Source organism: Nilaparvata lugens, chromosome 3, assembly GCF_014356525.2.
Source record: "Nilaparvata lugens isolate BPH chromosome 3, ASM1435652v1, whole genome shotgun sequence".
In the NCBI taxonomy this organism is placed as follows: domain Eukaryota; kingdom Metazoa; phylum Arthropoda; class Insecta; order Hemiptera; family Delphacidae; genus Nilaparvata; species Nilaparvata lugens.
The window spans coordinates 4,358,698-4,502,876 of record NC_052506.1 but is presented as its reverse complement, the minus strand read 5'-3'; the positions used below and the strand labels follow the sequence as shown (position 1 = coordinate 4,502,876).

The 144,179-nt window shown below is 34.8% G+C and overlaps 2 protein-coding genes across 2 annotated transcripts; both read left to right on the top strand.

The window, feature by feature from the left end:
• The first annotated feature begins 26,200 nt into the window (after window positions 1–26,200).
• Window positions 26,201–101,755, top strand: LOC111060177. The gene is made up of 14 exons (XM_039422642.1): window positions 26,201–27,932; window positions 28,113–28,894; window positions 57,348–57,504; window positions 60,604–60,714; window positions 70,518–70,702; window positions 73,504–73,710; window positions 76,684–76,834; window positions 78,951–79,094; window positions 82,411–82,598; window positions 84,416–84,516; window positions 86,145–86,342; window positions 95,578–95,731; window positions 97,779–97,935; window positions 99,267–101,755. The coding sequence occupies exons 1-14, from the start codon at window positions 27,041–27,043 to the stop codon at window positions 100,517–100,519; spliced, it is 4,680 nt and encodes a 1,559-aa protein (XP_039278576.1). The 5' UTR covers window positions 26,201–27,040; the 3' UTR covers window positions 100,520–101,755.
• Window positions 101,756–123,289: 21,534 nt separating this feature from the next.
• On the top strand, window positions 123,290–129,085 carry LOC111057634. Its single transcript, XM_022345079.2, is given in 2 exon segments — window positions 123,290–125,233; window positions 125,235–129,085. Coding segments are annotated over 2 exon segments (2,859 nt in total). The 5' UTR covers window positions 123,290–123,416; the 3' UTR covers window positions 126,277–129,085.
• Window positions 129,086–144,179: the final 15,094 nt, after the last annotated feature.

The following is a 144,179-nucleotide window of genomic DNA, read 5'->3' as shown; positions in this document are numbered from 1 at the left end:
AATATTTATATAGCAAGTGAGACTTTGTAACCCTTCCTTTGCAACTCTTTGTAGTAGCTTTGCAAGTTGTAAAAGTTTGAACTTACAAATCGCAATTTCTAATTGAAAAGTAACAAGCATTCTTGAGAATAATTCTTCCCAAATGAAGAAAATTTGTCAAATCTAATATTTTAAATAAAAGCACTAAAATTGAACTTTTACATTCGTATGAATTCAATTCCAACTTTTACATTCAATTTCACTTCTAAATGTGCATTTTCGTTTGTGCGTAAACTTCCGTAGTCGACGTCCAAGAATAGTGTATAGTACACTATCCTTCCTATACACTATCCTTGGTCGACGTCAACGAGCATTGTTGTCATTCATATTGTGCAAATTCAAAGTGTGCTAAAACAGCTGATCAAATAACTTTTCATTATTTGAGTTTATTATTCAAGAATCAAAACATTTCTAATAATATCAACATATTGCCATTCAAAAGTATAAACTTAACCTCCCTTATTAAAACATAAGGCTGGTCACACACTGATTAGTCAAGACAAGACTAGTCACGGTCAGTCACATTACTTCATATAGTTGCTTATGAAATCATGTCTAATTACAATGACTAAACAGTGTGAGTTGAGTCATAAGCAGCAATGTGAAGTATTGTGACTAAACGTGACTAGTCTTGTCTTGACTAATCGGTGTGTGACCAGCCTAATTGAACATAATCTTTTACGTTATTTATACATATTAGAATCTACCCAATTTGAGATCCTTACCCTGGCGTGGTCGTCGACTGCATTTACGCATAACGAAAATCCAGCTTAAACTGTAGTAGTTCCTTTTCCAAAGTACCTCACTGCTTTCCAAGAAGATTTCTTATATTCAATCCTCAAATAATGAAAATTCTTGATCCAAAGTTTGCACCTATTTTCACCTTTACTAAACTTTTTCTCACAGTTCTCTCCTGCCTTCATCCTGTATAAAGAACTTCAATGTGATCCACTTGTAACCGTCAGTATTCCTCATAACTAACTACACTATGCTTTCTATTCTACTCATACTGACTGATATTCCGATGTCCTTTACATTCCCTCTCCTGATCTTCCTCTTTTTTCATTTCTCACCATTATCAGTTGATACTTCCTTGATTTTTGTATCTTTCCACGTTTTTTTTTTCCAAGCTGACACAGAGTTTTCCCTTTCCTCTTTCCTGTTTCCACATTCGCCGTGCGATGTTCCTTTCTCACTTCTTATAATGATAATTATGTTAGACAATTCTCAATAATCTCAATCCACGAAGCTTCATAGAGAGTAAACAGCATTGTCCATTTGTTCGTCCTCTCACAATTTCAATCTGAAATCTGAAAGTAAGGCTGGCTACAAACGGTCGGACATGCATGATAAGTATGTGTGTACATGCATGTCTATCATGCCTGTTTTTTCATCAGTGAGAGGCTTTTAACATGGAATAAACAACCAATAAAAATAAATAGTAATGAAAAATTACAAACTACAGTATAATGATACAAGAATAATTTAACCTCAGATAGAGTAGAGAAGAAAAAATAAACAACAAAAAATAGAATGATACAAAAACCTATTCTCAGAAATGTCTTGTTTGAATCCTTAAGCGGTGAAGACACAACAATGTATGACCACATGTGTGTACACACATGTTTATCATGCATGTTCAGTCTTTAGTGACCAGCCTGAAGTATAATTTCAGGAAACGGTTGGCTTCATAGCTGTCTACCTTTTCCAACTTTATTTGAGAAAGTATCAATTGTAATTGAGAATAGTCATTTGTATTTGATAAAACGTCAGATGTGAATGGGAATAGTCAATTGTATTTGAGAAGTCATCACTTGTAATTGAGAATAGTGAATTTAATTTGAGAAAGTATCATTTGAATTTGAGAACATACGATTTGAAATCGAGAAGTTGTCAGTTGTAATTGGGAAATGATTTTAAAAAATCTGGTTTGGCGCACTCACACAACTTTCCTTGCCGTTATGAAAATTGATCACCTGACGCTAGTGTTCCCGCGCATCTCAAGTCTACTATTCAAAGATTTGAGCCAGCTGGTGACAGGGCAATAACGCTGGAGACACACATGAGGTCTGCTATCTCTTCATAGTGAATGATTTAATAGAATCAACAATAATTTGCAATTGAATAATCACATTTTTTCGAATTTAAAGCTTATTTTCAATTTTAGGTGAAAATGTTACTGGACATTAATTGTAGAGATTTTCATGCTCAATCTACTCCACTTGATTATTTTTGTTTCAATTGTATCTGAAGCCTGATAATTGGGAATCTATTTGCATTGATGAGGCGGAGCTCCTGAAATTTTTACAGATATGGGACTTGTGGCAGTTAATAGAGCTTATCGATGACTATTCAAGGTATGAATTTGATCAAAATCGTTGGAGCCGTTTCCGAGAAAATCACGAAAAACCATGTTTTTGACAACATTTTCGGCATTTTAGCCGCCATCTTGAATTGCATTTGATCGAAATTGTTCGTGTCGAATCCTTATAGTGAAAGGATCTTAAGTTCCAAATTTCAAGTCATTCCGTTAATTGGGAGATGAGATATAGTGTACACAGACGCACATACACACACACACACCACACACACACACACACACACACACACACACACACACACACACACACATACAGACCAATACCCAAAAAACATTTTTTTGGACTCAGGGGACCTTGAAACGTATAGAAATTTAGAAATTTGGGTACCTTAATTTTTTTCGGAAAGCAATACTTTCCTTACCTATGGTAATGGGGCAAGGAAAGTAAAAAACCAGTACTCCCAGTATTTATATTTTTCATAACTGTACTCATATGAAATAATAGATAATATATATTTAATATTCCAATAAACGTTTAGTTTTTGAATAAAACATTATTTTCAAGCCCCTAAATCCATTGAAGAATTGCTGAATTGTTTAATCAAGAGATTCAATTGATTAATGATAAAGTTCAATTGCGCCGTGAACATAGAGAATTTGATCTTCATCAAGTGCAATGTTTCACAAAATGTTTGGAGACAAAAGTCACGTGGCCAATACATACATAGAAAATTAATAATTATCATTAATCATTCGTAAACAGTACAGGGGAAATACTTTCACCATTAAAAATATTAATTTTCCTCCATGCAAAGCCTTTGATAGTAATTGAAATATTGTGTGTACGTAGTACAGTATCCTTTCCTGCTCAAATAAAACCTGTACTGTAGGCTACAGAAGAGTCACGACATATCAATTGGAAAATTTTCTCATTTTCAATTGATGTATCTTCTCATTTACATTTGTCAATTTCTCAAATACAATTGACTATTCTCATCTACATCTGACATTCTCTCAATATCAAGTGACTATTCTCAAATTGACTTGATACTTTCTCAAATAAAATTGGAAAAGGTGGAAATAAGGGATCGTCCGCAAAAATCATGTTGCTTGCGCCTGCATGGACTCTCAATGGAAGGGTGACCAGTTGCAGAGCCGTATTCGCTAAACATAACTTATGAGTTAAGGTTCACCTGAGCCTTGGGTCTCTCATAATCTATCTCAATCTTTTGTACTCTAACTTCCATCCAATTCCAATGTGAATCAAATTTTCCACTCAATCTAATCTAATATGAGCCTCATCCTCATCACTACCAAAGCACAAGTATGGAGCTCGTTTGGGTATCACCCACAACCTCAGATAGAGAACAAAAAAGTATTCGAGACACTCCTTGTGAATCAAATATCTCGAATACATCTCACAAAACAAATACTTATACTCAATTTTTCTAATAGTTTCTCATTTCATCCCATCCAATATCCGAAATTCAGCTTTAATTCAGAGCACACACTACTACTGCATTTTCTTATTGTTTTATCATCTTTACAAAATTTATAAGGTTTCAGACTTGCAACTACTACCAAATACAATTGCGTGACAACGCGCATGCCCTCGCAAGATGAAGGGCAGCCTTACATTTTTCGCCGGAATAAGGTATTTTCGCGAGGTGTGCGGCCAAAATCACCCTCACTCTCATACTCTATCCTCTTTCTCTCACAGGTTGGAAGAGGGTCTTTCTCTCTCTCTCTCGGTAGGGTGAGGGTCTAGGGGGGTCTGTACCTGGCAAAGCGTCTTCGGTCTAGATGGACGCCGGAGTAAGATGAAGAGAGAGTAAGGGTGGGTGGGAGAGAGAGTAAAAATGTGTGAGAAATAGTATGGGAGAGAGTGAGGGAGAGAGAGAGAGAGAGGTAGCGAATAGTTGGCAACGATCCGTTGAGACGCCCAGTGCTATTGTGACACCAACTCCGGGTAGTCACGTCTCGCGTCCCGGTCGCGAAAGACTTTTGCGCGCGCGCGTGATAATTAAACCTAACCTAACATCAACCGGGTTCAAAAACTTCAATACAGCGGTAGTTAGTTGTAAAGTACGAAAAATCAACCCCACCTGACAGTTTTATGTGGTGATTACTTCGGTTTGTTTGTTGAAAGTTGGGTGAAAAGAAGTTTAAAAATCGAATATACCTAACCTGACTGTGCGTGAAACCTAACCTAACATTGACCGGGCATGGAGACTGTTATCATTCACTTCAAGATCATAAACCACATTGAATTTTCATTATATGAAGTGAATATTTTCTGCAGTTTCTCATAAACTACCTACATAAAACGAGGTGAAACTCCTCTCAACGTTGATAAGGTGTGAAAGTGTTCATCTCTAGATAGAAACTCCCCCAACATCGTTGATAGTTCAGCCCAAATTCTAAAACTGAGTTGGGTTGAAACTTTTCAACTCCGAATTCTAAAAAGCGAATTAAGATTAAATTTCCAATGTTTTTCAGTGTGAAAGCTTCCCAAGTCATATGAAATCTACCGGAGATTAGTTAGAACACAGTTTTCATTTTGTGTAGTTGACTAATTTTGTTTGCAACTTGAAATTCCCAAGTATTTGGAGAGTCTAAGCTCACTAGTGGTTCCTTCCTGTGCTACGTTTTTTCGAGTGCTGCTTGAAAATTACTCTGTGAAAGCATTTTTGTGTATTGGACACTGAATATAGGTTACCTTCGAAGCTTTTTTCGTGGTTTTTAATAAGGTTTTACTCAACTTTCTAAGGTTTATCGTGGGGTTTATCATGGTACTAAGAGTTCATCAAACTATAGAATTGAATGAAAAAGACTAAGAAATTGTCAAAAAACCACTGATTTATTGATAATTAGAAAGACCTAGTTTATAAACTAGTTTATCAGAGATTGACAATGGTGTAATAACCGAAACCGGCCTTTCTAATTATCAATAAATCAGTGGTTTATTGACAATTTCTTAGTCTTTTTCATTCAATATGAATAATTACCACAATATCAACTTCTCAACTACACAAAAAGTGAAACTATAGAATCATCAATGCTCTCTGGATCCAGTATGTAGGATATACCTGTATGTGGTGAAAATAATTTGTCATCAATAACAAATCGTAGCATATCGGAAATTTGTTTTGACACATTTGAATTTCATAGGAGTTCAATGTTCAATAAGAGTATTGTAATCTCATAGAATAATAGAATGAGTTAGATATGTAGCATTCGTTGTATTGGTCCTGAGTTGATTTCGAGCTTCTACTCCTGATCATACCGTGTCCTCTCCTTACACCTATGAATATGATTATTCAATACCTATCAGATAAAAGTTGGCTTTTGGACGGTGAAAGGAAAGTAATCGATTCGTTTGACGGTTATCTTATGACTGATTTCGTTTGGCAATCGTACAAGAGATAAGGTGAAGATCACGTATGATAGGTGGTAGCTGATAGGTGATAAGAAACTAAAACCTAGAGTTGACATCTCTTCAGTTTGTATAAGGAGCACTTTGGTCCATTGAGAACAAATTCGGTAATCTTCGGCCTAATAGGTATAACATTAGTTATATCTCTAGGCCTTACAAAGACCTTATAGTTATAGGCCTTCAGATATAACAATATAAGCTCAAAATCAAACATGTACTGCCTAGAACAGATTTGTGTGTGAACAAGAGTTACAGCTCTTTGTTCGATAGCTCTTTGAATTATCTAAAACTCCCCATGGATTTCATTCGATTGAGAATTATTACTCTGATATAATTTCAATTCCATCGAGCTCTACAACAAGTAACCGGTATATAGAACATATACCATATTACGTGGACATTTTGATATTCCATGATTCTCTCTTAGTCGACTACCATTTACTGTTGCCATTCAGATCAAATCTCTTCTCTCTCATTGGTTAGCTGGTGATAGGCCTAGGTTCAATCCCCTCATACTATACTCCCATTGGATGCTGCCATGACAACCAATTCCCTGCTCTCCAATTGGTTGATTTGAAAATGTTTGAGGTTCCTGCTGCTCAACTTTCATTGGATAACGTTATGACGAGAAGCCAGTTTCAATCTCATTGTTAAGTCCATGATTGGTTGGTTTTCTCTTACTTAACTCTCATTGGTTGTTGTTGTTATGACAATGGAATCGATTCTCTTATCTTGTTCAATTAATGGTGGGATGTTTTCTTTTCTTTCTCTCCCTATTTTCAACTACTACTGTCTGACATTATGACGAAGAATTCTTTGCTCTCTGATTGGTTAGCAATGATTGTTCGAACTCTCTACTCCTGAAAAACCCTTGAAGTCACAATGACAACGAAAATAAATATTGCTCCTCTAAGGAATCGTTTCTCTTCCATGAAAATGTGAATGTATTTCATCAAAATGTAAATTTATTTAATAAATTCCTCAACACACATCGTTCATTGTCATGAAGATAAACATGTTATTAAAATCTTCTCTACTCAACCTCTATTTTCATTGTTGTCATGAAAAAATAATTAATCTCACAGTTATTGGTCTCTGCTATTTCCCTCAGAGTTATGTGGTAATGGAGACTTCTCTCTCATTGGTTGAATTATTTCGCACTTCTGCGTTGGTCTCTGCTATTTCCCTCAGAGTTATGTGGTATTGATGACTTCTCTCTCATTGGTTGAATTATGTCGCACTTCAACATGACATTTTATCATGACAACCATTTGCTGCTCTCTCATTGGTTACCTTGTGTTATCTAGAATCTTACTCAACTCTCATTTGCTGTAGTCATGAAGACAAAAGTGATTGTACTTAGTTGAATTCTCTCTTATTGCAATAACGCCATCATGACAAAATTGGCTTCATAAAACAATACAATAAAACTCATAATGTATGGAAAAATAATATTCTTTACCTTGAAAGTAGTTCAAGATTATACAGAGTGTTTCAGAATTGGTGTCGAACATTTTAGGGTATTGTTCGTGGATGATAGAAGTCTACAAATGTCGTATTTTAAGTGTCCAAATTTCAGGTCAATACTTTATTTCGTTCTTGAGATGAAAATTCTCAAGTGGAAAAAGCAAAATGGCAGCTATGAGGATAACCGCTGAGTTTTGGACACTTAAAATACGACATTTGTAGTCTCCTATCATCCAGTAACAATACCCTAAAATGTTCGACACTACTTCTGCAAAACTCTGTATAATTCAAAAACGACAAAAATATACATTATGCCGATGCACAAGAGAAGAGTAGGTCACACAGTTTTGTGGATATGTTCACGATAAGCTGGGTAGTTGATAGCGTATTGGAATAGCGTCGATCTTTGCTTACAAATATTGGTTATATATGACACTTTTTTCATCAGTAATGAAGTATAGAAGCTTTAGGATTATCCTCCATAGTTCTATCGCGAAAGAATTCTGTTTTACTGCTTAAACTCTACAATAATACATTTCGTTAAATGTTGAAAAAAATTTAATAATCTATCTAACTTTCTGTTGTGAGTTGAATGGAAGGGGGGCTCTTATTGCCTGAACTTTGCCTACATTACTCGAAAAGTCTTGAAGAGTAAAAATCTGGTGTGGTGCACTCACACGACTTTCCTTGCCGTTATGAAAATTGATCACGTGACGCTAGTGTTAACGCGCATAAGAGTCTACTATTCAAAGATTTGAGCCAGCTGGTGACAGGATAATAACGCTGGAGACACACGATGTGTGCTATCACTCCGTAGTGAATGATTCAATAGAATCAACAGTTGCCAACAGTTTGCAATTGAATAATCACATTTTCTCAAATTTCGAGCTTATTTTCATTTTTAAGTGAAAATGTTACTGAACATTAATTGTGGAGATTTTCATGCTCAATCTTTTCAACTTGAGTTTTTTTGTTTAAATTGTATCTGAAGCCTGATAATTGGGGAATCAAAAATCAAACTTTGCATAGATGAGGCAGAGCTCCTGAAATTTTTACAGATATGGGACATGTGGCAGTTCATAGAGCATATCAATGACAATTTTTGGTATAAATTTGATCAAAATCGTTGGAGCCGTTTTCGAGAAAATCGTGAAAAACCCTGTTTTTGACAACATTTTCGTCATTTTAGCCGCCATCTTGAATTGCATTTGATCGAAATCGTTCGTGTCGGATCCTTATACTGTAAGGACCTTAAGTCATTCCGTTAATTGGGAGATGAGATATCGTGTACACAGACGCACATACACTCATACACACACATACAGACCAACACCCAAAAACCACTTTTTTGGACTCAGGGGACCTTGAAACGTATAGAAATTAAGAAATTTGGGGTACCTTAATTTTTTTCGGAAAGCAATAATTTCCTTACCTATGGTAATAGGGCAAGGAAAGTAAAAATAGAGACATCTATCTATATATCATCGCAGATCGAAGTGGATTATATTTTATTCATTTACGATACAAATTAAACTGAAGTGATATAACATTGGTAGATAAATTAATGAGGTAGCCCTTTGCTATTTTCTTCCAAATTTATAGGTGATGACACACCAGTCTTCTTTTTTCTTACAAACAAGGATTAGGCTTTAACCTGTTCCGACTCACATCTAGCCAATTATTCAAGTAAACATAAAAAATCCTATTATTGCCACCACTTGCGTGGTCTGCCAACATCTCTTTTGCCTACTGGCTGATAATTATAGACTTTAATTGGTATTCTTTCAGCTGACATTCTTTGAACATGATCCCTCCATTGATCCGATTCTCCGTAACTCTTTCATTCATGCTGTAGATATCCAATTCTTTCATTATATCTTCATTACTGGAATGATCTCTTCTGTCACATCCTTGGTTCTTCGGAGAAATCTCATCTCGGCTGCCTGCACTCTACTTTCAAGTGGCTTCGTAGTAACCCACGATTCACTACCATAGAGGAGGACTGGAGCGGGCATTACCTTATGAAATTTCATAATTGTATCTGTTCTAGCTTTTTTACCCAAAGTCCTGGGTAATATTATATATTTCCACATATCATTTGGAACTTTCCTATTTTCTTCTCAATGTCTAATTCATCTTTGTAAACTAATGCCACTTCCTAGATATGTATATTGACACAGTCTAAAATAGTGTAATGTTGTATCGGCGCATTCTTCGTATTTCATGGACAGAAAGGATGAGGAATTCTAAAGTATTAGGACGAATTGGGACTACAGTGGAGGTTCATTACTGTATTAAGAGTCAGAAGCTTCAGTATTTTGGACATGTGATGCGCAATGAGAAGTACAGATTACTGCAGTTGATAATGGAGGGCAAGATTGAAGGAAGACGCCGGCCTGGAAGAAGGAAAACATCCTGGTTGAAGAACCTGAGAGAGTGGTTCAACATTGACTCAACATCTCTGTTCCGAGCTGCTGTCAATAGAATCCAAATTGCATTGATGATCGCCAATCTCCGTCGCGGAGCCGGCATATAGAAGAAGAAGAAAATAGTGTAAGAATTTCACGTGTACAAGTTCTATACAATTTTAGTCCAAAATAAATATAGAACTATAAATTTTTAAATTAAGATGGCTCAATTTACAAATGTTATTTACAATAATCACATTTTTTTAAAAAGATTTCATCAAATATTAACAAAGATCAATATTTCCAAGTTATCTCCACAGTGTATCGAACCTAGGGATCTCCGTTTCTAGATTATCAGTGAGGTAGTGAGGATCCGAGAAACCCAGTCTTGTCTAATTTGTCTGAGCTAAAATAGATCGACACCTTTGCTTGCGCGAGTCTAGTTGTAGTGCTGATGATGATTATTTTAATGATGACTCATCTCTCCGCTTCCATCAGACTGCTTCCAATTTTGCTGTTGATTTGTCCCTAGAGATAAGGAGAGTGGAGAAAGAGAGAGAGTGAGAGAGAAAGAAGTAGTGTGAAGTGAATAACTCATGGTTGAGTTGGTTTGGAAGCGGTGTCCCTCTCTGGCCTTCGGCCAATAGAATTGCTCACCTGATAAATTCTGGGCCAACAGTAATTTTTTTGATAAATCCTGACCAATTACAGACGATCAATAAAGTGATAAGAGTTTATATTCAATTTCAATGACATTCTAGATATCGTGATTTTGAGATTGAAACTCTATCGAATTTTTACTTTCCTTGCCCTATTACCAGTAGTCGGCTATCAGCTGCCGAAGTGAACGGTTGGATTGTTGTCGATCATGATGTCCAAGAAAGCTGGACGTTTCTTTTCACCTATTGAAGAAACGTTTTTCAGATAAGTGGTGGGAAAGAGGGACAAGGATAGCAACAGGCAATTTTATAAAACAGCTGAATGAATTTTATATTCATCTGAAAGCGCCTGAAAAAATGGTTATGGTTTGGTCCTTGAACTTTGTCCTAGCCTTTTTACTTTCCTTGCCCTATTACCATAGGTAAGGAAAGTATTGCAATTTCTAAATTTCTATACGTTTCAAGGTCCCCTGAGTCGAAATAGTGGTTTTTGGGTATTGGTCTGTATGTGTGTGTGTGTGAGTGTGTGTGTATGTGTTTGTGAGTAACATATAGTGTGTGTGTGTGTGTTGTGTGTGTGTGTGTGTGTGTGGTGTGTGTGTGTGTGTGTGTGTATGTGAGTGTGTGTGTGTATGAGTGTATGTGCGTCTGTGTACACGATATCCATCTCCCAATTAACGGAATGACTTCAAATTTGGAACTTGAGGTCCTTACAATATAAGGATCTGACTCGAACAATTTCGATCAAATCTAATTCGAGATGGCGGCTAAAATGACGAAAATGTTCTCAAAAACAGGGTTTTTGGCGATTTTCTCGAAAACGGCTTCAACGATTTTGATTAAAGTTATACCTGAAATAGTCATCGATAAGCTCTATCAACTGCCACAAGTCCCATATCTGTAAAAATTTCAGGAGTTCCGCCCCATCTATGCAAAGTTTGATTTCAGATTCTTTATCAAGCTTCAGATTCAGTTTAAACAAAAATTCGAGTGGAATAGATTGAGCATGAGAATCTCTACAATTAATGTTCAGTAACATTTTCACCTAAAATTAAAAATAAACTTGAAAATCGAGAAAATGTGGTTATTCAATTGCAAACTGTTGATTCTAGTAAATCATTCACTATGAAGAGATAGCAGAGTTCGTGTGTCTCCAGCGTTATTGTCCTGTCACCAGCTGGTTCGATCTTTGAACAGTAGACTTGAGATGCATGTGAACCCTAGTGTCAGGTGATCAATTTTCATAACGACAAGGAAAGTTGTGTGAGTGCGCCACACCAGATTTTTTTTGTTTTTGTTGATCCCAGCTATTGATAGCATATGGTGGCACACCATTCAGCCGCTATCCTTGACTTTGAAGCTCCTGAGAGGCCAAAATACGCTCTTCCTTGTACGTTTGACAATTGGAAAAATAATTTCTGAGAAACTTCTCTTCTTCTTCTTTCAAGGATTAGGCGTACACACCTGTTCCGGTTTCAAAGGATATAACTATTTACTCTACCATCTTTTCAGAGGACTGAGAAACTTTCTCACTTTAACTACCTACTTATCTTTTGAAACAAAAAAGTGTCTAGCTTGTCGAAAATTTCATGTTTTCTGCTCGAAATGTGTCGATATTGATATTGTTAAATTAAAAAAAAACTATAGGACGGATAAAAATGATCCAGACACCAATAGAAAGGAGACATTTTCCCCGTTAATTTGATATAAAATTATTACGCGTTACGACGCCACATGATTCTGAGAAAAGTGATATTCAACAGAAAAACAAATCCTCGCAATGTTTCCAATTTTACCATAAAAGTTGAATTTCCTTTTAATCCTTCAACCCTGAAGCTTTTTTAATACGACTAGGATATCGGGGATGATATTCTACATCCAATTTTGAAGTTGAATTGGAAATTTGAGAAAGTTGCAATTTTACACGATTTGGCAACTCTGTAATTTCTTCGGATGGAGGGTCAAGTCTCAACTTATTTTACACAAACTATATAAATGGTAATTAATATCAATATTAATAGAGATCTTTCAAGTTTGAACTAAACTTCAACACTGAACCGTTTAGTACAATAATGACAATTGAAGCAATTGAGCTCCACTGACACTTCTGATAAGAATTTTTCATTTTTGTTGACAATGAGGCCCAAATACAAATAAGCTTCCACCCTAAGCTTGTGGGTGGAAAATGGCAAAAAAGATTATGAAAGATGAAATAAGAATTCATACAATTATTTCAGATGAGTCTCAAACCATAATGAGCTGACATTAAGTGAAGATGGCCATAAGTAGTCACCCACTCTCTATATCCAGTGAGATTTACTTCAACTGTAAGGGCGAGACCATATTGGGAGTTTTCCAGGTGTTTTCAGAGGCGTTTTTAGAGTAGGCCGGGTAAGAAGTTGATTAGCTGATTGGCGTCTGAGAAAATGCATGAAAAACAAACCCTAATATATGTTCTCGCCATGAGCATTGATTTGAGCATTGATGCTCCACTAACAAACGAATCAAGAATATTAACCTTCCGGCAGTCGCGCTGTTGTAAAAAGTACAACACTGTCAGTTTTTTTGCTGCACAAAACTATTGAATGGGGTGGTGTCAGTGGATGAGTCACCTATGCATTCCAAAACTTTCCCCCCATCACTCCACTGAGTTGCAGTATCAACCGAGCAATGGTTCAGTCTTTAGGTGCCATTTAGTCGCCACAGTGCATAAGTCGCACTGTGCATAAGATAGGGGAAGACTATACGGGGACTGTAAACGAACAAATAACACAGAATTTATGACTTTGATTGGTTTACCTTATTGGGCTACGAAATGGTAATCATCCAAATGTTCATAGGCTTAAAATAATTCAAGAAGATGGAAGAAGTAATTATACAATTAATTAATATGTTTTGACAGTGAACAGAGTACATAACACTTGGAAAATTGGATGTTCCCTTACATAAGGAACAGACTGATCAATCTCATCCCACATAACTTAGCAAAAACTAGTATTAAAAAGATAGCAGACTGGATAAAGTCAGTGAATATCTCGCAATATTCATTCACACATAATTCACTAGTAAATTCCACCTTCACTTAATTATCCTATATTTCTTTTATCGCAGTTACCTTTTTATTTTTCTTCCAAACCTCAAATATATTTTCTCAGATTCATTCTCTGTCTCCTACTCTGAGATTTTTAATTTAATTTTCTGACCACAAATATAATAATATTGTGATATCTTCTAAGCCACATAATGGAATTCATCATTCAGTAATTAGGCTACTTATATATTTTAGTGCTTCAAATTACACTTTTGAATTTACTTTTCCTTTTCATTTATACTATGTTTATTTTTATTCCCTTTCATATGTATATTCATTCTTGTTTCATCTATTCATTTCTTCATTGAAATTTTTTATATTGAAGATTAATATCGATACTCGCTGCCAGCACTCAAACTTCGGTTTTGCAGGCAGCGCCAAACATGTTATTTTGTTTTGACAAAGTTGTTTTTCGTGTATATTTAAATATTGATCAATATGTTTTTTCAACTTTGTATTGAGGATTATTATTTTTGTTGTGGCGAAATAAAATTTGTTTTGATTTAATTTGTTAAATATTTAAATATTGATCAATATGGTTTTTCAACTTTGTATTGAGGATTATTAATTTTGTTTTAGCGAAATAAAATTTGATTTGATTTGATTTGAATTTGATGTTGTAAAATGTACAACACGCGACTGCTCGTGTGATTGAGTAGGGCGCGACTACCGAAAGGTTAAACATTCTCCATGGATCAGTTGAAATAACTTTCAACAATTTTAACAGAAACAATTTTAAATAACATGCAATCAATGCTGACTTTATTTACTTTAATGCTAACAATTTGAAGTAAATTTCACTACACGGTTACATGTAGAAGTCCAAATTCATAGAAGCAACTTCTATAGCTACATATGGGATTGGATAGATCACAGAGTTTCAGTGTCCTTGCATTTCATATAAACGTTATCTGCTTGCACGTATATTGTCGCATCCAATCTAAAGAGAGTTTTTGCCTAGTAAACTTGATCAAAAGCAACAAGTTTCCGACTCAAATTCTAAATTTGTATCTTGCCCAAAATAGTGAACTGTAATAATAACCAAAATAATTTCGTAACTTGTGCCTTATTTTTGGCTGCCACCAATTAATAGGAAGTCAGTTACGAGTTAGCAACTTGTTGGTAGAACAAACCATGGACTAAATAAGCATGCTTAAATCAATAAATAGGTTTGAATCTGTGAACAAACTCATCGGTTATCTTCGAAAACATTTCTTGAGAGACCAATAATCATACAGTCGAATATATACCATACTAGCCGTCAGGCTCGCTTCGCTCGCCATATCCGTCTAGCCCCCTGGACCCCCGACTGGATCGTCCAAGAATGAGATCAGCAGGCTCGCTTCGCTCGCCTGCATTTTTCATTTGAGCATTTTTATCATATGTTAGGACAATCCAGTCGGGGGTCCACACTAAACGTCTGGCTAAACGGATATGGCGAGCTAAGCGAGCCTGACGGCTAGTAATATAATATTCCCAGGATTGAAGTAGCAGTGCCCAATCAATTTTTCCGCGATAAATGCATTTAAATCTTCAACTTGGTTCCAACCTAACAAAGTCAACTCAACTTAATGTCAACCTGACAAAATTATTAATTTAGTTGCCAGTTAACAACAGTTTCGAAGTGGTACTCTATCTAGATTATAGTAACATATGATATGGAAATTTCAATTATAATTAAGAGATTGGGAGAAGAAGAATATACATGCTAAAAGACGAACTTTAAACCCTTAAAAACAACCCTTAGAGTTGAAATATTGTCAAAAGATTTCTTAGTGCGCCTCTAAAGGGCCAATTGAACATACCTACCAAATTTGAACGTTTTTGGTTCGGTAGATTTTTAGTTATGCGAGTGAGTGAGTGAGTGAGTGAGTGAGTGAGTGAGTGAGTCAGTCAGTCAGTGAGTGAGTGCCATTCCGCTTTTATATATATAGATATTGTATGTTATGAGTAAACTATCGAATTTAGGAATTGCCAATGTAACTGCAGTATAAAAGTCATCTATTTATTTAATCATTCAGAATAACACAACTTACAGAGAAGTGCCACAGGCTTACGCCCAAGACTAATCCAATTATTATAATGTATGAAACAGTCCGAATGTAGCTAGGAATACTTATATTGGTGAATCTAACTGTATACTGGTGAATCATTTATCATTGTGATTTAGTACTATAATATGGTCATATATTTGATGGACTGTGTATACTGTATGGTACGCAGGTTATAGTGACCATCTCTCTCTAAGCCTTTGCTGTAATTTTTGTTGATATTTTGTATGAATTTCGAGTGAATAAATTTGAATTTGAATTTGAATTTGAATTTGAATTTATGGGAAATACTAACAGTTTAAAGTAGTGTAAGTTGTATTGTGATTATTGAGAGTATAGCAGTGGCCCGAGTACAGGCTGCAGTTGGTTGGTACCAACAGTAACAAATTTGGAAAGGCAAATCATTTTTGGATCGCACGCTTTTAGAAAACTCGCGGTTTATTCTGAGCGCCACAGGAGAGAGAAAGGGACAGCGAGCGAGAGAGTTAGAACGACAGACAGAGTGAGAGAGAGTGAGAGAGAGTGTGTGAGAAAGTGAGAGGGAGTGACAGAGAGTAGGCGAAAGAATAAGATTGATTTTTCGGTTTACTCGTAGACGATAATAATCCACTTGTATTAAAATATTATTAAAATTCTGATTACTGTACAGTAAATTATAGAGACAAGTGGAATATCTTCCTATAGAATCTGAAGCGATGCTGATACGAGGAATGTGATGGGAAAGTTTAAAATTTGAGGAATTGAAATATCAATTAAAAAGTGAAAGTCAAGTGAAATATTATAATTGAAAGATTCACTGCAAAATGTTGAAGGTTGAAGTATAATAATACCAACAGCGGTTGTAAGAGAAAATAAGATCAACTTTTCAGTTTAGGCTACTCCAAGATAATAATTATTGATAATACACTTGTCGTGATTGGAGAATAATTATTAATTAATTATTAATTATTGTTATATTGGAGAATAATTCTGATTACTGTACAGTAAATTATAGAGGCAAGTGGAACATCTTCCTATATAAAATCTAAAGCAATGCTGCTGATAAGAGAAATATGATGGAGAAGTTAAAAATTAAAGGAATTAAATTTAATTTAATGTTACTTTACATTTTTACATCTATTGAGAATTGAAAGTAAAGTTCGATATAAGAATTGTAAAGAATCTTAATCAATTCTTAATCGTTCGATATAAGAATCGTATAATTAATCGTGTTAATCGAATTTAACACTGCAAAAGAGAAATATGATGGAGAAGTTGGAAAATGGAATTGAAATATCTATTGAGAATTTAAAGTGAAGCTTGATATAAGAATCATAAAGAATCTTAATCGATTCTTAATCGTTTGATATAAGAATCGTATAATTAATCGTGTTGATCGAATTTAATACTGCAAAAGAGAAATATGATGGAGAAGTTGGAAAATTGAATTGGAATATCTATTGAGAATTTAAAGTGAAGTTCGATATAAGAATCGTAAAGAATCTTAATCGATTCTTAAAGGTTCGATATAAAAATCGTGTAATTAATCGTGTTAATCGAATTTAATACTGCAAAAGAGAAATATGATGGCGAAGTTGGAAAATGGAATTGAAATATCTATTGAGAATTTAAAGTGAAGCTCAATATAAGAATCATAAAGAATCTTAATCGATTCTTAATCGTTCGATATAAGAATCGTATAATTAATCGTGTTAATCGAATTTAACACTGCAAAAGAGAAATATGATGGAGAAGTTGGAAAATGGAATTGAAATATCTATTGAGAATTTAAAGTGAAGTTCAATATAAGAATCGTAAAGAATCTTAATCTTTCGATATAAAAATCGTATAATTAATCGTGTTAATCGAATTCAACACTGCAAAATCTTAAAGTAAATAATACCATTTTTTGTAATTGATCTGATTTTTTGAGCTCCTCCATACTAACGCAAATTTCAGAAACCAGTTATTGATTTCTCACCTTTTACAATTGATAGTTTAGTGATGAGGAGTATATGTACTGTAGAATGGTTTGGTCAAGTTTGATACATTGAACCATAGATGAAGGATAAGCGTAAGTTTGTCTGATTGACAAATAGTTTCTCTATTTGTTTGTCTCTGATTGAAGTCACTTCCTCCCAGCTGCATTAGAGCTCTCTTCCATTATCATAAATCAAGGATCGATCATAGATCCATTCTATCGCATGTCATGAGACAGTTACAATAATTCTTTCATTATTTATCAGATGCTGTTTAGGATATGCAAAGGCTAAAAATAAACTTTCTACTGGTGATATTTCAAAAGTTTACCAATTTGTATATCATCAAGCTATCAAGATGAAAAAGTTTTCTCAGGAAAACATTTTTTTCCGATCATTACTTTTTGAGATATGAGCGCCTAAAGTTCAAATTTTTGGGACAGGACATTTAAAATTTGATAAATTCATGAGATTTAGTGGATGAATTCTTCATGGTATTGATGATTGAATAAAACGAGAAAAAGTGTGAAAATATCAATTTTTGAGAATGTTATTCAATTTACCAAAAATGGCTCAACTGAAAGTATTTTTTGGTCATTTTTAGTAAATTGAATATCTTTCTCAAAAATTGATATTCTTAGAAAATGTTTGTTCCATTCAATTAACAATTTGTAATTGTTAAACTGAGAGTTTAACAATTTATAATAATTAAGTTTAACAGTTTAATGATAAAGAGAACAATTTATCCTCTAATGGATTCATCTCTTACCGAATTTGGAATGTTATGTTCCAAAAATTTGAACTTCAGGCGCTCATATCTCAAAGAGTAATGATCGGAAAAAATTGTTTTCCTGAGAAAACTTTTCAATTTCTATAGCTTGATAAAATACAGATCGAAAAACTTTGAAAAATATTACCAGTAGAAAGTTTATTTTCAGTCTTTGCACAGCCTTAAGACTAGATATTTGCACTCAGATCACTGGATAACTTCAAACTTTATACTTCAACTCATAGAGTAGGATGAAATACTAACAAGATACTAGAATCAAACAGGGTTGGAAGAAAATTCGTTCATGCTTCTCTTTGCTAAAACTATCGTGTACTGTATTAGATAAAATTTGAAGCATCCCGAAATTGTAGATCATAAGAGAATAATCTCATTAACCACAATATTGAAACAGATAACCATCGTTTATCATAAGATTCAACAAGAATGTGAATTTGTTATACTTATAAATGTTTTCACATACAATTGAGACCTTGTGATTCCAACTGACACAGTCCTGGCATTGCTAGAGAGAAAGAACTGGGGAGTGGAAATACACTAAATGAATGAGAGAGAAGAATAGTGAGAGAGTTAGTGATGGGGAGAGAGGAGGAGAGAAAGTTAGAGAGATTAAGATTGGGTTCGAGTTCTATATCCATGTATGTTACAATGTAATTCACTGGCTTATACACCAATTCACATTAAATGACAGTATTGCTAATTATTTAAATAGTTTTACAAAGTATGATAAATTGATCAACGAGAATAAAGATTGAATGCAATTTGAATAATAATAATATGATATTGTGATTAAATATCAAAATTCAAAATTTTCAGTTTAGTCTTTAGTTTTGAAGAGGAAATTAGACTTTTTGAAGTGAAAGTGAAATCTTAACCTTATTCTTTTTGACACTTGTATTTGTAAAAATTTGGGAGAAGACAGTTTTGGGCTATGCCTGTTGTCTTCTCCCAATCATATTGTATTTATTATACTTATGATCTGTAATGACAATGGAATAAATAAATAAATAAATAAATTGAATGTAATGTAAAGAATGAAATTTCAAATAAATAATTTGAGCTTTATGAATCGGCGGTGTTTCAACAATTTATTATTGTCGATTCTCTGAAACGTATATAAAATAATATCCCTCCTATTAACACTCGACCGTGATCGGAGAGAGTGATTGATTGATTTTATTGATTGCTGTGCTAGGTCTCGACAGACCCATTGCACAAAAATAGCATTACAAAATATACATCCAGATAATTAAACAAAATAAACGATAGTATTATGGGAACAGATAGTATTCTGAGGAAATTTCATAACTTGTATTAAAAAAGAGTTATTAATGCAATAATATCGGGGCACCGAGCTTCGCTTGTTATTTTTACTTTCCTTGCCCTATTACCATAGGTAAGGAAAGTATTGCTTTCCGAAAAAAATTAAAGTATCCCAATTTCTAAATTTCTATACGTTTCAAGGTCCCCAGACTCCAAAAAAGTGGTTTTTGGGTATTGGTCTGTATGTGTGTGTGTGTGTGTGGTGTGTGTGTGTGTGTGTGTGTGTGTGTGTGTGTGTGTGTGTGTGTGGTGTGGTGTGTGTGTGTGTGTGTGTGTGTGTTGTGTGTGTGTGTGTGGTGTGTGTGTGTGTGTGTGTGTGTGTGGTGTGTGTGTGTGTGTGTGTTGTGTGTGTGTGTGTGTGTGTGTGTGTGTGTGTGTGTGTGTGTGTGTGTGTGGTGTGTGTGTGTGTGTGTGGTGTGTGTGGTGTGTGTGTGTGGTGTGTGTGTGGTGGGTGTGTGTGTGTGTGTATGAGTGTATGTGCGTCTGTGTACACGATATCTCATCTCCCAATAAACGGAATGACTTGAAATTAAGAACTTAAGGTCCTTTCACTATAAGGATCCGACGCGAACAATTTCGATCAAATGCAATTCAAGATGGCGGCTAAAATGGCGAAAATGTTGTCAAAAACAGGGTTCTTCGTGATTTTCTCGGAAACGGCTCCAACGATTTTGATCAAATTCATACCTAAAATAGTTATCGATAAGCTCTATCAACTGCCACAAGTCCCATATCTGTAAAAAATTCAGGAGTTCCGCCCCATCTATGCAAAGTTTGATTTTAGATTCTCAATTATCAGGCTTCAGATACAATTCAAACAAAAAATTTCGAGTGGAAAATATTGGGCATGAGAATCTCTACAATTAATGTCCAGTAACATGTTCACCTAGAATTAAAAATAAGCTCGAGATTCGAGAAAATGTGATTATCCAATTGCAAACTGTTGGCAACTGTTGATTCTATTAAATGATTCACTATGAAGAGATAGCAGTGTGTCTCCAGCGTTATTGCCCTGTCACCAGCTGGCTCAAATCTTTGAATAGTAGACTTGAGATGAGCGGGTACACTAGCGTCACGTGATCAATTTTCATAACGGCAAGGAAAGTTGTGTTAGTGCGCCACACCGGATTTTTATTCATTGATAAACAGAACACAATTCTCTAAAATGATCGTGTTTATATTTCACAGCTGGCTATATGTCATCTTATGAATTTCGGGGATGCGATAATTTGATTTTTCACATACTCACTTTTTCACTATCCACAGCTGTTTCAGCCAAGGATGAATTATCCTTCTAATGTCGTTCAGCGAGTTTTCCCAAGGATGAGACCTAGAGCAATCGAACCTTCATATCATAAACCTACTATGTTCCAAATTTCGTGAAAATCGTTGGAGCCGTTTTCGAGAACCGTTAAACATGAATAACCAGAATGATATAAAAATAGCCAGATATAGAAATAACTAGATATAAAAATAACCAGATATATAAATACAGAAATATTGCTCGCTTAATATAATAGGATTAAGAGAAGAAAAATTAGTAGATGATTGGAGAATGGAAGATCAATTATTAAATATTCATAATGCAATTAAGAGAAGAAAAATTTGTGGAAAATGACAGATTAATTATTGAATAAGATATCAGAAAGCTCTGATCAGGAGGAAGAGAGAATAGAGAAAAATAAGGGGACAGGGAAAAGATATGAAGAAGAAAAGAATAACAGAACATTAACTTCTTCATAATATGAAGAAGAAAAGATTGATTTTTTGATTGAGTACTTTATTTATGTAGATTACAATACTGGCTTATACACTCACAACACAGCAAAATTATAGATGAATTTACATAATATAGACTAACTAAATGATTTTTGAACTGCATATGATACGAAAAAAGCAATTTGGTAATAGCTATAGATAATATTGTTATGCATCTACATAAATTGGTGGAGCTTTGGACATATCAATGTCCATTCTTTGGAAATAATATTCAAAATATCCTTCCCACTAACTCTCTACCATAAGAGAGAGAGAGAGAGAGAGAGATAGATAGATAGATAGAATTTATTTTACAATCGTTACTAGGCTTGTCGCCTATGGTAACATGGTTACAAAATTATAGTTTTACAAATTATCTTAAATTATAACACAGCTACATAACATAAATTTATTATTCTATTACATTCTCATAATAATAAGAGATATGATAATATTTAGATGATAATTCTATATAACTCTAAAATAATTAACAAAAAATGTAAGATGCATAATAATACATACAATATGGTATTATAGTCTCATAGAGAGAGAGAGAGAGAGAGAGAGAAAGACAGTGTGAGTGAGAGAGGGTGATATGATGGGTGAATCTGTGCATGTACCGTATGACGTAGCTGAGACATTTGCAACAGATGAGACTTGCCAATTTCATCTGTTGTTTTTTTTTGTTGTGACATTAATTGGCATCAGTGATTACTGAATGAATGCTTGTATCGTATTGACAAGTTTTTTTGCAGTTAGAGCGGAGAAGGTAGGCTAATAATATTGTCTGCAATAGTTATTTGTGCAACTAGTGCGCAAAGTGTCAGTTTGCTGCACCGAAAGAAACGTTTACGCCCGAGCCGTAGGCGAGGGCGGAATGGTTTGTTGAGTGCAGCAGAGGAACTTTGCGCACGTATTTCACATTAAGTTTTTCCTACAGTTACCATTGAATATGAAAAGTGGGTAATTATGGGTAAAATTGCCTGAAATCCATCAAATGTTTTTCTGTGTAATTTTATTATTGATAAAAACCTTAATCCTAAAATCCTAAAGTCCTCGTTGTCCTTGGTTATAATATATAATGTAATAATTAGCGCGTTGTGCTTGGTTGCACCTCTGCTCACTATAGCAGCCCGGTCACTGTTACCAACTTCATTTTGATTTTGCTGCACTGTTGCTCCATATAACCTACTAAGTATTTTGCGTTGCCATGTTGCAAATCTGGAGTGCAGAAAAATTTTTCCCGCACTAGAGCGGAAAAGTGATTCTTTGCGTTCTGTAATCAGTGCAGCAATGGCCACTTTTCATTCAACGTAACTGTAGGAAAATATTATTTAACTCGGTAGCTCCGCAAAAACTCTTCTTTTTCTGTATGCTCCACAAGTGTTCATTCCGAGCACGTGAGATGTGTGACGTTTTCTCGGTGCTCACGTTGTGAGGGTGACTTCTTGATGCCACTGCTTAGCTTCAATAACTAACAGTTTTTTGTATTCGAAATCAATCTGAAATCATTCTCAAATCAATTTTGAAATCAAAAATGTTGGTTCTTTCATTGTCACTTCGTAACATTGCTTCTTTCTTCATCACCCATGTTAAGGTGCGTACTGATATATGCGCCTCCAACACGCTCTGCTCACGCTCCACACTCGCTCCACGCACGCTCCGCATTCGCTCCCTCACGCCCCGCTCTCGCACCGCAATCGCTCCGATCATGAACATTACGGGAGATGTTGGCTCTTCTCGCGTTCCACTCTTGCTCCCCGGTCGATCATCGATCGATCTGCTCGAGTGACGTTCGATCGCGGAGCAGAGCGAAAGTCTGTACACACCTTAAGCCTCATATGGTTGTTTTACTCATCAGGAATAGTGCAGTTTATGTATGTATTCAATCATTTACTGACACTCAATCCATTGAAATGATAGGGGAAGGGCCAAGGGGCACTGCCCAAAACTGTCATGCCCCAATTCTGATTCATATTTTTTTAATAGTACAAATAGTAGGTTATGTATCTACCACTCTTGCCCAATTGTCAGTGAAAATACTTCCAAACATCATTGACCGAGCGAAGTGAGGTCTAAGATTCAAGTCGACGGTTTGGCATTTCTCTTAATGTTTGTATGTTTATATGTTTATATGTTGCGCATTTACGGCGAAACGCGGTAATATATTTTCATGAAATTTGACAGATATGTTCCTTTTTTGATTGCACGTCGACGTATATACAAGGTTTTTGAAAATTTTGCATTTCAAGGATAATATAAAAGGAAAAAGGAGCCTCCTTCATATGCCAATATTAGAGTAAAAATCAGACTATAGAATTATTCATTATAGATCAGCTGACAAGTGATTACACAGATGAGTGGAGAAGCCAGTCTATTGCTGTATTTCCATAAGGTCTTTAGTTTCAATCAGGTACTTGTGGATGAGAATACTGCGTAAGGTCTACTGTTCACAGAACTACTAGTATTCTTAATTTAGAAAGATCAAAACTCAATTGATTGGTTATTGGTTATTGGCCTGTTAGATTTTAATAGTGAGTAAATTTCACAAGAACCATTCAGAGAAGTATTCTTTCCAGAACAGCTGTCTGATTGGTTCTCGTGGATTTAATCATGATTAAAATTTCACATGCATTTGTGCAGGGGTCAATGGGCTCCTTAGAAAAAATAATGATCAGCTGTTCCAGATTTCCAGGAATTATAGACTCTCCACTATACATGCATCAATGATGACTAGGTAAAGTCAATGAGTCACTTATTGCCCGGCCCGGGCAAGATATTTATCTCGGGCCACTCCCGTGTTTCGGATGGACACGTTAAGCCGTCAGTCCCGGCTGCCTAAAAAGCAGTCGTTAGGTCATGTCAGAGGCCCTGAAATTGATCAGTTGCGACCTGAAAACTCTGACACCAGACCTGAGCCAGCCAGGTCACTCGATATTATTATTATAATATACTGTGAGTAAAGCGCAAGAAGCTCGCTGGCTTGATCTATCCACATTGAAAGATTCTTTATCTAATACCTGACCTTAGATCACATGACAATAGTAATTCACAAATATAATTAAGCGATCACAGGGTTAACAATTAAGCATAATTTTATTACTATGGGAAATATTGGAAACAGGATTACTGTTAAATAGAAATAAGGAATGAATCACATAATATTGTACTCAAATTTTTCAATAAAGGTGATTTTCCTTTTTGAGTAGTTGTGAAGGTTGTAGGTTGAAGGTTGAAATTGTGGTTATAGATGATTCAGTTATTCATACTGTTATCCATACATCATCTAGTCCTCTCATTCTGAAAGATTATTTTATTGACTTTTTTAATAACAATGGAACAGATTATGATCCAGAATGTTTAATTAACTATGAAACAATACCGAATCGATGAGGGATCTATTTGATTGACAAAAATCAAAAGATCTTGAAAAAAACTGGAACAGCTGACAGGAAGGCAAAATTTGCCCTCACATGAAAAGCGTGCAAAAACTTTTATGCAATAAATCGATCTTGTTTATTATGTACCCCTATTACTATCAACTGTTTCCGTTCCACAATACTTTATTTGTTCCAAAATACTCCATTTTTGAGCTCCATGAAACAGTGAACACAATAATGTATGCATTCCAAACAGTATTGAAATGGAGAGTCATGTATTTCATTGGTACTCAAAGCAGCTGAAAATAATTGACATTGTTATGATTTTCACCGCAACAATGGAGTTCTCAGTCAGGAAGTTATGAAATGTCTGACGGAGATAGATGTTGCGATGACGTCACATAGGACTATATTCCAAAATCTAAAATAACCTCAACCGACGGGCATATATCTGCAACAGCCGACTATTTTTAGTAGACACTTTTACTCCTCGAAAAACGATACCTTTTGCAATGACTAACGCTGTCTTTCTCACGGTTTTTTATCTTCTCTCAACATCTCTCAAATTCTTGGGTTTTGTTAATATTCATCTCTGTCTTTTTTCGATCTTTTTCTTGCCAAAATCAATCACAAGAGGATATACCCACTCATCATACTTCTTGAGACTAGAGACTTTTGGGAGTTCATGGCTGTTCAATGATTTATTGACTAGACTTGTCATTCAATTTATTGTTACAATTGGTCCACGATAAATTCAAAATTATTGTAGTACATACATTTTTTGGGCTCGAAATAGTGTGTGAATTAAGTTATCATTTACATAACTTCTAGACTGTGTATTCTGAATTAAGGTTTAAAGCAGTTTTGGGCGAATGCCTGTTGTTTTTACCTGCATTGTATCTATTGTCTATGAATAAATGAAATAAATGATTGTCAAATAGTAGCCTAGTACAACATGATTTTATATGAATTAACATAATATTTCTTTCCTATCTAATCATCTCCTAGAGCAGTAGCACTAAAATTCCATTTCACGGTATATGAAATCCTTTTCTTCTACTATTTCCACATTTCTTGCGGATAAATATAAGCTAGGAAAAGATGCCCTGTGAAGTTCCACCTCCCTCGAATTCTGAAAAAAGTTTGTAACTAATCAGCTCAATCACATTGCTCAAAGTGAACATAGATTTTAGTTGCGTTAGGATCATAATTATTATCCAATACAGTTGGAGTTTGAGGTAAAGAAACAAGTATTTTTTCGTTTTTTTCTATGATAGGAGTTTGCATGATCTTAAAAGGGATGTTCTCCGTTCATTCGCTGTACTCTTATTAGGTTCAGTTCCATGGAATTAATCTATCTATAATTGAATTGAATCAGGCTGTACTTTGAAATTTGTCCCCATTATTTGTGATTATTCATTATCTTGGATCGTCACATCACACACAAACTGAAGAGATGTTGATAAAGGTTTCGTATCTCATAAATTTTTCGTATTTTCAGATAAGCCAACTATTGAACTCTGATTAAGTCAACAACAAAAAAGATTCAACTTGGAAATGACCTAAGTTAGGGTCAAAACTAGTCCTTGAACTATTTCAAAGTTTTTAAAAAATAAAGGGTACTACGAGATTTCTATATTGGTTTTATTAATTTATTAAAAAGTGGCCCATTTTCTGTGAAGTGTTTTTAAGAAAAGATTCATATGACTTAAATCTTCTATATCATATCAGAATAATGAAGACACTTTGAATATTCCAAATTATTGAACTTGGAATACTGCATCTATTCCTACATCAGTGGTTTGGAACTCTGTGCACATGATCAAGTGACTGACGTTTGATCGCCATATATACATTCAAACATCAAAATTATATGTGATTGTTTTAGTTTGTGATCAAACATTATATATAACTTCTTAATAGTGTTCTTGTTAGTTGACCAATAGCTGAGCTAGCTATACTTTGACTATCATACAAAATGATCAGCTTCAACAATACAAGAACTACTTCACAATCCAAGATCACCCATTCGACGAGATCAAATGTCCAAGTGCATCCCAATTATAATTTCACCTATATCAACCGATTGTTGAACGTTATTTTGAAAACTGACTTTTTAAAAATTTTCAAATTTCAAGAAATTGAGTGGTGGTTATTGAAGCGCAAAGTTTTTTAGATGATGAGATTGTGAATAACAATCGAACACAGCTATCTTGAAGTTTCTTAGATGATGAAATTGTAGATAACATTTGAACAGAGTGGTAGAGAGTCCGTGTTTGCAAGTGTCTCATAATTATTGATGATTTCTCTGAATGCCAATGATTTGCATTCAGAGGAGTCTATTTGAGAATACATAATACATAATGAGTGATAATAGCTTGCAGAAACGCAGTAGTTTTAGAACAAGGTCGAAGGCTAGATACAGACGAACTAGTCGCGATTTGAGTGTCGGAGACGGAGGAACAGAGATGGGGAAGCCGAAGACGGATGGCGTGACAAAGGAGAGGAAGGGCAAAAGGGAGAGATGGTTGCTGACAAGGAAAACATGGCGGTACATGGCGGATGCCGGGAGGAAGTTGATTCCCGACGGTGCACTGAACAGAGCCGACGATGTGCCCAAGATCGAGGCTTACTTCCAGGAGGTGTGTCACCGGGAGCCCAGGTTCCTGCTGTGGAGGAAGCAGTCGTACCCGGGTGCACTGGGGTTCCGGGCACGTGGGCGGAGTCGCGGGGGGCGCCGGAAGAAAGGAGGCAGTTGTCGCGACAAGACTAGCTCAGCTGACGAGGCGGATGATCTGAGACAACAACAAGAGAAAGAAGCAAAGACTTCCACTGAAGATCCCTCCTTCAAAAAACTTGTCACCCGGCCCTCACTCCTCCAACTGAAACAAGAATTCTTGTTTGGACGTAAAGAATCTCCCCCAGAAACCACCTCACCCAAAGATGCATTAATCGAAAATGTTCTCTGTCATTTCGATGATGGAACCTCATCTAAAGCACTGGACCACCAAGAGCTCCTTGATCGTCTCACTGCCCACCTAGCTAGTATTGAGTTGAAAGAGTCTCAACAATCTAGATCGGACTCGTATAGTGTTGATACTACCCAAAAACAACTCATAGAAACTATGAGAAGGTATTACAGTAAGTCCACCAACAGGGATAAAGTGATAAGTGATATATTGACTGATAGGAAGCTTCTTCACAAGATGTATTTTGAGCTGAGACGAGCTAGAGGGTTTTCTTTGGGTAGTAGTGGTGGTTCATCAGGGGGTGCCACATCAAGGGGATTCGATGGTGGAGATGCTAGAGGGATACTGAAATCAAGATCTAGAACAGGGATGAACTTGTCAGGGGCTGGACCCAGTGGCTGGAGTGGTTCAGGTGCATTTAGGAGGGCATTCAACCCCAGTTTGTCCAACTTTCCTGGTTCCTCAGGATGGAAATACTCAGAGTTTGACGAGGGTGATGAGGAGAACGACGAGGCATCCCCTTGGAGCAGTCCTCCCCAGAGCGACACTCCCCTCTCCGGGGACATGGATTACGGCACACAAACAGACCCCATCACAGAGCAGATGATGGCCAGTATAGATGAGGAGGTGAGACGCCAAGAGGAGGCACAGAGGGTTGCCCAACAAAAGGAGGCTGCACAGAAGTCGGGTGGGGGGAGTGGTAGTGGAGGGAGGAGGAGTAGTCTCAACCATGATGATGTCTCACAATCTGTGAGTGACACCATCAAGAGGTATTTAAGGATGGCTAGGAAGAAGAGTATGGACTCTGATAAAGCGGACAGGTTTAAAAGGATTAATTATGATCAAACCCTGAGGGACATCAAGGCGAAACCAGAGGACCCAATCAGTAAGGATGAAGATCAGGATAAGGGTGTACAGACAGATCTGTCCTGGGTGTCTGCGATTAAATCCTTGAAACTGGTCTATGTAGAGGAGGATGCACCTTCGGAGGTGTCTTCCCCACCACCAGCTACCAAATCCCTGTTGTCATCAGGTCAGATGTTTCTGTCGAATCTGCTTCACGGTCTGCAGCATTCATCATCCTCTTGTTCTGTTGTCGCAGCTGCTGCCGGGTCCATGCAGAAATCCAAGTCATCCTCATCTGTCGTGCAGCAGGGCACGCGACTTGTGGCCCGCAAGGTGTGGAAAGGCCGCTCCAAGAGCCAAACGCGTGCCACGCCTGCCGCCACGTCTACATGGACGCCGCAGGTGAGTCGGAGGACACCTAGAATGTGTCACAACTAATGTGTTGCAATGCTCACTAACTGTTGTAAATGCATGTGGATTCCATGTCATACAGATTGCTTTCCACTAGTTCTATCAATCATTCCACTAAAGGTACGTTTCCTTTATGTGTAAATTCCCGCAGTCGACAATGGCAAGCATTGTTGACATCCATATTGTCCAAATTTCAAGTGTACTAAAACAGCTGATCAAATAACTTTCCATCATTTCTTTATTATTAAAGAATTAAGCATTTCTAAAGATGCGTACAGACTTTCGCTCTGCTCCACAATCGAACGTCACTCTAGTGAATTCTATGTCATACAGATTGCTTTCCAGTAATAATATCAATCATTCCACTATAGGTACGTTCCTTTATGCGTAAATTCCCGCAGTCGACGATGGCAAGCATTGTTGACATGCATATTGTCCAAATTTCAAGTGTACTAAAACAGCTGATCAAATAACTTTCCATCATTTCTTTATTATTAAAAAAATTAAACATTTCTTAAGGTGCGTACAGACTTTCGCTCTGCTCCACAATCGAACGTCACTCTAGCAGATCGTTTGATGATCGACCGGGGAGCAAGAGTGGAACGCTAGAAGAGCTAACATCTCCCGTAACGTTCATGATAGGAGCGGTTGCGGAGCGGTTGCGGAGCGAGTGCGGGCGTGCGTGGAGCGTGTTGGAGGCGCGTGTATCTGTACGCACCTTAATAATATCAACATATTGCCATTTTAAATTATAAAAAAGTATAAGCTCAACTTGCCCCATTAAAACATAATTGAACATAATATTTCAGGTTATGTAGACAAATTGAAATCTACCCAATCTGAGACTCTCTCCCTGTCGTGGTCGACGACGGTATTTACGCACAAAGGAAAACCCAGCTTTGATTTAATATCTAATACATTTTCTAGTAATAACTAGAGTGTAATTTGTTTTCAAGAAGCCTTTTTTCACAAACATTTCTTAAGATTATGAGATAATCTTTCTTACTTTTACTTAGTGAAAATACTTGAGGACTGATCATTTTGTGAATTGGAGAACTACGAGACTCAATCTATTTCGGACTATGTATTATCATAGAGAAACAATAGCGCAAGTAGATATCTCATGGTATAGGGCATTTATGTCGCAACTTTTACTGTTATCCCAAGCCGATTACTATCGTTTATTGTCGATTTTCACTGTTTTGACCGGGTAAGAGAGTGTATGAACGGCACAATATGAGAGACTACTAGCGTCATAAAGCTTCACGGGAAAGAACTACGTGGACTATCGGCTTGAGATAACAAACAGTAAAAGTTGCGACATAAACGCCCTATACCATGGGATATCTACTTACGCTATTGTTTCTGTATGATAATAAATAGTCCGAAATAGGTTGATTCTCGTAGATCCACGTATAGGGCGATACCATGGGATATCTACTCATGCTATTGTTTCTCTATGGTATTATCTAGATTTGGGAGAGGAATAGCACAAGGTTACCTTATTTTTCCTCTCCCTATCATTTTGATAATGTACTTATTGTATAAATGAATAAAGATACTGTTCATGTCACTCCAAATTAATCGTCAAGAGCGAATGGTATTATTGTATAAATGAATAAAGAATGAATGAATAAAGATACTGTTCATAATTCATATGTTGCACCAAATTAATCGTCAAGAGCAAAAATGGTGTTAGGAGCGCTACAAACTTCTGCTAGCACTACCTGGTCGTTGAGTTTGGATCCCGCCGATGACAAGGACCTTATCCATATCACTATTTATTTATTTATTTATTCATTCATCTTCATTACATACAAAAGCTCACAGAAATCTTTAAAGAGCCTTATTTGAACAAGTAACTGAAAAAACAATCTAACTTATATACAATGCAATGATTGTTAAGATTTCAATTTTCAATTTCAATTTTATTAAAAACAATCGGGCTGTGAGGCTGCTGCAGCTGGGATAGAATTCTTTGGTGTGTCTGCTATGGCTTTCAAGAGAGCGGTTTTATTGCTGGGTCTATAGTTTTTCTATTTTGCAGATCTTGTTACGATTGTATTCTTTTGAAATTGGTGTATACCGTTGGAAATGTAATAAATAAATAAAAACACACAAAACAAGACAAAACAAAATTACAAAGAACTACGGAACAAATAAAACACAATAAAATGTTACAAATAAAAAACCATGGGCTTTGTGGTTGGGTGTGTTGGAGAAGAGAAAAAAAGAGAGGAAGATACCTAGCCAACTATGGTTTCCCATGTAATAGGCAGACAAAGAAGAGAAGAGAAGTAATGAGGAAAAAAGGGAAGGGAGAAATGGGGAGAAGGAAGAAAACAGAGGAATAGGTACTCAAAATTAAGGTAAGCGAGTCCACTGAAAAATGAAAAAACAATGCTGAGCAGAAATCTCGAGTCATATAATCTAAATGGAAGAAGAAATTACTGTATGTCCAGTTTAATTTTTCCCTTGATCTTATTGTCCATAAGAAAGTGATTTGGAATGAGGTTTATTATTTTAGTACCTATGTAAATTAACTGCCTCCTTATACATTCAATATTAGTGTTATAGGTTACATATTTGTTAGCAGTGGCCCTTAGATTATAATAATTAATTAGATAATGAGATAACTTTGTTGAATTGTTGGTACTCATGGCAACTGTTCTGTAGTTGCTAAAATAAAAATATTCATCAATCTAACGAATATTGTTTAAGACAAGCAATTGATCTTCCCAAGTCACTCCAAGACAAACTGAATTTGTGGACCAGTCCATAGTGATACTATAGTGGACCCGTCCAATAGTGATACTTTGAACTATCATTTTATTTCTATTTTATTTATTTATTTATTTATTTATTTATGTATTTACAATGCAAATGACACTTATGTAATAACATTGGAAAATAAAATAATAAGATAGTCCTTGTGCTATTTTTCTTCCAAATTTATAGGTGACAAAGTCCAAGATAAGGTTAGAATTTCACTTGTACAATTTTTATAAAATTTTAGACCAAAATAACTATCACCGTTCCTTATGAATATAGCATCCAAATCATGAATTCCATTCAAACCACGTCAAACATTGAAAACTTTGAACCAGTCTACAGCAAGATTCACAAGAAACTGTCACCATTTCTTATGAATAACATCAATGCCCCCCATTAAAAACAATGCTGTACAAGAGAAACCTACTCAAAACTGTGGACCAGTCTGTTATACAGAGTGAGTCATATGTATTTTTTTATTTTATTTATTTATAATTTTCACAAATTAACACTGTTTGGGAGAGAAAAACTAAAGATACTCCTTGTACTATTTCTCTCCTTAAATTTTCCGAAGAATGGACATTGATATGTCCAAAGCTCCGCCAATTTATGTAGATGCATAACAATATGATTATTATCTATAGTTATTATATTACAAACTGCTTTTTCATATCATATACAGTTCAATAATTATTTTCTTAGTCTATATTATGTAAATTCATCTATAATTTTGCTGTATTGTAAGCTATTGTATATAAGTGTATAAGCCAGTATATATTGTAATCTACATAAATAAAGTACTCAGTCAATCAATCAATCAATCAATAATTTAGATAACATTTTAAATGTCCGAAATAGGGTTATGGTTTCACTTTCCTGAAATTTAGTTCATTTTCACTAAAAAACAACGAAAACTAAGAATTTTTAATTTTGACGGTTAAAAACAGAATAAAAACAAAAAATATCACACTCAAATCACTATTAATTGGAACATTTTTGCCTAATTTGACAAAATTTAGAGCCAGAAAAAACACAACTCGTATGTATGGGAACCCTTCAATAAATTTTGGAACTGTTGTAGATATAATACTGTAACTATCACCATAAGTTATTGGTCAAATTAATATTCTACCGTTTGATATACAACTGAATTTCAACCCCTCTTAAGTGGGTGACTTGGGGTTGTAACTCGAATATTTTGAATGTAAACACCCATTGTGTGGTTATTCATTTTAAAAGTCTTTTCAAAACAAGACAGATGGCATCAATTGAAACGTTCTATGATACTTGTATCCAATATGGCGGCTGATTGAAGTTTTAGTTTTTCAGGAATAATAATAATATAATAATAATAATAATAATAATATAATAATAATAATATAATAATAATAATAATATAATAAAATAATAAAAATAATAATAATAATAATAATAATAATAATAATAATAATAATAATAGCCACCAGCAGCCACCACAAATATGCTGTAACGATTCTATGGCTCTCCTGCAGAGCCGACAGTTACTATCCACTGTGAGTCCCATCACATATCTTTTGTAAGCTCTAGTGCTGATTACCTGGTACTGAATGGCAAACATGAAACCTTCAGTCTCACCGAATATTCCACTAGTCTGCAACCATTCAATTGATTCTTTTCTGTCAACACAATCAGAATGAAGTGCTGCAGCAAATCTTCCATGCAGCTCTTTCTGCTTCCACGCTTCCAGCCTCTCTTCTACTGTGCTGGCTGTTAGCTGTTGGACTCCATGTGCCAGCTGCAATGGACTGTACTCCCTGTCTACCAGACAAACCGGACAAACAATTCCTTCAGCTCAAATGAAAGCTATTATTATTATTATTATTATTATTTTATTATTATTATTATTATTATTATTATTATTATTATTATTTTATTATTATTATTATTATTATTATTATTCCTTGAAACTAGAACTTCAATCAGCCGCCATTTTGGATACAAGTATCATAGAACATTTCAATTGATGCCATCTTTCTTGTTTTGGAAAGGCTTTTAAAATGAATAACCACACAATGGGTGTTTACATTTAAAATATTCGAGTTACAACCCCAAGTCACCCACTTAAGAGGGGTTGAAATTCAGTTGTATATCAAACGGTAGAATATTTGACCAATAACTTATCGTGATAGTTACAGTATTATATCTACAACAGTCTCCAACTTATTGAAGGCTTGTCTATACATATGACTCACTCTGTATAATAGACTGGTCTACAGTTTTGAGTAGGATTTCCGTGTACAGCATTGTTTGAAAGGGGACATTGATGTTATTCATAAGAAATGGTGACAGTTTCATGTGAATCTTGCTGTAGACTGGTTCAAACTTTTCAATGTTTGACATGGTTTGAATGGAATGCATTAATGTTATATTCATAAGGAACGGTGATAGTTCAAAGTAGACTATACCTATTGGACGGGTCCACTATAGTATCACTATGGACTGGTCCACAAATTCAGTTTGTCTTGGAGTGACTTGGGAAGATCAATTGCTTGTCTTAAACAATATTCGTTAGATTGATGAATATTTTTACTTTAGCAACTACAGAACAGTTGCCATAAGTACCAACAAAAAGTTATCTCATTATCTCAACAATCATTGCATTGTATATAAGTTAGATTGTTTTTTCAGTTACTTGTTCAAATAAGGCTCTTTTAAGATTCCTGTGAGCCTTTGTATGTAATGAAGATGAATGAATAAATAAATAAATAGTGATATGGATAAGGTCCTTGTCATCGGCGTTGAAATCCTTGAGGGGTTGAAATTCAGTTGTACGTCAAACGGTACAGTATTTGACCAATAACTTATCCTGAAAGTTACAGTATTATATCTACAACAGTCTCAAATTTATTGAAGGGTTCACATACATATGACTCACTCTGTATAGTGAGTCTCACTTTAAACTTTGAACATTTCATATAAATATACCATCAACACTCTCCATCCAACCAACTTATGCTGACTCTCTCAATATCACAGCACAAAGTATTGAACAACGTCTCTCGTTTATGTGAATCTATGGTCAATCTTCTCTGTGAATACAGCCACCTACTTGTCTCCTCACAATGACTTCAGTGAGATTCAGGCTCGGTTGCACAAAAGCCGGTTACATTTTAATCGTGGTTAATTCCACAAGAACCAATCAGAGAAGCCGTCTTATCAAAAGCGCCTTCTCTGATTAGTTCTCGATAAATTGATCACGGTTAAAATTTAACCGGCTTTTGTGCAACTGGGCATTTTATTAGACTCTAGTCTTTCAGCATTCCTTACGAATAGCATCTATGCTGATTGAATGAAAAAGACTGAGAAATTGTCAAAAAACCACTGATTTATTGATAATTAGAAAGACCGGTTTCGGTTATTACACCATTGTCAATCTCTGATAAACCAATATCAGATAAACGTTTATCAGAGATTGAACAATGGTGTAATAACCGAAACCGGTCTTTCTAATTATCAATATCAGATAATATCAGATTAATATATTTACTATAATTAATTATATTTATAAATTAATTATATTAATTATTATTAATTATATTATATTTATATCAGATTAATTAATAATTACTAATATCAGATAAACGTTTATCAGAGATTGACAATGGTGTAATAACCGAAACCGGTCTTTCTAATTATCAATAAATCAGTGGTTTTTTGACAATTTCTTAGTCTTTTTCATTCAATATGAATAATTAACACAATATCAACTTCTCAACTACACAAAACATCTATGCTGATCTCGTTCAACTCATACTGACAGATTGAAGAGATCTCACTGAGCTGTCCACAATGAAATCCCGTTCAAACTGTCATCATACCTTATTGATAACATCAATGTTGATCTCCTTCAAACAACACTGACAGTAGAGTTATTGGATCTAGTTGTCTGCCCACTTTCGAACAACTGTCAAAAGTGTTGAAATTCAATTTGGGGGCTCTCAAGATGACACATTTCTGATTAATCGACTGTTCAAGTCGTCGAAATGTCGACTGGTCAAAGCGGAGAGAGCTGCTCAGTATCCATTACTGAAATTGTCGCCTCCCCTCACGGAGGCGAAGCGAGTTCTAAAATTAGCCACCGCTTGGGCATAAATAACGCCGTCGCTGCCTAAACCGAGCGCGCATTGCATCACATGTCTTGCTCACCCTCTCTCAGTCACTCTCTCTCTAAAATACACACCGGTTCGCTCTCTTTCTTTGAATTCTTTCTGATATATTGTTGATTATTATAATCAACTGAAATCTATTGAAAAAATTGAAAATTAAACCGTTGCTGCCTAAACCAAGCGTGTTCCATCACATGTCTTGCTCATCCACTCTCTCTCGCTCTCGAAAATACACACCGGTTCGCTCTCTTTCTTTGAATAGTTTCTGATGTATTGTTGATTATTATAATCAACTGAAATCTATTAAAAAAATCTGGTGTGGTACACTCACACAACTTTCCTTGCTCATTGAACTGTAAGCCTCATTCTTAAACGAGAATGATTTAGGGGAATAACATAATGACGATTGGCGGCAACATATTTGAAACTGCGATCAGACTACTGTATAAGTGTATATATAATTGTTTTCAGAGTACTTTTTCCTTTGTGTAAATTGTGAAATTCGATGAATTTTTTCTAAAGTCGTCAAAACAGCTGTTCTACAGATTTGAAATATCTCGACTATATGTCCTTTTTATGAACTACTCTACCTCTCACGACCTCATGCACGAGAACGAGGTTACAAAGTCCATTTCTCAAGGATGGGGTGGACCCCCTGTTAATTTCTCAGGGAGGAGACTAATGCCAGTTGATAGAGCGATATAATTATACAGGGTATGAATTTGAAAAAAATCGGTCAAGTCATTTTTGAGAAAATCTTGATAGAAATTTAACAAAATTCATTCTTCTCAGGAATATTACGGAGCTCCTGCAATTTTCCCAGAAATGAGACTCATGTCAGTTGATAGGGCTTATGAATAGCTATCTAGGGTATAAATTTGAAGAAAATCGTTAAAGCTGTTTTCGAGAAAGCCGTGAAAAATATGGTTTTTTAGCCAATTTCCGCCATTTTGAAATGAATTTCATTGAATTTCTTATAGTCGGATCCTCATGGTATAAGGACCTCAAGTTTAAAATTTCAAGTCAATCGGTTAATTAGGAATGGAGCTATCTGTTCACAGACACACACACACCCACACACACAGACCAACACCCAAAAATCATTTTTTGGACTCAGGGGACCTTGAAAAACGTATAGAAAACATGAAATAGGGTACCTTAAAATTTTTTGGAAAGCAATACTTTCCTTACCTTGATAAAGGGCAAGAAAATAAAATTGAAATTAGACCGTTGCTGCCTAAACCAAGCGCGTTGCATCACATGTCTTGCTCACACTCTCCCTCTCTATCTCTCTCGCTCTCTTCCTCTCTCTCTCTCTCGCTGTCTTTCTCTCTCTCTCTCTCACTCTCTTCATCTTCCTCTCTCTCTCTCTCTCTCTCTCTCTCTCTCTCTCTCTCTCTATCTCTCTCACTCTCTCTCTCTGTGGACTTCTCTCTAGGTTATGTCGAGTGAGTAAACGTGTGTCAGTTCGGCTCCGTCTTCTAACAGATATTTCGTAGGGTTATACAGTTCAATTCACTTCAAATTATACATCTAGTTATTCAGTTTCTCGAGCTTAATTCAATAGTGAAATTATATTTTTGATTAACTCACACTCTTTTTATTTATCTTGAAAAAACATTCCTAAATCTTCAGTTCACCTTCTCGCCTATAAAAGTGTAAATCCACCTAACGGTACACGATGGTTCGACCGAATAGAGGCACACCGAAGAATGAGGTCAATGCTCCGAAGCCAGCTATTTCTGGAGCATTGTCCGAAGAGACCCTCCTCATTATTCGACAGCAAATCGAAGAGTCTGTCCACAGTGCTGTATCAATGGCTGTGAAATCTATTTTCGAGGAACTTCAGGCATTGAAGGAGGAGAACAAACAGCTGCACGATAGAATTCGTGAGCTGGAGGTGTCTTGTCACCTGAAGGTCGACGACCTCGAGCAATATGGGCGCCGACATTCTATACGTATTTTTGGGATCCCGGAGAGTGACAAAGAAGACACGGACCTGCTGGCGCTCGATGTCTTTAACAAGAAGCTGAACGTGCCCGTGACTTTGGCGGATGTCAACCGCTCGCATCGCGTTGGAAGGCGTCAACCACCTCAACAAGGGCAAGCTAAACCCAAGGACCGACCCATCATAGTTCGACTCTGCAGCTACCGGACCAGGAAGATGATCTTCGACGCTAAGAGGAAGCTGAAGGGTTCCGGCGTCACCATTCGCGAGGATCTGACTGCGGAGCGCCTCAAGATCCTCAACGCTGCGGCCGACCGTCATGGGCATAGGAATGTCTGGTCATCGGACGGGAGGATCAAGATCTCTATCGGCGAGGGAGGATCCAAGAGGGTCCACACAGTCGAGAGGATGACCGACCTTCAAAAAATAAAGGTAAATTAAATCATTTCAGGATTCGATTACTAAGGTGCCCTTCACTACAAAAATAGGAAATTCGTATTAAAACATTTCACAATAGATATACCTTGGCATTTTTCATGAGCTGGCTTTCTGTTCTATAAATGAATCTTTCCACTGCTATTTATGATTATGTATGAGGCAATTATTTCAAACTAAGGAGATCCACATTTGTTAATACTGATTAATAATTTATCTTGATATTAATTCCCAAAACTACGTTCAATGCATCAACTACTATACTCCAGAGGGTACTTAGAGAATCATTATCTCTATTCTTACTAATAATTATTACATCTCTTACCAAAATTATTTCCATAATTAATAATTTTCGAAATGCTGAATTTCAAATAAATTGGATGATTAACATACGTTATAGATATGGATGTAATCTATATAGGTAAAGATAGTAATCTCTTCTATAAGGTGTACATAATGATATCTCCTACTGTTGCCACAGCTCGAGCAATAGAAGCAAATGTGTGAAGAATTATTGATAGAACGGAGGGGTGGGTAGTCTGTTCATATGCTTATATAGGGGCTGTGTTTCATTTAATGTTATCTTAGACATTCATCACTAAAATATTACAGTTCTCAATTTACTACTTTTATTGTTATTGCAACTCCCAATAGTTAATTATACTTCTAATACTATATAATATTTTTCACACTTCACCGTTCAATCCTATTTAAAACTCATCTAAAATAATCTAGCACTTTCTCCATCGTCTCCTCTACTTCTTATTTTTCTTTCTAATTTCTCTTCTTGATCTTATATTTATAATGATTACTTGAATATTGTTGTTTGCGATGATGATTATTATTCTTTTCTATTCTTCTTCTTCTTCTTCGTCTTCTTCTTCTCTTCTTCGTCTTCTTCTCTTCTTCTTCTTCTCTTCTCTTTTTCTTTTCTTCTTCTTCTTTTCTTCTCTTCTTCTTCTTCTTCTCTCCTTGATTAATTCAAGATCACAATACGATGTTCTATTTCTTATTCTATAGTTCAGTTTCATAAGTTCTTCTCAATTTGTGCACATTCCTTCTTTCTCTTCTTTTCTTCCCCATTGTTATCATTATTTTCCCTGTGATTTTTTCACTAGCTTCCAGCATTTCAAATGTTTATTTCTCTTTCTATATCTATTTATCTTCCTACCTTTTCTCTTTCTATCTGATTACCTTCTACTAGTATCCATATATTATATTATAATATCCATATATTTATCCATATAATATTCGATTCTTTCCCACATTGAATCATACTATTCCTCTTCAATTTATGGGGATATTATTCATTATCGGTTCGCGCCTCGGGAGGAGGACTGTTCCAGCTCAAAAAAGTCGTTTATTCAGGAGAGCAGTTTTAAAATTTTCATAGGTATTCAAACTTGATTTTCTGCTCTTAGAATTTTCTGCTCAATTCTCTGATTCCAACTGTTTTAGTTCACTTATTACTTCTTAAAAGTGGCCTGTATTTATGTTTTCATTCATAATATGGCTTAGTCTTCCTGTAAATGATTGCATTGGTGTTCAAATAGGAATACTGAACTTCTGTGATATATTATAGAATAATTGGAACGAGTTTTGACTTGGAACAGTCTTCCACCGAATAAAGTGCATAGAAACCAACTAAAATACACAAGATCAAAATTGACAATTTTCGAGTTGGAGCAGTCTTCCTCCCAAGGTGCGAGTTGTATTATGTATCTTTTCTCATTGATAACTTTCTTCAAAGATTTTTCGTTTTTCTGCTGGCTTTTTCTTCTCTTTTTCAGTTTTTACTGGATCCCATTTCGCTCTATCTCCACCATGAACACGATCTTCCACTACTGGATTCCATCTCTCTCTATCTCCACTTGGACTCGATTTTCCACCACTGGATTCCATCTCTCTCTGTCTCCACTTGGACTCGATCTTCCACTACTGGATTCCTTCTCGCTTACCTCCACTTGGACCCGATTCTTCCACTACTGGATACCTACTCGCTCTATCTCCACTTGGACCAGATCTCCCACTACCAGCTCTTCCTCAATCTTCGTCTTATTCACCATTAGGATTATTCATCACCGGAACTCCACACATCTACATCTTATTGTGTTTAGTGAATTTTGTTTTGAACTAGTGCTTTAAATAGTGAAGGGAGCCGAACTGTCAAGGCATGCTGAATGCACTCGAATCAAGAGACTTTTTCATTTAGGTTAAGTTTTATCAGTTTCATCCCCATTTTCCCCGTCATGTGTTGTTCTGAGGTCGGTTCACGATTGGTCTGCTGCTTCCATGATGCCTCTCACTGACACGTCAGCTCGCTCGCCCTCAAGTAGGTATGATTATTTCAATAATAGTAATAATGACGCAGGTATGTTTCTAGCAAATAAGCTCCACTCTTTCAAAAAACTTTTCAAGGCTGCTCACCTTAACGTACAATCCCTCAGTTGCCACATTGATGAACTCAGAGCAATCTTCCGTTTTCAGGACTTCAATATAATCGGAATTTCCGAATCATTTTTGAAGCCTAGTATTTCATCAATTTTGTTGCATTGCCTGGATATAATCTTTTCCGGAATGATAGATTAAATAAAGCTTGTGGGGGTGTAGCAATTTATGTGAAAGAAGGTATCAAAACAAAAGTTTTAATCACATCTAAACAAGAGTATTGTTCCAGACCAGAGTTTATGCTACTTGAATTATCCTTATCTAGTACTGATAAATTACTCGTTGGTATCTGTTATCGCCCACCAAAAATAGGTCATTTCACAGATTTCGAAAGTGCCTTGCTTTCTCTTATGCCTTGTTATAACCGTATACTAGTTATGGGGGATATGAACACCGACTTGAACATGACAAATCGTAACTTTGACTACTTTCAACTGACTACAATTTTCCAATGCCTAAACATGACTATTTTACCTCTCGATCCAACTCATCATACTAATGAATCAGACACACTCATTGACCTTCTCATTGTTAGTGATCCCAATGAGGTTGTTCAAGCAGGCCAAATCTCAGTCCCAGCTATTTCTAGACATGATTTGATCTACTGTGTACTTTCCCATAAGATACCCAAGCCAGAACAGAAAATTATCACTTATAGAGACTTCAAAAACTTTGATGAAGCCGCCTTCCTGACTGATGTGGCTCAGACTCCATGGCATCAAATTGAAGCATTACCCTCAGTTGATGACATGGTCAAGACTTTCGAGAATTGGACTTTGACTTTGTATGACAAACATGCACCTTATGTGACAAGGAGGATTAATAGAAAACGACGAGTACCGTGGATGACTGAAGACATACTTAAGATGATGGGACGTAGAGACAAAGCACATAGAAAATTTAAAAAGACATTTGACTTGGACAGTTTGATAGAGTATAGGAGCCTTAGAAATAGGGTTAAACAGGAATTACGGAACTCAAAGATTAGGTACTTGAATTCGTTTATGACAAACAATAGACAAGACTCTAAATCACTTTGGCAGGGAATAAAAGAATTCGGGCTTGCAAAAGAGAAATCGAATCCACAAATTGACTTACCATTGAATAATATAAATGACCATTTCGTTTCACACTCTAACCAACGCGACGAAGTTGTCATTGCTAATCACATTGATGATCTTGAAGAGCAGGTTACAAACTTAGATTTACCAATCACTGATCAATTTCATTTCCATCCAATCTCAGAAGAAGACACTTTCAGAGCAATTCAACGTATTCATAGTAATGCTATGGGTGTAGACAAAATTCCTATTAAATTTATCAAGAAGATGTTATTTGCTGTTTTACCAACCATTACATACATTTTCAACAAGTCACTTGAAGAAGGCATTTTCCCTGAAAACTGGAAGTTTGCTCTGGTTCGCCCTCTAAATAAAGTTCCATCACCCAATAAAGTTGAGGATTTTAGACCAATCAGTATTTTACCTGCATTGTCCAAAGTGCTAGAAAGACTCATTCATGCTCAAGTTGTAAAATTTCTAGACAACAATAGTAAGCTTCATAACTTTCAATCAGGCTTTAGAAAATTCCATTCAACTGAGACAGCTCTGCTTCGTGTCACTGATGATATAAGGTTAGCTATGGACCAAAGAAAATGCACCATCCTCACCCTATTTGATTTTTCTAAAGCATTCGATACTGTTGATCATACAGTCCTTCTGAATAAGTTGGCTATTCTTGGTTTCAGTCACAACTCGTTAGTTTGGTTTAAATCCTATCTATTAGGTAGGAAACAATGTGTATCTGTCGGTGACAAAAAGTCAACTTGGAAAAACGTTATGCACAAGGTTCAATTTTAGGCCCTCTCCTCTTCACTTTGTATGCTAATGACCTTTCTTCCATTATCAAATTCTCCAGTTTCCATACTTATGCAGACGACCTTCAAATCTATTTAAGCTGTCCCATAACAAAAATTAATGAAACAGTTGGAATAATGAATCAGGATATCAATTCGATAGTGGAATGGACAAAGAAAAATGGCCTTAAGCTTAATCCCATCAAAACACAACCCATTATAATTGGATATTCTCGTCTTATAAACAATATTGACCTTGAATCGATTCACAAAATTAGTGTAGACGGTAATGACATTCCTTACTGTAGCTCAGTTAAAAATTTAGGCATTATTATGAATAATACTCTTGACTGGTCAGAACAAGTGAACAAAACTTGTAAAAAGGTATTCTCAGCCATGCATGCATTGAAGAAAATGCACGATATCCTCCCTAGAAACATTAAATTATTATTGGTTCAATCTCTCATCTTCCCACATTTAATGTATTGTAATTCTGTTCTTAACGATATGCAAGTCACTCTGAATGATAAACTACAGCGTTGCCAAAATTATTGTCTACGTTTCGTCTACTCTCTCCAACGCCATGATCATATCACCCCAGCCCACATTGCTAGTTCAACATTAAAGCTTCCCGATCAGAGGCTTTTTCGAATAGTCAAGCTTGTTAGAGATATCTTGATATACGGTAATCCGAACTATTTTAAAGATGATTTCAAATTTGTCTCTGAAGGTAGGAGGATAGATGCTTCACATACTAGAACCGGAGAAAGTACTTTAAGGATACCCAATCATCGAACTACTATTTTCACAAAATCCTTCTTAGTCAGTGCCTGTCGTGCATGGAATGCACTTCCTGTTTCTATCAGGTCCATCGAGAGCCGAGCGAGCTTCATCCTAACTTTAAAAAAACATCTTTTGGAACAAATGACTGAAACTGTCCGGCCCTAGAACGATCACATGACATCCATCCCCCACCCATCCCACAAATACAAACCTTTAAACCATGTTATAGAACGAATTGTATATATATATATATTATATAAACTCATGTTATTTCAATTATCCACTGCATAATGCTGTATATTACTGAAAGTTGATAACCCTGATCTACTTTCAGCCTACTTCATTTTATTAATCAATTATTTGATCTTATCTACCTATATAATTATTTTACTCTATCAATTTTCTGTTTTTTTTCTCTTTAATATTCATATTGATTAAAACTTTTACAATATTTCCATTAATAAATAAATCCTTAGTTTAAATAACGAAATTAACGTTTTGGTAGAGAGTTAGTGGGGAGGATATTTTTAATATTCTTTCCGAAGAATGGACATTGATATGTCCAAAGCTCCGCCAATTTATGTAGACAATGCATAACACATATTATCATTTTATCTATCTTTATTAAAAATTGTTTTTTTTTCATATATATAACACTCAATACTTTTGTTTTTAATTTATATTTTTGTAATTCATCCATACTTTTGCTGTATTGTAAGCTATTTATATAAGTTATAAGCCAGTATATATTGGAATCTACATAAATATAAAGTACTCAATCAATCAATCAATCCATCAATCAATCCGTCCTCGCAAACACACACCGGTTCGCTCTCTTTTTTTAAATAGTTCTTGATGTATTGTTGTATTATAATCAACTGAAATCTATTGAAAATTGAATTTAGACCGTTGCTTCCTAAGCCAAGCGCGTTTCTCACACATGTCTTCTCACTGACTCACTCTCTCTCTCTCGTCTCACCTCCTCTCCTCTCTCTCTCTCTCGAAAACACACACCGGTCGCTCTCTTTTTTGAATAGTTTTTGATGTATTTTTGAGTATCATTAACTGAATTATAATTATGAGAAAAATTATAAAAAGACCGTTGCTGTCCAAACCGATCGCCTGGAATCATATTTTTCTGTTAATTTTTTCTCTCTCTCGAAAATACACACCGGTTTGCAGCGCTTTAGACTCTCTACTATATCATGTATTATTCAATATTTTTTATGCTTATCCTCATATTATTGAAATTACTGAGATGTTGAAATTATTCAAATGCTAATGAATTAATAATTATTATTTTTTCCATCAAGCTGTTTACCCTGTTGTCAATATTTGCAGTAGCAAGAGTCTTCGGGGTGAATTACAGCATTTACTTTGGATTTTCGTTCAATAATAATTATTGTTATGAATGTGTTAGTTTCGAGAGTGGAATCTCCAGTTTCACAAGAATAGATCATTCATAGAATTTTTGATATTCAATATCAATTTTGAATAATTTTTCCATAATATTGAAGAAACACAGTTCTATTCCTATCACATCCACATTTATTGGACTCTTATACAGTACTGCAGTTTCGTGTTGAAACCAAGGTGACAGTGATGAGAATATTATTATTGAATCTGCTTTAGATTTTTTGAAACTTGAGGCATTATCTTCTGAAGTTTCAATTCACTTCATGAAAAGAGAAGGACGCACTGAAAACGCAATGGAGAACTGCGTGATGACAATGCAAAAACCTGCGAGACTGCAATGATTTTAGGTTTATTACCAAATTTTAACATTTTATATTCATTAGCTTTCGGAATAGCTGAGGAAAAGCATGAAAATCCTGGAAAAAGTAGGAAAAACACTGAAAACCGGTGATTATGAGCATTTCTTTGAATTCTTTTCGAATCGTTTCTTAGTGCTCCTATAGTAGGCCAGCAACTGAACCACAAAATAGGTACAGAATGGAAAGTGTCAATGAAACGCCTATCTAACCAATGCTCTTTACATGGCGCAAGTACTAGACACGTCACGTGACCTTGGGAAGTTCCAGTCCTGGTCTTCCGATTGGCTCGTGGCAGTGAACGAGATCAATTGATCCGGATCATTAAAGTGATCCGAACCTAACGTCAATACTATTACAATGCGGCGCTTCCTAACAAGATGGAGGATTTTTGCGCCAGGGTACTAGCCAAGTTTCCATACTGTATGTATACTGTGACTGAATATACCTGCCATATTTGCACGTATTTGGTCCAGTACATTTTTAGCTCTTTTCTTCGTGAATCAGGGAATGAATACTCAAAAAAAAATATGGGAGTGTATAAATGATTTACTCAACACTAAAAGAGAGATTGGTACGCCTAAGATTGAGTCCGATGTTCTTAATCACCATTTTGCACATGTAGGTGAGTTGTATGCCAATAAACTAATTAATGATAGCCCTATACAACATACATTTGTTGATACTACAATTCCATCGTATAGTTCCTTCTTTTTGGCTTATACAGATGATGAGGAAATTTTGGCCACAATAAATTCTCTCAAAGGTAATTCTGCTCCTGGAGTGGACAATCTAACAGCTACTTGTCTAAAGAAGATTGCTCCCTCAATTACAAAACCTCTCAAACGTATCATCAACTAATGTTTCGAGGTGGGTCATTTTCCAAGACAGTTCAAAGTTGCCAAAATTGTTCCTATCCATAAATCAGGTGATCCGTCCAACCCTACCAACTACCGTCCTATTAGTCTGATGAATAATTTAGCCAAAGTAATGGAGAAGATAATTAAAAAAAGATTATTAGGCTATCTGAATAAATTCAACATTATTAATGAAAACCAGTATGGATTCCAGCCCGGTAAATCTACAGAGGATGCAATCACCAGATTATTACAAATTATAACAAAAAACTTTAATAATAAGAAAAAAACGTTGACAGTATTCTTGGATTTAGCCAAGGCATTTGACACTATCGCTCAAAAACGACTTCTGGAAAAAATGGAACACCTGGGGATTAGGGGTATACCACTAATATTATTCAAGAGTTACCTGTCAAATCGATCTCAGATACTCAACACAAGCAATATGAAACTCACTGATTTTGGTCTGCCGCAAGGTACTGTCCTATCTCCCATTTTGTTCTTAATCTATATCAATGATCTCCTTAAATTAAATATAAGAAATTGTGATATAATATCATTTGCAGACGACACTGCTCTAACTTTCACTGAAAACTCATGGGATGATGTAAAAATTGCAGCGGAAAGTGGACTGGCGTTCTCTTGGCTTAATCAACACATATTAACCCTCAACACAACTAAAAGCGTCTTCATGTTATTTTCACCCAATTCCCTTACTCAACCACGAACAATAGACAGTATAAAAATCCATCGATTAAACTGTAACGACCATAGACTTCTTAGCTGCTGTTCTTGTCAGAAAATTCAAAAAGAAAAAAAGTTAAGTACCTGGGTATCTTGTTGGATCCACACTTAAGGTGGGATAATCAAATTAATAACATGTGTTCCAAACTAAAATTCCTTATCTACAAATTTCACCAAATTAGACAACTGAGCAATATAAAAATAGCTAAACTAATCTATTATTCGTATGCTCAATCCGCTTTTCAATATGGTATACGGGCTTGGGGGGGAGCTTTGAATGCGCATTTCACAAAACTTTTCATTATTCAAAAACATCTTTTAAAAACTATTCTAGGCAAACCCAGACTTTTTCCAACAAAAGATTTATTCAGGGAGTTCAAGGTTTTAACAGTTCGACAACTTTTCATAAAAAATTTGGTACTATATATTATAAAAAATAAAAACTTATTTGAACCTCGAGAATCTCTTTTGGGCTTGCACCCCGCGCGAGACATTTTCCAATTTGTCAGAATGGACTTGAATGTGTGTAGGAGACAGTTTTCTTATATTTCCAATAAATTAATAAACCACATTCCCTTAAATATTCTTGAAAAAACAAACATAAACCAAAGGCTTAGATCAGACATAGATAAATGGATAATAGCAAATAAAATCGAGGAAAAATTGTTTTAAATGAACTAATTTTCGTCTACTCCATGGTTGCAGTTGACTTATCTACCTCTTACCGTTCCCTTCTTCTTCATTCTCCTTCTTCTTCGTCTTCTTCTTTCTTCTTGGCCTTTTCCGTCTTCTCTCCTTCCGTTCCTTTATTTTTAGTATCCTCTTTATTATTAAGTACTAGTTCTTATTCTGTATTTTTTCCAAGAAATTTGTTTTGGATCATTTTTGTTAAATATTTTTGAAAAACATTTATATTGCAACTCACACCTGCGCACAGGGTTTCCTTGCAGGTGTAGATTCTTATATATATATATATTTTTTTTTGTCTTGAAAGTGTTGTATATTTTTTTGAGAATCAATAAATTTGAATTTGAATCCGTAAGTGAGCGATTGAATCAGTGCCTTTTCGCTTCTAGATAATAATGCTCTATGAACTCATAATCAGCACATACTTCTTAATTAATTGTTGTATTGTTATTTATTTATTCAAATTTCACAATACACACATCAAATACATGATTAGAAAAGGATCAACAGGCCAAGCCCAAAACTGTTCCCATTCAGAATGTTAATAGTAGTAAGCCAATGTCTAAAAGGTAGGTTATGTTGTTTCACTTCGAATCAATTTCCGAGTCCAGAAATATACAAACCAACAATTAGAATTTAATTAGATTGGAAACCGAAAACAATAAAAATATTGCACCAAACTGTAATTCAAAACAATTATGAGGCGAAAAAAGCGAAAAACTGGAGGAAAAGTCATAACTCGAAAACTATGGAAGATATGGAAATATTAGTTCAAGAAAACTTGTAGGAAGTTCGTTAAGGTTCAATTCTGTATGGGATGGTAATGTCCGCTAGACACATGGTTGTCGAGATATAGGCGAAAACCCGAATATATTGTACTTTGAAACCACCCTCACCTCAATAGCACCAATTTTGATATGTCCACTATCACAAGCATAGCTGCAGAGTCAAAATTTTTTTTACAAACTCTTCCCTCTTCAATCTTACATTGACTGGACTATACAGTTAGAAAGAAAATTACACTTAGCTGACGATCAAAATTCAATTTTAGTATACAGATCATCGTTAAAAATTATTATAAATCATACAATCTTGATTGTCTCAGGGTAACAACTTAAACAGTGATCAGGATTCGATTAGTAGAATAGAATAGAAAGAGTTCTGTATTATTCAAGTCAACAAAATACAATATTAAACTCACATTCACGGCTTGATTAAACAATTGCCAGCCGAATTCGATTAGTCTATTAGTATTCGATTGGAGTATAAGAATATCAGAAGACTTCATATCTGAACTTTGGAGTATCTTGTTCTTTCAGACTTCTTAGCGCCCTGAAATTCCACAGTGTTGGATCTGGGGTAATATAGTTATTTGTGCAACTAGTGCGCAAAGTGACAGTTTGCTGCACCGAAAGAAACGGAATGGTTTCTTGAGTGCAGCAGAGGAACTTTCCTCAGGAAAGTATTTCACATCAAGTTTTTCCTACAGTTACCATTGAATATGAAAAGTGGGTAATTATGGGTAAAATTACCTGAAATGCATCAAATGTTTTTCTGTGTAATTTTATTATTAATAAAAACCTTAATTTATTGTCAAATTGAATAAAAATGTTGTCCTTGGTTATAATATCTAATTAATAATTTGCTCGTTGTGCTTCGTTGCTCACTATAGCAGCCCAGTCACTCTTACCAACTTCATTTTGATTTTGCTGCACTGTTGCTCCATATAACCTACTAAGTATTTTGCGTTGTCATGTTGCAAATCTGGAGTGCAGAAAAATTTTTCCCGCACTAGAGCGGAAAAGTGATTCTTTGCGTTCTGTAATTAGTGCAGCAATGGCCACTTTTCAACGTAACTGTAGGAAAAAACAATTTCAGGTAGTCAAATATGTTGGCCTATCGGTTGATGATAATATGATGTGGAAGAGTCATATTGATTCTATGAAGAATTATTCTCGATGCCTACTACACAGATTGCATCATTTGGAAATGATTGGTTGTGTCATCATCATTTGGTTGTGTCCAAGGTTCGTTTCAAGGGATATCTATTTTGCATTGTCTCAATCTCGTATCTCTTATGGACTGGTGTGCTGGGGCAGCACATTTTATATGACTCACCTGAAATCACTCATCACTCTTCAGAAGTCTATGATCTGCCTCATTGATGGAGGATGTAGACGTGGGGACTTGTTGAATGCTTGTCAATCATTGGATGTCATGCCTCTAAGATACCTATATGTCTTCAATGTAATCCACTCAGTTCTTGAGTGAAGATGGCGCGTTCATCCAAGCTGAAAGGCATTACAGTACAAGAGTAATGGAGAGGCTATGCACTCCAAGGCTGTTTTTGACATCTTTCCTATTTTTGCAAGGCAGGTTTCACAGCAGGGTTCCTCAAGACATCATTGATTCAGCATTCCTGAGGCATCGTTTCGATGAGGTATCGTTCCTGAGGCATCTTAGGAGGTTTTTGTTAACTCATTGTATTGATGAGATTGAGGGTTGGTATCGGGTGGTTGATTGATTCTTGTCTGGATAATGATTAGTAACTATTTTAATGTATCATTCATTGCTGTTTTTCTTTTCCTTTACAAACAGAGTTTCTCAGTTTTTATTATCTTTCTTTTTTTCTTCTTGATAATAATTACATTTTCATTTTCATTTTTGTTTTGGGGATTTTAACACTGCATGGGCACTCTTTGATACACTGCATAAAGACTTAACTCCTGAGCGCGGATGACAATTTCATAGTTTAATCATATTAAACTAATGAGTTCTACAATAATATTGAGCAAGAAAAATGATGAAAAATGCAAAGTTAAGGAACTACTGTAATATAGGTGATAAATTAGGTAAATAGGTAATATTTAGGTGATAAATTTATTGAAGAATGAATGTTAAGTGACACATAACCTAGTTACATTTGGACTGGTGTATAAATTAGAATTGGAACCGTTTTGGGCTTATAAGTTTGTGGTACTTTTCTGTAAGTTGTGTAATTCTCATTGATTCAATAAATAAAATTTAAAGAGAGAGACAGGCGATAAGACGAGGTGATAAGAGAAAGAGAGACAATAAAACATGAGAGACGATGAGCGGCCGATTATCACCTCGTGTTGACAGCAACTTAAAAGTAGGAAGTGACCATACAACAATTTTATCCGACCACTCTGCTTTCTTATAGAGCTGCGATTATAAATAACCAACCAACACGGCGCATTCCGGGGGCGCGGCCACCATTACTCTAACAACACGGTCCGTTCCTAACATTCTTTCGCGGTTTTTTCGAATTTTTTTGCTAAGAATGATCACTCTGCTAGTGCGTGGGTGAGGAGAAGATAATTCCGATTATAATACTGTCTGTTGATTCCACTAAAAATTTACCTTCACTCACGGTGACTGCTGTCTATTTTGTTTTTAAAATTTCAGTCATTCAGTTATTACAACTGAACACGCTGACTGCTGTCTATTAATTTAGTTTTAGAAGTTTCAGCATAGAGAAACAATAGCGTAAGTAGATATTCCATGGTATAGGGCGTTTATGTCGCAACTTTCACTGTTATCATTAATTACTGTTATCAATATGAGAGACTAATAGCGTCATAAAAGTTCACAGAAGAGAATTACGTGGACTATCAGCTTGAGATTACAGTAAAAGTTGCGACATAAACGCCCTATACCATGGGATATCTACTTATACTATTGTTTCTCTATGGTTTCAGTCATTTAGTTATTACAACTGAAACTGTAGTTACATTAGTTAGAGGCTTTACTTTAGCTATTTACTTTCCTCATTTTTGTTGTGAATTCCACTTGGAATCTATATTATAAAAGCGTAATGGCACTCACTCACTGACTGACTGACTGACTGACTGACTAGTTCACTCACTCACTCACTCGCAGAACTAAAAATCTACTGGACTAAAAACGTTCAAATTTGGTAGGTATGTACAATTGGCCCTTTAGAGGCGCACTAAGAACGGATTTGAAAAAAATTCCAAAGATACGCCCAGAATCTGCGTTTTTCCAGCGTTTTTTAGCGTTTTCTCAGCTTTATCGAGAACAAATGAACAGAAAATGTTGAAATTCAGCTCAGCTAGGGTGTAATAATGTTGTGTTGGAAGGAATTTGTAATAACGTCAAAGATACGCCCAAAATTAGCGTTTTTCTGCTTTTTCTCAGATTTATCGAGATCAAATGAACAGAAATTGTTCAAATTTAGTACAGAAGATCAGCTAGGGTGTGATAATGTTGTATTGGAGGAAATTTGCAATAACGTCAAAGATACGCCCATAATTAGCGTTTTTCCAGCGTTTTTTTGCTTTTTCGCAGATTTATCGAGAACAAATGAACAGAAGTTTTTCAAATTCAGTAAAGAAGCTAAGCTAGAGTGTAATAATGTTGTGTTAGAAGGAATTTGAAATAACGCCAAAGATACACCCAAAATTAGCGTTATTTGCGTTTTCTCAGTTATTTCATCAAGTAATAGACAGAAAATTATCAAATTTGGTACAGAGGTTTAGCTAGGGTCTAAAAATTTTGTGATGAGGTGACTTTAATATTCCATCAAAGATATGCCCAAAATCAGCGTTTTTCCAAAGCTTTTCTCAGCTTTTCTGCGTTTTCTCAGTACTTTGACTTTCTGATTGAATGAAGCATGCTCAAATGAAAAATGCAGGCGAACGAAGCGAGCCCGCTGATCTCACTTTTGGACGATTCAGTTGGGCGTCCAGGGGGCGGAGCCCCCTGGCTAAACGTATATGGCGAGCGAAGCGAGCCTGACGGCTAGTCTACCTGATATAATCACGTTGACTTCTGTGTATTTGGTAGTGAAAATCCTAGTTATTCAGATATTTATTTACTTATTTATTTATTCGGGGACAGAATCACAAATCATATAAATATGATTAGGAAGGAACAACAGGCTTGGCCCAAATCTATTCCATTCCCAAATTTTGATAAATTAATAAAATGTCCAAAAAATAGGTTATGTTTCTACTGTAAAACGTTCAAGTTCAATTTTCGTCCAAATATATATATATATATATATATATATATATATATATATATATATATATATGAGCTAAACATCTTGAATTTAGAGAAATTAAAACACCAAACTATATTTAAATAGATATGAGAGATATGAGAAGACTCTCCTCATTTGTTACTTTCCTTTCAATTTTTTCTCCGTTTATCACTCTTGTTTTGCAGCCACCAGTGCAAACTACGAATCACATATTTCTACTTTCCTTGCCCTATTACCATAGGTAAGGAAAGGATTGCTTTCCGAAAAAAATTGAGATACCCCAATTTCTATACGTTTCAAGGTCCCCTGAGTCCAAAAAAGTGGTATTTGGGTAATGGTCTGTATGTGTGTGTGTGTGTGTGTGTGTGTGTGTGTGTGTGTGTGTGTGTGTGTGTGTGTGTATGAGTGTATGTGCGTCTGTGTACACGATATCTCATCTCCCAATTAACGGAATGACTTGAAATCTGGAACGTAAGGAAAATGTTGTCAAAAACAGGGTTTTTCGCGATTTTCTCGAAAACGGCTCCAACGATTTTGTTTAAAGTTATACCTGAAATAGACGTACATCGATAAGCTTCATCAACTGCCATAATCTGTAAAAATTTCAGGAGCTCAGCCCCATTTATACAAAGTTTGATTCTATATTCTCAATTATCAGGCTTCAGATACAATTCAAACAGAAAATTTCGAGTGGAAAAGATTGAGCATGATAATCCCTACAGTATTAATGTTCAGTAGCATTTCCACCTAAAATTAAAAATAAGCTCGAAATTCGAGAAAATGTGATTATCCAATTATTGCAAACTGTTGGCAACTGTTGATTCTATTAAATGATTCACTATGAAGAGATAGCAGACCTCGTGTGTCTCCAGCGTTATTGCCCTGTCACCAGCTGGCTCAAATCTTTGAATAGTAGACTTGAGATGCGCGGGAACACTAGCTTCAGGTGATCAATTTTCATAACGGCAAGGAAAGTTGTGTGAGTGCGCCACACCAGATTTTTTCTGTTAAAATCAATCGTGAAACAAAAGTTTAAAAGTCTTTTAGTGTGCATGCTTACAGGCTATACTACATGGGTTGTTTTATGCCATTAGTATTAATATCGGGAAACCGAGCTGCGCTCGTTATTGATAAACAGAACTCAATTCTTTAAAATGATTGGGGAAGAACTAACAGGCGCAGCCCAAAACTGTTTCTCCCCCGAATTTTGATTTATACACTATAAATATTCCAAAGGTAGATTATGTTCCATACACTTGAATTCAGGTGGAATTTTCAGTCCAAATATTTGAAAACATAAAAGTTCTAATTTAGATTGTTTACATACCAAATTGAATAACAAAATAACACTCATTTATCATTTAAGCTTGGTTCAAACCAAGTTATTGACAAAATGTTAATAACATAATCCTTATAGATTCCATTAGATTGAACGGAAGTTGACAAACGCATATGTTCATCATGTGTGCGATAAGTTATGTTCAATCTAATAGAATCTATAAGAATTATGTTATTAACATTTTGTTAATAACTTTGGTGTAAACCCAGCTTTAGAACAGTGAAATAATGATTAACTTTGAATATTATGATATATACCATCTCATGTCAACAAATCAGATTACTGTATTTTGATAGAGTCAATTAAAATTTCTAGATTTCTCGCGAGATATATAGTAAGCTATATTGATTACACAGCTGATCTTCTACACAGGCACACGCATATTCTGTTATCGACAGACGACGAAATCATCATCTGTTTTTCCAAGGATGAATTAACCTTTTCATGTCCTTCAGCGAGTTTTCCCAGGGATGAGACCTAGTGCAATCGAATTTTTATATCATAAACCTACTATGTTCCAAATTTCGTGAAAATCTTTAGAGCCGTCTTCGAGATCTGGTAGAATACAAACATATAAAAATCTAAACAGCTAAACATCCAAACATCTAAACACATAAACAGAAGTTGCTCGTTTAATAGTATGGGATCAACTTTGAATATTATGATAAATACCATCTCATGTCAACTAATCAGATTACTGTATTTAGATAGAGTCAATTAACATTTTTAGATTTCCCGCGAGATACGGTAAGCTAATTGATTACACAGCTGATCTCCTACACAGGCACACGCATATTCAGTTATCGACAGACGACGAAATCATCATCTGTTTTTCCAAGGATGAATTAACCTTTTCATGTCCTTCAGCGAGTTTTCCCAGGGATGAGACCTAGTGCAATCGAATTTTGATATCATAAACCTGCTATATTCCAAATTTCGTGAAAATCGTTAGAGCCGTTTTCGAGATCCGTTGAACATAAATAACCAAATATCCAGATATAAAAATATAAAAAGATATACAGAAATTACTCGCTTAATATAATAGAATGATAGGCGTGTTTCTTGGGACAATGTAGAAGTATTGAATTTGGTGTGAGATCGGTTTCAATATTGAATATTTGAACAGCTCTCTAACTCTATCTCTCTCTCTCTCTATTTTTCTTCCATCGACTTTCTCTTTTCCACTCTCTCTCTCTCTTTTTTGGTAGAGAGTTAGTGGTGAGGATATTTTTTAATATTCTCTCCGAAGAATGGACATTGATATGTCCAAAGCTCCGCCAATTTATGTAGATGCATAACAATATGATTATCTATAGTTATTATATTACAAATTGCTTTTTTATATCATATACCAGTAAAGTTCAATAAATTTTTTCTTAGTCTACATTATGTAAATTCATCTATAATTTTGCTGTATTGTAAGCTATTGTATATAAGTGTATAAGCCAGTATATATTGTAATCTACATGAATAAAGCACTCAATCAATCAATCTATCTCTCTATCTCTATTTCTCTCTATCTCTCTCTCTCTCTCTCTCTTTGGTAGAGAGTTAGTGGGGAGGATATTTTTTAATATTCTTTCCGAAGAATGGACATTGATATGTCCAAAGCTCCGCCAATTTATGTAGATGCATAACAATATGATTATTATCTATAGTTATTATATTACAAAATGCTTTTTCATATCATATACAGTTCAATAATTATTTTCTTAGTCTATATTATGTAAATTCATCTATAATTTTGCTGTATTGTAAGCTATTGTATATAAGTGTATAAGCCAGTATATATTGTAATCTACATAAATAAAGTACTCAATCAATCAATCAATCAATCAATCAATCAATCAATCTCTCTCTCTTTCTCTCTCTCTCTCATTCTCTCTCTCTCTCTCTCTCTCTCTCTCTCTCCGATGTCAGCTGACTGTCACGCGATAGCGAGCAATAAAAATGTTTTTTGGTAGAAGAGTACTATGGCCGTTTAAACGTTTTTATAGATGTTTCTTTTTAATTACCGTGTAGTTGGCAATAGACACTGCATTGTCCAATGAAGTGAGAAAAAAGGATGCTTCAAACATGCTCTGTAGGTATTATTCTTTTTTCTGCTGTATTAGTACTGTTGGTGCTTCATCGAACGAGTATTTTACAAGAAAACTCGTACTGGTTTATTGAACGATTTTAGCGAGTTTTATAATTTGTTGGACTACTCATGGTTTCCTATGACAAACTGTGTTTAATGCTCTATTACATCCGTGCTCATGATAAAAAAATGTTTAGCTGAGTTCAAATATGTAATATTTTTTTTAATGTGCGTGTTTGTAGGGCAACTGTGTATGGACAAGCGTGACTGTGTTTTATAATTTATTGGAGTAGTAATGGTTTCTTACGGCAACTGTGATTAATGCTCTATTACATCCGTGTAGGGATGTCAATCCCGGGACTGATTTCCAATCCCGGTATTTCGGGATTATCCAATATCAATCCCGGGATCCCGGGACTGATCCCGGGATTGGCAAAAATCAGTTTGATGCATTTTTAACCAATCGTTCCTCCCAATTGGATGTTCAGTAACAGTGTGTGGAGATGAGAAAGGGCCCATTAAAAGAGGGAGAGGCTATTATTAAAATGAAAAAAAAAATACTTGGGAATAATATTAAAATTGAACATTCTATTTCTATAAATGTTTTCAAGATTAGGAGTAACTGTTTAATTTCATGTCCTAAATTTGCTGTATCCTCGATGATAGTGAGAACTGAGGAAAGCAAGATAACTCATCAGAGTCTTTTTTATGTAGAACAAAAGCATTTCGATCCTACATCAGGACGGGATAAAGCTCACACTTTAATTACGTCAAATACTGTGAAGTGAATTAATATCACTTGAATTAATAATAAAATAGAACACTTTTTATAAGACCGTAACGCCATACCGACCAAACAACGCGACAGCTGAACCACTACACTACTAAATGAAATTATTTCGTATGGCAACTATAATATTTACTTCAACTAGATATTCTACTAATGATAGAGGAAGAGAAGAGAAGAGGAATAATTAGACAGAGAGTGAATCGTTTTTTATTTCTGATTTTTTAAGTCTTTTCAAAGTTCGGAATGCATTTCAAGGAAATGCCAGCAGCACTATTGCAAATATTGCGCCGTCTAGACTTGTAATTGTGGTGCTGTGTAAACAGAAACAAGTTTAGAGACATATCAACCGATCAACAACCATTCTGCCAATTATGCGAACTGATAATGCGAACTCTATAAATTCAGTACAGAGTACAGTATACAATCAATATTATGTATATGCAACTGTAGGCTGTGCCTGTAGAATAAATTAGTCAAACACTTAGAACAACAAATTAGTTATAAAAACTCATATTCATCACCGTAAATAAATTCAATATTGAATTGTTTTTTGGAAAAATATGATTTACAATTTCAGGTTCACAATCCCGAAAATCCCGGGATTGACGCTGAAAAATCCCGGGATTTTTAGGTATCAAAAATGGACCGGGATCCCGGGATCCCGGGATTGACATCCCTACATCCGTGCTAATGATAAATGTTTAATTGAGTTCAAATATCCCATACATTTTGTAACTTGTTCAAATGTGTGTGTTTGTAGGGCAACTGTGTGTGGACGAACGTGACAGGACGCAGCGTGACAGTGGAGGATACGCCGCTGCTACAGCTGACGGACCTGGAGAGGAGAGTGCTGCAGAAAGTGGCGTTGGCAAAACTGCAGGCGCTCAATCTGGGTGTCGCCATCAGGACGCCATCTGGTGAGTTGATTTCACAATATTATATTAGAGATTTTTGATTTAGGGACTATACAGAGTGTTTCAGAAGCAGTGTCGAACATTTTAGGGTATTTCTCTTGGATCTGGATGATAGGAGACTACAATAATGTCGTATTTGAAGTGTCCAAAGCTCAGTGGTTATCCTTATAGCTGACATTTTGTTTTTTACTTAAGAATTTTTATCTCAAGAATGAAATGTTGTATTGATTTGAAATTTGACATGAATATTTATGCTATGAAGACTCAACTTTAAATAATAAAATGAAAAATTTTCGATGTAAATTTATAAAATGGCGGCCATTTTAAATTTTTGATTGCAAATTCCACGAGAACCGTTCACTTTACAAACAATTATTTACAAAAGACAAAAATTAAGAAAATTTTTACAAGATTTCAATGATATCTTATTCATTAAGATTGGTCAAAGAATAACAAAGGTATTGATTCTTTTCGTACTGCATGCATGAATGCATAATTTGTTTAGTTGTACTTCAAATTTTCTTCAATTATTTAAGTATTATTTCATTTCACTCATTTTTCATTTTAGTATTCCGTGCAGAACTTAAGATTGTATAATCACTTGATGTAATTGCATTTTATATTAATGTATTTATAATCATCATCATAAATGTTTCTACATTTAATTTCTTATTTCCAATATTAATTTGTTTAGTTGTACTTCAAATTTTCTTTGTTTTTCAAACGATTAATGTAATGGAAGCAAAATGGATCATTGATCTGTTGCTTCCACATATTCTTGTTTTCAATAAATAAATAAATGACCAATTGTCACCATTTAAACATCAATATTCAATTTTCAATTCCGATTGTATTCAAGATGGAGCTTTTAACTCGGTAAGGCTCCATATGATTTAAAATCCAGCTGATTTTACAATGTCTTTCAGATGATCTTGTTTATTTATATTTATAGTCATCCATGCAGTACGAAAAGAATCAATTTCTTTGTTATTCTTCGACCAATCCCAATAAATAAGATATCATTGAAATTTTGATAAGATTTGCTAAATTTTTGTCTTTTGTAAATTGTTTGTAAGGTGAATGGTTTTCGTGAAATTTGCCATCAAAACTTTGAAATGGCCGCAATTTTGAAAATTTACATCGACATTTTATTATTTAAAGTTTATTTTTGGTATAGCATAAATATTCATGCAAAATTTCAGATCAATACAACATTTAGTTCTTGAGATAAAAATTCCCAAGTAAAAAAAAAACAAAATGGCAGCTATAAGGATAACCACTGAGTTTTGGACACTTAAAATACGACATTTGTAGTCTCTTATCATCCAGGAAAAACACCCTAAAATGTTCGATACTACTTCTGGAACACTTTGTATATAAAAAAAACATAATTTTGTGTGAATAGGTACCACAAATAATGCTCATAAACAAGTGAGATATACAGAGGGGTTCAGAAAAACGTAAACACACTTTTACAGTAATTAATAATTTTGTACAAACTTCGATTATTTCCCATGAGCTGATTCCATTATCTTTTCATGAATATTTAAACACACTATTAAGAGTTCTCTTCAATAGAAAGGTTTTTTGGCTTGAAACATTGTGGTAGTACTGGAATGTGATCCGGACTGTACTTTGTTGAATATTCGACCTTCTAGAATGAATCTTGACTATGAAATGAGAATGATGATTGACATTTCCAATACAACGAAAAGAATGTGAAGAGATGTATGGTTAAATATTGATGTATTGTTTTTCAAAAATCAAAGTTCTTGTATCTTGTATCTTGTATCATGTATCTTGTATCTTGTATCTTGTATCTTGTATATTGTATCTTGTATCTTGTATCTTGTATCTTGTATCTTGTATCTTGTATCTTAGTCCAGTCAAATGGTCGTTTTTCAGGAACACCACCTAAAGAATTTTTCTCGACAGTTCTAAATGTATTTTGGGGCGCTGAATTCGAATCTGGAATTTGCTGACACGCCAGAGGGCGGCTTCACTCCCAAAACCCCTAAAATTTCGGACTTTTTTCAATTTTCCCATTTTATATCGTAAACCTTGAGTTTCTCAAGAAAAATCATTCTTGACAAGATTAAAGAGAATAAAATTTCCAATATATTGAGTGGTCGCGCAGGATTCTACCATTTTTGGTTCCGGAGCTACGAATTTTCGAAAAAGGGGTATTTTTAGGGGTTTTCAAAACTATGCAAACCTACCACTTCTACCCTATACAACTTGGATATTTTTCTAGTATAGTTAGAAAAACCACACATCACAGGAAAGAACAATTCATTATGAACAGGATTCCTTAGAAATTTTCGAATTTAGTAGTGGGGGGAGGAAGAATACACCCAAAAATAGAGAATCATGTCCTTCAGCCAAAATACAAATTTTTCATTATAATAAATTTTCAAGGCCTTCCTAGCAAAAAAAATACATATTTCGGCTGAAATCATCTCACGCGGGTTATTTTCTATGAGAATCACCCGTTAGAAACATTCAATTTCAGAATTTCCTAGTGGGGGGTACGTCATAAGGATACGTCAAAAATCAAAACTTTAAACACCTATAACTTTTGATACAATGATCAGATCTACTCGTACTACAGCTCATTCTTCTCAGCCCGTCAAGGCGGTTCATGTATCATAACTGAATATATAGAGATTGGCCATTTTTCTGTGTATTTAAATAGGGGCTAAAATACACTAAAAGGGGATTTTTTATTTTTTCATCAAATTCCAGTCATGATACATGATTTTGAACTGGACTATCTTGTATCTTGTATCTTGTATCTTGTATCTTGTATCTTGTATCTTGTATCTTGTATCTTGTATCTTGTATCTTGTATCTTGTATCTTGTATCTTGTATCTAGTATCTTGTATCTTGTATTTTGTACCTTGTATCTTGTATCTTGTATTTTGTTTCTTGTATCTTGTATCTTGTATCTTGTATCTTGTATCTTGTATCTTGTATCTTGTATCTTGTACCCTGTATCTTGAACCTTGTATCTCCTATCTTGTGATTTCAATATTACTTCTCCATCTGAAACAATGACAAATTATAATAATGGGTCAGTGATGTGGTGGTGTGTTGGACAGAGGCCGTTTCATCAACGGTGCAGAAACCAAAGCGACGCGCGCATCTTTTGAAGAGGAAAGCCATCACCACTGGATTCTTCGACACCAGTCGAAAAGACCAGGAGAAAAAAGGTAAGCTATTCAATAGTCACAAGGAGTACCACAAGAACTGAAGAACTGTTTGTGTTTTAAAACGAATTGAAACTAATTCATAAACTCAGTACCACTATTATTAATCACTCTTTCCCACTACAGGAAGGTCTACTGAGAGCAAATCAACCTTATCGTATTTTAATAACTGTGTTATCTGTTTCAACTATCTCAACTGATCTTAAGTGATTTTATAACTATCATGATCGACGATCGACTTATTTAATCAAATTTAACCTAATTTTATATTGAGACTAGCCGTCAGGCTCGCTTGCTCGCCATATCCGTCTAGCAGGGGGGCTCCGCCCCCTGGACCCCGACTGGATCGTCCAAAAATGAGATCAGCAGGCTCGCTTCGCTCGCCTGCATTTTTCATTTGAACATTTTTATCATATTATGTTAGGACGGGGGTCCAGACTAAACGTCCGGCTAAACGGATATGGCAAGCGAAGCGAGCCTGACGGCTAGTAATATAATATTCCCAGGAATAGCTCTGATTGAAGTAGCAGTGCCCAATCAATTTTTCCGCGATAATTGCATTTCAATCTTCAACTTGGTGCCAACCTAACAAAGTCAACTTAACTAATGCCAACCTGACAAAATTAATAATTTAGTTACCAGTTAACAACTATTTCGAAGAGGTACTCTCTCTAGATTATAGTTCTATATTAACATATGGTATGGCCTTTTTCAATTATAATCAAGAGAATAAGAACAATATACATGCTAAAAGACGAACTTTAAACCCTTAAAGACCACCTTGAAGTTGAAATATTGCCAAAAGATTTCTTAGTGCGCCTCTAAAGGGCCAACTGAACATACCTACCAAATTTGAACGTTTTGGTCCGGTATATTTTTAGTTCTGCGAGTGAGTGAGTGAGTGAATCAGTCAGTCAGTCAGTCAGTAAGTGAGTGCCATTTCGCTTTTATATATATTTATAAATATAGATGTTGCATGTAGCCCGTATCCTACAATGTGAATATTTTCATTCATTCATTCATTTATTGTATAAAACACTATAATCATAATACAATTATGACATTGGAGGAAAAACTAGGCTGAGCCTGTACTATTTCTCTCCAAAAAATTGACATAATGTTAATCTTGTCCGAGAGTTGAGGTTATGAATGTAATCACTTGATTTTCGGTCCAGGAATGATGATTATTTTTGCAGATAAGAATTCATTTCTCTTTCAAAATAGCAGTATCCAATCAGTAGAGTAATCGAATCAAATTTAATCCAATGAACTTATGATATTCATTTATGATGAGTGATTTCCAAAGTATTGCTTTCCAAAAAAAATTGGGGTACCCCAATTTGTGAATTTCCATACGTTTCAAGGTCCCCTGAGTCCGAAAAAGTGGTTTTTGGGTATTGGTTTTTATGTGTGAGTGTATGCATGTCTGTGTACACGATATCTCAACTCCCAATCAACGGAATGACTTGAAATTTGGAACTTAAGGTCCTTACAATAATAAGGACCCGACACGAATAACTTCAATCAAATGTGATTCAACATGGAGGCTAAAATGGTGAAAATGTTGTCAAAACCAGGGTTTTTCGTGATTTTCTCGAAAACGGCTTCAACGAATTTTAATAAATTCATACCTAGAATTGTCATTGATAAGCTGTATCAACTGTCACTAGTCCCATATCTGTAAAAATTTCAGGAGCTCCACCCCATCTATGCAAAGTTTGATTCTAGATTCCCAATTATCAGGCTTCAGATACAATTTAAACAAGCTTGAAAATCTCTACAATTAATGTTCAGTAACATTTTCACCTAAAATTGGAAATAAGCTCGAAATTTGAGAAAATTGTATTATTCAATTGCAAACTTTTGGCAACTGTTGATTCTATTGAATAATCCACTATGAAGAGATAGAAGACCTCGTGTGTCTCCAGTGTTATTGTCCTGTCACCAGCTGGCTCAGATCTTTGAATAGTAGACTTGTATGTTCCATACACTTGAATCCAGGTGAAATTCTCAGTCCAAATATTTCAAAACTTGAAAGTTCTAATTCAGATTGTTTACAAACCAAATTGAGTAACAAAATAACACTCACTAATCACTTAGAACTGTAAAATAATGATTAACTTTGAATATTATGATATATACCATCTCATGCCAACAAATCAGATTACTGTATTTTGATCGAGTCAATTTAAATTTCTAGATTTCTCGCGAGATACGATAAGCTAATTGATTACACAGCTGATCTCCCACACAGGTACACGCATCTTCTGTTATCGACAGACGAAATCATCATCTGTTTTTCCAAGGATGAATTATCCTTTCCATTTCCTTCAGGGAGTTTAACCAGGGATGAGACCTAGTGCAATTGAATTTTGATATCATAAACCTACTATATTCCAAATTTTGTGGAAATCATTAGAGCCGTTTTCGAGATCCGTTGAACATAAATAACCAGATAACCAGATATAGAAATAGAAAAAATAAACAGATATAAAGAAATTGCTTGCTAAATATCCTATTATATTAAACGAGCAATTCCTGTATTCATATATCTGGTTATTTTTATAACTGGCTATTTTTATATCTGGTTATTTATGTTTAACCGATCTCGAAAACGGCTCTAACAATTTTCACGAAATTCGGAACATAGTGGGTTTATCATATGAAGATTCGATTGCTCTAGGTCTCATCCTTGGAAAAACTCGCTGAACGACATTGAAAGGATAGGTAATTCATCCTTGGCTGAAACAGCTGTAGATAGTAGAAAGTGAGTATGTGAGAAATCAAAATATCGCATCCCCGAAATTCATAAGATGACGTATAGCCATCTGTGAAATATAAACACGATCATTTTAGAGAATTGTGCTATGTTTACCAATAAATAAAAATAACGAGCGAAGCTCGGTGCCCCGATATTAATAGGATAATAATAATGATGTGTATTCAAGACTTTAAACTACGAGATTGTGATCTTTAGCTATGAGAATGTGATGATGATGAAGGTGATGAAGGAGAAGGAAAAATAGAAGAGAGAGAGAATGACGAAGTGAGAGAAAAACGAGAGGTGTGTGTGGGACTTGAAGAGCGAATGAACGGGAGTGACTGTGATGGCAAGAGCTAATTTTAAGCACACCTGTTGAGAAGCACCGGTACTTGGACTTAGACGAGGGGACTTACGACTTCAACCTGGCTCAACCGGCTGAATAAATTCCCCAACTAAAACTACTTACATTATTTGGGCAGCCTGTGACGTAAGCATTCAGCAAATTCAATAATAAGAAATAATCAGCAAATTTGAACAAAAACAATATAGAAATATTAGCTAATTTTTGTTGTTTCAAACTTTTTCTACTTCTGTGTACTGCATACTTTCAATTCCCGTAATTATTATTAATATTGGGGCACCGAGCTTCGCTCGTTATTTATTTATTGACTTTTGATAAACCGAACACAATTCTTTAAAATGATTGGGGAAGTACTAACAGGCACAGCCCAAAACTGTTTTTTCCCGAATTTTGATTTATACACTATGAATTGTCCAGAAAGTAGGTTATGTTCCATACACTTGAATTCAGGTTCAATTTTCTGTTCAAACATTTGAAAACAGAAAAATTATAATTTAGATTATATACAAACCAAATTGAATAACAAAATGACACTCACTAATCACTTGAAATTGTCAAATAATGATCAACTTTGAAATTATGACATACTCTAGTTTAGTTTAGGATTATCATGTCATGTCAAAGAATCAGATTATGTTGATCAAATCGATTAAATTGTCTAGCTAGATTAAATTTCTCGCTGATTGATTATGATTACACAGCTGGAAATAATTCTGTCTCTCTCCCACACAGGCACACGCATCTTCTGTTATCGAGAGACGACGAAATTACCATCTGTTTTCCAAGGATGAATATTATCCTTTAATGTCGTTCAGCGAGTTTTCCAAAGAATGAGACCTAGTGCAATCGAATCTTTATATCATAAACCTACTATGTTCCAAATTTCGTGAAAATCATTAGAGCCGTTTTCGAGATCCGGAAAACATAAATAACCAGATATAAAAATAACCAGATATATACAGAAATTGCTCGCTAATTTAATTAATAAAACTGAAAAAATTCTAACATTGTAACAATATGTACATGTGAAAATGAATGACTGATTATTCAATTAGATATTATTATAATAATATCAAAAAATTAATAAATTATCAAAAAACTCTGAAAAATCTCGAAAAAAGTAATAATATGGAAGATAGTAGGCTACAATGCTACACATACGTTTTGAATTTTCAAAGAAAAACTCAAGTATTTTTTGTATCAATTAAATAAAACTGAAAAAAATTCTAACATTGTAACAATATGTACATGTGAAAATGAATGACTAATTATTCAATTAGATATAATAATAATTATTGATGATATTATTATTTGAATTATACTATTTTTAATAGTATTATAATAATAAGATATTATTATTATGTTGACAATGCCTTTCGCTATCATAGTTTGTAAATTTCAGCTTGTATGGAAAATTCTCATAAAAATGTAATCTCACAGGATACAAGTTTATAGGCTACATTTAAATTTGTAAATTCCAATCCCTAAATTTGTCAGGTTGGGATTTAATCAAGTTTTTCTTCAGGATGATTTGGAGGGGATTTTTAGAGGTTAGCGGTAGAAGGGGGGCCTCAGAGAGGATTCGAACACTTGGCAACAGCAATTATAAATACTTGAAAGGTCAGAGTATCAAGACATTTCTGGAAAGCAGTGAGAAAGAGAGAGAATGAAAAGAAACCGAAATTTCGAAAGAACACACAGCTCATTGTTTTCAGTTAAAGCATTTATGATGATTAATGGTTTCAGCTGTAACTGGTGCGGCGCTGACGCACGCGTATGTGCGCAAGCGAGCACTTCAAGAAACCACAAACAAATTTATAACAAACACTCAAAAATAAGCCACCAGTCGATATGTTGGCAGACAGATTTAGTTCAGTCAAAATCAGGTTTCGTACAATTGGAATATCCGTCACAAAACAACAGGCAATCATTATTTAAAAATATGAATATTTGTTCAGATCCCCAACGAGAGAGTATAGAATGTTACATTATGTTGGTTCCAACTCAAATTTCAATTCAAAAGTAGTATAGACATTTCCCCATGCAGACCGTTTAATTAAGAGCTCCATTACTAAAAAAATCATCTGAGTGTATTTATAAGATTGTTTTTATTTTTTGTTGTTGCTTGGTTTGAGACTGTGTTTACTGTAAAAAATATTCATCTTTGTGTACTCCATTACTAAAAAAAAGCATCTAAAGCTGCGTTTACACCTAAGTTAATAACACAAGTTATTAACAAAAAGTTATTAACTTGACTGAATCGTCAAAATTTCTCTTGACAAAAGTTAATAACTCATGTTTCTAACAGAAAATTACTTGTTATTAACAAGATCTTGTTATAAATATAAATATAAATATAAATATAAATATAAATGATTTCATTTAACGAGACTATTCATATGATATAACAGCCGGAATAAAAAGCAGAAAATTGTCTTCAAATTTGAATTGAAACATGTGTGTGATCATAAAAATAATGATCTTCATCTATCTGATCTAATGTAAATAAATTATAATGCGTTTACACAAGAGTTCAAAACGAAAGTTTTCAACATAAGTTAATATCATTTTCTTTTCGCTGCTAGTTTTGTTATCAACAAGAGTTAATAACTTTGTCACGTGTTTTGTCTGCAGCTGTATAGTTATTAGGGAACAGCTGTAGTTGTAGGGTAGGGATGCTGGGCGAGAGGGTTGCGGGGAAGATAGTAACCTGTTATTAACAAAAGTTACTGACTCTCGATGGATAACATAAATCTTGTTAATAACAAGGAATTTTCTGTTGAAAACACAAGTTATCAACTATTTTCAAGAGAATTTTTTGTCGATTCAGTCAAGTTGACAACTTTTTATCAATAACTCAAGTTATCAACTCCGGTGTAAACGCAACTCAACATGATGTTATTAACTTTTGTAATTAACATCAGTTGATAACAGAAATGTTAAAAACTTGTGTTATTAACTCGGTGTGAACGCAGCTTTTGTGTATTCATTAAATTGTTTTTATTTTTTGTTGTTGCTTGTTTTGAAGCTGTGTTTGCGTACATAAAGGTGCGTATAGATATACGCGCCGCGATCATGAGCAATTCACTTTTAATCAGCTGATTATATCTGTATTTTTACAGAAACGGTAAGATACAGATATAAAAAGCTTGTCATCAGCTGATTTGTGAAAGTGAACTGCTCATGTTCTGTACGCACCTTATGATTTTCCTTTGTTAATTTTTTTTGGAAATTAATATCTTCCTTCTGTTTCCAAGTTGGTTTGAAAGAACGGGAATACAAAACTTTGAACTAATACTAACTTGGAAGGGAGACCGCTTGAACCAACTACTCTGAATGATTCATGAGTTGTTAAATCGATTCCCAGTGCTTCGGAACCCACCTGAAACTAAAGGTCCATCTGTCATTAAGATCCGTCACATTAGCTCGCTATCCTTCTCCTTCTACTTCTCTATCGTTGCCAAATCGTTTCTGTCTATGGAGGAATATAAAGAAACTAGAATACTACTAGAATTTTTGATTATAAATATTCATCATTTAATAATATATCAAATAATGTATAATAATTTCATAGATTAATATAGGGGCATAGAGCTTCGCTGGTTATTCATTTATTGACTTTTGATAAACCGAACACAATTCTTTAAAATTATTGGGGAAGTACTAACAGGCACAGCCCAAAACTGTTTCTTTTCCGAACTTTGATTTGTACACTATAAATAGTCCAGAAAGTAGGTTATGTTCCATACACTTGAAATCCACTTTAAATTGTCAAATAATGATCAACTTTGAAAATTATGATATACTCTAGTTTAGGAGGATTATCATGTCATGTCAACAAATCAGATTATGTTGATCAAATCGATTAAATTGTCTAGCTGGATAAAATTTCTCGCTGATTGATTATGATTACACAGCTGGAAATAATTATGTCTCTCCCACACAGGCACACGCAACTTCTGTTATCGAGAGACGTCGAAATTATCATCTGTTTTCCAAGGATGAATCATCCTTTTAATGTCGTTCAGCGAGTTTTCCAAAGAATGAGACCTAGTGCAATCGAATCTTTATATCATAAACCTACTATGTTCCAAATTTTGTGCAAATCGTTAGAGCCGTTTTCGAGATCCGTAAAACATAAATAACCAGATATATAAATACAGAAATTGCTCGCTTAATATGATATAGGATATCATCCATTCATCCAAATTTCGGAGTGAAATAGTATAGTATTTAGTGTAATTTTTATTTTTCAATAATTTTCAAAGCATTATTTCTATCTTTGAATGGTTCGATAAAGAAAAAAAATAGGCTATTATAGATTTTCAGATCCGATGAATGAATATTATTATAATGAATACGCTAATGTAAATATTTAATCCACACTCTTCATTCCTAATAATTGACTTTTTCAGTTACTTCATCATATTTTATTTCAATATAATTTGTTGATCAACGTTGTATCATGCCTATACAATACAGTATTTGATGGCTCCTCCTATTGTGGCGTGTCCTGTCTCGGCCAATGAGAGAGCTTCACAGCTTCATCGTGATAGGTCAACTAACAGCCAATCGTGTGGCTTCCTTCACACTGTATACTTTGCCCTTCCAGTTTACAAGCTTCTCAGTGATGTAGCTGGTGATTGATAATGGTATAACAACCGAAATTAGTTTCTCGGAATGGTTAGGTAAATGAGTGGTTATGAAAATTATTGCAAGTCGTTACATTGAATATGAATGATATCTATGCCTTCATTAAGATTGTTACATCAATTCGTAAAGCCTTAGATCCGTACATATTTGATTAGAGTTATTTTAATAACTCTTGATTAAAATTTGATTAATATTAGAGTTAATAGTATCTTACGTAACAAGGATGGGAAGGGGCTTTTTGCAGGCGAGAATGATGTTCTATAAGTCGAGGCGTTAGCCGAAACTAGAATTTCATTCGAGCACTGCAAAAGACATTCACGTCCAAGTAACGTACACTATTTTTTGTTTAAGAAGAATGATTGAGAAATATTATATCTATAAAATCTATATTATATTATTATTATATCTATATTATATCTATAAAAAATTATAGATTGAGAAAACATTACCTGCTTGTGCTGACGTTACTACATGCATTCTATAAACATAACCTAGTTTACAATTTCGAATCAGGAATTTTGTGGAAGTTGACAAAACTTCCACCTGGAACGCTAAGGTGTTTTTTTCCCAAATTTTGATTTGTACACTATAAATAGTCCAGAAAGTAGGTTATGTTCCATACACTTGAATTCAGGTTCAATTTTCAGTTCAAACATTTGAAAACAAAAAATGTATAATTTAGATTATATACAAACCAAATTGAATGACAAAATAACACTCACTAACCACTCTAAATTGTCAAATAATGATCAACTTTGAAAATTATGATATACTCTAGTTTAGGAGGATTATCATGTCCTGTCAACAAATCAGATTATGTTGATCAAATCGATTAAATTGTCTAGGTAGATAAAATTTCTCGCTGATTGATTATGATTACACAGCTGGAAATAATTATGTCTCTCCCACACAGGCACACGCATCTTCTGTTATCGAGAGACGTCTAAATTATCATCTGTTTTCCAAGGATGAATATTATCCTTTTAATGTTGTTCAGCGAGTTTTCCAAAGAATGAGACCTAGTGCAATCGAATCTTTATATCATAAACCTACTATGTTCCAAATTTCGTGCAAATCATTAGAGCCGTTTTCGAGATCCGTAAAACATAAATAACCAGATATATAAATACAGAAATTGCTCGCTTAATATAATATAGGATATCATCCATTCATCCAAATTTCGGAGTGAAATAGTATAGTATTTAGTGGAATTTTTATTTTTCAATAATTTTCAAAGCATTATTTCTATCTTTGAATGGTTCGATAAAGAAAAAAAATAGGCTATTATAGATTTTCAGATCCGATGATTGAATAATATTATAATGAATACGCTAGTGTAAATATTTAATCCCCACTCTCCATTCCTAATAATAGACTTTTCCAGTTACTTCATCATATTTGATTTCAATATAATTTGTTGATCAACGGTGTATCATTCCTATACAATACAGTATTTGATGGCTCCTCCTATTGTGGCATGTCTTGTCTCGGCCAATGAGAGAGCTTCACAGCTTCATCGTGATAGGTCAACTAACAGCCAATCGTATGGCTTCCTTTACACTGTATACTTTGCCCTTCCAGTTTTCAAGCTTCTCAGTGATGTAGCTGGTGATTGATAATGGTATAGCAACCGAAATTAGTTTCTCGAAATGGTAAGGGGCCTTTTGCAGGCGAGAATGATGTATCTAGACGAGGCGTTGGCCAAGACTGGAATTTCATTCGTGAAATTTTCACATTTGACATTCATCAAGTGCCATGAAAAATGGAAAAGTGATTCCCTCAATTGTATTATAATATATTGTACTATTCCAAGATACGGTGATTTTTGTCTGTTACTTAAATTCTTGTGCTCTATTACTATTTTTGAATGATATGATAGAATAAAATTTTAAGAAACGTGAGTGATGAGATATTTTGGTTTGTAATAAAATGATTGGATAATAATATATTGTTCATGTTGCAATGTGATTTTATTTCATTTGTAATTTGATTTTGTTAAAGAATCAACGGTGTTTATTTTTGAATCAGGAGACAGCAGTGGCGGTCTTGTGTTCGGAATCCCCCTAGGCCAGTGCGTAGAGAACGAGCGACTGACGCGACTGCGATGCGGGTCGCACGAGGAGGCGGTTGTCACGCAGCTGCGACGCGAGTCGCATCATGGCAGTCGCACCAGCTTCACGTCGCTCATCGAAACGCCCAGGTGTGCCGACGAGGTATGTTGTCTCTCAGTTCGTCAAGTTCTCATTTTGTCAAGTGTCTATTTCGACCACTTCTTGAAATACATGATTGAAGTTTAGTTCTATTATTGTTGAGATAGTGGAAGAAATAATTATTTTGTTAAATTAAAATCATAGATAATATAAATCTATATAAATATAAATTGATAACATATTTTGTGGTCAGAAAAATCGAATAGTAGAATTTAATAGTTTCTACTATTCAGGTAGGCATTATTTATTATTAATTAGTATCATTTTCAAGTTTATTCAATATAACTTTATATATATATATATAGTTATATTATTAATTAGCGTTAATTATCGTACCACTTCTTGAGATACACGATTGAAGTTTATTCCTATTATTTTTTAAATTTTGGAACAAATGATAAGTTGAGACATTCAGTAGTCCTACAGAAAGTTTGTACTGGTAACCTACTTCTACTTGTTTGTACCTGGGGTGTATATTTATTTATTGAATTATCTATGCTTATTGAGGAATTATTCATAGCATAAAACTTCTTTGTTTTATTTATTTGTATTACTTTTTTAATTGACGCATTCTTGTACATTTTGATTTATATTTCAATAAAGATGATTGATTGATCTCAATAGATCATTTTGAACTGCGAAGGTATTTGATATACCAAATAGTTATAATAATTCAACTCAACAATCTTGTTCGTGTACAATTTTCCAAAACAATGTACTCGATTTGGGGTCGCTCTCTCCAAAGTGGGTTTAACTATTGAACCTGTTCGAAGGTATTTGATATACCAAGTAGTTATAATAATCTAATTCAACAATCTTGTTCGTGTCCAATTTTCCAAACAATGTACTCGATTTGGGGTCGCTCTCTCAAAAGTTGGTTCAACTCTTGCACCTGTTCTATCTATGTACAGTCGAATTCATCATAATGTGTTTCAATTGAATATTAGAATTTGTATCATTCAAGAGAATATTTTTGTCTGTTATTCATGAGTGAAGTGTGCATTTCCATAATGTTGTAAGTGCCAAACTGAGCGAAATTCGTTTTTTTATGAAATCGGGTAGTAAGTGCCACAGAAAAAAATCTAGTGTGGCGCACTCTCACTACTTTCCTTGTCAATATGAAAATGGATCACCTGACGCTAGTGTTCACGCGCATCTCAAGTCTACTATTCAAAGATCTGAGCCAGCTGGTGACAGGACAATAACGCTGGAGACACACGAGGTCTGCCATCTCTTCATAGTGAATGATTTAATAGAATCAACAGTTGCCAACAGTTTGCAAGTGAATAATCGCATTTTCTTGAATTTCGAGCTTATTTTCAATTTTAGGTGAAAATGTTACTTTACATTAATTGTAGAGATTTTCATGCTCAATCTTTTCATTTTGAATTTTTTTACTTCAATTGTATCTGAAGCCTGATAATTGGGAATCTAGAATCAAAATTTGCATAGATGAGGCGGAGCTCCTGAAATTTTTACTTATATGGGACTTGTGGCAGTCAAGCTTATCAATGACTATTCTAGGTATAAGTTTGATCAAAATCGTTGGAGCCGTTTTCGAGAAAATCACGAAAAACCATGTTTTTGACAACATTTTCACCATCTTGAATTGCATTTGATCGAAATTGTTCGTGTTAGACTCTTATAGTGTAAGGACCTTAAGTTCCAAATTTCAAGTCATTCCGTTAATTGGGAGATGAGATATTGTGTACACAGACGCACATACACTCACACACACACACACACACACACACACACCACACACACACACACACCACACACACACACACACACACAACACACACACACACACACACACACACACACACACACACACACACACCACACACACACACACACACACACACACAACACACACACACACCACACACACACACACACACACACAAACCACTTTTTTGGACTCAGGGGAGCTTGAACTGTATAGAAATTTAGTAATTCGGGTATGAAAGCATTACTTCCCATACCTATGGTAATAGGGCAAGGAAAGTGAAGAAACAGTCTTAGTATGAAAGTGATCTGAGCACTCCAAGTGGACAAAAAGTGAACTTGAATTTGTTCGCAAGTCATAGTGTTGTATGTACCAAGGCATAGCCACCTCTTCTAATACAAGGCCCCGGCCTACGATATTGCAACGTCGCAGTGTAGGCCTAGAATCTAATACATGATTGGTGAAAACGATTTTTGAAAATACCAGCTGATCTTTTTCACCAATCTTGTGTAAAGCTGCGTACACATATACGCGCTTCCAACCCGCACCGAGCACGCTCCGCCTTCATACCGCTCTCTTACCGCCCTCGTTCCTCCATCGAACCACAGTCGCTCCGCCCACGCACCCATCATGAACGTTATGGAAGATGTTAGATCTTCTCGCGTTCGAGAGAAAGCAACCACTCTTGCTCCCCGGTCGATCATCAATCGCTCTGCTGGAGTGACGTTCGGTTGCAGAGCAGAGCGAAAGTCTGTACGCACCTTCAGATTCTAGGCCTACACTGCGACGTTGCAATATCGTAGGCCGGGGCCTTGTATTAGAAGAGGTGGCTATGACCAAGGTGATTGTTTTTTTGGCCTCCTGAAAATTTAACTTTTTGGTAATTATTACAACCTCATGGAAATGCAAGTTTCAAGTGATATTTTCGAGCCCATGTTTTGAAGTATATATCAATACAGTATTATTGTCATCTATTTCGTGCACTGTATCATCGAACTTTGTTGTACAAGCTGCCGGTTTCTTTGTTATTTGGTGTTGAAATGAATGAATTGATTGATTGGAAAAATTGCAGCGCGGCTCATGTGAAAGTCTAATCTCTCCGACGCTGAGCATGCCGGGTCTACTGGACAGTCTGTCGGTCGGATCAACACCTGATCTGTCCGCCCCGGACGGGGGAGTTCCCAACATAGTGGCCACGTGTCTGCGACACCTCGAGTCCAACGGACTACACACGCTCGGCCTATTTAGGGTCAGCTCGTCAAAGAAACGCGTCAGACAGGTCAGTCACTTGCCATTATCTGTATAGTGACATCATATACCATATAGAAAAGATAACAAATTGATAAAAACAAGACAAAACAATAAATCTTGTAGTACCCTTTTTATAATAAATTTTATTATTCTTTTTTCCATGGTGTTGTGTATCAATTTGAGATGATACTGTATCATATTGTGTTGATACTGTATCTTGTTTGGTGATACTGTATCATCTATTGTGATACCACAGAGAAAAGATGGCCTGAGAAGATATCCCTTGGTATAGGTATTTTTTATATAAAAAAATCTTGTAGTACCCTTTAAATAATAAATGTTATTATAATAATAAAGGGTAACAATATTTTTATATTGTTCTTATTGATTTGTTTGAAAGTAGCCCATGTAAGTGAAGTGTTTTTATAAAAGATTACACTGAAAGATATCTCATGGTGTTGTGTTCCTAGTTTAGATGATACTGTATCATATTGCGTTGACCTTGTGTTGTGATACTGTAGCATTCATGGTGATACCATAGAAAAAAGATAGCATAAGAAGATGTCCATGATGTTGTGTATCAAGTTGATATGATACTGTATCACATTAAAATATAAAATATCTTCCCAAAGTTGATCAAGAACACTTATCATTTCAGACCGGGTGTAATAGAGGAATTTCAAGTTTATCCTACTGAACTTTCATTGATCAGACGACAGACGACGTATCTTGTTTGGTGAAACTGTATCATTTATTGTGATACCGTAGAGAAAAGATAGCAAGAAGATGTCTTTGGTGTTGTGTATCAATTTGATATGATAATGTATCATTATTGTGTTGATACTGTATCTTGTTTGGTGATACTGTATCATTTTGTGGTGATACTGTATCATTTATTGTGATACCGTATCATTTATTGTGATATCATATAGAAAATATGGCATAAGAAGATATCCCTAGGTATAGGTATTTTATGTTCATCTGATGGGTCATTTATTCATTGGTTATATCGACGAAGAAACGCGTTAGATAGTGTTATCGTTCGATCGAAGATCAATTGGAAAAATCCAGGTATAGTCCATTAGCGTTTGATTGAAATGAATTGAAAAAGAAAAACATTTCAAAAATGGAGGGGGATCTCCACATATCAGTATCAGAGTATCGGATCTCCACATATCAGTATTTCATTTCATTTTTTTTTTCTATTGTGAATAAAAGTATGAAGAAGGGCCCCACACAGATTACCTTGGGGGTTTAATTTAGACTTTGATATACAATGTATTGTGCATGCGAAGGTGTTTGCTACACCAGTTAAGAGTGTTTTTTTCTAAAATATTTTGTACAATGTATGTTGATTGGTCGAATAAATATTATTATTATTATTATTATTATTATTATTATTATTATTATTATATTATTATTATTATTATTATTATTATTATTATTATATTATTATTATTATTAGATTCGGTGAAAATATCCAAGAATTCTAATATGACTATTACGACTCAGCATATACGAGTGTATGAAGACTCTCATTGGAACGTATGTGATCAATATTCTCACTTTACCGGACACGTTCACTGATGTGGGCGTAATCCCTGAACGCTTGTCACAAAGGCTTGTAACGAGGCGACGTAAGATGATGTGACCTGAGTCTGCTAGATGAATTAATATCATAATATGATTACATTTTATTGTTCACACTGAGACAAAGCTAGCACATGTGAACAATGTGATTTGATAAAATGATATTAACCAAAGTACTAGTTACATAACTAGTAAATTGAATTACATTACTAGTTAACAGTAGCATTCTAATTTTGAAGTATGAACATTATTTATGAAGCGCCTTGGAAAGATTGTATAGGCAACCCGCATCACATCATAATGTCACCGCTATCAAGTATGTTACGGCCAAGTTGACCTTGAAAATATGTTTGAATCGCTAATTGCAGAAAGGGACCATGTCCAGTTTCCATAATTTTACAGGAGAGACAAAAAACTTATTCAAACCTGAATCTAAGCCTGTAGTAAACGATATATTCAGAACGTCGTCATTACAATGCTTTCAGTTGGACATGTATCCTTCCTACAGTAAACGATGTATCTTACATTAAATATTTGATTTTTTGAAAAAAACAATTTTTGAAAAAGTTGGACATGTTCCCTTTCTGCAATTAGTGATTCGTTTATATTATTCTGTTCTATCGTTTCTCTAACATGACCCTTATTACTCTTTTCTCTATATTACTCTCTCTATCTTTTTTCTTTGTATTATCTTTCTCTCCTATTTTACTCTCTTTTTTCTTTGTATTATCTTTCTCTCCTATTTTACTCTCTTTTTTCTTTGTATTATCTTTCTCTCCTATTTTACTCTCTTTTATGTGCTTTCTACACCTAGCACAAAATAAAAATCAATCAATCTCTTTCCACACTCTATCATTGAGTTGTCATATCATTATCAATCGCTAGTGAATCGCCTATGAAAATATTCATAGATATCAATCTCCCATACTACAGTGAGATTATACCGGTCAGGTTAGCAGAGACAAATAAGGCGTTGCACCCTTCAGTCTGCTAGCACTACATGGTCGTAGGTTCGAATCCCGCCGGTCAGCATGGACGTTTAATAATCTTATTTAATTACTCATGAACCTTCCGTTACCACGAACAAGCTAAAAGCTAAATCGGGCATCATACGCAATAAATAAAACAAAATAAAAATTCACTTTACGCACAAGCTAAAAGCTCATCTCATTACCCACGCACAAGCCTAGAGCTCATGTGGGCATCATCCTCAGCAAGAAAAGCACTGGCAGCCAGTAACTTCATGTCTCCACTTTCCCTGTCTGCAAGCAAGAAAAGCACTGGCCGCCAGTATCTTCATGTCTCCACTTTCTCTGTCTGTGAGCAGACATTTTGTATATTTAAAGATTTTATATTTTTCAAGCCTAGAGATTTTGTATATTTTTGGAATTTGTGTTTCGTGATTTTCCAGTTGAGAGAAGACTTTGACAGCGGCAAAGAGTCGACGCTGGATGCCGAGTCATGTCCGCACGACGTGGCAACACTGCTCAAGGAGTACTTCAGGGACCTACCTGACTCACTACTTTGCAAAGACTTGTATCCCGCCTTCATACAAACACAGAGTCAGTATTTCAATAAAAATGAATAGAAACTTGATTATTAGAAACTCATTATTTCAATAAAAGTTAATAATCAGATCATATTAAAATCTACATAGTTTTCCACCCTGTGTTTTCGGACAAGCACGTTATTTGTCGGTCCCGGCTGAAGTATAACAGTCGTTAAGTTCATGAAGAGATGAAAATCATCTGGCTCAATTCAATTTTTCTGTAAGGGACTCAAACAAACAAAAAGTCATACAAATATTAATTTACTCTTGCTTCAAATATTTACAATTCTTTTACTATTCACATTCATAATTACTTTTAATATTTACTACTAGCTTAACCTTTCGGTAGTCGCGCCCTACTCAATCACACGAGCAGTCGCGTGTTGTATTTTGTACAAAATCCAAATTTTCAAGTGTTCTGTAGGCCTACTCTGTTTACTGCCAAAACATATTAATTAATATTTTATAATTACTTTTTCCATGTTCTTGGACTATTTTACGCCTATGAGCATTTGGATGATTACCATTTCATAGCCCAATAATGTACACCAAGAAAAGCCATCAATTCTGTGTTATTAGTTCGTTTACAGTCCCCGTGTACATTCTTTCCCTATCTTATGCACAGTGCGACTTATGCACTGTCGCTACTGAAGGGCACATAAAGACTGAACCATTGCTCGGTTGATACTACAACTCAGTGGAGTGATGGGGAGAAAGTTTTGGAATGCATAGGTGACTCATTCACTAACACCTCCCCATCCAATAGTTTTGTGCAGCAAAAAAACTGACACTTTTGTACTTTTTACAACAGCGCGACTGCCGAAAGGTTAACTATTCCAATTTCAATTCAATGATATCAGCTACCGTAACCTGAATATCATGTTAGAGAGTTCTAGCACAGTAGAATTTTTCTATACACCCCTACTATCACAATTTTGGAGTCTACTGAAAGAATCTACATCGATGGGATCATCATATTCTTTTAATAAAAAAAAGAGTTATTTGAGTTAATTTATTTACTTAGTATTGATAGAATTTCAGGTGTATTCTCATTTCTATTCTGTATAACAAATAGGTTCTACTCTTTGTTTCTAAAAGTTATCTACTCATCTACATATTTATTTTCTGTTCTGAATATGTTAATTGTTCATTTATTTCCATTATAATGTAGTGTTAGTATGCAATGGGTCTTGCAAGACCTGACAATATATTGTCATTTGTGATAAAGAATCAATAAAGAATCAATCAATAATCATTCCAAATAGATATTTTGTGCACCGTACCATATCAGAAATTTTTATCAACATATAAAAAACCTGAGTATCCTGTTTTAGAAACTTTGGAAAAAATGAAAATGGCATTAATATGTTGCAAATGAACGAACGCTTTTGAAAAAGGGTACTTGGACTTTCTATTTTTTGGTAAATAAGAGTTGCCTTCACCAAAAAGTTAACATTTATTGAAGGATTATGATTAAACTAGAAGAAAACACTTGATAAGAATACTTATTGTTGAATTTAGAACACACGTATTGACGCAGTACATTTCCAAGTTGAAGGTTGATTCGTGATTTACGAGAGTCGATACTCGACAAAAACAATACATCGACTTACATATTGATACGACATAATCGATACTCCAACTCATAACAATACTGACAACAATTTTTGATTTGTCTGCGTTCTGTAATATTATGCTGCAAACAATAAACATTGTCCAAAACCAACTTCAGATTTGTTTAATATGATAATTGTAAAATATCGATCTATCAAACAACAACTAGCCACCTAATGACTTACTAAACACTAACTAATTAATAATACGCACAAAAAAACTAACAAAACCTACTCTAGAACATGGTTCGCCATAGTGGAGTAGGTCAATTTACACACAGAAAAAACTAAACAAGTAGAGGACACATTATAAGAATTTTTTGTAACTAACTATTGTATGTTATTTTGTAATTTATCTAATATTTTGTGTAATTGGTGTTGTAGTTTTAGTTTTTTTGAGAAATAAACATCTATTTATTTATGAAAATATAAATGTTGAATAATGGATTATTGGCAATTGGAAGCTTGAATATGATAGCACAAATTATTTTCTGGCTGATGATACTTTTTTTGTAGGGATACGAAACCGGCGACTCCAACAGGAGGCCCTCCGGAACCTGATCTATCTCCTGCCAGTAGCCAATAGGGACACACTTTGGGCTCTGCTTAATTTGCTCTCATTGGTCGCCAGCAACGCAGAGGATCACCAATCAGCTGATGGTAAAGAATTTGCTGGATCAGCCACTCATTTCTAGATTTTATTGCGTAATCATATCAACCATGATGAGCTTACTTATATTACAATAATCTCTCATGTTGTTCCTACTTGTAAATCAGAAAAATCAAAGTGGATGATGGATATGGAGATTTCCCTGTGGATTGACAGCGACATAGGAAAGGCATAACTTCTCGGAAAGAACTTTCCCAAATTATTGAATAAATTATCACATCAAATTGAGCAAACCACAGTCGAACCTCTCTATAGCGAACTTCCACTAGACGAAATCCTCTCCACAACGAATTTTTACCTCGTCTCATGACATTTTAGAGTTTTGGCTGCTTATTTACCTCTACTTAACGAATTTCGGACCTCTCAACAACAAAGTTTTCTCTTCACTTCAACATACAAAATGTTGAAGATTCAAAAAATAATGTAGTGTGTATAGGAAACAGACGGTCATTTTCAAATAATTGTTTAGATTCAGCAGAAAGGTCAATAGACTTAAAATAATGGCAATTCAGGTAGGAAGAAGATAGGGTGGTAGTCAGTCAATAGAGGTTGAAACATATGTCGGAAATTGAATGCAAGTTACTGGAAATGTAGAAATCCAAGAACTTGTAGACCAGGCAGGTGAACGATTTTCTCATCCTTGCTTTTGTCACACATTTCAATAATATTAAGAATTTGCCATTAAGGAATGAAGGAACATGAATGCTGGATATCCCTATCCTCCCACCATTCGCTTTTGTCACAAATTTTACAAGGTGTCACTACCTACGTTCCCGATGTTATGTTTTATGTACGATATTCATTTAATTACCTCCCGTGATATATTATAAGATCCATCAAATCGTGCCAGTTTTCTTGACAGAACAACCTCTCAGTAACGGATGTAAATAAATAAATAAATAAATAGATTTTATTGTCGTAGACCAATATAGGTAATTGACAAAGTCATGGTAATACAATCACGAAATAATAAAGTCAAAGCAATAGTTTAAAATCACAAAGTAGAATTACAAGTAGAATCGAAAAACTCTGTCAAACAATAGAAAGGTCTCAGAACCAGCCACTCAAAAAGTAATTTTTTAAAAATAACAATATTTTCACAACATTTGATATCCAATGGCAACTTATTGTACATTCTCAAGCCTATGCTGTCATAGTGTTTCATGCTTATGACAAGACGTTGATATGGAATATCAATGTGGTCTTTTTTCCTGGTGTCATAAGCATGAATATTGGATCTTTTATTCAAGCTATGGAGATTTTTTCTAGTGTGCATGATTACTTAGTGTGATGAAATATATAGAGATTTATGACAGTCAATATTTTTGTTTTTTTGAAAAGAGGTCGACAGTGATCTAGATACCCTGCACCTGTCAATATTCTGATAGCCTTTTTCTGCAAAAGCAAGACCTTATTGATGTGGCAGCTGTTTCCATATACTAAAATTCCGTATGCAATTATGCTTTGAAAAAAAGCAAAATATGAGCTTCTGATGTATTTTTCCGTTACAAGATTCTTCAACTGCCTTAACAAAAAGATAACCCTAGATAACCTAGCAGAAACGAACCTCTCTGCACCTCTCTGAACCTCGTCCTGTACCTCTCTGCAGCGAATTTTTCCTCGGGTTAATCGACTTCGTTATACAGGGGTTCAACTGTATTTCGTTAATTTATTCTTGGAGTTGTTCCTGCTCGAATATCAGAATAATCCAAGTAAATTCTCACTTATCAATATCAGGGAGATAAAAGACCATAACTTTTCAAAGGACTTTGAAAGACCATCTCCTGAACAGTCCGCTGTACTCGTTGAGTGAATCCCCAGCCATGCCCATCTAAGAATAATAAGAGCCACAGAATACAGCATACAATACATACATATTGTATTATGTGATGAGAACTTATGTTTGTCTGTCGTGCCTCTCGTCCTAGAGGAGTTGGTAGCGATATGTAATGAAATGAAATGAGAAATGAGCGTGTCCTGTACAATGGAAATATAATTCTCATGTGCTCTAATGGGACTATTCATACTAACTCGGTGAGGCTGAGTGTGAATAGTCCCGTTTAAACTCATAGGGATCATACTTTCACTGTACCGGATACGTTCACTGATACTTAGATGTGGAAATCCAGCTGTGTAAAGGCTAAAAATAAACTTTCTACTGGTGATATTTTTCATAGTTTTACGATTCGTATAATATCATCAAGCTATCAAAATGAAAAAGTTTTCTCGAGAAAATATTTTTTTTCCCGATCATTAATCTTTGAGATATGAGCGCCTAAAGTTCAAATTTCTGGGGCAGAACATTTCAAATTCGGTAAGAATAAAATCCATGAGATTGATCGGATAAATTCTTCATGGTATTAATGATTGAATAAAACAAAACTTTCCTGAAAATATCAATTTCTAATGAAGTTATTCAATTTACCAAAAATAACTTTTTTTGAGTTATTTTTGGTCATTTTTAGTACATTGAATAACTTTCTCAAAAATTGGAATTTTTAAAACATTTTTGTTACATTAAATCATCAATACCATGAAGAATTTATCCTCTGAATCTCATGGATTTATCTTCTACCAAATTTGAAATGTTCTGTCCCAAAAATTTGAGCTTCAGGCGCTCATATCTCGAAAAGCAATGATCGAAAAAAAATGTTTATCTGAGAAAACTTTATTATTTTGATAGCTTGATGCTAGACAAATCAAAAAACTTTGAAAAATATCACCAGTAGAAAGTTCATTTTTAGCCTTTGCACACCTTAATTTAAGGTTCAACTGATTCTGTAGTTAGTTTAGTTACGAGATAAAGATCAATTCCTATAAGGCCGCTGCTATCTCATGCATTTATTAGTCACAGAACTATATCTATATCAAGCCTAGGATTCCATGAAATACGATGTGGTCCCCCTTCTCTTTTGGCTTTGCTGAAATAAAATTTATTCTATTCTATACCATTCTATTATAGATATGGTTCTGTGACTAATAAATGCATGAGATAGCAGCGGCCTCATAGGAGTTGAGCTTTATCTCGTAACTAAACTAACTACAGAATCAGTTAAACCACACAATTATTCACAGATTACTGTATTTTTACATCCACTATATTGATATTAATTGAAATGAAGGGTTTAGAATATAATAGAATGGAATAGAATTGAATAAATGTTATTTAAGCAAAGCCAAGAGAGAAGAGAGACCACAGCTTATTTCATGGAATCCTAGGGTTTGTTGACTAGGACTCAATGAAAGATCAATTTATGAAATGACAAATCAATAATTATGAGACTAATTATTATGTTTGATTGCCAGGCGAATGGCGACTTGGCAACAAGATGGACAGCAACAACTTGGCAACACTGTTCGCGCCGAATATCCTGCACAGCTGTAGTCAGCAGAAGTCGCTCAAGGACGAGATGAGTGCTGAGAGGGTAGAGGAACGCGCAGACGCCATCAATGTGGTGCGATCACTCATCGACAACTGCAGGCAACTCTATGTGGTTAGTGCTCGTTGCTATTTCCATTTTATCAAATCAAATCAACCTTAAAAATCTGGTGTGGCGCACTCACATAACTTTCCTTGCCGTTATGAAAATGTATCACCAGACGCTAGTGTTCACGCGCATCACAAGTCTACTATTCTAAGGGTGCATACAGATATACGCGCCGCGAACATGAGCAATTCACTTTGAATCAGCTGATTAACTTATATCTGTATTTTTACAGAAACGGTAAGATACAGATATAGAAAGCTTTGCATCAGCTGATTAAAAGTGAATTGCTCATGTTCGCGGCGCGAATGTTTACAGATATGGGACTTGTGGCAGTTGATAGAGCTTATCAATGACTATTCTAGGTATGAATTTGATCAAAATCGTTGGAGCCTTTGGAACACACACACACACACACACACACACACACATGATTCTGTCTCTCTCCCACACAGGCACACGTATCTTCTGTTATCGAGAGACGACAAAATTATCATCTTTTTTTTCCAAGGATGAATTAACCTTTTAATGTCGTTCAGCGAGTTTTCCAAAGAATGAGACCTAGTGCAGTCGAATCTTTATATAATAAACATGAATAACCAGATATAAAAATAGCCAGATATGAAAAAATCAGATATGAAAAAGACCAGATATATAAATACAGAAAATGCTCGCTTAATATAATAGGATTTGAACAAATGTGACTCATCATTTATTTCCATATGTGCATGATAGAGATAGGACAGTTCAAGCTATTTTTTAAATGACAAATCAATAATTATGAGACTAATTATTATGTTTGATTGCCAGGCGAATGGCGACTTGGCAACAAGATGGACAGCAACAACTTGGCAACACTGTTCGCGCCGAATATCCTGCACAGCTGTAGTCAGCAGAAGTCGCTCAAGGACGAGATGAGTGCTGAGAGGGTAGAGGAACGCGCAGACGCCATCAATGTGGTGCGATCACTCATCGACAACTGCAGGCAACTCTATGTGGTTAGTGCTCGTTGCTATTTCCATTTTATCAAATCAAATCAACCTTAAAAATCTGGTGTGGCGCACTCACATAACTTTCCTTGCCGTTATGAAAATTTATCACCAGACGCTAGTGTTCACGCGCATCACAAGTCTACTATTCTAAGGGTGCATACAGATATACGCGCCGCGAACATGAGCAATTCACTTTGAATCAGCTGATTAACTTATATCTGTATTTTTACAGAAACGGTAAGATACAGATATAGAAAGCTTGGCATCAGCTGATTAAAAGTGAATTGCTCATGTTCGCGGCGCGAATTTTTACAGATATGGGACTTGTGGCAGTTGATAGAGCTTATCAATGACTATTCTAGGTATAAATTTGATCAAAATCGTTGGAGCCTTTGGAACACACACACACACACACACACACAAACACAAACACACACACACACACACACACACACATGATTCTGTTCTCTCCCACACAGGCACACGCATCTTCTGTTATCGAGAGACGACAAAATTATCATCTTTTTTTTCCAAGGATGAATTAACCTTTTAATGTCGTTCAGCGAGTTTTCCAAAGAATGAGACCTAGTGCAATCGAATCTTTATATAATAAACATGAATAACCAGATATAAAAATAGCCAGATATGAAAAAAATCAGATATGAAAAAGACCAGATATATAAATACAGAAAATGCTCGCTTAATATAATAGGATTTGAACAAATGTGACTCATCATTTATTTCCATATGTGCATGATAGAGATAGGACAGTTCAAGCTATTTTTTAAATTGACAATGAGCGATTATGAGATGAATTTGATTTTTTGATTTAAGGTGTCTGCTGAGATGATGGATGAAGTGTACAACCATATGATGGACAGCACACCAGAAGCCCTCGACACCCTTCTCAGGAGGAGGGACTTGCAGGCTGATGAGTGAGTCATCCAAATATTATTAATTATAAATATCATTTCCTTCATTGTCAGTTCAAAGTTCCTGGCCCTGGAGTGAAATTTGGTGATTTATTCAAAGATCACAATACACAAATCATTAAAATGATTGGAGAAGGACCAACAGGCACAGCCCAAAACTGATCCTTCCGCGAGTTTTGATTCATACACTAACTCCAAAAAGTAAGTTATGTTTCATTAACTTTTGAATTTGAGTCCAATTTCCGTGATTTGTGACATAATATACTGTCTATTCATAAGTTACATACAAGTGATCTCAGTTTTCTTGGAACAAGCACTAAAGTAATTCCTTTCGAATTCTCCTCACACCATTACAATCTAAATCCTTGTACTATCAATATATTTTTCTCTACATGACAATATTGTGGAACAAACGACAGGATTTTGGAAATTATGACATGAATACTATTCCTCTATTATTTCCGTTCCATTTGTGAAAAACGCTGGGTTTGAAGATGGAAGATTTCATTAGAAATTGCAGTTCAACCAACTGCCTGAACTTATACAGTTAATATTATTACTGTATAACAATAATTTCAAAAATCCAATTAAAGCTATATAAATAGAACTGAGGATTTTTGCTACTGCAAATATTAACCAAGGAACTAAATAGAAGAAGGAAATTCGATGAATGAAGCTGACCAAAAATTGCGTCGTGGCCGGGGAAACGAACCCGGTACCTCTCTTGCCGGGGGAGCGGCTTTACCACTTCGCCCACCAGACACTCTTTTTGGACATTACATACATCAAATTTCCTTCTGCTATTTGGTTCTTTGGACGCGATGAAGTCGAGTTTTACGCTCTCAATACATAAATAACTATTATTGTCTACGTTACAGATAACTGAACTATTTTAGTTGTGGTCAATTTTTATCATCATAGAAATTAATCAACTAATAAATCAACAACTATTTTAGTTGTAGACAATATTTAACATCGTAAAACATTTCTTTAATCTCCAACTTCTTCCATTCATAGCTATCAGTTATTATTATAGTTATTTTTTAACTGAATTTTCAGTTTATCAGGTACAATAATTATTATATTATTAGCTTATTTAAATGGTGAAAGACTTATTCATGCCTTCTCATCCACTTTTCATAGAAAACATCATTAGCAACCTCCAGTCATTGTCACCAACAAACCCATCTTATTTAGAAACATTTTCCGTCTCACTATCATCTGTGAGACGATTCATCGTCTAAATTGCCTACTGCATATTCCATTTCTCCGTCAGTTGACCGATTTCTTATAATTATTAGAAAAGTTGTAATATTTATGTTAATATTGTAAATATGGAGACGATATAAAGGTACCTCCTTGATAAGTCCGGTGTCCCTGGAAACAGTGTCTCTAGCACTTTCAATGGAGAAAATAATAGATGACAATCATGGTTAAATCTTCACAATATACTGTACTTACTGTACTGGCCCTTATCATCAGATAGAAAGTTGTATTCATGAGCGTGGTCTACTGTTCGCAGAACTACTTGTTCTATTTATATAGCTTTGGATATTTGGAATAATTATTATTCAGTAATTGCTGGTTTGACAATAAATATCATTCATCTAATTAATTATTATTATTTACAGAGCTGCAGACGACCAAGAGCTGAGTATGATGTCAGAGGACCTGAGTGACAGACTGCAGACGCAGGCAGACTCTGACGTGAGCTGCGCAGATGAGGTGCGCAGTGGCAGCGCAGGCAAGGAGCGACGCATATGGTCGCGTGGCGCCTTCACGCACGAGACGGCTGGTATGGGGGGACCCGACTCCGAGGTTAAGCCTAGGTCAGCAGTTTTCATAATCATCAAAATTTTTTATATCCATCGAAAACTAAATTAATAATCATTTAATCATTCAAATCTCTCTAATAGAGAGCGGGGAAGTCGAATCTCAAAACATATTCAAGTACAGACTTTCGCTCTGCTCCACAATCGAACGTCACTCGAGCAGAGCGATTGATGATCGACCGGTGAGCAAGAGTGGAACGCGAGAAAAACTAACATCTCCCGTAATGTTCATGATCGGTGCGACTGCAGGGCGGGGGCGGAGCGACTGCGAAGCGATGGAGGAACGAGGGCGGAGCATGCGCGAAGCGGGTTGGAGGCGCGTATATCTGTACGCAGCATTAGAAGTACAAGAAATAACATTTTCAGTTATTTTTTCATTATTGGTTTACAATGTTGTATCTGAACTCAAAATGTCTGACGGATATTTTGGGTTGAATTTGTACTCGAATTGATGAAGTGAGGATGAGAACTCCTAGTTCTGTGAACAGTAGACCTCGCGCAGTTATAAACTACGTCTCCTCCAATACTAACCATCAGAGTAAATTTAATATTCTGTCCTGTCCTGTCGTGTCGGCGAGATATCGGTCAAACGACTGGCTGTTTGGGTTGTTGTATCGACAGTGCTAATAATTTGATGTATACAGCTATGCTACTATCATCAAAAGCTTACCAAGTTGAAAGCAGAGAAAAGTCGGGAGCAAATACTATGCTACTTCAAGTTATCAATTGGAGCATGCAATTTATAATCCACTCGACAGCTGATTTATGATGAATAATTCTATAGATTTCTACTCTAATATTGGCGTATGAAGGAGGCTCCTTTTCCTTCTATATTATCCTTGAAATGCAAAATTTCCAAAAACCTTGTATATACGTCGACGCACAATTTAAAGAGGAACATACCTGTCAAATTTCATGAAAAACTATTACCGCGTTTCGCCGAAAATGCGGAACATATAAACAAACATAAAGAGAAATGCAAAACCGTCGACTTGAATCTTAGACCTCACTTCGCTCAATAATATTTTAATTTTATAATTTCCAAGACATTTTTATCTATCATAATTGGAAAGAGTAAAAGTTTTACGTTGAGTCAGTTTCATGATTCATCTGATGTTTTTAGAATAGAATAGAAAAATGCTTTTATTTTCTATTAAACTATAAACACACATTTACGGCTTGATCACACGATCGCCAACCGGATCTGATGTTTGTGTATGTCTATGATTCCCTTCAACGTCAATGATCTACTCCGAGGTCACGAAAAAACAGCCCCAAAGCAATCTAGATTAATCTACACTTTTATCAGATACATGATGTGCGAATAAAAGGCTGTTTTTGCAAAATGCCAGTATTAATGAAATCTCAGCTTGAACTGGATTAAATCTATGTTGAGTTCGGTTTGTTACAATGAGATACATTATTGCGTGGTTAAACCACCAGTTCATTTATTCCAGTTAAAGCTTCCAATGTGCAAACGGCACATTGAAATAAGTTGTTTTTTCAATGGAATAAGTTGTTTTTTTCTGTGACTGTTCTAGTCTTTCGTAGTGAGAATGTAAGTTCAAAAAGAAGAGAAGAGACCCGACTCTAGTCGAGAGCATGTGTTTCCAAATGGTGACACTCAGACTAGTCGATTCTAGTCTCCGCGACGTCACAATTTTAAAAATCTGGTGTGGCGCACTCACACAACTTTCCTTGCCGTTATGAAAATTGATCACCTGACGCTAGTGTTCCCGCGCATCTCAAGTCTACTTATAAAAAAAGTTCTGAGCCACCTGGTGACAGGACAATAACGCTAGAGATATACGAGGTTTGCTATCTCTTCATAGTGAATCATTTAATAGAATCAACAGTTGCCAACAGTTTGCAATTGAATAATCACATTTTCTCGAATTTCATATAATCGTCTACACTCTCATCTTCTTAAATGCCTTTATGCCTATTTCCTATTTTGTGATGGCTATCTTTATATCAGGTAGCTATCTTTTGTATTTATTCTTTTGTAGGGATAATGGTGATATATATCATGGTTGAATCTAAAAAGAGTTTTATAGTTCTCAACTATTGGTTGTGAACGTATCTGGTATAGTTTCCTCTTCCTCATACGAATTAGTTGAGCCATTTTACTATGAGCAAAAAGTGAAAAGCTGCTCTAGACTAGACTCACCTTTTTTGAAGCATTTGCTTAAAAATTTGAGCAAATGCTCTAGTTTATTCATACAGTTTTGAGTATAGGCTTTTACTTTTGAGCAAATGCTCAAACTATTTTTTTTGTTGAGCATGAGCAAAAGGTTTTGCTCACTTTTATTCATAGAAACTGAAGCAAATGCTCCATATTTTAGAAGTATAAGCAAATGCTCAACTTTATTCATATGGCCCATTGTATCTCTCAATGTATAAATAAATAAATAAAATATTTTACGAACAAATTGAACTCGATGTGTGTGTACAGGACTTAAAGGCTGTACTTGGGTGATTACACATATGACACATATGAGTTCGGAGTTTTCAATGTATCCTAAAAGGTAGTTGATTAGGCAAATATTTAAACTTAAATTAGGACTATTATTATCTTAACTTCCAGCTTCGCGCTTGTTCTTTTGATTGTTGTTGTTGTTCTTCTTCTTATTTTTCTTCTTCATCATCTTTTTCCACGTTCTTCTTCTTCCGAATTCTTCTTCATCTTCTTCTTAAGTCTCGGCAGGATAGGGACCATGTCGAATCACCATCTCCATAAGCGTAATGTTAATTGGGATTCCATATAACTCGGTTGATTTTCATCCGAATGTTCCAGTCAATATCTCATTTTGAAGGTCTGTTAATTCTCTATTTAAGTTGCGAAGTGGAAAATTAATATTTTTTGAGAGGACGTTTATCTTTCAAGTGAGGAACTTAAGAGTGAAGTGAGTAAACTGAAAGCACATCCACAGCCACAGCCTACTATAGATAGAGTAAGCTTATCTAAAGTAAGCCATGCCACAGCGCATTCTCTGATGAACTTTGAGCTTTGTCGGCCAACTAGTTCCTTAACTCTCCGATAGATAGCTTTACTGGTTCAAGCCTTCACAACTCTCGTTTGAGTTTTGTGTGAAAAATACACAAAACTAGATCTTGATTTTGTATGTTGTTTGTTGAAAATATCAGCATAAATTGCAGCATTATCAGGATAAATGCTACTTTTTGGAAGATGAGCATGTGCCGTTGCCTAATTTTGCGGTACAAATATATGCTCATCATAAAAACTAAATTGGCTGTGTGGCATGTCTTCTTGGCACATATAGAACATTATTATTTTTTTTTAATTATGTACGGGGAACGTGGACTGACTTAATTAATTTCGCTGATTCTACAGTATTACAGAGTTTATTTTTTTACAGTATTCTTTTAGTATTACAGATATGGCTCAACTTACACTCACGCGACTCAGGTCGAGAAGAGACTCGACTTTAGTCGAGAGCATGTGTTTTTACTTTCCTTGCCCTATTACCATAGGTAAGGAAAGTATTGCTTTCCGAAAAAAATTAAGGTACCCCAATTTCTAAATTTCTATACGTTTCAAGGTCCCCTGAGTCCAAAAAAGTGGTTTTTGGGTATTAGTCTATATATATATTATATGTGTGTGTGTGTGTGTGTGTGTGTGTGTGTGTGTGTGTGTGTGTGTGTGTGTGTGTATGAGTGTATGTGCGTCTGTGTACACGATATCTCATCTCCCAATTAACGTAATGACTTGAAATTTGGAACTTTAGGTCCTTACACTATTAGGATCCGACACGAACAAATTCGATTAAATGCAATTCAAGATGGCGGCTAGAATGGCAAAAATGTTGTCAAAAACAGGGGTTTTCGCGATTTTCTCGAAAACAGCTCCAACGATTTCGATTAAAGTTATACCTGAAATAGTCATCGATAAGCTCTATCAACTGCCACAAGTCCCATATCTGTAAAAATTTCAGGAGCTCCGCCCCATCTATGCAAAGTTTTATTTTAGATTCTCAATTATCAGGCTCCAGGTACAATTTAAACAAAAAATTCCGAGTGGAAAAGATTGAGCATGAGCCAAAAAAGTGGTTTTTGGGTATTGGTCTGTATGTGTGTGTGTGTGTGTGTGTGTGTGTGTGTATGAGTGTATGTGCGTCTGTGTACACGATATCTCATCTCCCAATTAACGTAATGACTTGAAATTTGGAACTTTAGGTCCTCACACTATAAGGATCCGACACGAACAATTTCGATCAAATGCAATTCAAGATGGCGGCAAAAATGGCGGAAATGTTGTCAAAAACAGGGTTTTTCGCTATTTTCTCGAAAATGGCTCCAACGATTTTGATCAAATTCATACCTAAAATAGTCATTGATAAGCTATATCATCTGCCACAAGTCCCATATCTGTAAAAATTTCAAGAGCTCCGCCCCATCTATGCAAAGTTTGATTTTAGATTCTCAATTATCAGGCTCCAGGTACAATTTAAACAAAAAATTCCGAGTGGAAAAGATTGAGCATGAGCCAAAAAAGTGGTTTTTGGGTATTGGTCTGTATGTGTGTGTGTGTGTGTGTGTGTGTGTGTGTGTGTATGAGTGTATGTGCGTCTGTGTACACGATATCTCATCTCCCAATTAACGTAATGACTTGAAATTTGGAACTTTAGGTCCTCACACTATAAGGATCCGACACGAACAATTTCGATCAAATGCAATTCAAGATGGCGGCAAAAATGGCGGAAATGTTGTCAAAAACAGGGTTTTTCGCTATTTTCTCGAAAATGGCTCCAACGATTTTGATCAAATTCATACCTAAAATAGTCATTGATAAGCTATATCATCTGCCACAAGTCCCATATCTGTAAAAATTTCAAGAGCTCCGCCCCATCTATGCAAAGTTTTTTTTTAGATTTCCAATTATCAGGTCTCATATATAATTTAAACGAAAAATTTTGAGTGGAAAAGATTTAGCATGAAAATCTCTTCAATTGATGTCCAGTAACATTTTCACCTAAAATTGATAATTAGCTTGAAATTTGAGAAAATGTGATTTTCAATCGCAGACTGTTGGCAACTGTTGATTCTATTGAATCATTCACTATGAAGAGATAGCAGATCTCGTGTGTATCCAGCGTTATTGTCCTGTCACCAGCTAGCTCAGATCTGTGTTTATAAGTAGACTTGAGATGCGCGGGAACACTAGCGTCAGGGGATCAATTTTCATAACGGTAAGGAAAGTTGTGTGAGTGCGCCACACCAGATTTTTAAAATTGTGACGTCGCGGAGACTAGAATCGACTAGTCTGAGTGTCACCATTTGGGAACACATGCTCTCGACTAGGGTCGAGTCTCTTCTCGACCTCAGTCGCATAAGTGTGAGTTGAGCCTAAGGCACATGATTTCAGCCAATGTACCTAGAATTGTAGGTACTGTACCTTGATTCAAATGGATAAAACACAACATAATATATGTTGAATATCATTCAATTTATAAAAACTATATTAACTCGCTCCCGTAATGAGTCATTCAGCCTGTCTATTGTCTGTCTATAACGTGTACGTGTATGACAGGCTGAATGACGTTAACGGAAGCGAGTTAATATAGTTTTTATAAATTGAATAATATTTAACATATTATGTTGTGTTTTATTCAGTTTGAATCAAGGTACAGTACCTACAATTCTAGGTACATTGGCTGAAATCATGTGATAATACTACTTGTGATAGCTGTTGCTATGTCGTAGCAAATATGCTATATCGAATTATTATTTTGTTAAAGGGTTAAATTTGTGAGTAGAAGCTACTAATTAGTGTTCACTAACACTTGACTATGTAGCTACTTATTTATTTCATTTTTGTATCATTAAGCTATGGTCATTTTACAGGTGATTTTCGAAATCAGATTTTTGTATTAGGCCCAACTCCCTTTGTCTTTGTTATTCTGCCTGATCGGGCACAGATGGGATCAATAACCACTTGATTTATGGATGTACTCCAGTTTTTACCCTTAAAAATCAGTATTTGACCTTGAAGTTGCCGAATTTGTGTTTTTTTTTGGGTGAATGAACTCTCAATCTTGTACACTTGATCACTTGAATGATTTCTGAACCCAAGCAAAATTCACACATTCAACAGGTGGCCGATTTGAAGCTTCCCCCACTCCATCGTTTCCATTGCTAGTCACGCCCTTTTATATTTTTATGCACATTCAACATGTAGGTTTTTTACTTTCCTTGCCCCATTACCATAGGTATGGAAAGTATTGCTTTCAGAAAAAAATTAATGTACCCAAATTTCTAAATTTCTATACGTTTCAAGGCCCCCTGAGTCCAAACAAAAAAGTGGTTTTTGGGTATTGGTCTGTATGTGTGTGTGTGTATGAGTGTATGTGCGTCTGTGTACACGATATCTCATCTCCCAATCAACGGAATGACTTGAAATTTGAAACTTGAGGTCCTTCCCCTATAAGGATCCGACACGAACAATTTCGAACAAATCCAATCCAAGATGGCGGCTAAAATGGCGAAAATGTTGTCAAAAACAGGGTTTTTCGCGATTTTCTCGAAAACGGCTCCAACGATTTTGATCAAATTTATACCAAAAATAGTCATTGATAAGCTCTATCAACTGCCACAAGTCTCCTATCTGTGAAAATTCCAGGAGCTTCGCCACATCAATGGCATCAATGCAAAGTGTGATTTAAGATTCCCGATTATCAGGCTTCAGATACAATTTAAACAGAACATTCCAATTGGAAAAGATTGAGCATAAAAATCTCTACAATTAATGCTCAGTGACATTTTCACCTAAAATTGGAAATAAGCTCGAAATTCGAGAAAATGTGTTTATTCAATAAAGCAAACTGTTGGCAACTGTTGATTCTATTCAATCATTCACTATGAAGAGATTGCAGACTACGTGTGTCTCCAGTGTTATTGTCCTGTCACCAGCTGGCAGTTCTTTGAATAGTAGACTTGGAATGCGCATGTAAACTTGCGTCAGGTGATAAATTATTATAACGGCAAGGAAAGTTGTGTGAGTGCGCCACACCAGATTTTTGATACAGTTTTCTACTTTTGGCTTGGCCCCTATGGAATTTCTTCTATTTTCAATGGTTTAAGTACTTGAGACACATCTTGCTCCATCTGCTGATATGTTGAACATGTTACAAATTCATACATGTTACAATTCAAGCCTATTAATAGGGGTATTCACAATGTTGGAGTTAGTCGAGCTATCCGCTAACTCCAGCTATTAGCTAAGTATGTGTTAACTCAATGCTATAGTGGTACGTTAGAAAAAATAAACAGACGAGATAGCAGATAGTGCAGGTTTGAGTCCGCTATCTCCAGCTATCTCTGTCATATGTTTAACGGCAGTCATATGTTTATAATCTTACTTTTGAGTTATAATAGACTTTGAGTTACACAAATTATCCGCTTGGATCGCTGCAGTCAGCTAATAGCAGATGGTTTTAGATGGGACGTTCACAATCCAGAGTTATCAAATAGCAATTTAGCTGGATAAAACAACATTGTGAATACCCCTTATTAGTATCTTTGAATGTTAAGATCACTGAAACTTTGATTTGAGAAATTAATGTGCGGGTCTCGCCATTAATTTTCTTTTGAAATTCTGTATCGAAAAAATGTTTCATATGTCTCACGTTCCCATTTAAAAAATAAGTTGGATTAAAAATGAAGCTGAATTTGAAATGAAGTTGGTTCCACATGACTGATCCAAGATGGTGGACAAAAGTTTTGAAGCGATGGAAAGTGTTTTTTTTTTCAAATGGAATAGGATCTCCATGGAGCCTACTGTCATATCATACTTGTAGAAGAAAAATATTATGCTGTTTCCATAATTATTATCACCAACTCTGTATAAATATACAAGTTTCGGATTTCAGAGATCAATAAAACAGTTCATGAACGAGTTCTTCAACAACCCAGGGGGTCACTAATTAAGATAATCATCAAAATGCTTTAACTTGTACAATATCGTGTAGGTGAGATTTTATTAAATCAACTATCAGCTTATTCTATTGCATTTTTTGAAGCCTGCATACATTCAAACTAGTTCAACGATGATGATAATTGTATTTTTGTCATAGTCATTCAATTTCAGCTGTTTTTCATGCATGAAATCAATCCAGTAAACAGCTGTTTGCAGAACAAATAAGTATATGATTCTCATTACAGCATACTCTTCTGTAATGGAACCTTATGTTTTCTTCACAGTCGTGTACAAAGACCTTAAAGAGATATAGACCCACAATGCCTATGCCTTCACAATGATAGCTCTTACTTGAAATTGAAGGCCGCCATTGGGGTATTTTAGCACGAGATATTATATATTATTTATTTGTAATACAATAGATCACAAAGGCATTGGTGGCATTGGTATATAATAATCTTATGGGTTGCCACCTCAATGGCGGATTTCAATTCCAAGTACGACACTAGCGCTGTATGTGAGTCTATGCATCTTCAAAGGCATCTTTGGTCGTGTATGTCTCCTAGTTCCGGAATAGGAACATCAAAACTGCTACAAAAAACCACCTTCAGCGCTCGAGGTGGAAGTTTTGTCAACTTCCACAAAATTCCTGATTCGGAATTTGTAAACTAGGTTATGTTTATAGAATGCATGTAGTAACGTCAGCACAAGCTGATAATGTTTTCTATTTCTCAATTATTCTTCTTTGGATTATAATGACGAAAAATAGTGTACGTTACTTGGACGTGAATGTCTCATGCAGTGCTCGAATGAAATTCTAGTCTTGGCTAACGCCTTGACTAGAAACATCATTCTCGCCTGCAAAAGGCCCCTTCCCATCCTTGTTACGTTAGATACTATTACAGTATGTGGGATTTCTTCATATTGAGGTAAAATAAGTTATTTCTACTTGTCAATAATTGTCATTGTAGACCCAGTAAGTGGCATGTTATTGCGAGATTAGTATATTGTTGACTCTGTTGTATATCCATACTTTTTCACTGTTAAAATTAAACTTGAATTTTAAAAAACACTTTTGAAGTGAAAATACACTTACTTTTCTAGTGACGATCCAACAACAGGTCGAAACGATCGTCACTACAAAAGTAAGTGTATTTTCACTTCAAAAGTGTTTTTTAAAATTCAAGTTTATATTGTTGAATTTCGTGGATGAAATAAATTGAATAATTAGATTGTAAGAGTGATATTCAATTGAATATTATATTTGTTATATTTATTCTTGTTTGTATTTTTCAGGTACAAGGGGAGAAGCAGAGAGCGAATATCAAAAAAGAGAAAAGAGGATGGCGGGGGTCGAAGATCGGACTACGACACAGGTTCAAATACGCCGTCGCGACGCGCCAGTGGACAAGGCGTCGAGGAATACGGCACAGATCACATCAATTCTTCGGTAATTATCAACCATAGAATTAAAAAAAAATTATGGAGTATCAAAACAATTATGTCTGTAATGGAAGTGATGATAGTCCAACTCTGAGACTCATCTCAAACTTTCAGCACAAGTTGAGTTCGAATTAAAATACTAGTAGTTCTGTGAACAGTAGACCTCGCGCTCAGTTAGTTACATTGACCCAAAGACCTTAAAGATGCATAGACTCACATGCAGCGCTGGTGTCTTACTTGGAATTGAAATCCGCCATTGAGGGGGCAACCCATAAGATTATTACATACCAATGCCACCAATGCCTTTGTGATCTATAGTATTAAAAATAAATGATATATAATATCTCGTGCTAAAATACCCCAATGGCGGCCTTCAATTTCAAGTAAGAGCTATCATTGGGAAGGCATAGGCATTGTGGGTCTATATCTCTTTAAGGTCTTTGCATTGACCTGTTGTTATGTTTTCTTAAAAATGAATGAATAATTTATCAATTTAAAAATTCTAGAAAAATCCTGAATAAACATAGATCTTTCTGTCCTTTCGTACCGTGACGTGTCGTCCCGGAATGTGAGTGTGAGCGCTGTTCTCAGGTCTGGCTGCAACCACGGAATGAACATACCAGTTTGTAGTAGTGCTTCTCTACTCTGTGCTGCAACTATCTACAACGTTGATGGAAAGATACATTTTCAAGATGTTCGATGTTTTTGAACGGGTAGTATCATAGTCCACTAGACAGCTGATTTATGATGAATAATAATTCTAAAGTCTGATTTTTACGGTAATATTGGCGTTCAGATGAGACTTCTTTTCCTTTTGTATTATCCTTTAAATGCAAAATTTTAAATAACCGTATGTATACGTCGACGCGAAATTCAAAAAGGAACATTACCTGTCTAATTTCTTGAAAATCTATTGCTGCGTTTCGCTGTAAACGTGGAACAGAAAAACATAAATATAAACATGTAAACATAAAGAGAATTTCAAAACAGTTGACTTGAATCCTAGAACTCACTTCGCTCGGTCAATAATAATTGACCGAAGCGAAGCTGAGGTCTTAGTTTCGACTCGACTCGCTTTTGTCCGTTTGTTTGTTTGTACCGCAGTTACAGTCGCAGTTATTGTCCGATTTGGATGAAATTTGGTATGCAAGTTCTTTGAAACAAGGCGCAGAGACGTATGTGTAATGATTTTTGATAAGACCTCTGGTTTTTTTGTAATATTTAAAAAAAAGTAGACTGACCTCCATCAAGAAAGGATGAGTCTTTTAAGATACAGCAATTCATTTTCATACTTTTTCGCATTCATTGTTAGGAGCACATGGTGGTCGAGTCGGTTAGACCGTGATTTCTCACACTGTGGGATCTTATTCTAAAAATATATATATCATTATAAAATAAATAATCATGATAAGATATAATAATCAAATCGAATCATCTTATAATTATTACTATTAAATTGATTTATCAAATTAATTGGATGAATTTGAAAAAAAAATATTCATTGTATTAGAGTCCAATATTGCAATTGTAAAGAAAAATTTGTATGTAAAGGTATAAAAGTAATTTTTCCCCTTTTTGTGTAGTTGAGAAGTTGATATTGTGGTAATTATTCACATTAAATTAAAAAGTCTAAAAAATTGTCAAAAACCAAAAATTTATTGATACTTACCGGTTTCGGTAATTACACCATTGCCAATCTCTAATAAACTCTGATAAAGACCGAAACCGGTCTTTCTAAGATCAATAAATCTATGGTTTTTTGACAATTTCTTAATTTTTTCCATTTAAAAGGTATGTATTTGATATAAAGGTACCTCCTTGATAAGTCCGGTGTCCCTGGGAACAATGTCTCTAGCGCTTTCAATGGAGAAAATAATAGATGACATGACTAAATCTTCACAATATACTGTACTTACTATACTGGCCCTTCTCATTAGATTGAAAGTTGTATTCATGAGCGAGGTCTACTGTCCGCATAACTACTAGTTTAATAATATGATAATATGATATATGATAATAATATGATAATATTGTTTGTCATGTGGTGTTTCCAGCGGAGTTCATTGGAATCTGGCGCTATCACAGCGGTGTTGAAGATTCCGGTGCCTTCTTCATCAGGCGGCACAAGCACCTCTTTTGCTGTCAACCTGGATGATTCAGACATTCCCTACATTGAGGACAACCAAGCCGATCGCCAGCACATATCTCTCAGTAAGCCATTTGAACTATATCTCCATAAATAGAAATCGAGCCTCAAATTTTGACATTCAATAACTTTTTATGTGTGAACCGGATTCAATTATTTTTTTAGTTGTGTTCGTTATGTTCAGGACCAGGTTTATGGCCTAATAAGAGAACGTTGAACTTTGTTGCCCATTTTGATTTAGATAAAATTCATGTCAATGGTGATAAATGGGAACAAGTGGCTAGCAGCATAGAGAAACGATAGCATAATTAAATATCCGATGGTACAGGGCGTTTATGTCGCAACTTTTACTGTGAGTGAAACAGTCCTGTGTGATAAGGAGGAGAAAATAAGGGGATTATATGATAAGAAATATAAAAAGGGATGATGAGAGGAGTGATTAAGTATTATAGGAAAAAGAAGAAATGGGGAAAAAGAAAGTAGTTCAAAGTAAAAAGAGTTTGTGGAATGAAGAATACAGTAGTAGACAGAAGAAGAAAGCAGGGGGAAAGGAATGAAGAGAAGAAAAATTATAAGAAAACGATGTATGTCAAACTATACGATAACTGGAACAGTTATTATGCATTTTTTGGACATTATATTATTTTAAATTTCTGTTCACTACTCCTCCTATTTTATGATTTCTTTCTCTTCTTCATTTTTTTATATCTCCCATCTTCCGCTTCTACTCCTATTTATTTCTTAATTCTTCTCAATCTTCCTCTTCTCCTTCATCTCCAGCTTCTTCTCCATCCTCCTATTCTCTCACTAAATTCTCAAATATTCTCCATCCTCTTCTACTCCTCCTCCTTCTACTGCTTCTCCTCCATCCTCGTCTTCTCCTCCTCCCTCTAGTGCTTCTTCTTCATCCACTTCTTCTTCTTCTTCTTCTTCTTCTTCTTCTTCTTCTTCTTCTTCTTCTTCTTCTTCTTCTTCTCCTCCTCCTTCTAGTGCTTCTTCTCCATCCTCTTCTTCTTCTCCTCCTCCTTCTTCATACTCTTCTTCTCCTTCTAGTGCTTCTTCTTCAGAAGGGAATTCTCCATTCATCACTCTTTCCTGTTCTTGTTTTTCAAATTTCAAACTCGAAATTTCCTTTTATGATTTCTGGTTACGTCTGGTGAATCTTTAAATCTGCAGTCACTAACTTAGTTTTTAATACATGTTTCAGAAAATAATATTATGATTACCCCAACACATCATAATTAGGACTAAAATTATTCTTAGCAATCTCTGTATGCATATAATAATAATATGTATATGTGTTGTCAATAATCTCCCCTGGTTGCAATTCATTGTCGATCAGAGAAATTATTAATTCAGAACACTTCCATTATTCATAATTCTTCATGTTATACAGGTATGGTGCGAACAACATCATCCACAGCCAACCAACAGCGCACGCGCAGTCAGTCAGGCGGCTCGGACTCCTCACAGGCATCCACCACGTACACCACACACCACCACCAAATCCATCACCACTACCAGGCCACCCCCACCATGACACCACTCTACGCTGACTCAGCAATCGGCTCCTCGTCCAGTCCACCTCCTCGCAACACACCTCCCTCATCCTCCGGGGTCTACAGCTCTCCTCCCTCATCGTGGGCCTCCTCCTCAACCCCTCCCACCTCACCCACCTCGCCTCCTCCCTCCTACTATGAGGAGGAACCCACCACGGCACGTATCAGCATTCCAACTAAGAAGACAACCCACGACAATGTGAGGACAAATTACGACAATAGTAGGAACCCGACAAGCTTTGACCAATCTAGGAACCCGACAACCTATGACCAATCTAGGACACCGACAAGCTATGACCACACAAAGACAACGACAGACACAGCCAGACAAGTGATTCTGCAGCGGGTTACAGTGAAGTCTACAGGGGAACTACAACATGTGAAATCCAGCTACATACAACCTGTGGGCCTCCATCTACAGGCGACCCCACAAGTCTACGTGCAGCCCAGTACACCTTCCCCACAAGTGTACACAGGGAGCACACCTCAAAGCTACAGTCTACAGTCTTCTGGGTATAGTCCCACTTCGTCACCACAGTATAGTTTGACATCATCAAGCTCCAGTCCCCAACCGGCTCCAAGGCGTAGAAGCGGGGGCACCTTCCAGAGGTTACTGTCCAGTAGCAGCACAGGTAGTACCTCTAGTAACGTGTCGAAAAGTATGAGCTCTTCTGCGATTGGTGGAGGTGGTGTGGAACGGTTGATACCGATCCTAAAAGAAAGTGACCGCAAAATAACCACCAGTATCTCAAGTATAGGTGGCGCGGTTATGCGATCTAAAACAGCTGACATTGAGCGGATGATGAAGTCATCCACCGTTGCTAAGCAACCGACGACAAGTGTCACCAAGAAAAGTGGTGTCGTTTTGGGAGTTGGTGTTGGTAGCACTGATAAGGACGATGATAAGAGGAAGAGAAGGTACACGGATGTGAGACATCAGACCCGGCATATACCGGCTGATTTGGGGGAAGGGGGTAGTGGAGGAGGAGGAGCTGGTGGTGGGGGAAGTAGTGAGCAGAAACGGACTGTGATTTGGAAGAGGGGGCAGATTATAAGCAGTGAGCCAAAGGAGAGGAGAGGCTTCTTGTGAGGCAGGTTTTGAAATTTGAAAGCTAGGAAACTTTTTGAAAAAAAAATTGGAATTGAAGGTAAAGAGAAGACGACTTCATAAATTTATTTTGATGGATGACTAAGTGGGGGGGGGGGTGTGGAGGAGCAGGAACAGGAGGTTAATGGAAAGGAGGAGAAGAATGAAGAGAGAAAATAAATGAATAAGAGAAGGTTTTGAATTTTAAGCAAGGAGAGGACTTCATGAAAAGTATTTGGATAGATGATTGAGGAGAATAGGTTGTGGAACTGTAAGAGAAGGAAACATAGAAGTAGAAGAAGATGGAGAAAGGGAGGGAGACGAGAAAAAGAAGTAGAAAGAAAAGCAGGCCGTTGTGGAAGAATATAATTAATTATATTTTCACTTCTAATTTCAGCTGTAGTTTTCTGTAAAGTCTGAAGTTTTTAGCTTAAAAACTTCTAGTTTCATTCAAAATTTATACTTTTTGAATTATTACTAAGTTACTGTTCTAGATTTTAAACTCTATCAGTTTCTATTTGATTCAAAATTTGCTCGTTCATCTGAGTATTGAAGAGCGTAAATTGTATTTTGAAAAGTGAAAGTGACATAATCAACATTTTGATTTGGACAGTATAGTATAAATTGGAAATGGGACAGTTTTGGGCATGAGCCTGTTGTGCCTTTCCTCATGTTAAGTATGTGTACACAATGTGATAAATAAATAATAATAATTCGATGGAGGAAAAGAGAGAGAAAGAGATTGATTGATTGATGATTTGCCTCTATTAGGGCGGAGTTAGGACTCCTGGTCCTTTCTGCCACACAACCTTCAAGAGAGAGAGAGAGAGAGAGAGAGTGAGTGAGAGAGAGAGAGAGAAAGAGAGAGAGAGAGAGAGAAGGAAGGGAGACAGTTCTTGTGAGGAGGATTTTGGAATTAATGAAGAAAAGAGACTTTTTGAAAATTGTAAGTGAGGAGAACACTTCATGAAAAGTATATTGATAGAAGACTGAGGAGGGCAGGTGGTGGAGGAACTGGAAGAGGAGGTGAAGGAGAAAGAGGATAAGGTGTGGAGGAAGAGTAGGGGGTCGATGAGGGGAAGATGAAGAAGGTGATGAGGAGACTCTTGAGATAAGGGTCTTCGAATTTGTTAGAGAGAGACTTCTTGAAAAGTATCTTAGAGAGAGTATTTTAGTTGAAGGTTGAATAGCCAGAGACTATGAAAACTGTGTGATAATCAAGGATAGACAAATAAAATGAATAAAGTGGATGGAGAAAGAAATGAGGTGGAAAAGGAGAAAGCTAAGAAAGGAGATCTGAATGGAAGGCAATGACTGAGAAAGAAGACACTAACAGAAAGTTTGAGAAAGGGAGAAGAAGATGAAGGGAGAAAATAATAAATGAGGAAGAAAGAAATGGGGTGATAAAGGAGAAAACTAAAAAAAGTGATCTGAATGGAAGGCAATGACTGAGAAAGAAGACACTAACAGAAAGTTTGAGAAAGGGTGAAGAAGATGAAGGGAGAAAATAATATACTATTATTCTCATCTCCCTTTAGATTAAAGATTCATCTCTTAGATTCTCTCAGATTCATCTCTAGTCTATTAAAGGGAGATGAAAATAATAGTCTACTACTGACGCAAAGGTTACGATGGAAATCTGAGAGAGAAAGATGAAGGGTTATAACGAAGTGCAGGGAAGAGGAAGAATAAGGAAGGGATAATGAGGAAGAGAAAGTGGGAGAAGCGGGGAATGAGGAAGTTGGAGAGAATGAGTCAAGAGATGTCGAATGAACCAAAAGCAAAGTATGACAATCAGAATGAATTACGAAAAAAAGAGATGATGAAAGAAAAGAGGACAGAAAAATATGGAATGAGAAGGAATAACAAAGCATGGAATGAGATGGAAACATTCTTTAATTCAAGAATGATGATTAGTATGAAAATGTTGAATTAGATGATTTTGAAAAACAAATGATAACTAAGAAATAGAAAGGGTAGATGACCAAGGGCAAGGACTAGTCTGTCCATATTTGGGATTTACTTCAAACTTCCAAACTTCAAACTTCAAACTTTAAACTTCAACTTCAAACTTCAAATTTCAAACTTCAAATTTCAAACTTCCAACATTGATTGAATGGAAATTATTTATGTTATTCAGAAGAAACTGTTACCACCACTTAATACAATTTAATTAAAGTCCCAAAGAACAGCCAAATAATACATATTTATAGATTCTACCCATAGCAAATGCTCTAAGTATATCTATCCATTAATGTTGGTTCACTATTTCACGTCATAGCAAAACTAGTCACGGCAGGTTAAACACTAAACTACACATAACTCTAAATCAACAGTTGACCCATATGTAAGAAGGCTACACACATGCAACGTTAGTAGACAGAACTAACTTTGACATAACTAACTGTCTAATAACTGTTACATACACTAGTAGTTCTGTGAACAGTAAACCTCACGCTCAGTAAGTTACATTGAACTGTTGTTATGTTTTCTCAAAAATTAATAAATAATTTATCAATTTGAAATGTTTAGAAAAAATCCTTGATAAACATAGAGCTTTCTGTCCTATCGTACCGTGACGTGTCGTCCCGGAATGTGAGTGTGAGCGCTGTTATCAAGTCTGGCTGCAACTGTCTACAACGTTGATGGAAAGATACATTTTCAAGATGTTCGATATTTTTGAACGGGTAGTATTATAGCATAATCTCTCTAATTTCAATATAATCTCTCCTAATAATCTCTCCACCTCTAATTTCAACGTTGCAGTGTAGGCCTATAATCTAATACATGATTGGTGGAGAAGATTTTTAAAAATACCAGCAGATCTTTTTCACCAATCATGTATTAGATTCTGGGCCTAAATTGCGACGTTGCAATATCGTAGGTCGCGGCCTTGTATTAGAAGTGGCTATGATTATAGTCAACTGTCTACTAACGTTGATGGAAAGATATATTTTCAAGATGCTTGATGTTTTTTAACGGGTAGTATTATAGTTCACTAGACAGCTGATTTATGATGAATAACTCTTTAGTCTGATTTTTACTCTAATATTGGCGTATGAAGGAGGCTCCTTTTTTCTTTTATATCATCCTTGAAAATAATGCAGAATTTCAAAAACCTTGTATATACGTCGACGCGCAATTTAAAAAGGAACATACCTGTCAAATTTCATGAAAATCTATTACCGCGTTTCGCCGTAAATGCGCAACATATAAACATTAAGAGAAATGCCAAACCGTCGACTTGAATCTTAGACCCCACTTCGCCTGGTCAATGAACTTATACCTGGGTCCACCTCTATCTTCATTGATATTACATTGAAAATCAACAACTGAGTACCCAAGTGCCAAAAGTAGCGTAGACTATAAAATAATATTTTTAACCATCGTTATATTATCATCAAATGATTATTGGAAATATCAATAAGGAAAGCCTTGACTTTGTTACCTATATGTGTATCAAGCACTTGAATACGTTTTTGTGTAAATATTGTATATTTTTGTAAAAATGTTTTTAAATTATGTCATATTATTTGGATGGATGGTGTGAAGCTGATGTATTTTTTGTATAATATGCTGTCCCGTTGCAAATCAATTAAATATGACAATCAGAGAGATAAATATGTATGATCATTATTTATAGAGTTTTGAGAAAGAAGAATATAGTTATTATTGAGAATGGAATATAAAAACAGCTTCACTTGTAATTACCTCTATTAGTTCACAATAACTCTTTTCTTTCTTCTGTGGTAGAATGTAGAATACTCAAGTGAATCCCTGAAATTCATCGATTGTGGGAGTAAAACTTGCAATGTATACAATTCTAACGTCTCCACATCATCATATTTAAGATTCAATATTTGAAATTCAGACATTTTCTTAAATTAATGTTTCCAACAGAAAGAAATTTAGCAATCAGGGAACTGTTTGATGGGGAACTATGTAGATGATATTCATCTTTACAAATTTTTAGATCACTTTTTGTCAGCTTTAATTTCATATTTATTTGGATAACTTGTTAGTCTGTGCTCGAATAAATTTCATATTTATTTCATATAATTTGAATAACTTGTGCTCGAATAAAACTGATTTGAGTTTGTCTCTCCTTTATAAACCACAGAGATTTCTTTATCTCTTCTACATAAGAAATTATGAGAGAATTCTATACTTGAGAGTCTGATGGTACATGATATAAATTTTTCGAAAGCTTTCAATACTGCTTCCAAAATAACGATGATGATAGTCTTATTTTGGGTGAAATATTGTTCCTTGAAATTCAAATCAACGCTATGCATTGCTTTCAATATTTTCCGCTACACCCGGATTCGTCTATGTAAGAAAAAAATCACAATTTTATTCTCCGTGTATCATTTATTCGTAATTTATTTCAATTTGTAAATCAATTGAATTGAATTGAACTGAATTATTTCAATCTTTTCAATTCTTCATAAACCAAAATTTAACAATCATGCTATATGCCTGTAAGCCTGTCAGCCTTCCTGTGAGAACTCAAAGTATTCATTATTTTCTCTAGTCATTTTCTTGAACAATATATTTTGTTAATTGTGTAACTACAATGATTATTTAGATGAGAATCCTTCGTTGATGCCAAAGATGTACGAATTATTTATGAGAATAATGATATGTTAGTTATATCGACAATAATCTATTATTATCAGTGTTAATGTATTATAACATACTGAATGTCCACCAGTTTTAATTTTCTATTTTTGTGATGTCGATTTATGTATTATTTATTTATCGTGGTTGTATATTTTCCTGTGTAATTCACGCATTACTGGAGAGTGCCTAAGCTGTATTCTGTTCAAAGCTGTATTGTGGAAATGTGATTCATACTGCTGTACAATCAAGAATACAATTTGTTGAAATATATTTTGACTATTCCTGAATTTATTTGATCACTCACCCACTGTTGCACATAAGTAGTTGTTTTTCTAAGAATTTCTTTTATTGTTAGAGATGTTGTGGTATCTCTCCATAATTGAAAGAATATGACTTTGATCTTGTCAATACCACTAAAGCTGCGTTCACACCAAAGTTATAAACAAAATGTTGATAACCCTTATAGAGAGATATCCTTATATTAGGTTGAACATAACTTATCATACACATGATGTATACGCCATAAATGTATACCATTCATTTATCCATGTTATTTCAGGAATGTAATAACTCATCATACACATTATGAACATATGTGTATGATAAATTATGTTCAATCTAATAGAATCTATAAGGATTAAGTTATTAACATTTTGTTAACAAATACCTTTGGTGTAAACGCAGCTTTAGTTTGTTCAAAATCAATTCAATTGAAATAAAAGTGGTATTGACAACATCAACGTATTATTCTTTTAGTTGATTTCTATTTAAATAACTAATCACCGGGTACCTCAGGAACAAATCTCACATTTTTATTAAACCAATACATACAGTCTGATTATACGAATACAATCACCTCATATCGAAGTTTTTACTCATTATAATATTTCTACAAAAATCTTTTTGTGAATCCTATACTATTAAACGAGCAACTTCTGTTTATATGTTTAGATGTTTAAATGTTTAGATGTTTATTATTGCACCGGATCTCGAAAACGGCTCTAACGATTCTCACGAAATTCAGAACATGGTAGGCTTATAATATAAAGATTCGATTGCACTAGGTCTCATCCCTGGAAAAACTCGCTGAATGACATTAAAAGGATAATTATTATTCATCCTTGTGAAAAAAGCTGATAATAATAAAATTATTTCATCGTCTGTTGGTGTTGGGAGTGAGTGAGCGAGTTCATGTGTGTGGGACTGTGTCAAAATTATGACTCAGCTGTTGAACTTTTGTGATCATTCAATGAGGTACTTAGTGCCGGTTGAAAAAAAGCCGGGTTATCTTCAATACTGATTAATTCTAGTTGATCCATCTTTTCGAAATGGTCTTCTCTGATTTCTTTCACTTGAAGTTAATCAGGATTAAAATTTAACCGGCTTTTGTGCAACTGGGCCTGTGAGGGAAATTTTTGCATTCCTCTGAGAATTTTATGAATCTCAATTTACTGTGATTAGATAGAACATTTCTGTATGAATGTTATAATGATTTCTTTTTTCGTGATAAATTTTTTATGCTTTTAAACTCCAGAGCAAAGCTCAGTCCCCGATATTGATATGTTAAATGTAAAAGAATCTTAAAATAATTCCATATAGAAAATTCAAAATTTTCAATGTTACTACAAACAGTTTTTCACATGACACATCAGATCCACAACTGAGTTTTTCCATAAGTTGACAACAACTCATAGATGAGGAATAAAAGAGGATATCACAGCGATTCCACAAAAATAACAGGTGGCTTTCACGAAATTGGATCTATGAGTCCTGTGAGAATTATTTTCGTTCCACAGCCTCACCAAAACACTGTAGTTTGCAGTTGCCTACTTCATCACCATCTGCTCCTCCTCCTCCAACTCCTCCTCATCCTCCTCCTCATTTTTCTTCTTCTTCCTCTTCTTCTTCTTCTTCTTCTTTTTCTTCTGCTTCTTCTTCTTCTTCGATCCTCGAATTTCATCCCCTTCAAAATTTTTTGCAGCTTAGAACAGCAGAAAGATGTGTGTGTACTAGTTTCCAGTTGACTCCCACACTGCTAGAGAGAGTGAGTAAGTGGGAGGGAGCTATCAGGGAGTAAGTATGAGTGCGAGAGAGAGCAAAAGTAGAGAAAGCAAGCAACCCCTGCAAGCTTCACACTGCACCTGTCCATTTGTCAAGGTCAAAAAGAAACAAAAGATGCGCGCCCCCACGCGTGCGAGAGTGATGTTGTAGAGAGAGAGCATGCAGAATAGATTTGGGAGGAAGATAGAAGAATCGGTAACAGTGTGAGAGGGAGTGAGATGGAAAATTCAGAGAGAGAAAGATAGCAAGTTTGGGATTATAGTTGTGAGTCGGTGCACTCTTGCTATATACTAACCAAAAGTATATAATATATGATGTTATATGTATTGCTGAACTATTGCTATGTGTTTTCAAGAGTGTAGAGATGGGGATGCTCTTTTGAAAACAGCACTCTACGAAAATCTCTGAACTGATGTTGGATCTTTTGAAGAACTTGAGAACCATGGTATAAACCACGGTTCCACTACTATAAACGGTCGTGGAATCGGTCTAACAAAAAAAAAATTATAAAGCTGATAACTGGATAGAAATTACTCAATCTTAACATGCGATTAAATCAACAAAATTTCAAATTATGTAGCTATTGAATTTTCTCACACCAATTTGTGCCGGAATAGAATAGCTAATTAGTCTCCAACCAGGTGGAGAATAAAGATAGAGAAGAATAATATATAGGCCTACTATATATACTATAGAATAATAATATAGTTTTCATAATCAAAAGTTACAATATTCATCGAAAATTAAATTCATAATTATTATATCATTCAAATCTCTCTAATAAAATACCGTTTTGGTAGAAAGTTAGTGGGGAGGATATTTTTAATATTCTTTCCGAAGAATGGACATTGAAGCTCCGCCAATTTATGTAGATGCATAACGATATGATTATTATCTATAGTTATTATATCTATTACAAATTGCTTTTTCATATCATATACAGTTCAATAATTATTTTCTTAGTCTATATTATGTAAATTCATCTATAATTTTGCTGTATTGTATATAAGTGTATAAGCCAGTATATATTGTAATCTACATAAAGGAAGTACTCAATCAATAAAGAGCGGGGAAGTCGAACCTCAAAACATAATTATTCAAGTATTAAAAAGTACAAGAAATAACATTTTCAGTTATTTTTTAATTATTGGTTTTCAATGTATCTAAACTCAAAATGTCTGTCGGATATTTTTGGGTTGAATTTGTACTCGAATTGATGAAGTGGGAATGAGAGCTCCTAGTAGTTCCGGTAACAGTAGACCTCGAGCAGTTAAAAACTACAGCCTCCTCTAATACTGTCCATCAGAGTGAATTATGTCATATCCTGACGTGTATAATAATTCAATCATCAATTGAGCAGCATAATTTTTCACAAGATTTTTTGAATGTATTGTTGCGGCCATAGAATATGAGAAGGGGTCAAGAAATGGGTTTAGTCTATTGTTCTATTTGGGTAGGAATTGAAATGGTGAGCGGCTCTGATAAACGGTATTTGAAATAGCATATTGAGTTAGTCATATCCTATTCCCTGGGAAAACTCACTGAAGGACATTGAAATGATAATTATTATTCATCCTTGGAAAAACAGCTGATAATAATTATTTCGTCGTCTGTTGGTGATGGAAGTGAGTGAGCGAGTTCATGTTTGTGGGACTGTGTCAAAATTATGACTCAACTGTTGAACTTTTGTAATCATTCAATCAGGTACTTAGTGCCGGTTGCAAAAAAGCCGGGTTCTTTTCAATCCTGATCAATTCCAGTAGATCCATCTTCTTGAAATAATCTTCTCTGATTTGGTTTACGTGAAGTTAATCAGGATTAAAATTTAACAGGCTTTTGTGCAACTGGGACTTTGTGAGGGGAATTTTCGCATTTCTCTGGGAATTAATCTCAATTCACTGTGTGATTAGACAGAACATTTCTGTATGAACTATGAATGTTATTATAATTTCTTCTTTTGTAATAAATTTTTTATGCTTTTGTACTCCAGAGCAAAGCTCGGTCCCCGATATTAACAATAGAAAAGACAACATGTCTGTGTGAAGGGTTGTATCGATTCGTCTAAGGCTGAAAAATATTACCATTTTCCAAATTTTGTCTATTGTCAATTCCCATTGTTGTCGAGCGAATTTTATAGAGCAATACTTTTAATTCTTTGCATTGATCTATATAAAACTGAATCTATGTTTTTGTGTTTTCACAGACTTTAGCAGAGTATTCGGTCACAATAATAGGTTACACCAGCTAGTTAAATAATATTCTTTCTTAATCAAGGTTGAGTACAGTAATTTATTTGATTCCTACATGATATCACAAGATCTCCTGACAATTTGGCAACAGTATGCAGAGTTAGAAAGAGTTATCTATCTTAAGGAACGTACAGATTTACGCGCCTATATCTATTAAATAGATTTATATAAAAACAAACAAATAATGAAATAGCAAAAATCCTATCAAATTTGAAGTCAGCATCTAATCAATATTGGTTTGTCTGTAATATTAAGGTGCGTACAGATTTACGCGCCGCGAACACGAGCAATTCACTTTTAATCAGCTGATGCCAAGCTTTTTTTATATGTATCTTACCGTTTCAGTAAAATTACAGATATGAGCAGCTGATTAAAAGTGAATTGCTCATGTTCGCGGCGCGTATATCTGTACGCACCTTAATATTACAGACAAACCAATATTGATTAGATGCTGACTTCAAATTTGATAGGATTTTTGCTATTTCATTATTTGTTTGTTTTTATATAAATCTATTTAATAGCATAATACTTTAAATGTTCAGCATTGAGCTAAATGAAGCTAAATTTAATCTATTTGTGCTAACCCTTGCGGAGCACGGGTCACTCCAGCTCGTTGAATAATATTTTTTCAGATTGAAATTGAGTACAGTAATTTATAGAACATTAACATGGTCTAAAAAGATTTCCGGCAATTCGCAATGGTATGCAGGGTTAGAAAAGAATGGAGTAAACTGTTTTGTCTAATATTTCACACAAAAAATCTAAAATTGTTGTCTTCCGGAAAGGTGGTAAACTTAGAAGAAGTGAAAAATGGTTCTATGGAGATGAGATTGTGGAGGTTGTGAATCAGTATAAATATTTGGGGGTAATATTCACGTCCTCTATGTCACTGAAAAGGCATTGGGATGATAGGATAACAGCGGCGAGATATGGTATAAATAGTATGTGGAGAAGCCTAATCCAGAATGAGACAGTTCCCCTTTCAGCTCAAGTGGCATGTTTTTAGTGCGGCATGTGAGTCTACAGTTTCATATGCAGCGCAAGTGTGGGGCTACTTGCACAGTGACCGAGTAGAAAAATTTCAAAAATATTTCATGAAAAGATTATTTGGCCTCCCCAAAAATACCCCTGACTATGTGATCTATTTAGAGTGCGGTATGGAGCTGATGTGGATCTACACTTTGAGAATTCATATTAATTATATCAACAAAGTATTCAATTTGTCAGAGAGTCGATATCCACGTAGAATAGCGTATGAATTCTTTATCAGGAAATGCGGTTGGTATAAGGTTTGGCTGAGTCTCTGTCAGCGCTATGATATAAGCATAGAATAGTCTGATAGCACAATTCAAGTAGACAGATGGTTGAATTCCAAGAATCAAATGCTACTAGAAGTGAAGCAGAGAACTTGTATTGCATGGAGAGAGCGAGCTGATCAGTCAGTATATCATAGTATGTAACTTACTCTTCTTTAGTGGTAGACTTAGGAGATCGCACGTATTTGAATGACTCTTACAAGAGGAGTCTCATAAATATAATTTTTAGAGCGAGAGCTTCCATGCTGCCGCTAAATTTCAGACCAGACAGGGAGGAGAATAGGCATAATATATGTTCCTTATGTAACAGTAGAGAGCCTGAGAGTTTGGTCCACTTGATGGGTAAGTGTAAAGTACTGGGGGCGATAAGACGGACTTGGTTTCATTACACATATATAAGTGAAGATACAATAATTAGTTATTTGAATGGTAGAGATTGGTACCGCCTTGTTGGGTATCTTAGGGATGCTCTGCGGTATAGGCAATGGTTGGTCAGGGAATTCAATAGCTAAGATTGCTTGATATTTTATTTTCTATACTAAAAAATTACTTTTAATTTACGTACTGGAAACTTAATTTGCTTGTAAGTTGAATGATCAGATTGGATTAAATTAAGTTTTTCCACTCAAGTAGGCTTGATAATGTTTGATTCAAACAAGAAATTGCATTATAATTATTATCATTTGTGTAAAACATACTCTATTTAGCCATGTTATATTATCTAAATAAACAATTTTTCTTAGTGTACATGACAATAATTTATATTAGTGTAGTATTGAGCTGTTCAATTTGACCATGACAATATAGATGGGAATAAACAGTAGCTGAGAAAAATAAAATAAAATCAAAGCTTTCTTTTGGCTAGACCAACTAGTGTTGGAAGTAGAACGTTTCATTTCTGGGGATGAGATAAGAATCGATGCAGCGATACTGTTATAGTTTGATTATCTAAGTTGTGAAAAATACCGTACGCTTAAATCTGGTCTGTGTTGAGAATCGAATTGAAGAATAAAATTGATTAGCAAGACGAAGGTCAAAACTCAGATAAGGAAGTTATTGAAAGTGTATTATAGAGTAAACAACTCGACTGACGGCTTCTGCCAAGTCTATGATGATTTTTGTAAAATAAAATTTTTTGGTACTGTACTTATTCCTTTGAAAGACATTGTGAACTGTTTTTTGCATTATTATGTATTTTACTTTGTTCAAATAAATCATCTTTCTATTCTATTCTATTCTAATATTTCACACAAACTAATATGCCTATTATACTGAGGCTCACTCATATTATGGGATTATGCAATATTAACTGTTGATTGTTGTTAAAAGGAGTACTCCGTGGTGTAGTGGATAGAGTGCTTGCGTAACAGTATAGAGATCCTGGGTTCAAACCCTATCATTACCAAAAGTTTTTTAACCAGATCAGTCCTGTGTTATCAGATGGACACGTTAAACTGTCGGTCGTGGCTGAAATATGATAGTCGTAAGGCCCATTGACGGCTTAAATGATATATTCAGGCGGTGGGACCTTCCTGCATGGGACTCCCCACCAACAAAGGCCATACGAATTAATTAATTGATTATTGTTGTTAAAAATGATCAATCATATTTTATTTGTTAAGAAAATATATCTTTCAATTATAAAATAATGAAGTTTCATAGTTGAGACAAGATTTTTTAATTAATACATTGTTAAGAACCGATCTAGCAACATTGCGGAGCTAGAAAAGGATATCAGTATCTGCTTTGTCAAATGATAGACAAGGATAGCAGCACCAATGTTAATAAAATACTGCCATTACAACGTGAAACTCACTATGGATAGATAAAGAATTTTTTGTTCACTTCAAAAACAAAACAAAATAAGATTAAATCAAATACAAGACCATTCATCACTAATCAATACAATAGTTTAAAATAATCCGAAAATTCTTAGGCATAGCCGAAGCCGTCAGCCGGAGTTGATAGTTATTTTATCTATATCTCATCCTCATCTTCTAATTTTTGTCAAATTTCTCAGAGTACAGAGCGAACGGGCTATACAATGTCATGCGATAGCACTCAATGAACTTGATAAGGCAACTGGGAAGTTAGCAATAGATATTCTTATCATTTTCAGTTCATTTGAAAAACCTGAATTATTATTATAGAGATATGATACATTATAGAGATTCGAATTATTATTATTATCTGAATTATTATAGAAATTTGATACAAAGTGAACTCTTCTTACTTACTTCTCATACCTACAAATAATCATTTATGAAATGAAGTTGAGCAATAAATAATCTTCAATAATAAACCGATAAACTCAATCATACATGTCCAGAACTATATGTGCAGTTTTCGTTTTGGAACAATATTTACAATGACAAATTTATGCTTTATAATCCAAAACTATTATTATAGTACAGCTATATATTTAAAAATTATGTTATTTTTACCTTTGGGCTTTATTGTTTTGAAGGATATTTATATATTTTTTTTTTTTGTAAAATTGTATTGACAATAAAGAAGTTTCAAATCAATCAAATCAATCAATATTTAGAAATTGAACTCATCCACAAGGAGCTTTCTATAATATCTCAATGTTACGTTCACATATCCCGCTAGACTCTTCTAGTTCTTATCATTTAAATACTCTTGGTCCATTTCGTCGGTCATCACAGAGCTTCCAAACCTCGGGCATCCAATACTCGGTATTCTGATAGAACCCCACATTTTCCTTTACTAGTAGTTCTGTGAACAGTAGACCTCACGCAGTATTCTTATCCATAAGTACCTGATTCAAACTATAGACCTTATGGAAATACAGCAATAGACTGGCTTCTCCACACATCTGTGTAATCACTTGTCAGCTGATTTATGATGAATAATTCTAAAGTCTGATATTCACTCTTATATTGGCTTATGAAGGAGGCTCCTTTTTCCTTTTATATTATCCTAGAAATGCAAAATTTCCAAAAACCTTGTATATACGTCGACGCGTAATTAAAAAAAGGAACATACCTGTCAAATTTCATGAAAATCTATTACCGCGTTAACATTAAACATACCGTATAAACATTTAAACATTAAGAGAAATGCCAAACCGTCGACTTGAATCTTAGACCTCACTTTGTTCGATCGAGAATGATTAATGTCTTCAATTTATTGACTATTATATAGTGAACAAATATTGCTGTTTTTCCCCTCATCTACTCTAAAATTAAGGGAAAATAAAGACCCTCTAGCTTTGAAAATTATGCTAATCATCCTTCTTTTATTTTAGTCGCTTATATAATCTTGCATAACTACGTTATTGGTTCGCAACTTATATATTTGACTAGCCGTCAGACTCGCTTCGCTCGCCATATCCGTCTAGCCAGGACTGGATCCTGGACTTCAATCCTGGGAATATTATATTACTAGCCGTCAGGCTCGCTTCGCTCGCCATATCCGTTTAGCCAGACGTTTAGTCTGGACCCCCGAATGGATTGTCCTAACATATGATAAAAATGCTCAAATGAAAAATGCAGACAAGCGAAGCGAGCCTGCTGATCTCATTCTTGGACGATCCAGTCGGGGGTCCAGACTAAACGTCTGGCTAAACGGATATGGCAAGCGAAGCGAGCCTGACGGCTAGTAATATAATATTCCCAGGATTGAAGTAGCAGTGCCCAATCAATTTTTCCGCGATAAGTGCATTTAAATCTTCAACTTGGTGCCAACCTAACAAAGTCAACTCAACTTAATGCCAACCTGACAAAATTATTAATTTAGTTGCCAGTTAACAACTGTTTCGAAGAGGTACTCTATCTATATTATAGTTCTGTAGTAACATATGATATGGAAATTTCAATTATAATTAAGAGATTGGGAGAAGAAGAATATACATGCTAAAAGACGAACTTTAAACCCTTAAAAACAACCCTTAGAGTTAAAATATTGCCAAAAGATTTCTTAGTGCGCCTCTAAAGGGCCAACTGAACATACCTACCAAATTTGAACGTTTTTGGTCCGGTAGATTTTTAGTTATGCGAGTGAGTGAGTGAGTCAGTTAGTCAGTCAGTCAGTGAGTGAGTGCCATTTCGCTTTTATATATAAGATTAAACTTACTATGGTAATCTGTTTCGTATAATAGAACATTCCAATGCTGACTTCAAGGTGTAATAGACACCATTATTCAAGAATGAATAGTTCACTACAATAGTTCACTACAATAGTTAACTACAATAGTTCACTATAGTTCATTATAGTTTACTAGCAAGGTTTCCTGGTCCAAGTACACACTATTTCAATATTAGAAAGTGTATTCCTCCCTAAAACCTTTTAGCAAGGTATCCTGGCCCAAGTACGCTAGTTCAATTAGTAAGTGTATTCCAGTTAATTTTGGAGAACATGTATTTTTCGGCTGATTAAACATTGTCAATGAGAACTCAGAAGCTAGACGTTTGCAGGTGTTCCCTGTTTATTAACAACTCTCTCTCCTGACACATGTCAAAATTAGATCAGAGTAGTTGGCAATTAAAATTTTAATATCTTTTCGGAAGTTACTACACGTTGGGACCACCCTGTTCGAATTCACACCATTAATTGCGGTTCTTGACCCTAGTTTGTGATTTACCGTTCGACTCGATATTGGCTACAGGAATTCAAAATACAGTATAATTATATACTAACAATATGAGGTGGTACAATGAGTGATTATGCTCTTATTCCATTCATATTGCAACCTTATAGGCTATAGTGAGGTCCACGTTATAATGGCAGTGAAACAACGTTGCCGATCCACTGTCTTGTCAATGCCTTCTATAGACGGTAGATGATATAGGTTTATTGATTAAATGTTCATTCTCGTTTCAAATTATGAATTATATTTCATTGAGCAAGTCCACTGTCTTGTCAATGCCTTCTAAAGACGGTAGATGATATAGGTTTATTGATGTAATATCAACTGTTCATTCTCGTTTCAAATTAAGTTCATTCTCGTTTCAAATTATCAATTATATTTTATTGAGCAAATCCACTGTCTATCCACTATCTTGTCAATGCCTTCTATAGACGGTAGCTGATATAGGTTTATTGATGTAATATCAACTGTTCATTCTCGTTTCAAATTATCAATTATATTTTATTGATCAAGAAATTATATTATATTTTTCAATAATTTCATAATGAATTTTTATAGTTAAGATAACTTATTTTCTTCATTAATCATCAATTCTAGATTGTTAAAAGACGTTCTGGCAACAGAGCACAGCGAGAAAGAGATAGCAACCTTATAGGCTTTAGTTAGGTCTACGTTATAATAGCAGTGGAGAAAGATGGGGGAACAACGTTGCCGATCCACTGTCTTGTCAATGCCTTCTATAGACGGTAGATGATAAAGGTTTATTGATTTACTGTTCATTCTCGATTCAAATTATCAATTATATTTTATTGAGCAAGAAATTATATTTTTCAATAATTTCATAATGAATTTTCATAGGTAAGATAACATATTTTCTTAAATATTCTTCGACTCTACATTGTTAAAAGACGATCTGGCAACAGAGCACAGCGAGAAAGAGATAGCACTATCCGCTTTGTTGAATGATAGACAAGGATAGCAATATTATTGCTAATCAAACACTGTCATTATAAAGTGGACATAACTATAGTTTTCTCTGAGATTGATAATAAATCAATATTACTAGTAGTTCTGTGAACAGTAGACCTCACGCAGTATTCTCATCCACAAGTACCTGATTGAAACTATAGACCTTATGGAAATACAGCTATAGACTGGCTTCTCCACACATCTGTGTAATCACTTGTCAGCTGATTTATGATGAATAATTCTATAGTCTGATTTTTACTCTAATATTGGCGTATGAAGGAGGCTCATTTTTCCTTTTATATTATCCTTCAAATGCAAGATCTCCAAAACCTTGTATATACGTCGACGCGCAATTAAAAAAGAAACATACCTGTCAAATTTCATGAAAATCTATTACCGCGTTTCGCCGTAAACATTTAAACATTAAGAGAAATGCCAAACCGTTGACTTGAATCTTAGACCTCACTTCGTTCGGTCAATTATTGATAGATAAAATCAATAAAACAGATTAAGAATTTAATAACAATCCACGGATTGTTAAAAGACGATCTGGCAACAGAGCACAGCGAGAAAGAGATAGCACTATCAGCTTTGTTGAATGATAGACAAGGATAGCAATACCATTGCTAATCAAACACTGTCATTATAAACGTGGACCTCACCATAGTTCTATAAGATTGATAATAAATCGATATTATTATTAATTAATAAAATTAATTGGACAGATTAAGGATTTGATAAAAATCCACGGATGATTATCGAATATCACTCAATATTTGTGATCTTAATTCTAAGATGGTTTTCTAATACAGTATTAATAAGTGGTGGAATCATAGTGAGGTCCAATTTAAAATGGTTCTATTTTGATTAAAAGATTGATGCTGCTATCCTTGTCTATCATTCGACTAAACAGATGGCGCTATCCTTCTCTAGCTCCGCAACATTGCCGAATCCTTTTTTAACAAAGTAGAAATGTAATTCATCAAATAAATATTTGGTTTCGATGATGAAAGTTTATAATTCAAATACCATTAATTCAATATTTAATATTTTAATTGTATATTATTTTGATTATTAAAGTTTTTAATTAAGTCATTGAAAATAGATCTCTTGGCGAATAAAGAGAATTTGTAATTGTCGGTCATTGATAGGTATAAGAGGAGAATATAGAAGAGTATTAAAGTATAGACTACATTTCAATATAGAAATGTATTATCGTGTAGTGTGGTCCACGTTATAATGGCAGTGTTTGTTTGACAATGGTATTGTTATCCTTGCCTATCATTCAACAAAGCTGATAGCACTATCCCTTTCTAGCTTTGCTCGGTTACCAGATCGTCTTTTAACTATGTAGAATTGATAATTGATTGACAAAATATTTTCTATTAATTATAAAATCATTGAAAAATATAATTTCTTGCTAATGAAATATAATTGATGTTTAGCAATGGTATTGCTATTCTTGTCTATCATTCAACAAAGCTTTCTCTTTTCCACTTTGCTCTGTCACCAGATCGTCTTTTAAAAATGTAGAATTAATAATTAGTTGACAAAATATTTCATATTAATTATGAAATCATTGAAAAATATAGTCTAATTTTTTGCTAATGAAATATATTGATTATTTTAAACGATAATGGATAGGTAATATTTACATCAATGAACCTGTATCAGCTACCGTCTATAGAAGGCATTGACAAGAAAGAGGTTCGGCAACGTTGTTCTTCACTGCTATTATATCGTAGACCTCACTTTTATAATAAATGAATAAATAAATGTTCATTTCCACAAAAAAAAACTAAAACTACAACATCAATATACACAAAATATTAGATAAATTACAATATTAAATACAATAGTTAGAAGTTAAAAATATTCTTATAATGTGTCATCTACTTGTTTAGTTTCTTCTGTGTGGAAATTTACTATAGTTACAGTATAGTAAGTTACACTATAGTTATACAGTCATTGTATTATCTACAATATTAGGAATAGTTCTGAACTTGGTTGTTGGTGCTTTTCTGATCATGTAACTTATATTGAGATTTGTGTATATGGAATCTATATATATAAAAGCGAAATGGCACTCACTCACTGACTGACTGACTGACTCACTCACTCGCAGAACTAAAAATCTACCGGACCAAAAACGTTCAAATTTGGTAGGTATGTTCAGTTTGCCCTTTAGAGGCGCACTAAGAAATCCTTTGGCAATATTTTAACCCTAAGGGTTGTTTTTAAGGGTTTAAAGTTCGTCTTTTAGCATGTATATTCTTCTTCTCCCAATCTCTTAATTATAATTGAAATGTCCATATCATATGTTACTATAGAACTACAATCTAGATAGAGTACCTCTTCGAAACAGTTTTTAACTGACAACTAAATTAATAATTTTGTCAGGTTGGCATTAAGTTGAGTTGACTTTGTTAGGTTGGCACCAAGTTGAAGATTGAAATGCATTTATCGCGGAAAAATTGATTGGGCACTACTACTTCAATCAGAGCTATCCCTGGGAATATTATATTACTAGCCGTCAGGCTCGCTTCGCTCGCCATATCCGTTTAGCCAGACGTTTAGTCTAGACCCCCGACTGGATTGTCCTAACATATGATAAAAATGCTCAAATGAAAAATGCAGGCGAGCGAAGCGAGCCTGCTGATCTTATTCTTGGACGATCCTGTCCGGGTCCAGGGGACGGAGCCCCCTGGCGAGACGGATATGGCGAGCGAAGCGAGCCTGACGGCTAGTACAGTATAAAGTAAATGAATAATCAACATCCTGTTAAGGTTTTTTTTAAATTTAAAGTTTTGGTCTTCAGTTTGAAGTTTCAAAGTTTATCTTCAATTATCTACAGCTCAGTTTCTAATAGAGAACTGGTACAATAGTACAAAAGCATTAGCAGGAACAACACAGGGGCTGTTATTCCATAGAAACAAGATAGAGTCCAACTTTCTAAAATGCTTTATGGCGCTATAAATAATAAACACGGCCTTTTCTATTGATGAATGGCTTCAACACTATTCTTGAAAAACGTTTCAGGTCCTTTTCTAGTTTTCGGTATGTTTTGACTCTTTGGCGGCACTCTTGATCGTCTGTTTCTTACAAAATGTTGTTTTCTCCCTTTTCTTCTTTTTCTTCTTCTCCTCTCTGTTTCGTGTCTGAAGAATGGAGAAGAAAGGGAAGTAAGAACAATACTGGAAAGGGAATAATAAGTCCCTATCTGGTCCCTAGCTTGTCCTCATCATTCATTGGCGATTGGTTTTGAAAATTTGAAAAGACTATTTCTTCATTGTTTCATACACGAATTTAGACTCTAAACATAGGGGGAAATAAATCTTTGAGTTCCTTGAGAAAATAATGTTTGCACAATACAATTGGATTCTTGATATGCATTGTCTGGTACATAAATACTTTATACTACAATACATTGTCTTATTTTAAAATGTAATGGATTGCAGTTTTTAGAATGGAAGGTCTTTTTCGATTGAAAAACAGGTTGAAATTCACAATTATTTGTCGATTTTAGTTTAAGGCTGTGCAAAGGCTGAAAATAAACTTTCTACTCGTGATATTTTTCAAAGTTTTTCGTTTTGTATTTCATCAAGCTATCAAAATGAAAAAGTTTTCTCAGGAAAACATTTTTTTCCGATCATTACTTTTTGAGATATGGGCGCCTGGATTTTGAATTTTTGGGACAGAACATTTCAAATTCGGTAGGATAAAAATCCATGAGATTTGAAGGATGAATTCTTCATGGTATTGTTGATCAAGTAAAACAAAAATTTCCTGAAAAAATCAATTTTGTAAAAGTTATTCAATTTACCAAAAATAACTCAACTAAGAGTTATTTTTAGTAAATTGAATAACTATCTTAAAATTTGATATTTTCCGAAAATTTTAGTTTTACTAGATCAACAATACCAAGAAGAATCTATCCTCTGAATCTCATGGATTTATCTCTTACCGAATTTTGAATGTTATGTCCCAAAAATTTAAACATTAGGCGCTCATATCTCAAAAAGTAATGATCAGAAAAAAAATGTTTTCTGAGAAAACTTTTTCATTTTGATAGCTTGATGATATACAAATCGAAAAACTTTGTAAAATATCACGAGTAGAAAGTTTATTTTTAACCTTTGCACAGCCTTCCATATCAATTAGCATCGAATTAATGCAATCTCTCATTTATTACCATTTTTTTTTTATTTGAATATACTCTTATTTCAACAATTCAACAAACTTTAGAAGTTTGGATGTTGGAGTTTTGAAGTTATTCAACTTACGAATATATATGAATTACACAGGTATTCTTATATTGTACAGCACCGTAATGTATGAATATAGATACTAAGGGTATTTTTCTCCGAAAAATCAGATCTGGAATTCTAGTTTGAGCAATTAGCTGAATCAAATGAGACATTAAAATGTATGTGACCATACGATTGATCAAAAGGGTTCAATATTGTCGATACAAATCTAGTCATATTACTGTAGTTTTAGGGCTTGTGCAATTAGGTTTTATAAATAATTGTTACCGTTACTTAAAAAAAGCTTACTATGGTGAAGCCTACGTTATAATGGTAGTGAAGGAAGATAGGAGAAAAGGGTTGCCAAATCTCAGCCTTGCCACCCAATCACCTGATACTGGTATATCTGATAAATTTAACTGTTCATTATTGTTGAAAATAGTTAATCATATTTTATTTGTCAATAAAATATACTCTTAAATATGTAATAATAAATTTTCATGATTGAGATTAAATATTTTATCAATTAGTTGAATTTCTTCATTGTTGATAAACGATGTGGCAACATCGCAATGTGTGGAAGAGATAGCGTCATCTGCTTTGTTGGACGATAGACAAGGATAGCAACACCATTGCAAATCACACACTGCCATTATAACGTGAACCTTACAATAGTGAGTGAATATAAACTTAAAATTAAGGATTTTCTAATAAGAAACTGTTTTTATACTAATGATGAATATTTTGCCTTCAATATGGAGAATTTCTAAGACGTTAATGTGATGATTCCTTGTTGTTTTTATGTGGTATAATTATATATGTTATTTTTCTCATGACGTGGCCTATACACATTGTAATTTCTCTATGGCAGTAAATGAATTTTGATTTTTTGAATAGTAAACCAACTTCTGTGACACTAAAGAGAATATCTATTTCTCAACTCATTTTACTTGTTGATGAGTATTGAATACTAATCAAAACTCATGATCACTAATCATATTAATCAAAACATCAAATCTTCAATTCTAATCAGAATCAGATGGAATTGAATAGAGAATGCATTTTTTCAAATGCTAATTAATATATATAATTATTATTTAACGAAAATCCTAAATAAATGCTGTAAATCACCCCGAAGACTTCTGCTACTGCAGACATTGACAACAGGGTTAACAGCTAGATGGAGCTGTCTGCAGTAGCAGAAGTCTTCGGGGTGATTTACAGCATTTATTTAGGATTTTCGTTAAATAATAATTATCTAATCAGAATACTAATCTTCCAACTTTTTTCACTGGTTAATGAGAATTTCATAACATAGTCACAAGTATACACTTTTCTCTGTAATGGAGTTACAAAATAATAATTATCAATGAAATACAATGGAAGTTTCAAGTACCCTTTTTATTTTATCAAATCACAACTAGCCTCAACTCATTAGAGCCATTCTCGAATGTAAAATGAGTTGAAAAAAGTTGTGATTTGATAAAATCAAAAAGTGTACTGGATAACTTTTGCGTTCATAATCACGAGTATTCAAGCAGCAAGAAAAAACTACAAATTTCAATACTTATTTCAATCATGATTACAATGATCAAGAGGGTACTATCTTTGTAATATTACTATCATCATTATTTTTATTAGTCTTAGAACTAGAAAGTCTAAACTGAAAAGTGGAAGTCGACAAATGTCTATACTTATTTCAATCACGATTGAAGAGAGTCTCAATGAAGAGAGTTCAATGAATGAAAAGTCTAAACTGAAAAGTGGAAGTCGTTAAGCAAAATCGCTTCATTTCTGTAAATTCTTTTTATTTGCTAACCACCTCTTCATTTCCAGTGAAAGCTCTTCACTTCATTAATAATACACTAATATGATCATTATTTTAGGACTATATTTACGAAACTTGAAAAGTATTTCACGGTCAAGGATACTTTCATTTCACTTGAAAACTTATGAGTGCTTCAAGATCAAGTTTCTTCTTTCTATTTGCTAACCACCTCTTCATTTCCAGTGAAAACACTTTACTTCATTAATAATACAGTAATATTATTATTATTTCAGGACTGTATTTACGAAACTTGGAAAGTATTTCACGGTCAAGGATACTTTCATTTCACTTGAAAACTTATGAGTGCTTCAAGATCTATTCAAGATCAAGTTTCTTCTCTCTATTTGCTAACCACCTATTCATTTCCAGTGAAAGTTCTTTACTTCATTAATAATACAGTAATATTATTATCATATCAGGACTGTATTTACGAAACTTGGAAAGTATTTCACGGTCAAGGATACTTTCATTTCACTTGAAAACTTATGAGCGCTTCAAGAACAAGTTTCTTCTCTCTATTTGCTAACCACCTATTCATTTCCAGTGAAAATTCTTTACTTCATTAATAATACAGTAATATTATTATCATATCAGGACTGTATTTACGAAACTTGGAAAGTATTTCACGGTCAAGGATACTTTCATTTCACTTGAAAACTTATGAGCGCTTCAAGATCAAGCTTCCAACTTCTTTCGGGATAAAGGAGGGTGAGAGAAGCATAGCGAGTTGATTGCCGCTTCGGTTGGAGGGGTGAGGGATGAATTTCAAGTTGATCGTTGGAAGGTGGAGGGAAAGATCAGGTGGGGTGGTTGGCAAGAGTGGTGGCGAGCGGCAGTGGTGGGGGTAAGACCAGCGGAGAACCACGCAGCCAAGACGACCAGTGGCCAGTCTTTAGTCGACCGTCGAGCCGACAACATCTGAGCGAAGTTCGTGAGTTTACTGTGCGTAGTGTTGTGACGAACGTCATGTGTAGTTCTATCAGCAGCAGATAACGATGGCCGATCCACCTCCCGCTCACCACTGCAAGGACTGCGGCCTTGTCTTCGACAGCGGAAAGTCCCTCGATGTGCATCTCCACTACCACAAGGAGAACCTGCTCAGCAAGTGGGCGCAACAACAGCAGTCAGGTGAGGAGTCCAACAACAACCATGTGCAACAACAGAAGAAGAACAACAGGGCACCTCCAGTTCCCACACCGGACAGTTCGGACAACCGCTACTACCAACAGAACTACCTCGTAGCACCTCAACAATCAACCGAAGATCCAGGGTTCATCTTGGGGACAGGTACGGGGTTCCCGCTCATCACCCGTACCCCAACCCCCAACTCTTCATCTTCACCCTCGCCGCATCATCACAACTCTAACAACTTCCGCTACCACCCTTACCAGCAGTATCATCCGGCACCCTCACCCGATCAACAACAACACCGGAATGGGTTAGTTTCCTCATCATCACCACAACAGTGTGACAAGTGCGGGTTTATCTGTGAGTCTACTGTGCAATTGATGGAGCACAACGCTGTGGCTCACAACAACCACGTGTTGGATCAACAACAACAACACCACAACATGTTCCAAATCAAAGCGGAACCATCGCAAGCTGAGATTCTGGATTTGGATTCCCACAAGGTTCATGTCTACCAGCCGCCTCAGCGTCCTCAGGCCAACATCGAGCAGGATAGGTCAGTGTCAGCGTTGATGTCCTGGGTCAACGACAACAACAAGGAACAACATCGGTTCCATCAACAGAGTGGCGGTTTAGCGTCGCCTGATTGTTATGGGGGAGCAGTGTCAACAACAACTCTAACTCCACCTGAGCCTGACCCAATCACGAGGCATCGAGGTGACAACAACAGTGCTTATCACCCTTATGAACAACAACAACAACATCTTCAACAACAGCAGGTGAACAATCAGATCAGTAGTACCCAACTGCCACCAGCAGCTTCTACTCCTCAACAAGGAAATGGTGGAGGAGGAGGAGGGAAGACAAAGTCGACGGGCAATGGAGGCTCCTGGAAGTCGAACGAGGCGCGTCGTCCGAAAACCTACAACTGTTCGGCGTGTAATAAGTGGTTCACTAGTTCGGGACATTTGAAGAGACATTACAATACAACCTTGCACAAAAACGCGGTGAAATCCAGTGGTGTACCCGACCCCGCGTCTATGCCGATCAGTGTACATCATCATCCCCAGAAGGAGAGTAGTGGAGGAGGGTTTAATCAGAGCCAGAGTAGTCCACCCCCGGAGCCGACGTCACCGCAGCCGGTCGAGGAGCCACCCCCGCAGCCGCCTCCGCCACCACCGCCTCCACTACAACCGATACCATCGTCTCAGCATCACTTGAACCACTTCAACCATTTTTTACCGAGTCCCCCAAACTTGATGGCAGGCTCCTCGGAAGTAACGGGGGGCCTGCTTTTACACACCACGCCCTACACTCACCACGATCTGTTGCTGACTCAGCAGCAGCAGGCGGCTATCTCCAGTCCGCCCCCGGGGGGCCTTTTTCCCCCGCCGCCGCCGCCTTTTTCCCCCCAGGGTTCGTTGCATACCAGCCCCACCTTCACGAGCCCCCCTCAGCCGAACCCAAACTTCCAGCCCCCCCACGTTTCTACCATCGGACAGCCGGTTATCACCAGCAACAACACTTCTGGTAGTAACCTCGTCGACATCTACCGACAACTGCTGACCACGACAGACACCGACAACGCGAGACCGCTCCCCAGCTTCTCGCAACAGTTTGTCAACCACTTTTGTGTCGCTGCCTGCAGTTGTCAGCAGCTCCAACCACGTGGGGGGGCCCTATTTTGACGCCGTCTTTGACGACAACATCTTCTACACTCAACAGCGACCCGCTATAAAGATTGAAGAGGAGGAAATCGGGGAAGAAACGTCGTCTCCGTCCACCGAGTTCCCGACGTCCACTCAGCAGACCTCACCGACGATTTTTGACTCTGGGATGAAGTTTTCAACACAAACCTCTCCAACAATTTTCAATGAGGAGGATACTGCCACTTCACGTCTAAAGTTTCCCACACAATCGTCTCCAACCATGTTCAATGCTGAACAAGATGTAACTTCACGTTTGAAGTTTTCCTCACAGATTTTTAGTGGTGGAGATTCTGCTTCGCGTGTGAAATTTGCTACAGCACAGAGTTCACCATCAACGATTTTCAGTGGAGAGGAAACTCCTCGTGTGATCATGAAGAGTGAGGAGGAAATCAAGAGCGAGGTGGACAATGCATCCTTGTACGAGATGATGATGATGAATGATGAGAGTGTAGCAACTGAGAATAGTGAGGATAATTCGCAGGTGTCCAGTACAATCGAATCAAGTCCTCCAGTGAGACATCAAGAAATTCGTAAAGAGGAGAAATTGTACCGGTGCGAGGACTGTGACAAGTTTTTTAATAAAGTTTGCTACTTGACACAGCATAACAAGAGTTTCCACGCGGGAAATAAGCCTTACAAATGTGAGCGGTGTGGCAAACGGTTTGTGGCGGAGACCGAACGTCAGGTGCACCTCAGCAAACACGCCGGCGACAAGCCCTACAAATGCGAGATGTGTCCAAAGCAGTTCAACCACAAGACGGATCTCAGACGTCACATGTGTCTTCACACAGGAGACAAACCGTTCACATGTGAGCAGTGCGGCAAAGGATTCATCAGGAAAGATCACATGCTGAAGCACTGCGAGACGCACAAGCGACGGCGTGCCGCCCCCAATCAGTCGCCGCACCAGGCCCAGGTCCGCAAGCAGCTCAGGATGAAGCTGGAGCAGAGCGGGAAACTTGGAGTGGCTGCTCAACCCACCGCGGCGCCCATGGCAGTTATGCAGATGGTAATGTAGTGTGCTGTTTTTAGTTACTTGTTTACCATCTTAGCTTTCTCTCTCTCTCTCTCCTATGTACCGGTCGTAAGAAGATAATCCAGAATCCAGACAGTCAAGTTCAGAGATTACTATTTTAATGATACACTACTTTGATATTGGAAGAGAAATTAGACCTCTGAATTACCTTTTATATTATATACAACTTTGATAGTTGTAGAATTTCTGTTTTTTAGTTTAATTTTAATGTCTATTTTTGATACATTTTATTTTGGAATTTTCTTAACATTTAGTTTGATACTATTAGTTCAGAATTTACCTTTTTTAATTATAGTTATAATTATACTTTGATAGTTGTGAATTACCCTTTTTTTAGTTAAATTTTAATATGTATTTGTGATACATTATACTTTAAACAATCTTTCTTCAGTTTGGTACAGTTTTCTGTCAAACCGTGAAGAGGAATGTTTTTTTATTTTATTATCATCATGTAAGTCTAATCGGTGATAAATATAGTTCAATTTTCCAATCAAGTCCATAAGTGATCCATATAATATATTCTGTAGTTTAGATTTTCCCAAATAGTTTAATTTTATCAGTTTAGCAAGGTTTTTTGCCACACCGTAGATTACAAGAAATTCCTTATTATAACCTATCAATAATTGATTGAATCACCACCCCGTCTTGATTTAGAAGGCAAACTCATAATTGGCGAATTTTTCCCGGTTTCAACAATCCCTCAACCGACTCCCGGCTCATTATTAATGAGCATGTTTTATTTTATTAGTGAGTACGGTTCAAGATTGATGTCCCTGCTTTCCATTACAGGAGAAAGTATTGACAATTTGTTTTAAATATAATAATTATTTTTTATTAACATAAATGTGTATCTGTGATACAAATCATCTAATTCCTCATGCAATCGTTTTCGCATCAATTTTGATGAGTACTAATTTTGACAATTGAGTATAGATCGAACTGAGCGATTCATATTTCTTATTATCACGAATTTTATAACTGAAACAGTCGCATTTAAATGGCAGTTTCCAGATTTGTAAAGCATTTGACAGTAGTCAATTGTAAAGTAGATTTCGTGAACTGTATTATTTTATTTTATACACGCGATTTATATTGTTCTATTTATTTATTTTATTTTATTTTCATTTATTCTATTTTGTTTTTTGTGATCAGTTGTATCTGAAGCCAATCGATAGATTCGACTTTTTTTATCGAATTATTATGAATATCATTCCTTAATGTATAATGTAGCCAAAAGTGTTCCATCTTATAAAAAATACAATAAATTTTGCAGTTATTTTTCGTTTATTATATTTGATAAATTAGTTGCCATAATCATTGACGGTTACTCCCAGTTTTTATTCACATTAATTCATCCCATTTATGAAGTAGATTACAAGAATGGAAGGATCTCAACTAGTTCTATAACATGCTAATTGATTAATTATTATATAATCATTTCCCGGTTTCAATCTTCATCATCATTATGACTCTCTTCACAATCACATAGATTGTATTCAGCCAAATTTATCTCTCGATTACTATAACTAGATGATTATAATGAAATAACTACGGTAGATGACGATTCGAAATTGAAAGTCCTTATCAACCAAAGGTACTGTTCCGAATGATATTATCTGCCTGTTATCAGTAATAAACAGTTGTCTCATTCAGTTCGCTTTCTCCAATGTTATTTCTAGAACCTTTCATTGATTATCCTACCAATTTTCAACTTTTGTTGATTCTAATTTCGGTGTTTTGATTGAACTATTCAATACTATTGTATTGTAATAATTCATGCCTCCCTTCGACCCATTTATTCTCTAGTGCTAATTTTGAACTCTTCCCAGAAACCTTTTTCAGTTTCTGTGAGTTTTGAGTTTTTCCAAGAGATTCATAAGAAGTGTTTAGCTGCGTTTGCACCAAAGTTATTAACAAAATGTTAATAACTTAGTTCTTATAGATTCTAGACTATTAGATTGAACATAATCTTATCATACACATGATGAACATGTCAAGTTCTGTTCAATCAAATAGAATCTATGAGGATTAAGTTATTAACATTTTGTTAATAACTTTGGTGTAAACCAAGCTTAAGACTACAATTATTATAAGTTTCCATTCAAGTTTTTGATTCACAAGTCTTTATTTCTATTCCATATATTTTTGTTCAAATTATGTACCATTATATTCATTTACTAGTGATATAGGAGACACATTCTCAATTTCATCTACATATTATTCTTCTACGTAATTTACTCCAATATTGGATCTCATAATAATATTCACGTACACGTAAATCTTTCCTGAATTCATTCCATGTAAGTTGTAATTTAATGAATAGTATATTATTATTTCAATATTTATCACTTTTTATGCTTTAATTTTATGATCATCTTAATTCAGTTTTTATTTTAGCATAAGATTAGTAATAATTTTTCAATTGAAAAGAAGAAATTTTGCTTTAAACAGGATTAAAGTACAGAAGTTAGGAAAGAGTAGGCAGGTACCGTTGTTTTCTCTCTGATGTAAGTTAGAAGCTGTTGAACTGTCTGGATTGTCTTTATTTTCGGGAACTCTATTTTCATTTTCCTTGTGATCGGAACATTAGAAAGAGAGAGAGGAAGTCTAGTGGATGGAAGAAACCATTTTTGAAAACTTGTTACTGATTTTGATACCATACAAAAGTTCCTAAACATAATTGTTAAGTTACAGAACCGTGAATAATAGACGTTTACAACTCAGGGCAATTATATACACAGTAGCCATATCTTTGTTCCTCCATTATTATTGAAGTATTATGTAGACTTGCTTTCAATTCACTTATATAATTATGATAATGAATTATTGGATCATCAGTGGATGATAATGCACACTATTCCAAGTCATGGGCATTTACAAGTAAATCCTTTAGAGTCAAATGATGTTTTGATTGTTTTTCAATTTATTCTATTTTTCTTCATGATACTCTGCATATTTTGATTGAAATACCGGTGTTTTCATTTAATTTTATAATCTCTTGACTATTGAATTAACTTTAATTGTTGAGAATTTTTGTCTCTATTTTTACAATTTTTTAATGAAATTCATCAGCTTTCATTTGTTAGCTTTCAAAACAGCCACTAGCTGCTTTCAACTTCAAAAAAATTATAACTTTAAAACTTGGAGAAGCTTTATATGTCACAAGTATAGGACATTTTTAGCGTTCTTGAATACCATGATATTAGTCCTTGCTTTAAAGATCAAACGTCTTTGAAAGATTTCATGATTTTTCAATTAGATATCATGATAATTTTGAATGAATACTTAGTAAATATGATGGATGCAATAATGAGAATGCTCAAATCTTTAGTTAACAGGATTTTGAACCTACTCAACTCGTATTTTTCACATTATAAATGGCCTGATAAGTTTATTTTTGTAAAAAGGTTGATATGAAAGCTTCTTAGTCAGGCCTTGAGACTATTGCTAGAATCCTCGCTATATCTTGCATAATAATCATACTTTTAATAATTTCACTTCTTTACTATATTTTCTAATTTTTTTGCGAAGATCTTTTGAATTTAGTAGGATATCATAACATAAGTAGTATTTATTTCCAGTAATTGTTTCGTTTGAATTGTTTGTAATATATTGTAATAATTTTGTGATACATTTTGTTGTGGTTAAGTTTTGTTTGTCAAATTGTGTGTAACTCTGGGAAGGTATCAAGTAGAATCTGTAAAGTTGATCTCTTCGAGATTCTTAATTCCTTGATACACACAGAGCTCTAATTTTATGGATTACGTGAATTATATTAATTCCTTGAGCTCTGTGTTTATCAAAAATGTCTGAGAAATACTTTTTAATTATAATTATTTTTCTAAATTATTGATGATGAATTTCAACCATGATGCAGTAATCAAAGTAAAATTATGACATTGATTTCTAGAACATTCACGTTTTTCTTCTCGAACTAGGATAGGTTATTCATATGCCAATGATTTCTGGATAGTGTAGTTTGAAATCGGAGGTTCTGAACTGATGATTTAAGCTTCAGTACGACTTTTCTTTGAGCTCACCCTGATCCAGGGCACGGAAATCAACTGAACTTTAGAAGTAGAAAGTTATTTTTCAAGAAACTTCAATTAATTTAACAATGATTTCTGAATAGTGTAGTTTGAAATCGGAGCTTCTCAACTGGCGATTCAAGCTTCAGTACGATTTTCCTTTGAGCTCATTCTGATCTACAGCACAGAAAACAACTGAACTTTACAGGTAGAAAGTTATTTTTCAAGAAACTTCAATTAATTTTTCTTATTTGTTCAAGTAAATCAGAGGAGAAGCCAGTAATTGTTCAATTTTGATCTCACTTTTCATTTGAAGTCCGACTTTTGAATTCGATCTGCTATCTTCCCAGAGTTCTATTTTCATGCCATATTACTTAGACTATAGGTACAAAAAGGATGCATACAATCAATTATTAATTGTGTCTATAATTTGTGTGAATGGTACATATAAATAGGAGACAAATCTGATATTACAAACTACAAGTACCATGGGATAGAATTTATTCCAAGATATAACTAGAGAAATGACTATATACAAAAAATAGACTTAGAGAAGATCCCCGGTTATTAACGGGTATCACTTGTACATATATATAGTTAATGATTCTATTTGAACTATTATTTTGATAATTTAGTAATCTTCTTGTACATGACAAGCGCGTGTAGATCGATAAGAGATAATTTTTTGAAAAGTGTAAAAAGTAATTTTGCATTTTATTGCTCTACTATATGACTTGTAAATAGACAATTATGACTGAGCTGAAGCATATTGATGATTTTTATTGATTAAAAAATTTTAGATCTCTCCCGGTAGTTTTAGGAGAATGGTGCGAGTTCAATTATTGATATCAATCAATGTTGATTATTTCTGGAGTTCCTATTTTATTTAGTTGGATGTCATTAGATTTTTTAGGATAATTTAACCTTTTTGAATCGGAACATTCCAACTATATGAATTCCATACACTATGTTATTCTCTTCGATATGAAAACAAATTCATAGAACAAAAACTTCCAAACATGTTATTCTATTGAAAAACGTATTCATCTCTCATGATTTGCAACTTTTGCAACCTATTTTTGTTTTGAATTATCACTACTTCTTCTTTTATGTTATTTTTATATTGTTTTTTGCCTTATCCTGTGTAATTGTTTCAATCTACAGATTCATTTTTAAGTTACCTGATCACAATTTTTAAAGACAATCTATTATATGACTATGAAACTGGTTTCACAGTGTATTCTGCATTTATTTTGTAAATAAATTTTTTATAGCGAACTTTCATTTTGTTATTCTTTGCTTTCCATATTATCATTACGTTTAATGATAGGTTTTCTTGTTTTCTTGATTTGTTACTCAGGTTTTGTGGACTTATAATACTCAGCTTATTTTGTATATTTATGTTTTCTTATTATAGGAAATTACTAGTACCTTTGTTATATTTTGTATATAAAACAGACTATAGTGAGGTCCACGTTATAATGGCAGTGGATAAAGATAGAAGAATAGCGATGCCGATTATCTGCATTAATTAATTATATTTCTACACTGTTAAAAATATAGTTGGCATCGTTGTGAATCTAGAAAAGGATAGTACCACCGGCTTTGTCGAATAATAGTCAAGGAATTATATTTCTACACTGTTGAAAATATAATTGGCATCGTTGTGAATCTAGAAAAGGATAGTACCACCGGCTTTGTCGAATAATAGACAAGGATAGCAAAACCAAAGTTGATCAAATACTGTCATTATAACGTGGACCACACTATAGTCTCGAACATGTATTCTATTCTCTTGGACATTCGAGTGACACTTAGTCACTTTATTTAGACATTCGAAAATGGGATAAATGTTTGAAACTAGTCGTGTTTTATTTGAAAAATATAACAGAGGTACTACTGATTCTCTATAATTGAACATTCAGGTAGTTCTGTTTTCTGATAATTCTCTCAATAACAGACAATATTTCAACTTTGGATAGAGAATACTACTGATTCTCTATAATTGAACATTCAGGTAGTTCTGTTTTCTGATAATTCTTTCAATAACAGACAATATTTCAACTTTGGATAGATAACATTAATTTGTTTCTCTGGATTTGATAAATTTATCCTGATTGATCAGATTCGATTCTGAAACAAGAATAAACCTTAGAATGATTCATAAGATTTTTTATGAATTGAATTGAATTTATTTCGCCAAAAAAGCACATTACATCATTAAAATAAAATGAAACAAAATGAAAATTTAACTGTACAAAACAGAGACAAAATTATAAATTGTACTAAATACTTAGGTACAATAGATTGAGTAAACAACTTAATAAATAAACTTGACATAGTACAGTAGTAGAAGTAAAATGAAATGTTCAGTTAACTTCATTGTAAAAGCAATTTTTCCTTTTTGGCACTGCCAACATAAGTAAAACTTGTGTGTTGGCAGTGAGTATGAAGGATATAACAAGAAAATTGTTCCAAACTGAACTAAAGTTCATGATGGATTTCTTCAAGAGTCTTGGAACTTCAAAATCAAATCGTTTTATTCAATGTTAACACTCTCATAACTTTTGGATTTTTTGGATCGTCTCATGTAAAGTGGAAATTTAAAAAGAGTTAGACTTTAACTAGGGGCACTTAAAATTCAAGAGGTGAACCTCAGAATGATTCATAAGATTTTTTATGAAGGCTAGAACAAGAAAATTGTTCCAAACTGAACTAAAGTTCATGATGGATTTCTTCAAGAGTCTTGGAACAATATTGTAATTCAAAATTAAATCAAGTTTTATTCAATGTCAACACTCACATAACAAATCCCGTTACACAAATTATATTACAAATCATTGAATACAATACTGTTTGCTCAAGAAGATACCGTTCATCATCGAAAATATCCGATATGTAGAATCCATATAGGATTTTTTGGATCGTCTCATGTGAAGTGGAAATTTAAAAAGAGTTAGACTTTAACTAGGGACACTTCAAATTCAAGAGGTGAACCTCAGAATGATTCATAAGATTTTTTATGAAGGCTAGAACAAGAAAATTGTTCCAAACTGAACTAAAGTTCATGATGGATTTCTTCAAGAGACTTCAAAATCAAATCGTTTTATTCAATGTGAACACTCACATAACAAATCCCGTTACACAAATTATATTACTGATCATTGAATACAATACTGTTTGCTCAAGAAGATACCGTTCATCATCGAAAATATCCGATATGTAGAATCTATATTGGATTGTTTGGATCGTCTCATGTAAAGTGGAAATTTAAAAAGAGTTAGACTTTAACTAGGGGCACTTCAAATTCAAGAGGTGAACCTCAGAATGATTCATGAGATTTTTCATGAAGGCTAGAACAAGAAAATTGTTCCAAACAAAACTAAAGTTCATGATGGATTTCTTCAAGAGTCTTGGAACAATATTGTAATTCAATATCAAATCAAGTTTTATTCAATGTCAACACTCACATAAAAAATTCCGTTACACAAATCATACTATTTGCAGTATTTCGTTACAATACTGTTTGCTCAAGAAGATACCTTTCATCATCGAAAATATCCGATATGTAGAATCCATATTGGATTTTTTGGATCGTCTTATGGAGAGTGAAAATTTAAGAAGAGTGTTAACTAGAAGTAGGCTACTTCAAATTCAAGAGGTGGACTTGTCCACTTACTGAAGATATAACTTCAATTCTCATTTTATCGTTGCATGATGCTGGACTCTAATAATACTACAGTGGTAGTGAACAGTGGAAATATAATTCACACGAGATCTTATTGGACTATTCACATTCAGCGAGTATGCATAATCCCATTAGATATCATGGGAATGATATTTTCACTGTCACTGTTGAATGCGAATCCAGCATTAGACTATCATAATAAGATTATCAATAGCTACAGAAAATAATAATAATTTCTCTGGATGTTGGACGACACATCCAGAGGAGTTTATTCATAAATTCAGTAGCATTACATATTATTTTTTCATACATTTTATTTATTTATTCGTGGATACAATATTACAAATCATATAAAATAATATGATTGGGTAGGAACAACAGGCTTAGCCCAAAACTATTCCATTCCAAAATTTTGATAATGTTACATTTGTCCAAAAATTTTCAATAATATAATAATATTCAAGGTTTACAAAATGATACCTCTCAATATAATATATGTGTCGAGGTTATCATCAAATCAATACAAATTTATGCTACAACAGATTATACAAAAATTTCCAAAAAAATCTAAAACTACCCTAAGTATCAACTAGCACAATGATACTAAAATGAAACGATGATAAATTATATTAATGATTGAAGAACTTTACAATACTGACAATGTGAGGGTAAGGAAAATTCAATCATTCAAAATTCTTTCACACAATAAATTATTAATTTATACAAAATTCAATTATTCGTTCTAGGAAATGAACATACTACTTTAACTTACAGTATCTTAAAACATGAATCCTACAAAAAAAAACTTATTTATTCATCCATGGCAATGGACATCTATACTACTACTGTAACAGTATCATACAAACATGAAACCTCCAAACAATAATGATTATTCTTCCATTTTTATTGGAAGAATTAAATTTTGATTTGGATATTCTTCCATTTTTATTTTGAAGATCGACAGTAAGGATACGTGTTTATAGCAGAGACTTTGGTGAGATTCACACACACACACACATATATATATATATATATATTATATATATATATATATATATATATATTATATATATATATATATATATATACACATCACATAACTATCAGGACTCCTTATCAATGACAGCAATGCATTCCATTCAACAGTTCAAAGAGTTTCTTACTATGGTATCCACTGTCACTCACAGAACAATCCTGCTTCAAAGAATTCTATAGCTTGATGGACAGCTTATAGACTTAATATCCACTTACTACAAGTCTAAAGGAAACGCTAGTAAGCCCTATCACGTCTGACAATTTTCTTTACAATCCCAGAGCACAAAATACACCCTATATTTTCATAGCACATTACTGACACTAACAATGAAATATTATCAAACAACTGAAATTCCAGGACTAATCAGATAACTAAATTTTGATAGACAAACATTTCAAAATACACCCTATATTTTCATAGCACATCACTGACACTAACAATGAAAAATTATCAAACAACTGAAATTCCAGGACTAATCAGATAACTAAATTTTGATAGACAAACATTTCAAAAATATAATAAAGGATAGACAATGTTGTCTCGGCACCGACCTTACAGTTTGGTAAAGTCTTTAAAGTCTTCATTGCCAGTTATTCGTCCTCCAGTTTCCAATGTAGAAAATTTGAAAAGTTTTAAAATCTTAGTTTTTGTTGTTTTTGAGTGAAAATGGACTAAATTTTAGTAAAGTGAAATCATAACCCCATTTTGGACTTTTAAAATATTGTCTAAATTTGGGAGAGAAATAGTACAAGGAGTACCCTTAGTTTTTCTCTCCCAATCAGTGTTTCTTTGTAAAAAATATAAATAAATAAATTTTTCAAATTTTCAAATAAAGAATAAATCTCTGGAAATAATCGGCATTGACTTGTATATTCAATCCACTTATAGTACAAATGATATGTTCTAGTGTTAAAATTAGAGGTTTATATGCATGAAGGCCAGCCTAGACTCTCGAACTTGTCACTTTCCAACCTTAATCACTTGAAAATGAAGGAGTTATCTTGGTTGTGACACCCAATCTAAATTGGCAATCATAATCACAATAATCCTCATCCAACTCTAATTCTACGCTAATCAGGTTTGGGTTCAAATGCTGAATTAAACCATAGAGAAAAAATAGCGTAAATATCCCGTGGTATAGGGCGTTTATGTCACTACTTTTACTGTTAACTCAAGCCGATTACTGTTTATTATTGTCGAATTTAACTGTTTTGTTGGGGTAAGAGTGTATGAACGGCACAATGTGAGAGACTACCAGCGTCAAACAGCTTCACGGGAAAGAATTACATGAACTATCGGCTTGAGATAACAGTAAAAGTTGCGACATAAAAGCCCTATACCATGGGATATCTACTCAAGCTATTGTTTCTCTATGATCAAACCAAACTGATGCTTAATTAAGCTTGGTTCTAATGAAGGATAAGTTTGAGCGTCTGGACTGGTCTGTACACAAAATCGCTGCCAGTATCTTTCCACCCTCGACAAAAATTATTCAGAATAATATTTATATTTAGGAATATCATGTCATAGGTATTGAAAAAATCACATTTTCCCAGATTCATTTCCAATCAGACTGTTCTAATTATAACAAAAAATTCACACCGTATAGTGCTGCGTTTACACCAAAGTTGATAACAAAGTGTTAATAACTTAATCCCTATATTATTATTTTCAGCGTATGGCTTTGAATGGTGGGGAGACCCAAGGGTAGTTCCACCTCGCTGTATATAGTCCAAAGTTCCCTAATGGGAAACCGGACACTAAGGGTATAGTCAGCACAATACTTTAAATTTACACTTTTTACTTCGGAATAAAGTTCATTTTGATGTTAAACTTAATCCTTATAGATTCTATTAGATTGAACATAACTTATCATACAGATGATGATCAATTATGTGTTTGTCAAGTTCCGTTCAATCTAATAGAATCTATAAGGATTAAGTTATTAACATTTTGTTAATAACTTTGTCGTAAACGCGGCTTTAGGATAACTTAAGGAACTTAATCCTTATAGATTCTATTAGATTGAACATAACTTATCATACAGATGATGATCAGTATGTGTTTGTCAAGTTCCGTTCAATCTAATAGGATTTAGAAGGATTAAGTTATTAACATTTTGTTAATAACTTTGGTGTAAACGCGGCTTTAGGATTTTAGAAAGGATAATATAATGGATCAGGGGATACGTTCATGCTTTGTCGATTACTGAGCTTTCAATACCTATATCGAAACCTTTAATTACGAATAAAAATTATGGTTCTATTAGGGGTCATTAACCCTTAACTGGCAGTGATTATATATCATGGTAGGAGGTAAGGAATATTTTAGAAAGTTCCAGAAAATTTTGTCAAGAGAGTAAGCTGTTGTTTTGAAAATGTATCTTGTCCTGAACCTATGAACTGAAGTTACGAACGCTAAAGTTTCATCAATGCATTAAAGGAACTCTTCACTCATAGTCTCTTCTGTTTTACAAATCAAGAATTTATCAATTACTCTATTTTCGGAGAAGTGATTGTTCGAATCAATCTTCAGTTAATAGTTAGAGGATAAACATGATATAATATCTTATCATTCAGTGATGTTCTTCGTGAGACAAAGATGACTGAAATAAATTAATTGTTCGTTTACTAAAAACCGTTACTTTCGAGAAGCGATATTATAAATAAGGTTCGTACAGACTTATGTGCTACGAACACGTGCATTTCAATTTCATCAGCTGATACTATGCCTAGTATAAAATGCATATTTCTGTTCCTGTATAAAATATCGGGGCACCGAGCTTCGCTCGTTATTTTTATTTATTGATAAACAGAACACAATTCTCTAAAATGATCGTGTTTATATTTCACAGCTAGCTATAAGTCATCTTATTAATTTCGGGGATGCGATATTTTGGTTTCGCCGCTCTAAAACCATGACATTGATACGATGCTTGTTGGCTCAAGGTTTCTCTATAATAATCACTATATAGCGTAAATGAAACGAAATGTTTTTCAAGTTTTGCAATTGCTGTTTTGATGCAGAAGGCAACACTATAACCTGAGTAGCCTATACGTAGAATAAACGTAGTCAACAATAATTTATACATTTGTTCAATTGAATTGAGTGATGGATTCACTTGCTAGTCTTGCGAAGTGAGGTCTAAGATTCAAGTCGACGGTTTGGCATTTCTCTCAATGTTTAAATGTTTGAATGTTTGAATGTTGCGCATTTACGGCGAAACGCGGTAATAGATTTTCATGAAATTTGACAGGTATGTTCCTTTTTTAATCGCGCGTCGACGTATATACAAGGTTTTTGGAAATTTTGCATTTCAAGGATAATATAAAAGGAAAAAAAGCCTCCTTCATACGCCAATATTAGAGTAAAAATCAGACTATAGAATTACTCATCTTAAATCAGCTGACAAGTGATTACACAGATGTGTGGAGAAGCCAGTCTATTGATGTATTTCCATAAGGTCTATAGTTTCAATCAGGTACTTGTGGATGAGAATACTGCGTGAGGTCTACTGTTCACATAACTACTAGTCCTTTTAATGTCGTTCAGCGAGTTTTCGCAAGGATGAGACCTAGTGCAATCGAATCTTTATATCATAAAACTACTATGTTCCAAATTTCGTGAAAATCGTTAGAGCCGTTTTCGTGATTCGTTAAACATAAATAACCAGATATATAAATACAGAAATTGCTCGCTTAATATAATAGGATAGAGATATACCGTAATAAGCATTAGAATAGAGAAACAATAGCGTAAGTTGATATCCCATGGTATAGGGAATTTATGTCGCAACTTTTGCTGTTATCTCAAGCCGATTACTGTCGATTATTGTCAGTTTTTACTGTTTTGTTGGGGTGGGAGTGTATGAACGGCACAATTTGAGAGACTACCAGCGTCTCACAGCTGCAAGGGAAAAACTACGTGAACTATTGGCTTGGGATAACAGTAAAAGTTGCGACATAAACGCCCTATACCATGGGATATCTACTTATGCTATTGTTTCTCTATGGCATTAGCATCAGCTGAAGGAAATCGAAATTGAGCGTGTTCGTGGCGTAAAGTCTGTAAGCACCTCAAGATTTAAAACCAATCATGATCAATCTTTTTTTTTGATACAGTATGGATAAAGATTAGTTTATGTCAAGAATAAAACAGTACTGTAAAAGCATTGATGAATACTGTAATCACAAACCCCCCCCCCCATCACCATTGAACAATCAATCACACTCAAGTCTGTCCATATCATGTGAAACATTATCATCATAATTATCAACTGTTTTCAATTATGGTACGCATTATTATTGAATACTGTGATAAGAAACTATATTCCTCATTTTAATAGTGAATTAGAAATCAAATAATGTAAGTTACTACCTCAAACTGGAAAGATGTATAGGAATATTGATCATTTATAGGGCTATAAATGATGGAATGGTTGTACAGAAATAAGCAAAATTGTTGTACCATGGCTTTTATACAATAGTGAACAATTCTGTAAGTTCAAGCTTTTAGAAAATTCATTTAAATGCTGATGATGATAAGGTAATGCATTATCCACAATAAGCTTTGCAAAGCGTTCTAAAATGCAAAAGATTATTGCAAAGAGAAAATTGTTGTATGGTTTGTTTTGGAGTCAAGCAATATTTTGTCATTTTTTTTAATTTCAGATCAACTAGGCATTAGAGATAGTGTACTCAGAGAGAGTAGTATACTTAGAATGCATTTATCTCTTTCCTGTATAGGGCTACTTGTTATATAAATTAATATGAATAAAATAAAAATCTCTGTACCCTTTTTTTTAAATATTTTATCACAACATGTTTCGGTCATTTATGCCATTTTCAAGTGATATGAATTCTGTATGTGTGGGTTTTCTATAAATGCTAAAATCATGTTTGTTATCTTTCATACTAATTGTTAAATCAAGAAAATTTATTTCATGTTCTTGAGCTTCCATCGTAAATTTTATAGAAGGTGATATTGAATTTAAATATAATTCAAAATCTTCATGTGTTTTATCTTCATTATTATACAGACATATTATATCATCAACATATCTGTGCCAATAAATAATATTTTTCTTTAGAGGATTATTATCATTCATTATTTCAGATTTTTCTAAATTGTTCATGTATATGTTAGCCAGATAACCTGATAAAGGAGATCCCATTGCCAAACCTTCCTTTTGTTTGTAATTTTTCTCATTGAATCATATCACTTGAAAATGGCATAAATGACCGAAACATGTTGTGATAAAATATTTTAAAAAAGGGTACTGAGATTTTTGTTTTCTTTATATTTAGAATGCATTCTATACTCTCTAACTGTGCCCTCATTTGTACTGAAAAACTAGATTAAATTCTATGAGATTCCTAACCTCAATATGATTTCATCGAAGATGATAAATTTCAATCTTCTGGTCATAGTACAATTACTTTCAAAATTGAGGCGGTATACGGAAAAAGGGCACATAGAGCAAAATTGTGCTTTGAGAAAATCGAATTCAAGTTTTTAGTTTGGATAGATCAATGTATTTTATAATTGAATTAAACATTCTGTTAGTACCAAATCAAAATTCATTATATTGATCTCATGTTGATCAAGAATGATACATGATAATATTTCTAATTTATTCCGATAAATATGTTTGAGAAGCTGCTTGTATGTGCCCTTTTCCAAAGACAACATAAAATATTAAATAATTCTACTTGTTAGTTTTCCTATTAAGTAGTTTTTTGCTTCTCCTGTAAAATTAGGGAAACTGGACATGTCCCCCTTCTGCAGTTAATGATTCACAAGTTATTCAATGCTAAATGCTATAATATCGGGGCACCGAGCTTCGCTCGTTATTTATTTATTGATAAACAGAGCACAATTCTTCAAAATGATTGGGAAGACAAACCAGGCGCAGCCAAAACTGTTTCTCCCAGAATTTTGATTTATACACTATAATGGTCCAAAGAGTAGGTTATGTTTCATACACCTGAATTCAGGTCCAATTTTCAATCAAAATATTTAAAAACAGAAATGCTCTAATCTAGATTGTTTACAAACCAAATTGAGTAAGAAAATAACACTAACTAATCACTTGTAACTGGAAAATAATGATAAACTTTGAATATTAAGATATACTCTAATTTAGAGTAATAAACAATGTCATGTCAACAAATCAGTCTATTTTGATAGATTCTATTAAATTTTCTAGATAATATTTCTCGCGAGATACGAAAAGCTGTTTGAATGATTACACAGCTGATCTCCCACATAGGCACACGCATATTCTGTATCTGTATCACACGCATATTCATATCGACAGATGACGAAATCTGTTCTTCCAAGGACAAATTATCCCAATGTCCTTCAGAGAGTTTTCTCAGGGATGAGACCTAGTGCAATCGAATCTTTATATTATAAACCTACTATGTTCTGAATTTCGTGAGAATCGTTAGAGCCGTTTTCGAGATCTGGTGATATACAAACATAAACATCTAAACACCTAAACATCCAAACATATAAACAGAAATTGCTCGTTTAATAGTATAGGATTTCTCTTCAATTGAAAAGTTATATACATATGGAAAAGTTTTCAATCATTTAATTGAAATATATGTTGAAAAAAATCAATATTGAAATATGTATAGCAGGTTGCATAAGTTTCAATCATTCTGTATATAAAAAGTTGTCAATACAGTCCTTGTCTTCAGTATTGAGAAATCTATACAGGGATATCATATCTTTGATTTTTTCACTACTCACTTCAATTTGATGAAGGTTTTAGGTAGGCGCACATAGATCGTCATCGGACGGACGGCACGCATCGGACGGATCGGATGATTAGATTTGATGCATTGTTTTCAATAATTGGAGTGCGCATACCTATCCGCATCGTATAGGCATGCGCACTCCAATTGAAAACAATGCATCAAATCGAATCGTCCGATGCGTGTCGTCCGTCCGATGACGATCTGTGTGCGCCAACCTTTTGACAGAAACATTTAGGGAAGCAATAGTCTCACTCACGGTAAATAGAAGAAGACGGTAGGTGTCACGCGCATGTTTGTGCTAAATTTCCGGTGTAGCTGACGTCATTTTATATCCAATCATCTGTTTTCAAAAATAAGATTCATAAATTGCCAATAGGTGTTAAAAACCTCGGTTGGTGGCGATGACGCAATCTAGCTGGCTGGCCACTGCGCACACATTTCATGACCCCTACCGTTTTCATCTAAATACCGTGGTCTCACTGACCACCAAATCCCTTCTTGACACAGCTGTTTATAAACAGTTGTACCAGCATCAGTTTTCAAGATTTTTGTTTGAGATTTTCAGGTTATATTATACAAAACAAGATGGCCGATCTAATAAAGCAATCTCCGTAAAAAGGCCATTTAGTTCTATGTACCCTTTTCCGTATACCGCCTCAATTATTTTAATTCTTGAAACTTTGATCTGCAGTATTACTTTGTCAATTAAATTAGTTCCATCAGAAGTAACCGTACTAATGATATTTTTTGAGCTGTTCATTTTGTAAGGGAAAATTCTCTCAAAATCTGGCAATTGTTTTTACTGCTGAAAATTCTTATTTTTCAAAGCTCGATAGGAAGAATATGGCATGTAGATTGTAAATAAATTAGATTATAATGTAAGCTTCAGTTTTGTGAGGGAGATCTAGTGTAAATATGTAGCCACAATAATTATCATTGAGAATAATATTGTATTAACAATCATATAGTTGTAAAACAGTACGTCATGGTGGGACGTTGAGATGTAACAATACAATATTTTTGTGTTGTCGCAGCTGACGAAGATTATATCATTTGCTGAGATTGATTATTGAAGTGAAGTTGCATTTTGTTACAAAGAGAGTTTTCAATAAAAAATATTATTGGACAATTTGGTTTCAATTCTCTCATCCTTTTTCTTATAGCATATAATTTTCTATTTTTTCGCTATTTCTTATGGCAATAGCGGAAAAAAACTATCATACTAAAGATTGTTTCATTCTTTGGCAAAAGATTGTATAGATTACGGAAACTATGAAAAACCCTCCTGTGATTGACAACTCACAATGGAATTCGTCACGTTGAGGCTGTTCAGTACAATTCTATTTTTAAATTGTATAATCTTTTTTAATATAATTGTTGAGATAATTATAAGAGTGAGAAAAAGTGGCAACTGAAATTTTTAAGTGGTCTAATAAGCGAGTTATGGGTTTTTGAAGTGCTAACTCCGTTTTCTTTCCAGATCGTAAACGGTTTGGACTATATTAACAGCTCTTAAAAATTCAAAAAATGTAACTTTCCAAAGTAAAACATTTTATTCCCCATATCGTTCATGAATAAAAAAGTAAAATTTTTTGTAAATTCAATAACTTGTTTCTTTTGGCATTAATCGCTAAAAAACGCATGTTAGAACAAAGCCAATGATATACTGAATGTATTAAAAAAACTCCAATGGAAAATTCAAAACCGTTTATTAACTGTAAAGAAAACGGAGTTAGGACTTCAACAACCCATAACTCGCTTATTAGACCACTTAAAAATTTCAGTTGCCACTTCTTCTCACTCTTATAATGATCTTAACAATTATATTGAAAAAGATTATCTAATTTAAAAAAAAACTGCACCGAACGGCCCTATATAAACTACGTATATGAAAGGTAATTTTAATATAATTTTCCCCGTTATGTGGTCTGTGGAGAATAGAAAAATGAAAAGATAGACAATACAAATAGACTTAGCATCGTTTAATGCACCACAAAATTGTGTGGTTAACGTTCTATTTACTAGAAATTGTTTTGAACTTTGAACTCTTCTTTATTTACCTATGAAAATAATTAAATAATAGCCCACTTGAGAAATTTAGTTCCTATGTACATGAACATTTTTATTTTTGGGAAAATTTCGGGGGGTTCCATCCCCTGTGACCCCCGCCCACTGGGTACGGCCTTGATGTACATCATCATCAGACTCAGGCTCGATTGCACAAAAGCCTGTTAGATTTTGATCATGATTACATGCCACGAGAACCAATCAGAGAGGGCTTTCAATCAATAAATAATTTTATCCAATAAAATTCATTACCAAATTGGCCCCGCTGAACCCGAATTGATTTTACAGCAGGTGCCTAC

What these genes read in the sequence shown, in the direction of transcription:
- LOC111060177 (XM_039422642.1), top strand. Translation starts at nt 27,041, where the DNA reads ATGAGTGATAATAGCTTGCAGAAACGCAGTAGTTTTAGAACAAGGTCG. An exon ending in CGCCTTCATACAAACACAGA is followed by an intron (nt 76,835 to 78,950) that starts GTCAGTATTTCA and finishes CTTTTTTTGTAG; the next exon opens with GGATACGAAACCGGCGACTC. An exon ending in TCGCCAGCACATATCTCTCA is followed by an intron (nt 97,936 to 99,266) that starts GTAAGCCATTTG and finishes CATGTTATACAG; the next exon opens with GTATGGTGCGAACAACATCA.